This window comes from Pipra filicauda, unplaced genomic scaffold (genome assembly GCF_003945595.2).
Source record: "Pipra filicauda isolate LSUMZ 115617 unplaced genomic scaffold, ASM394559v2 scaffold29_size4552773_pilon, whole genome shotgun sequence".
Taxonomy (NCBI): domain Eukaryota; kingdom Metazoa; phylum Chordata; class Aves; order Passeriformes; family Pipridae; genus Pipra; species Pipra filicauda.
In genome coordinates, this window is record NW_024104420.1 from 948,340 (window position 1) to 1,092,518 (window position 144,179).

Consider the following 144,179-nt stretch of genomic DNA (forward strand, 5'->3'; position numbering starts at 1 on the left):
ACTAGACCATCCACTAAGTGCCACATCCAGTCTCATCTTAAAAACCTCCAGGGACAGTGAATCCATCACTTACCTGGGCAACTCATTCCAATGTCTGATTACTCTCTCTGTAAAAAAATTTCTTCCTAATATCCAACCTAAACCTCCCTTGGCACAACTTAAGACCATGCCCTCTTGTCCTGCTGCTGGTTGCCTTGGAGAAGAGACCAATGCCCATCTGGCTACAACCTCCTTTCAGGTAGTTGTGGAGAGTGATGAGGTCTCCCCTCATCATGCATAGGATGCATATCCATGGTTACATGTTTCGGGTTACACATGTTCAAAGACAAACATTTGGAAAAAAATGTAGTGCTTTTAAACCTGCATTTATTGGAAGACATAGAGACTCCTTCCAGTACAAAAACATAAGGAGGTTTTGTGTACATGCTTTACAGTTCTCCCCACTGTTCTCAGAATTATCATCCACTGTATCTCTGGGAAAAATGCATCTCAGATTCATTTAGCACTCCTGTGTGGCTAATGAAACTATGAAATAAAAGATGCCTATTCCTGCTTTGGCCTGCATGGTTAATATTCTCACATGTAAAGCTGATAATGCACCAACAGTTTTGATTGGTCATTTATCTCTTGAAAAATGATGTTTCCAAGTAGGTGAAATGTTGTGGGAATTCAGGTCACATTTCCCAAATAGTCTGAATACAAGCAGATGACCAAACATCATGAACTATGAAGGTGAGTCAAAGGAATTGCAAAAACATTCTAGGACATATGGAATAAAATTACTAGCCTATTTCCATGGCAAGGTTTGTGATGGTGACGTGGTTTGAGCCCCAAAAGCCAATTTTTCAACCCCCCCCCAGATTCGCCCAAATGTGAGAAAAGTTTCACACAGGCACAAACTCAGCATGGGGAATTATATAAAAATTTATTGCTAACAGAATGAAGTAATATATATACAACAATCCTAACTAATTTTCCTATGATAAACCAATGTATTTACACAGACCACCCCTCCCTCCCCCATAAAGTCCAGGAGGAAAAGAAGCAGTCCTTTACTCTCAAGGCCACAACTCTAATTCGCAGTAGTTGGAAAATCTTTTCTCTTTCTCTCTTCTTTGGAGTGCAGAGGGGTCTATCCCCACTTCTCTCCCCTCAGCCATGATTACTGAGGGTCTTACCATGGACTTCGGGGGAACACTCGTCTCACCATGTCTTTGCCACGGGGTACAAGGAGTTAAAGCTTAAAGTCTTTATCCCTTGCTTCGTGGAGGTTCCTTCCACGGGAGTTTTGGGGGGTCCCTAAGCCTGAGGCCACCCCTCCTTTCCCAGGTCTCTCTCTCACTGACCTCATAGCTCTAATTCGAACTACGCCAACAATCTTCTCTTCCAGTTCTGTGTAATATGTCTGTCATGGTTTGAGATAGTCCCAAATGTCATTTCTGCAGAGGCATATTAAGCTTTTAATTGGCTGAGCACCAAAAATACATCTTCCAACCATCTTCCAGCTCCAGGGGGGGGCTTTCAAACCACGACAGATGATGAATCCATAGTAGACATAAGATTTCCAACGTTTCCAGCTGATTCAACACCTAAACCTGCCAACACATTTGTGGATATTGTTTGTAGAGCCTTGCTCTAAACCTTTGTGGTGTACCAAAGCCCTACAGCCTGAAACAGAGCTTTAGGACAAAATCAATGAGAATCACTTTCTGTAAAGTTCCATATCTGTTTTCCTTTGAAGATTTTAAGTCTCATCTCTCACTGAATTTCAACACCCAAAGTCACTGCTAGTGATGAAAATTTTTGACTCAATGGACATCTACCTATTGCTTTGAAAAGGTTACTCTACAAAAGCAATTGCTTGTAATAGGTTGGTGAGTGGTACAGATTGCAAAAATGTTGGTAAAATACAATATTTGCATGCAGGTTAAAACATTGACAGGAAGGCCAACAGAAAATACAAGGCTGAAGTTCGCTGTGCAAGTATAACAGGAGACAAGGATCTTGCAAGCATGACTTAGTGGTCCTGTGAAATGGTTTTGCTTCATGAAATTATGGTTTAGGCAAAGCATGAGAACTGAAATTATAGTGAAAAAACTACAGAAAGATTCTGTAAGATTTCTAAATGTCTTACTATGTAAACATCCATTATATTCAGCAAGTTTATATGACAAAATGACAGCATAAATAGCTGTGAAGTTTCCATAATCTTTTTATGCATCTTTGTATGAACACTGTCATAATTTTAAACTTTTTATATGACTTTCTGTCATGTATTTTTAAATTACTGACACTTATGAAATCAGAGCAGCTCTTGCATCCAATTGCTGGTCTAGATTGAAGCTTGTAGTGTAAGTCATGCAAATAAAATTTTGCATATCGTCTAAAAATAGTTCATTACTAGTAATCAAAAACCTCAACGTTGTATATTTTCTCAGTCCTTGTGTCAAGAGCAATGGAGAGCAATTCACTCTGAGATTTATAGCCTGTGAAATTAAACATTTTTAAATCACTGTACGTATTTGCTCATATTTTGCAAACAGAGAATTTAATTCTAGAAAATTACTTTTGTTTTCTATAACATTTCTTGTAATGACCTCTAAAGGCCAGGTATTGATGAACTGTGTTATTGCAATAATTCTTTTTCTTTCTTGGCACGTTTCATATTGTTTCAGAACAATCTGACTTTTTGTGAGAACATGAAATGTGGTATGAATATATTTGATTTATTTCCTCTTTAGCATTTCACTCACTAGCTTACGTTTATGATTGTGTTTCTTACAGTATATCAACCAAAGATGACCTTCAAGTGTGAAGCTTGGTTTCAGAAGACATTTGTAAAATTTTAGGATGTCATAGTAGATAGTAATAAGAATATAAATAAGTAAATAAATAAGTAATAAGAAAATAAATATTTTGCTTATTTTGCATAATTGTTGACCATATTTCCTAGCTTGATCAACTTGCTTCATGGAGATAATATGGACTGTAAACAAATTTTCAGAATGACACAAAATACTGTTAAAACTGGAAATGTATTTGAGAACTGCAGGCTGCTATAGAATTATAGGACCTTGATAATTTGACATGTGTGACCTAAAAAGAGAAGAAAGAGGAAGTGCTTATTCAGACTATTTAAGACTTCCTTTTCTTATGTGCTCTAATTAAAGATTTTAGCAGTTGATGAAAAAAGTAATTTTAAAGGAGCCTTTACCTATTTAAAATTATAAAGGGTGCTAAAATTAAATGAAGGAAAATGAAGGTGTGAAGACTAACAAATATCTTTGAGAAAAGTACACAAACTGGGCAAAAAAGTAGGTAGTAACTAAATTATGTAGATTATACATCTAAATATCTGGATCTATCTCTGTACTTTTTTAGTCTAAAAAAGATAATTCTAGTACTTTCAAAATGAAAAATTTCTCTTTATTTTTCCCAAATATTTTTTTCTCATTGACCTTGTTTTTTGTTTTGCATTTATGTTGGTAAGAAAATACATATTTTTACATTTTCTGCTGACCAACCAGCAAAAACATTCAGAAAACATTAAAAACATTCTCCTAATGTAGGCTGCCCACTGTTCCTTCATTGGATTAAGCTATGGAAGAATGTGATCCAAACCAAAAGAATCCAAGGAGTAACTTAAAGGAGAAGAGAGACATCTGAATCAGAGGGTAGAAAGGTATTTTTTGCTTTGAGAGACTGATGTACCTGTGCAACAAGCTATGTAATTTAAAATATAACCAAGTGAAAGATGTATATTTTTAAGATCTTGATTTTAAAAAGTAAATAATCTTATTTTTTGATGCATTGTTCTAAGTCACTTAGATTTACTTTTCAACTCTTGACTTCATCAGGTTTCTAGATTTAGGTGTGTTGTGTGCAGCTATGTAGGTTGGTGAGCTCACTCAGCAAGGCTTTGTTTGGAAGCAGAACACAATCAAAAGGGGTTTATGAAGATATTAGCTGGAAGATAAGAATCCTCTTTGGGACTTCAGATTATGTGCATACTTGAGACACCCTTGTTATGGCTTGTTATTGGAAAGGAGAAGAATAGATACTTTCCTTCAGAGTAATCTTTATGAAAAATGTTGAACAAATGCACTAGCCCACAAGTATCTGGTATGCTCTCAGTGCTAAAAGAATAAAATAATCAATTTTATATTCTAAAAACAATTAAGGCTTGTTATAGGCAAAAATATATGTAGGCAAAATAGCATTTGATTTCATATTAAAAAAAAAGATTTGAGTAGTAAATATGGAGGATACAGAAAAGAGATGCCATCAGGTAAGATTAGGTTCATAGAGATCAGCTTTTTAATAAATGTAAATACTGTAAGAACATTGTTTGTTTTAAAGATAGGCATGTTACTACGGTAACAACTTCATGATTCAACATTGCAGATGTTCTCTTCCTTGAACAGTCCCCGCAGTGAGTAAGCAGGATGCATGCATTTGCCATCATTTCAAAAACCAGTCTCTGCAAGGCATGAGATTTGCATACTAATCGATGTTAAGGAATTTCCTGATGATGAGTAGGTAATTTTTAAATAATTATTTTACATTGATGTATTTTTGATTCTGTAATTTGTTAGTTTTGAAGAATTTAAAATACAATACCTTTTTTTTCTGATGAACGTTTATATAATTCCATTAACCTGGACATCTTGCAAGCCATAAATACATGTCGGCTTACTATATTGCTATATGTAGTGCTGTTAAGATTTGTTAAACAATTTGCCAGACTGGGAAAATTTGCTTCAGAAAAAGGGAAAACTCTTTCATACCAGTTCAAATTCCCATATACATTTAAAAGCCTTATCAGTAACTTAACTATAGTATTTTAATGTTTTTAAAGAAACTGGTAGAAATCTGTCTTTTAAATTTTTTTTGCCATATTCTTACAATAATGTTCTCTGGATGTGTTAAATTTTGATAACCTGACACTAAGATTAACACTTATTTGTGGGAAAGTAATTATTTAATTTAAAACAGTTAATACACTGCACGACATTCTTAGGAAGTTGAATAGGTCCTGTTGTCTTGTACCAAAGCCTTCTTAATACTGTGACAGTGTAGCAACTTTGCCTTCAGCTCTGAGCTATATATGATAAGAAAAGATTAGAATAATCCAACAGGTAGCCTGGGGTATAAAAATATCCCAGAATATGTGACAGCAGTTGATAAAATTCTATTCAGCTTTAAAAGACAAATCATCTTTGAGAGGAGGAGGCTCACAACTGGTTGTGTTTCCCTGAGGAGATAGTGTATGAAAAAGCATGTAATAATAGTTATTATCTAAAGATTCTATACTGAATCATGGAAATATCATTATTATCATGACAAGTAAAGATGTCATGATGTAAGCCAACACTGGACTGTGGTAACCTTTGAGAAATAACCATCCATTTCCTCCAAAAGCAACTGAGAAGCATATCAGACTTGCAATTTTTGATTGCACTGAAGAGTATCAAATTTGTTTCAAAATACTGTACCCGAACTTCAGTCCACAAAATGTGCCTTCAATAATTTGTTCTGTGTGACCTGACGCCAAGACTACCTACATTAGATTAGCTATTAACAGCTTCAGACATCATATCAGACACTGATATATTACCTGTTTAATAACCTGAACTGATGAAAGTGAGTGCTACTATGATGAAATGAATCCAGAAGACTGAAGAAATAACAACTCAAAAAGTTTTTTCTTTCTTGTCGCATCTTTATATATACAGCGTAGAAATTACGTATGTAGGGAATCTGGCAGTCAATTCAACATAGTTAGCACCACACATATACAGCAGAAAAAGACAGCATTTGCTAAAATATTTTGATGAAGCATGTGTTTATGGAATTTTGTTTATTTTTTCCTTTATCAGTAGTGTTTTGTGTTTTGCATGTTATCAATTTCCATGCCTTAACAGCTTTTCTATCATATGAATGATAGCTGTGAAGGGTGTATCACGAAATAAACTGCTGTTTTCTTTTTGTTCATTTGCATAATTTACAATATGTGGCTATCAGGAACAGAAAATGATTGTATTAGTGAGAATATTTTCATAATTTTGGTGAGGATTACCTGCGACTCTTAGCCTGACACAAGAAGATAAAGTTAGTTGCATAATTCAGAACTTTTGATGTAAAGACTATTTGCTAAAATACAACCATGCTGGAAAAAATTCCTGTCCAAGGTTGAATAAACTAAGTGTGATTTTTCTCTCAAGGGATTGCCTAAACAAAGATATGACCTCAATAAATATTAATTTTTATACTAAAATAGGAGAAAAGGCTGAGAAAAATATTCATATTTGTTTGGCATAATATCAAGGCACTCCTGTGTTTCAATATGTTTCTTTTAGTGTCTTTATGAGACAAACAGGCCCTATTGTGTAAAATTAATATATACTCTATTCAGAAGACTTTCCTTCTTTTCACTAGTGGCAGCCACAATAAATTACAGCACCTTCTGTCTATTTTTACTAACATTGCTAAATCAACTTATCTCCTGGATAACGAAAATATAAGTTTAAAATACAGAAAGTATTTCTCCTGATTCCTAATATAACACAGGAGTATTAAGCCAGTATGTTAAGCCAATATGAAGTGTATCATGTTAAAAACTGTGTGGCTATTGAAGTACTTGAATTAAAAATACATATAGTGTCCAAGGAACCAGTGATGAGGAAGCAAATTAAAAGGCCAATAATAATGGCGTTCGTGAACAGGTATTGATACAAACAAAAGATGCATAGAAACAGTTGACCGTTCTGATTCTAGTCCAAGTGTTATATGCCATGTAGGAACTTCGGGTATGTCATTGCATCTAACTCTTTTCAGAAGCTTGTAAATGTTAAAAGACATCATGTGATGGTCTATTGAAAGTTTAGAAAGGCAATACACTTCCTAGAAAGACTCCACTCCTTGTAGAGGACTGAGCGCTTCAAATAGACCTGATGCAAAGATATACTGCATAAAGCACCAACCAGAAATGTGTCATTTCAGGTCAGCTGACGAAATGAGAGCTGAGGGAGAACCAAGTGGGTAGAGGTGTAAATTTATTGTTGGCCCATGGAATGGCAGGTTCTGAGCTGCGGAACTGAAAAATATTGCTACTGTGGATACAATGAGTAGAAATCTATCATGAAAAGTGTTTAATTAAAACATTCTAGATATTTTTGAAAGAGGTAATATTATAAGTGTGGAGAACTAAAAAAAATATCTCTGAATAATCTTGAAGACTGGCACAGATTGCCTGAAGAGGCTGTGAAGTCTCTATCCTTGGAGTTACTTAAAACCTGGTTCTGGACAACTTGCTCTAAGTGATCCTGCTTGAGCAGACAAGTTGGACCACATGACCTCCAGAGGACCTTTCCAACCTCAACCATTATGTGATTTCAAGAATATAAATAAAAATTGCCATAAAAATATGAAGAGAAATTAATGACTATATAGATTGTGTGGTGGTTTTTTTTAAATAAATCAAACAGACTTATAGTTTGATTTGTAACCTTAATTTGTAACCTTAATATCCTCTTTATTTCTCTGTGGGTAGCTGACTCAATAATTAAAAAATTTTTGTGGTTATTTTTCAGCTATTGTTCCTCAAGGACATTGTGTTTTTCTGACACGGATGGTTACAGATGGTCCCACAGCAAGACCACCACAGGACATAGCTGAGCTAATGTGTGAAAACACATTTTAAAAAATGGTGATAAAGACCAAGGGAAAGGAACAGCAAGATCCGAGAACAGGTCCACGATGGAGCAGTCACACCTGAAGGAAATGAAACCTGTGGAGGACTCATGTTGGAGCAGAGGAAACAAGAAGGAAGGAGCTGCAGGAAAGAATAGTGAGAAACGAGTGTCAGAGAGAACATGCTGTGCCCTGACCCCAACCTACTGCACTGCCTATTGCCTCACCAAAGAGACTAAGCATAACCTACAGCAATAAGGACAGGTGTGGAGACTGGGAATGGGGAAGGAAGATGCCTGAAGCACAGCTGAGACTAGGAAAGGTGAAGAAAAAATGTCTTCCTTAGATGTTTGTTTCTTTTTTGTTTCCCAGTACTCAATTCAGTAATTAATGTTTTATACTAAGTTAAATTCTCAGTGTTGAGTCTGTTTTGCCTGTGATGGTAAAGCCATGAGTTTTTTTGCTCTTGTTCTTCCTATTTTTGTCCATTCCTGCTTGTGGGGAGTGCGTAAGAGGCTGTGTAGGCTGTGTGGGTGCTTGACTGCTAACTGGGGCCAGCCCACAACAATGTCATGGGTTGGCATCGTACGTGCAGCCTTTTTATTTTTTTTCCTGTGTTGCTAGTGGCTTAGTTTTGATGCAGAGGCAAAATTAAACTGCTCAACAGAAATTATTAAAAAAATAAGAAAAAATGAAATATTAAAAATCCCTAGGATACACTGTGAGAATAAATTTTCCAGGCATTCTGTAAGATCAGGATGTCGTGTTACGTTGACTTACAAAGGAAGAATCCCTTTATTTTTATTGATTGGAAGATCAGTCCATTGATAGCTATTAAAGACAACATTATGTGAGTAGTGGCTCAGGAAGTCCAAAAACTTAAAAGCACTGAAGTCTGGGAGAAGTAAGCTTGTTCTATTCTGGTAACTGTCTTCATCCATCCGCTTTTTAAGAGAGAGGTTATGTGGGTCTTTACTCCAATCCAGTACAATTACTTTAACTTCCTTATCTAGTCCAAGAAAACAGTGTAGTTAATTTTCTGTCTTTACAGAAGCAGTATTGGATAAGGAAAATGGAATGTGTTAGATCACGCATAACAGAACCAAAGAAGGAAAGTATAAAATCTCAGGTAAATATATTTCCTCCCTGCTTTCTAATGTTGCAATCCTTTTCCAGAGATTTTTTCATCTTTTCATTTTTTCATTGTTCCAATGAAAGTTAGCTTGGGCACTGAAAAAATAGTATGCAGTGGTATTCTTGATTTCATTGCCTCTCTCAAGATAAAGGAGACTATTTACCTCTCTAGTCTGTACTATGGGCTGCTCAGGAATGTTTGCACTTAGGAGGGTCCTGGAGCTGCTGAGCCAACCCTTGGCAATGTTGTGGGGAAAAGGGCTGAGATTTGACAGAGCATGTGAAGCTCTTTTTTGTCCTCTTCCTACCCCAGCCAATAACCGTGAAGCTGAGATAAACTCTTATGGAGGGAGGGGTAGGGAGATGCTTTTGAAGCAACAAAGGACTGCTTTGGGTACCAATAGATTATCCAGAATACATACTGAGATGTGAAGAGCACAGCATCTGCCTTTGTGTGACAACCATGAAATTGCATCTTCCTACACATTGCCGTCCTTGTATAAGTATCCCAGAACAACAGGTACTTGAATTCATTCTGGACAAAATGAAAATTAAAATGTAGTTCAGCCTCTACTAATCTTTAAGTTCTATCAGAATGCTATGATTCAGAAGACAACGCTCTTTATTTTAAGATCTTATTGTCTTAAATACTCTTCTCCATGCTTAATATTGGTTTCACATAAATAACAGTATGAAAATCAATGTAAGTGTGATTTAAAAGAATTTTATTAACTTCAGTGAGACATTGGGTTTAATTCTGTTCTTAGCTGTTCTATTTCTTGATTCACAGCAGAGAAAACTTTTCCTAACCATGTATGCATCCTACTGCTCGAGCATTAAAAAAAAGTTGATGAAGTTTTGCATAATTTGCTAGGCAAATAGAAATTCTAGAAGTTTGCTGCATTTGATGTTGTCTTCAGCATTATGTTAGTTTCTGAATGCATTGTAGTTGTCGGTATGTGGAAATATATTTGGTACAAAGCACAATACATTTTTGGCAGCTGGTATGTTCTCGTAAGTGTCACACGATACAAACATGACTAGTAGATAATTGACTCATCGTTAGCTGACTATCTTGTTGACATGTTTTACTGGACCTGATTTATTTACTGTTTTTGAGAAGTTACATAAATTTCTTGAAATAGCTATTAGAGAATCATACAATGGTTTGGCTTGGAAGGGACCTTAAAGATCATCCAGTTCCAAAGCCCCTGCCATGGGCAGGGACACCACCCACTAGACCGGGTTACTCAACCTGGCCTTGAATACTGCCAGATTTGGGGCATCCATAACCTCCCTGGGCAATCTGTTTCAGTATCTCACCACCCTCACAGTAAAGAGTTTACTCCTAATTCTAATCTAAACCTACTCTCTTTCAATTTTTACTCATTTACTCCTTGTCCTATCCCTACAGTTCCTGATGCGTAGTCCCTCTCTAGCTTTCCTGTAGGCCCCTTCAGATCCTGGAAGGTTGAGGTATCCACCAATCTTCTCTTCTCCAGGATGAACAGCCCTGACTTTCTCAACCTATCTTTGTAGAGGACATGCTCAAGTCCCCTTATCAACCTCATGGACCTCCTCTGGACTTGCTCCAACAGTTCCATTCATTTTAACTCTTTTGTTCGAAACTAAAGCAGATTAAAATCTTTAAAGAAGATCAACTGTGTTTTCATTACTACAGTGCTCTTAAGACACTATTGGAATTCTCAAACCTAGGAGTTGATAGTCTATTTTAACAACACTTTGCAAGTGATCTTTAATTCATGATACAAACAGGCAAACTATAGGGTTTTTTTTAAGGAAGAGTAACAGAGATGCTTTCTAGGGTGCTGTGTAATCCAGTAAACTCAGTCAGAGGGATACCCTGGCTTAGTAAACACTGAAGGGGAAAAAAGGCTATTGCAACCTCTGCAGTCTGAAATGAATGGGTACTAAGGAGATAGTCTGCTCTAAAGAAGTAGAAGTGTCGAGCTCTTTCATTCTAATTGAGTCTGAAATGGATAAGTCCAAAAGACCACAGACACAAAAAGAAAAGTTTCATTAATAGATTCTCACTATTCAGGTTACGGATTTGTTTAACATCCCTCCTCCACAAAACGAAGGTCTACCTGTGGCTGGTGCTCAGCTGCCTTGAATGTGGGGGCTCCTAAAATACTCATGAGGCAGGACATTGAGAAATTGATGTGATAATATGAAGAATATAAGAAAGGGAGAAGATACTGGAAAACTGTATTCAGTTTTCACAGCTATATAGCAACCTGGGGGCACAAGTCAACATTTTCAATGAATTCAAGACTACTGGATTGGGTTTTTTTCGGTACTTTTTCTGTGAGGAGTAGTCAATCATCACTGACTAGAGTCATCATTGACATAGACTACCTGGCATTTTTTACAGTCTGTACAGAATTCAGTCATGGAATAAGCACCAATAATGACCTGCACATCTACCTCACCTATTATAGTGTTCAAGTTTGTCTCTACCTGTTTTTCTGCCTTTGTTAATGATCATCAGAGTAATGTTGCCTAATTAACTGAATTTATGGAATGGTGAGGACATAGTGGCCATACATGATGAAGGGAGGGGATAGTCAAGGAGCACCTTCTAGTTGGCAAGGTCAGCTGAGAGCTGACTGTTCCAAAAGAGGCCTTTGTAGAGTTCTTCAGCTCAGGAGGCAGAGCGAGGAAGTGATTCTGATGTAGAAGACAGACTGCTATCTTGCTATGACCATAGTGTGTATGTAGCAGACTTGGAATCTGCCTGCAGCAATTGAAGTGTTTTGTTTCAGTTCATGAATTAGCTTTAATATTTTTCTAAACGGTATGAGAAATTAACTGGAAGATGATTTCTATCTCCACCCATGGGTCTTAATGCCTCAGAAGTGAGATTAGAACTCTCTCTAGTTCTCTGCTAGATATTGTGAGCTCTGCCTGCTGTCATAGCTGTCATAGAAGAAACACTTTATTTTTCTTTGTGAATTTTTGGCTCAAAAATATACAGAGATTGAGCAAAGGAACTCTACAGAGGCCCCTAGAACTTGCCAACCCACTATAGTCCTGGCAGAACCTAGCTTTTATTGTTTTATTATAGCAAAACTGCATCAGTTCCAAGTTACACATATGGAGAACTATGCCAGCTAAAACTTTTATCAATTACACCAATGCATTCATGTCAAGAAAATTAATTTCTCTCTAGTAAAGACATGAGATGAAGAAAAACTTTTATTTCTTGTTTACGTAACATTGTTTTCAATTAGCAGGGTCCAGATGTTCACACATTTTAAAAGCACCTTTTACACTCATTTGGGCTTCTTATTAGAAAACACCAGTGGATTATGTTCCAAAAACCTTTTTCTCCTTTCTGGAATTGAGGTTGGATTAACTGGCTTTACTCCTCACATTGCATACTGTAAGACTTTGTTCATATGTATTTAGTTTAGTGCTATAAATTCTACTATTAAGCACATGTGAAGTTCATTGTGCATAATAAATTTATTAACTTGTAATTTTTAAATTTTAAATGAGAAAAAATATTTTCATATGTTTTTGTTATAAACTTCATAGTTGTCATCCTTCTGTGGCTGTCAGGAGTTCATCTCTTGAAGTAAACCCTTTAGAATTGGAACTGAAATGAGTGCTGAATCTGGAGGTTCCTGATTACCATTTAGATAAAAATCTTCATGTTTTTAGGGAATAATTTTCCCTGCTGACTAGATTTTCACCAGAGATCTTTCACCAGAGCAGCACAGTGTCCAACTGGCCAAATTGCCTTCTTTTTATTTTCATGCATTAGGCTAGTTTTAGATTTTTTTTTATTTAAGGATAATTTTTTTGGAAATGTATTTTTGCAGCATACTCTCAATTCAGGGTAGTTACATTCTCCAAAACACTGATTTTCCATGCGTGTAAATATCATTACCATGGATCATTAGTGAGTTTAACTTACTTGGACAAAATCTTACTGAGATGTAGTAAATTTTCATAAACCCCTATTAATTAGAATTGATTAGATTTTTAATTAGAACCTTAAAGACAATAATTATTTTGAGATGTGTAAGAATATATGTTATTTTTCGGACTTTTAAGTGTATTTTTGAAAACGTGTATAGCACTTCCTGGTTTCTTTTTATTCCATGAGAAAGGCAGTTTATTTAGGAAAGTACTAAACTCATTGTCTTTGCAATCATGATACATTTTCAAAAATTTTAAACTGGACAGATTAAAAATGGAATACACACCCCTATGAGCTTGTTTCTTTTGTAGCTCATTGGGATATATCACTTTTTTGTTTCTGTGATGTAGGATTAGGTGTACTTGGAAAAAGGCAATATTTAACTACAATAGTTGACCAGAAAATGAAACTTATCCCTATGTTAACACCCTATGTTTGGGTTAAGAATACTTTTATGATTTCAGAGATAAAAAACGTGACATAGTTCACACCCTTTCTCAGAAAGATGGATTAGACAGTGGAGTGGACTGTCCAGAAAGGTGGTGGAGTCACCATCCCTGGAAGTGTTTAAGGAAAGACTGGATGTGGCACTTGGTGCCATGGTCTAGTTGACATGGTGATGTTTGGCCATAGGTTGTGCTTGACCTTAGAAGTCTTTTCAACCTAATTCATTCCATGATTCTGTAATTCTCTGATTTTTGCTGTTTAGCTGAAAATTGTACTGACTCTTATGTCAAGATTTTTTAAAGTTATGTGGGAAATAAGATCAATTTTAAGCATTCTTTTAAAATATAAGTTTTATTTTGTGTTTTACTGCATAATTGCTTAATTAGTATCTAGGTTTTTTTTTTTGTTTGTTTGTTTTTTTTGTTGTTGTTTTTTTTCTTTTTGTTTGTTTGTTGGGGTTTTTTTGGATTTTTTTTGCAGGAAGGAGGTAATACTTGCTCTACATTTGTACAAGAGAAAACAGGTAAAAATGGGATATTCTTTACTAAATCCTTATTCTTGGTCAATGTTTTTCTGAAATTGTTTGGGGAAGACAAATCTGATAGGACAAAATTATTGGCATTCATGAGGTGGTCAGAGAGGATTTTTAACCCAACAAAATGGGAATCAGCTCTTTGCACATTCAACCCAAGTGTTAAACCAAGCGAAAAGCCATTGTTTGATTTACCAAGGCATTTCTAATCCAGAGAGGAGTCACACAAGATGTTTGTATAACTAGGGGCAGAATTAGTCTAAAAATTTCCCATCCTGGTTGTTTTTTGTGAGGAAGTCAGGTACTGAATGTGGACTTTCAAGCTCTATTTAAGTATGTTTATGTTTATAGAGCACTAGAATCACACCTAAACTAGAGCAGCCAGCAGCTCTTGTTTTTTTTTTAATGTGACGAGGAATTTGCCAGCACCTTTATGGCAGTATAGTGCAGTTTGATATGGAAAATGATAATATACAGGTACTGGAATGTTTCTTTTGCCAAGGTGTCACACAATAATTTGTCATATGCCATGACTCTGAAGTTAGACAGCTCTTCTGTTATTAATTTGGTGTCAGTTATGCAGTAAAACCGTGTTTTAACTGACAGTTTGAGTGGAAGAAACTGTAGAGATGTTCTCTTATGAAATGGCTGCCCTGAATTTTGTTATGTCACCAGAAGTCTCTGGTGAAATGACAGCTTTTTCACCTGGAACATTGCTGATTAGCACAAAGCTGCACTAATTGCTCTGGCAGAATGAAAGACATGCAAAGCTAGAATTTCCTTTACAAGATTTCTTTTGGGATGGAAAATATTAGCAGCTTCTGATAACTCTGTGATAGGAAAGAATTTATAGTCAAGTATTGCACTAGAAAATGTCTGTGCTGGAGAGAGTTTTCTCTTAAAATCGGGTGTTAGGTGTTTGCGTGTGTGTGCATACACACACATAAGTGTATGTGTATGCATTTATTCACAAAGATACAAAGAAAATGTGACCTCTGCATGTAAATAATTCTAGACACTAAATGTAGTAATTATTCTTGCCTTGGTTTTTAATTAATGCTTTATCAATCGGTGTCCTAGTTTGCTGTCCCGGGTCATATTCTAAGTCAGAAAGTGTGGCTACCTTAGTGACCTGGGATCATAGATATTGCTCTCTATAAAGCTGATATAACCAGTTGAATGTTATGTATTAGTGATGAAGAAATGTCCAAGTTTTTTTCTTATGGAAGCAATAGATTTAAAAATGAGCAGGAATATATCCTCTACCCCAAGTTTGAAATGAAACAGCCAATCACTGATTTTAGCCAAGGTGATACACTATTTACCTTGTAATGATAATGTATGCAAAGAGATACCTATTCTTGTCACTTTGCGTTATTAAAAGCTATTCTGATCAAGTCTCTGGTATTGCATTATTTATGACTTTATTTTCCATGGGAAATGAATAATAAGCCTAGCTCTGGTACTGTCTGAAGTAAGAGTTGTGTGGATGTGTACAGATATCCTTTAAATTTTAGTCAGAAACAAGATTACTGTTTTTTTTAAAAAATAATCTTTCCATCTTTGCAGACTCTAGTTACTGGAAAAGGTAAAATCTTTGCTAGAATAAAGTACATAAATAATAAAGTACATAAAGTAAGTTATTCTCTTCAGTAGGGATGTGTCCTCAGAATTGGTAGAGAGAGAACAACCAGATCACTGTCTGAAAATCTGGTACACTGAAATCTGGCATCTCAAACATGCCACTGGAATAATGATTGATGTATCTGTATGCACCTAGATTACTTATGTTTAAAAAGTTAAACAGTGGGGAACTCAACTTGATTTTCTGTTATGTTGGAATTCATAAGGTTCTGTTTAGAGGGAGAGAAGATACAGTCCACTGATAGCTTTTGTTGATGGCTTTTGTCACTTTGGAACATGAGAATAGCCTGAAAATCCTTTTTTAAACTCTACATTTTCTGTTCAGCAATCTCAGGAGACAGGACTATAGCCCACATAGATAACACAGTATACCTGTTATGCCAGGTCTTCCTGTAAGTGTCACAGGAGGGCTTGAGTCTAGGTTCCTAGATTCAACAGCTTCAATAGAGTTTCACCAGTTTACACTACTTTAATTTTTGTGCAATATGTGCCTACCTGGTAAAATGTACACAGGTGTTGTCAATATTGCTGTAGACACAAAGTGGCAGATTGCCCCAATATTCTCAGAATTATTAATCAATTTTTCTGACCCATCTACTTATTGAACACTGACTTAAAAGAAGAACAAATGAAGAAGGTTGCAAAGTGCTACAAAAAGCTGTATTTAAAAAGAGTTGTCAAATAGTGAAAGAGAGGCTGAGCCATTAATATCTCTCTTTGGGTGACCTTTTTTGGCCTTGTCTACTACTTGGACTTCAATTTCAGTGACTGAATTTTTATGCAATTTCTTTCCTCTACAGCTGGTCTACCTATGTACAACTGTTCAAATCAGATTAGAACATATGTTATTTCCTTCTTGGTGTTAGAGATTTTTCAAATGGTCTACTCTGTCCTTCTTTAATTTCCTTTACTCATTATAAAATGAGCACCTTCTCAATTTGTTCTTGGTAATTTAACTTGAACCAGTAACATAATTCGGAGCAGTTTCTTGCCTCATTCTTCCTCTACAAGTAGAGCATTTAGAGATTTACTGTTCTGTTTTGTTCGGTCATTCAGCTCCAGCGTGAAGGATCAAGTCTGCACTTGGGGAAGGAATCATCTACAAAGGCAACAAAGTGAGAAAAAAGGAGCTATTTCATCAAAACTAATTCTTTTAAATTAAAGCAAGAGACTAATATTCACAATGTTTCTGTTGGTTAGGACTCCCATATATACCATTTGCTTGTCCCCAAATTTGGGAGCTACAGGACAAGACAAGGCAATCTTCAAATTTACATAGCAGCACAAGGGTGTTACAGTAAGTGTGCAAATCCAGGTATAGACCCTAAAAAAAGGATGTTGATAGTGAAGGTCAGTCACTGCAGTCTGTCAGCTTCTCAGGGTTTTTTTTTGCTGCTTAGTATGGTGTAATTATTACTGCACTGTCATAATCTCTGCCTGCTGCCAGTGTTGTCTTCCTCATATGCCTGTCAACAAGTTGATGATGCATGCTCGGTGTTCATTAGCCCTTATACAATATTACTGACTACATCACACCAAAAATCTAACGTTCTTCAGTATGACATATTTAATTATGTCGTACTTCTGAAATTGCTACAAAATCCCCTAGATTCCCCAGAAGTGTCGCTTTGGCACTGTCAAATTTCTGAGCAGTCTTACAGTCAGACTGAGTTTTAAGAATGGTTTACCCTTATGACTATCCATCATACCTGCATGTGATGCGAAGTGCAGTGACCAGTCTGGTAGGAATATGCTAGTAGAAGCTAGTGCACATGGGAATGAAGCCTCATTTCAGTGTGGTGACTGGAAGCTCAATGAGAAGGGATTGACGTGGTGCCAAACATGTGGCCCAAAAGCTGTGTATTGTGCTGTGTTGGTGGTTCAGGTTGCTGACAGCACACACTATTTTTAGTTTGGTGAGCTGATGTTTCACAATATCTACTTCCTCTTTAGAAATTTGACTCTGTGCAGGGTGGCCAGTACTGCTCACAGGCACTTGCTGTGGCCTTGTGCACTCGTCTTGTTGGCACAGACAATGTGTACGCGGAGCAGAGTCTGCAGCTGGATGCGGTGTCCTGCTTTCTCTCGCTGCACTGAGCAGCCTGCACATGTGTGGTAGCAATGCCTTCGGCTTATTTGTGTTTCATCCATTCCTCTTACAGTAATTCAGTTTCAAGTTGTGGCCTGCAGGTATTTACTACGTATTTCACCATGCTTGTTAATATCTACTGTTTTTTACATTCATGTATTGTGTTTGGTGAAACCTGTTTTCTTGCTTTAGGCATCTAGTGACAACAGTATGTGCTACATAATCAGTAGCTGCTCTCAGCCAGCTGTCAGCATTGTGCTTACAGTTTTAACAACTATGCTTATTAGGTTACTGGTGCTAGAATATGATGTAGGACAGGTTTTTTGCCTTTATAAACTGCATAATCTGCAAATACTTTGAGTTCTTACTTGGAAAATGCTCAGCATGGGTTGACACAGGTAATGAAAAGGTCATTTAAAAAAAAATCAAGAGAATTGTGATTATATATTTATACCTGCAATTGTATCTGACAACTTGGAAACGCCAATGACTACTCCAGATAAAGTAGATCTGCAAAATTTTAGTCAGTTTGGATTTATAGTATTTTATATAAGTGGAAAGACAAAGCAGAACGTGAAGCCAATTTGTTCAGTGTTTTCCTGTACCCAAGGTTAAGGATAACTGGCTACAGTTCCCAGATCTAGATGGAGTTCTGATCTCAGTGAATTTGTTCTGGGCGCAGTGCTCATGTGATTTGACTTCTGATGCCTATTATAATTTGAACCTGATACCAGCATCAAATCTCAGAGGTATATATCCACATTTCAATCATTTTTAAAATTCAAGGTAATTGCTGACCACATCTGACAAGCACAATTGGCACAACCAGACACAATATTGTAATTACAACACAAATACAGAGATTATTTAATTGTTTTCTGCATTGTTGTAGGTGACACTGCTATGAGATACAATTAACTCTTTAATGTGAATATATGGGAATATGGAACTACTCTTCTACCTGCACAATTCATCTTATCAATTCTTTTTGAGAGTTTATACCATCTGTCTGACAATTCAACTCATACAGATAATAATGAGATTATTACTTGAGTAACTGTGCCTTTCTAGGAAAGATCCAGTTTTAGAAACCAACGATTCACCAGAATCAAACTTGTTTATACCTGCTTGGGAAAAGCCAATAGCTGAGTAGCAAACTTTCCACTGTTTCAAAGTTCACACACACACACACACAAAATTGAAGTGAACATTCTCAATGTTTCTATGACTAATTATCTTGTGCAGGTGCCTTCACACCACCATTAAACCATATCACAGAGGAAGACTATTACAGTTATTCTGCAGGATAATTTTAAATATCAACAAATAATTTAACGTATCTTTGTATTATTAAAAAATAATTGTATAATATTTGCTAAGTAGAAAATTAGGTGACTTTGAAGCTGACAATTATCTCTATGTGTGTGTGCATGGCTTTCTGATCCCGATTCTTTTTAGTCATATAAATTTGGTATTTATAGTGTTTGTTATTTTTTCTTTGTCATGAAGTATTACTGCTGATCTGTGCACTAATTAGTTTTGTAAAATATGCCCTAATAGTAGTCTGTATTTAAACTTAGATATTAGTTGCCCAGAGTATATGGTTTTGTTAATTCTCTTATTTGGAGATATAATGTCTAAAAATCAGAAGTAGCAGCAAATGCTATTTCAAGCTATCATTTTTCTCTGCCAGTTTCTCTGCTGGTTGTTTTTCTAAACTGAAGTTGTTTTTATATATTTTGCAACTGGCATTCATTAAATAATCTGGACCATTTCTGAGACACTGTGAATGTACTAAGGAAATCTGGAGGAAAAAGTTATTAATTCAGCTATTAATTTTACTTCATTAAACTGAAGGTAGAATTGGCAGCTGCAAATGAAATAATTTCACTGAGTTCTGGGTTCAGAAAGGTTCTTTGGAGTTTTTTTTCTGTGAGCTGATATACCTCAGGGTTCTGGTTTTAATGATTGTGCTTTATTTTAATTCTCTGCCTCATTTCTGTGCAAAGCTAGCTCTGGATGCATGTGAGCAGACTTTAAAAATGTATCATGATAATAGAATAATTAAACTATTAATCTTCCTATATTTCTGAAGGTTGGTAATGCATCTTCTTTAGTTAAAAGGTTCATTGCCTGGTCCCAGGCTTAAAAATAAGCCTTAGGTTTTTTGTGAGCTAGAGGTTTCCTCAGGTCAGCACTTGACACAGACTAATACCATCGCCAAACCTCTGTAACCCATGCCCTGTAATCATCTATGACTAATGTAGAAGAGAAGACAGAGAAGTGGGGGACACAGACAGAAAGGATCAAAAGGGATGTAAAGCTTTACACATAAAAAACTGGGTTAATAAGCTCATAATTATTTCAAAGAATAGGAATATAAAGGTGTCTTGGATTGCTGGTAAATTTCCCTGGTTTTCAAGCAGTGTTGCTCCACAGGACAGGCAAAGCAAGATGTTCTTCTAAGGCTTCTATGTCAGATCTCCCAGACCACAAAACTTATTCTTGTAGTGACCTCAAGCAGTTTGGGAGAACAAAATCCTTTATAATGGCAAATATGCTGCAAATATGCTGCAAATAAGGGTCCAACTGTATGTGAAAAAGCACATGTTCACAAAGCATGGTGACAGTACCTCAAAACTCATTATTTGCCATTAGCATAAAATTGTATTTGGTTTTTTTAGTTTTATGTAAGTTGACATAAGAGTTGTCTGCAGTACATCAGCTAGCAATGTGTAGTATTTGTAAATAATGACAAGCTCTGTGTGTATAAGATACAATTTTTTACAACAGCAGAAAGAGGTTTATTGATGTATGTGCTGCTTGGGATGCTCTGAACAGGGCTTTGTCACCAAGTTTAATGACACTGCTATTGTTTTAAGTTCCAGCTCTTTTTCTCCCCCTTTTTTTTTTTTTTTTTTTTTTTTTTTAATTTTCTACTAGTGCTTGCTATCTCTGGATAATAGATGTAGATTTGAAAACACAGATGGATCAGGAGCAGAAATTTTCAAAATTAGCATAACTCAGTGAAACTCAAGAAATGCTGTTATGTCTTCAGCTGTAGGTTTCTGCACCTAAATTCTTTTTAAGCCTTCCCAGAAATCTAGATTTAGCAGCTAAAAGGAATAAATTGCAAATATTGCCTGGTATGTCAGTAAATAATGGCTTCCTTCCTGGGATTTTATATACTTCTCAGGTCTTGAATATCAGTTGCTTTTTCTGTCCTTTCCCCCCTATCTTCCCATGCCAGTCGAAGAAGTTTGGTGTTCAGTGTACAGCATGCACACTTAATTTGTCTTGCAATGAGTCTGGATTTTAAAACACCTGGAAAGACTCTGTGCATGTCGAATTTTCATGCAATTTAATAATATGTTTGACTAAGTGGTTTTTTTTTATTACATCTGTCAGTTTTCTCTACTCCTGAGGGGTTTCACACTGCAGAGTAATAACAGTTAGAAGTTATCAAAAATAACATGGATTAACAGTTTTTGCATTCTATGAGTGGTTTTGCTTTCCACATTGAATTTACTGAACCTAAAAGTAATGCTGCCAACTGAAAAGAATGTGATAGTTATTATTTGATGCTTTATGTGTATCTAAACCCTTCCTATCTTTTGTGTTAAAACATGCTCTAATACGATAAGCGGAAAATACTACTGGGAAAAGATGAATATAGGAAAAGTGTGTGAATTATATTAGTGGAATTTTTAGGTTTTAGTTTTAAGCATCTTTGTAAGATGCTTAAAAAATTAACTGTTCATTGTACTCAGCCACCCTTAAAAATGATATATGCTTACTGCTACTATTTTTTAGTATTTTTAACATTTATAACATATATTTGGAGTAAAACTTTTATTTTTTAAGGAGAGAATTAAAAAGCCTCCTTTGATGTGAACTGAGGGTTTTTTAAGTTAAAGATGAAAGTATGTAATTTCAACTTTAAGGTGTATTATTGGCCAAGTATTTACCCTGTTGCTGCACTGTGATCAGGAGCAGTCTTAAGGTTGAAGTGTCTGAGGCTATTCACCATCTGTTTCTAGTGTGCCCATGCTTGGCCCTAAGGATGTCCCGCAGGCTACCCAGCCTGCCTGCCTGCCTTCGGCTGTCAGACCCATGTGCTCATGGAGACCCACATGCTGCTGCTGCTGAAAGTCTCAAATCATGGACACTCTGCTGCTGTGACTCCAGAGCCCACTCAGCAGAGGCACGCAGGCTGTTTCTGGAGAAAGGACATTGCAGAGGCAGTGGACTATCACGTTTTGTGATCCTGGTGGAGGCTGCTCTCCATGTCACCTGGAGTAGGCAGGAGAGCTGAGGTCCTACCCATCTGTTGGGAAGCACCAGCTACATCAGGACAGTTTTGACCAGGGGAGCTGTCTATTATGACCTATTTGCTGTCAGTCTGCAGGATCCTCCCCACAGCTGGGTGCTGGTGGTATTACAGAACTGCCAACACCTGGTTGGTATCAGATGTGCCCTTGTTACAGTTGAGAATATATACCATAATTGTAATCACAATGGTATAAGAATATAAAGTGACATAATGCAAAGTTTACATGTAGTGGTTCATGAAAATAGTGAGAGCAGGATTCTGCCAGATTTGGGTGAATGCCTTGTCCAGCTCTGCATTATTTGAAGAATTTTTGCTGTGCTGAACATCAGTGCTTTTTACCAGCTATTTTTATGTCTGGGTTGCTTTGTTACAGGTGTCCTCAAAGCATTCATATCACTTTAAAAAATACTAGATCCACTTTTTCAATGTTATTGGCTGCAGAAGGACACAGTTTCACTGTGGCATTTTTGAATTATCATGACAAAGTCTTATCAGATGAACTTTTTTTTTTTTTTGGTGATGTATAATGTATTTCCAGTTTCTGATTTAACTAGCTTAATTTTCAAAAACTTCCAAACCTGTGGTCTTGATTGCTATACTCTATTTAAATAACAACTGGTCTTTAAAAATGAATTTATCTTGAAAATACGGATAAAAGCTGAAACTGCAAAGCTCTGGAAGAAGGGTTGCTTTTTAAATCACTGCATTTAAGATGCTTATGGAAGATAATGGAGAATTGGATCCAATTTCCACCCCAGTCTGAGGTCAGTTTGCTCTTTTAGCTCTTAGGATAGATCTATATAACTGGCATTGGGATTATGCCATCAATTCCATTTCTGAAGTAGTTCCTTTTTAAAAAAAAAATAAAAATAAAAATAAAAATTCTAGTATATTGAAATATTTGTTGAGTTTGACAGTTAGAGTTTGAGAGTAACAAAAAAGATTAGAGTGTTTACCCTACAGTTGAATTTCAACACGTTTTGTCAACACAAGATGGAACAATTTTAGTAGGAAGATTGGGAGCCCCCATTGAAAGCAGTATAATCTTATTCCACTGAGACATATAATGTCTAAAATTATTGGCTTATCTAGAAAATAAATAATAATCGATTCCCAGAATCATAGGTGTGGGAAATTTTTTACATAATAAAATGGATTTTAATTTGGAAAAAGAATTTTAGACTGTGGGCCTTGGAAACTGAAGTCTAACATACATGGTCATGCATGTTGGGGTAACAAATACTCAAGACTGGTCCTATAAACTCTATTTATTGAGAACTTTCATTATTATATCTACTGTTACTACTGAATGTTGATAGTGTCTGAAAAATCTATTCATTTAACCTGCCTAAGCTATGTACCAGCACTCCTATTTATTAATAAAGTTTAAATCTTTCTGTATAAGGCTATGTCTTTTGTTTTGGTTTTATTTCTCTGGGAATTGTTTGATGCTGGGAATTGATTTCAGTTTCCAGGTTGTACTGTCAAGCATGTTGCAAGGTAATTGAATTCCTGAAGACAAACAAAAAAAGTGTGTCTGGAATGCAAATAGTTACAAAAATGTATTAACAAATGTCACTCTGCTCTTTATTTATTTACTTTGCAGCATTCTCTGTCTTTTTATTCAGTTCTCCTTCAATAAAATACTGATTTCTTGTTACGCAGCTTTCATCGTTATTTTATTCTATTCTATTCTGTTCTAGCCTATTTATTATACTGCTTTATTGTTAATGTTACACAACCACAGAATCATAGAATCACACAATATGATGAATTGAAAGGGATGAGTTGAAAGGAACCCGCAATCAAGTCCAACCCTTAGACCTGCATAGACCTATTCCCAAGAGTCACACCATGTGCCCAAGAGTATTGTCCAAAAGCTTCTTGAGCTCTGGCAGGCTTGGTGAGGTGACCACTTCTCTGGGGAGCCTGTTCCAGTGCCCAGCAATCCTGTGTGAAGAACCTGATTCTATTCTATTCTATTCTATTCTACTCTATTCTAGTCTATTCTAGTCTAGTCTAGTCTAGTCTAGTCTAGTCTATTATTCTATTCTATTCTATTCTATTCTATTCTACTCCAATAAGATTATTTTACTACCTACAAGGGCTTAAAATTATATCTTTCATTAAATGACTGATAATACGTAGTAGATTTGTTACCCTCTCTGAGAGGGAAATGGAACTAGAATAGATCACCTGATGTATATTTTACCAATAAGATATTCCATACTATGTTATGTCAGCTCAGATATAATAGACGAGAAAGAAGTGAGGTCCTTCTCTCTTCCAAGTAGCTGCATGGTTGTGGATGGACCGCTTCTTCAGGGGAGAAAAGCATTTGTTGTGGGAAGTAGTCTTTGTTTTTAGTTTTTCTCTGTGTGTACAGTGTTTATAATTTTTTTTCTTCCTCTCTGTGTACATATAAAACCGCTTTTCTTGGCAGTTTCTGTTTTCATAGTTTTTTCCCTTCTTCTCCTTCTTCCCTCCTCCCCTTTCCCTCTGGAGAGAGGTTGGGTGCAGGCCCAGTGAATACCTGGTGTTCACCCAAGGTAAACAATAACATAATCTAACACTCAGTGAAACCTTAATAATATCCATCAAACTGTTTAAATTTTTTGACATAATCAATGCAACAAGCATGATTTTCATTTCATTATTCATCAACAAAGGCAATCTGACAGTACCTAAATCATTAATTGCTTGGATTGAAACATTCTGACACATGTTATGTTTTAATATTTAACAAGATTTTCATTAAAATTTATGTGAAACCCCCTCCTTTAGCTGGGGTTGGACACTATAAAGAATTTCCCTGACATTTGGCTAAGCCAGTCAAACATGGTCTCACTGTCTACCCATGTGTTGAACACAACCCACAAAACACTTGAGATCAGGCTTATGTCTTTTCCTGGAAGGACAAATATTTGATCAAAGAGTACAGCTTGAAAAGGTGTCTCTCTCCTTTGTACTGTTGCTGAAGGAGCAGAAAGGTGACATATGCGTGATCTGTGGGAGGACTCCATCTCACAGAACAGTAGTTCTAGTATTAATTTAGTGCCTGGTGTATATGTGTGTATAAATATAAGACATTGTTCCTCTCTCTTCCTGGAATCTCCAGCATGGATTCAGAAAGCCAGAAAAATACAGGAGAACATGGTAGGTTAAGGTGATGGGATTTTGGTAAGAACATGATGTTTTAAGGGCATTCACCTGTGCTATTTCTGAAAAATCCTCTGAGGTGTATATCAAACAGTGCCTTTGTGAGTCTGATATTAGGTGATCCCACAGCACAGTAGATAGTTTGTTTTTATAATGTTTTTTCTTCCTATGTTATTTTCTGTTTCTTGTTCTCATTCTTGTGTTATCTTTCTTGCTGAGTAAATATTATCACTGAGTGTGAGACACCATGATAATATCTCTTCTCTGCTTTCTTTTTATGACTAAAGTTTCTCATTCCCAGCATATATTTCATAAGCAGTAATAACTGAAAAATGACTTGGTATTTTTATGCATTTATTCTGAATAGTTTTATCTGAGTTGTAGTGGTAATTATTATCTCCTACTTACACATATCTCGCCTTACTCTACTGTTCAGTTTATTGTTCTGTAATTTATACTCCTCTCTGTCTAGCTTAGAATATGTGTTCTTAACAGGACTTATGGTCTCTGATGTTGGGCTAGTAATGTATTATAGTTATTCTTATTCTTGTCTGTACTACCTAGAAACAACTACAAACTACAGTGTTAGACTGTATGTCTCCAAATCTGGGGCAGAAAGCTGACTCCTGTCCCAAAGGTGTTACCATTGAAGTAAAATACAGTGTACACAGATGAAAGAAGAATCCATTGACTCTATCAATTGTTTTGTTGCCACGTACTTTCTGTGTACAAGCACCCTGACTTTTTTTTTTTTTTTGTTTAGTAGGCATAATGATAAAGAAGCCAAAAGACAACCTAAATGTTCAGACAGTTGCTGTAGTTCTTATCAAGCATGTTGCTGTTTGAAAGTTGGAGAGATTGATGCAAACTGTTAGGAGATCACCAGAATTAAACACTAACAAGAGACAAACAAGGACTCCTTGATTTTTTTAAAAAATTTTTCTATATATTCCTCCTAATTTTTGTCAAATCAACTGCAACTTGAAAAAAGACAGGGGTACCCAGGTGGCTGTAAAAATTTAAGTCTGAAATTACACTTAAGTATTATTTTTCTACTGGACCCAAAGCCAGTCAACCACTTTTCAAACAGAAGTAAATTCTCTCAGTCCTCTCTGAGCTATATTCACTTGAATTTAGTTTGACTGTCTAGTATGATACTATTCAATGGCATTGGATATATGGATCAAATTTGATATCACATGAATATTTTTAGTTGAAGTAGAAATACAAAAAGAGCTAGCAAATTCATTTTAAAATGGGCACCCAAAATTTACAGAAAACAAATTATTGATGTGTCATCAGCCTCCATATGATGACTGAGAAAAACGAGTTGAAAAAAATATAAGAAGACACTTTTTTGTTTAAAGTAAAGGCAACTCTGTAGGTTTCTCTGGCGTACAGAACCTAGTGTGTCACTTCTAACAGTTAGTAAACAGATATTTCTGCATTCCTTACATTAAGGATTCCTGTTTTGCTGATGGATGCAGTGTTCTGCAGAGTAACATTTTTTGGATTTAACTCATTGGCAGCAATTCTGATGATAAGGGACTGCATGGTGAGAAGGCAATTTTTTTGTTAAAAATGGCAATTCCTTCCTGAAGGGAGTACTCTTCTGATGTGATATATAGCAATAGTAATAAGTGGTTGTAGATTTAATAGACAAAAAGAATTAAAATTACATTGGGAAGCTCAGTGTGTCTGGGAGGGAGTTGTAATTAAGACACATCTCCATTGCATTATAGTTATTCTGTCAATTTCAGTGTGATATACTTTGTCAGTTTTATGCGGATGCAACTTCTAGCCTTTAATAGACTAAAGAATTGACGTTTTGGCAGAATTATGAAAGACTGTCATTTTACATTAGCAGAAATATGAAAGACTTGCAAACTAAACTCTCATGCCCTGCCTGCTCCCAAACAAAAGAAAAGACAAAAGATAGATGTGAAATATATCTAATAACATGAGCTAGAATGTATTTAATAGTTTTAATATTTATATTATTTCAGAGTAAATTTATGTAAGAATGAAATTGAGCAGATTAATTAATATGAAAGAGTGTTCAGCCTACAAATATAATGAATAGCAATACAGAACCTTTAAAATCTTCAGAGAAAGGGATAGGGAACTTGCTATTAAAGCATCGTTCAGTGCATATATTTTATATAACCAAGTTTGAGGTGATATAACTTCCTTCAAGTATCAAAAATATGTTACTTGCAAGAAGGTAAAGAATCTGATCTTATATATTTGCTTGTTTGTTTTTATTGGGATTACTTTCACGGAGTCATCTGGAACTCATGCACAATCTTTCATTTGTAGCGCTATAAATGAGAGGGCGCGAAAACCCCAAACCCTTTTGGACATTTTCCAGGGAAAAAGTCAAAGAGTGAAGGCAGCAAGACTCTTACAACTCTTCCTATCTTACAGAGGGAAGTAAAGCATAAGTGAGACAGAAACTAGGAGGAACAATAAATTAGGTGGCTGTAAACAAGTAAGAAAGAGGGAGGCTGAAGCTTCCAGAAAGCTAATTAAGAAAGAGAAAATGACCATCAAAATAGGAAAGGACCAGAGGCCAAGAAAAGAAAGAAGAAGGAAAGAAAAAGTAGAGAAATTGAGAAGGTCAAAAGAAACAGCACAAACAGCAAATATCTACAAATATTCTGGGCATCAGTGTGGAAAACCTGTTATGTAATACTGTGATGTATTTGCCTTCATAATGGAATTGGATTTGATTAGCTCAGACAGCATAACCAGTTTTGTGCTCTTAGGGTGTTCGACAAAAAAGGCAAAAGTTTTCAGTGAATGTATCTTTTTTTAAGATGTAGGGAAAAGAAGAATAAGTATGTATCAGTGATATACTTCTAGCCCTCTAGTAACCTGTAAGTCATTGCTATAAATCTTTGAACAGTGTGTACTTTGAATCTACATCAACCAAATTTTTATTGCACCAAGACTGAACAATTTACAAGACATTTTGAAAGGCTGGCTTGCCCATTTTCACTGAATTTTGAAATAGCAGAAACATGTACCTTTCTAGCATGAACATTAATACCCAAAAAACCAAGAAGCATGTAGATGAGAATAGACCTTATTAATTATTCCTGAGCATAGTCACCAAAATGTAAAGGTGGAATACCATCCAGAGATAAATTTGAAGAATTTATATATCTTTAATATAAATAAATAACGTTTTATGGATAACTGCTATTATTAAGCATGTCAAAAACAGTGTGGTTAGCAGGATGAAGGTGGTGATTCTCCCCCCCACACTTTGCTCCTGGGAGACCCCATCTGGAGTACTACATCCAGTTCTGATATCCCCGACATAAGAAGGACATGGAACTGTTTGAGCAAGTCTAGAGGAGGCCATGGGGTTGACAAGAGGACTGGAGCATATCCCCTTTGAAGACAGGCTGTGAAATTTAGGGCTGTTCAGCCTGAAGAAGAGAATATTGCTTAGAGACCTCATAGCAACCTTCCAGTATCTGAAGGGGCCTACAGGGAAGCTGGAGAAGGACTGTTCGTCAGGAACTGCAATGGTAGGACAAGGCAGAATAGCTTCAAACAGAAAGAGGGGGAATTTAGGTTAGATATTAGAAAGAAATTCTTTACTGTGAGGCTGGTGAGACACTGGAACAGGTTACCTTCCTGAGAAGCTGTGGGTGTCCCATCCCTGGCAGTGGTCATGACTATATTGGATTAGGCCTTGAGAAGCTGTTCTAGTGGGAGGTGTGCCTGCCCATCGCAGAGGAGATTGGAATTAAATGATCATTAAGGTCCCTTCCAACCCAAACCATTCTATGATTCTATAATTCTGTAGTCTCTGAACGTTATCTGCATAAGTATGGTGTGCTCAGATTTTCCCTCAAAAACCAGGGTAAGTGAGTAGTATTGACCTCTGTCTCCAAAGCATGGGTATAATTGGAGATATGAGCACAGTGCACATGCAGTGCCTGCCATGACTCTGATGAGTACTGATGCCACGTAGTTTTACCAGCTCTTGGGGGCTGTGGTGAACACAAGGCATAGGGGAAGGCAAACACCATGCTGCTGTTCCTGGCAGAGTGGTGACTCTTTGCAAGACACTCACACAGGTTCATATTCACAGACATGCAGTGCCTTAGGTGCTAGTAAATGCAGTAACTTATTTTGTAATATCAATTAGTTAATCAAAATAATACAGCTGGAAAATTATATTCTCACTTAATGCACAGCGAATACCCTAGGTTTTTTCACTGAGAGATAGGGTTTCATGAAGTTAATGAAGATAACTTTTGTCTTAGGTGGAAAATATAACAAAATATATACAGTGTTATCTACTAACAATATAAATAGAATTTGACTGAAATTTGTGATTTGTTTACTGCTCCTTTTTTAGCAAAAATTAAACTTCATAGAGGTGGGGAAACTCACAGTATATGGCTTCCTTTGTTATTTTTATTTACCTCTTGTTAATTAATTCCTAAAATTATTTCAGATTATTAGATTCATTCATTCATTCATTCATTCATTCATTCAGATTATGACTTAATAAGTAAAAATACAATTTAAGGGACAAAATACACCTTGAAGGGAACAAAGTATGCTAAGAGAGATAGATAACAGTGTTGAGTTTTGCCTATTAACAGCACACATCCTCTGACAGACCAGAGAGATCTTCCATGATTTCTTAATGGAGAGGAAGGAGCCCTGTGCCCATAGAGTCACTCTGACAGCCCCAAATTGTTCAAGGGTAAAAATCTTGTAGGGATACAAGGTGCAAACTCTAAGGGAGAGCTTTACAAAGGCTGAGCTGTGAGGCACTCTGGGGACTGGGGAGGTCCTGGAGAGGCACAAGAGTGATGGGGCCACTGCCTGGCACAGCACTGCTCCCAGGCATTTGAATTGGGCTTGGAAATATTGCTCTGACAGCTGCCTGACATGGAGGAAACTTGAAGAGATGCGCCAAATCTTCACTTACATCCAGACAAAGACCCTAAGGGAAGGAGAGGGTTGTTTCCTTTGCCCTTCTGGCCCTGCATGAATCAATATTTTCATTAATCCTCAGATGCTGGCTTTTTTGAAGAATATGTATGCTTCAAAAAGTATTGAGAATTTGAAATCACATTTTACTTGTTTGCCCATGTCACCAAAAAAATCTAGTCTAAACAAATGTTTAAACAGAAGAACATTACCTTATTAAATTAAAGTATAATTTTGATATCCCATTTAAAAAAACCCTTCAGCCTGATCCCTTTTGCAGTGGTTGGAAATGCATGTTGAAGTTTGGGTTCCACTACCTTGACTGTAAGTTTGACTCCTCTTGCTGGTTTTTTCCCTGACCTTTCCTTACTGTTTACAGCATAAGGCTGAGAAACTCAGAAAAATTCTTTAAGGTGAAGCTGAGAAGAAGGAGTATTTTACATTGATCACTTCAGGCTTAACCCTCTTGCTTCCTTTTTCCATAAGTTCGTGGAGAGATGAAAAAGCATCCTTCTGCAGCTTTTGCAGGTGGAATGAACTGTTATCAAAACGAAACCCCATGATTGCTCAGCAATGATTTCTCAATAGACAGGGATCTAAAACGATGACCAACAGCTCCAAAGAACACAGGAAGCACGGTGGGTGAAATACTTATCCCTGCTTTCTAGTATACATAAGGGTCACAGTGGTGCAAAGCAACCTGTACAGGACTGCTGACAAAGTAGCCTTCTCTGGGCAGGAAAGGCCCTTCACATAGGGAAAAATCATGCAGTCTCTTTGGGATAACTGGCTGTGTGATCTCCACTACAGTAGATACAAAAATGAAGGTGGTTTTGTAACTTTTGCAAACTTTGACCTTTTAGCAAACTCAAAGCATTAGCCTGACTCAAAGTCTACTGTGCTTTGTAGATGTTTACACACAGACATGTCATTGCATAATTGCTTACCTCAAAATAGAAAGAAATAAGACCAATTTAGCTGATCTATTTTACTTGTCTACTTTTAAGGTGAGCAAGCTCTTGGTGATCAACTTGGTGAGAAGAGCACTGACTGTCCAAGGAGCCTTAGAAGAGACAGATGCACATCTGTTTCCATGGGGCAAACCTCCATTTTCTTAGGGGAATAAGGAGGCCTTATTTACAAGGCTGTTTAGGTTGCACCTGATTGAAAAATAAGCACAGTTTAGGAGGACTATCATACCAATTTTTTGATTTTCCAAAGAGAAATCTGCAACAACTTGCATCTTCCTGACTGCAAAGTTAACCCCTCTTCAGTTAGGGCTGTCCCAAGGGACTCAATCAGCAGCTGCAGACCTGAAATATTCGCCTGCTTTCTTGGCAGCTTCCTGGGCCTCTGGAGTGACCCTAAATGACATCTGTCCTAGTTACAGGGACCAGTTTATCACTATGTGGGTATGACCAAAACTGTGTATTCTACACCCTCTCTGTCATTTCGGATGGACTGTTAATAATGGATCGTTTGCAGCAGCTGCCCAGGGCACACCTGACACTTCAGGCTACAAGCTGGGTGTTAAAGGCACCAATGACTCAGCTGTGATAACTCCCCTCTGGGGAGGCATTAGCACATTCACATACAGCCTAAGGGGTCATCTCTGCTTGGGCCATACTGGACTGGCATAATAGGCAGCTGCAACGACCCAGACTGTCAAAGACTCCAAAAATATCCCATGACTCAGAGAATTATGTCACCCATAACTCTTATATGAAACTCCCCACCCTGAGGGAGGTACTGACCACTCCCACCTGAACCTGACCATATATAATCTTGGGGTTTTGGGACTTCTGGTACGACTTGTTGGATCCAGAGGAGGACCAGACTTCCAACAGGACTGTGACTGCTACTCTCAACAAGACTGCGATCATTACTCTGACAGAACTGTGACCATCATCTGGACCAATAGGTTTCCTTCAACTTTGCACGCAGGGGGGCCACGTGGTGCTCAGCAGAAGAGTCAATGAACACCATTCTCTTCTTGTCCCAGGGTCCTCGGTTATATATCTGTCTTTGGGGGTTAAACCTAGTTTTCTCTGTATCATTGTATTTACTGGAATCTTCCTAGTAAATTGTAATTCTGTCTTAGTTTAACAAGATTACAATTTAGAAATTAAGGAACTTCAGATGGAAGTGTGGAAAAGGAAAAGAACCACTTTTTATTAACAAAATCTGAATAAACAACAAATGGTGCAGTCAAAAACTTTCAGAAGAAACAAAACAAAGTCTCACTTCCCCAGGTGGGGAGAAGAAACCCGTGGCAACCCAGTGCGGGGTGCAGAAAAGGAGAGGGGAAGGTAGGACTGTCCCGGCAGTTCAACAGCTGCTCGCAGCCACGTGCACCCTCAGCCAGCAGCCGATGGCATCACAGCCAGTGATGAAGGAGTCCTTCCTCCTGCAATGCCTGGTATCTGCTTCATTGTGATGTTCTCTTGCAACTATATCTTCAAAACAATTCACATTCATTGACTAAGTCAAAGGCTAAGTAATGGAATCCTTCTGATAGGCTGTCATGAAGCCGCACAATATTAGGATGCTTCAAGAGGCAACAGATTCTAGCAGATTGAAGGTACAATTGAAGTCTTACAAATTTTATGGTTATGTGTATTATGTACATGTATATTACCCTAACAGGTTAGAAAAGTCAAATAAGGTTTGGGTTTATCTTTTTTTTACTTGATACTCCTTTCCATTTTATTAAAAATTCGTTTTTACCATGTTCGAGCACAGAAGAACTTTTTTTTGAATTATACATGAAAGGATATGAGCTGCAAGTAGTTTATTTGCCTAGGTGCTTCAAATGCTTTCTGTCATTCAATTTAAATTTGTACCCCTACCACTTCATCAGGAAAAAAAATCCCAACATTACTTTCTGTATTGACTTTATGTCTCTGCTGTCCAACTTTCTATTCCACTTGAATGTGGTTTTTTTTGCTTCCTGTATTCTCTGATAACTTCTTTTCTTCTGAGCTTATTATGAAATCTTATGACAATAATTCAAGAGATAGCAGAATGTTATTTACATATTTCCTATTACAGTGTGTATACAATGCCATCCTCTACCTTCCTTCTCCTCTTTCTCAATAACAGAGATAAAAACAGTGGATGAATATGAGAATTCATTTATATTCATTCCTGACGATTAAAAACCTTACTGTTGTTTTCAAATCAACCATTACTTACACAGCTTTCCAGTTCAAATTTGTTTCTTTACCATTGTCTTCTAGTAGTTCTTTGTAGGACATTTTAGTCTCCACTTTTCTTTCTTGTTACACTCTCTTGAACTCATCACGCTGAAGGAGATGGATAAACAAATGCCAGTACAAAAAAAAAAAAAAAAAAAAAAAAAGCTTAGAATGCCATTGAGTCATGTATAATTTTCTTCCAGACTTTCTAGCGCATTGTTCCTTGATATAGATCACACTCCCCTTCAGAAGGGGCAGATGACTGTCCCTGAGCTTCTCTCTCCCTTAAGAACAGAGAGTAGATGATTTGTTTGTCAATACTGACATCTTTCCCATCTCAGTCAACTTTCTCTTGGTCTGGAGGAAACTCTGCTTCTTTTCCCTTAATTTTCTTGTACACTCTGATACAACCAGGTAGGCACGGTGAGGGCTTTAGACCAGCATTAGCACAACTTCAGGGAACGTAATTTCTCACTCTTCTCCCAGTGGTTTCCTGTTCTCAGTGGGACAACTCAGTTCATTTATGACAACACTTTCATTGTCATAGCTCACAAGAACAATTACACAAGCACTTCTAGAAAATGCCTATTATGTCTGTGCTCTGTTCTTTACTAATTTTAATTACTATTCCTTATTGCAAAGTTGATGAGTGATTTTCGCTGTCAGGAAAGAAACCTGCTCAGCAATAACTTCAGTAGGAATGGAAAATTTCTGATTTGCAAGATGAAATAAAATGCAGCAAACCCAATTTTGGCCATATCAAAATGTTCCATTAATTTGAGAGTAAATATTCACCTCTGATAAAGGTAGAAGTATTGTGTTCTGATATAACTTCATTTTGCGATGAGTATGCTTGTGCGAAAGGTAAATATTCCAGACATTATTCAGTGCTTCGCTGCAAGAAACCCACGTTTTCCTGCAAAATGCTTTAACCCTGTAGAAGCAGCACTATCTGATGGCAAATTATCCTGTGGGGGAATTTCTAGACAGCTCAACCCATGATGAAATATTGAGCTGCAGTAAATATTTTCCTCAACCCTCTGCTTAATTTGGCTTCTAGATATGGGAATTCAAAACTAAAATTTCTCCACCACTTTCTTGATTGTTCCAGTAAATGCTGCTGTTGCTGGTTCAGACAACTGTGGAGAGGACTATTGCCTGAGCCATGATCTTTTGTATGAGCTAGTAAAATATGCTTATCTTTTCCCTGTAACCTTGATGCCATAGTTAGAATACATTTATGTTTATATATGTATTCACTAGAGTTATCAAATTACAGACTGTAGCAACGCTCTAGCTTTAATCTTCATAGTCCTTTTTTATTATTTGTTTTTGTTTGCAGTTGTTCATATATTTCATTTGTGAGAAGCTTTATACCCTAAGCTACTTAAAGAAAATGCTAATTTGCTGTAGTCATAATCCTACTTTTGATGAAACCTCATTTAAACAGCTGTCATGGTTTGAGAACCCCAAAATCCAATTCTCTAGTTCAAGCCCCCCTCCCACATCTCAACCCAGGGTGAGATGGGTTTTCCAGACACCACACAAGACTCAAAATGGGGGGAAGGGATTATATTACAATGCTGTACTAAATAAATACTACAATACATTATGTACAATCTTAACTATCTCTACCATGACATAAAAGTATTTACAATGGATCAAATCTCTTCTCCCCTCCAAATAAAAGTCCAGGAGGGAAGAAGGAAAAGATCCTTTCCGCTCTCAGAGCAGCAGTGTCTCTAAGGCAGCAGGCATCTCTTCTTCTCATGCAGCAGCTGTAGCTGGATCTCTGCCAGTACAGACCAGGGCGTATCCAAGCCCTCGTGGCCCTTTGTCTCCAAGCGAGGGTCTTCTCTTCCATGGGCTGTGTTCACCCGGACAAGGTCGTCTCACCACGGTCATATCACGAAGCTCAGGGGTCTTCATGACAGTCCGTATCTTCAGGGGATTCAAGTCCCCTTTGCAGAGCTCTGTGCTCTGTCTCAAGGCAGCAGGGGGGGCCAAGGTCACCCCCTCAGCATTCTTTCTGAGCTTTTCAGCTCCTTTCTGCAGTGCTGTAGCACTCCAAGACTCTTTCAAGTAAGAGTCCGTCATCCTCCTCTCTCTAGGAGGGGTCTCCAAGGAGTTTGGGGGGGTTTTGGTTCAGTTCTTACCCAAACCTTGTCTCTGTAGAGCTTAGTTCTGCTCTCTCTGCTGCTGGCTCTCTTTCTCTCCAACAACTCTGTGTCTTCCTTGGCTGCATGCTGTTTGCTGCTCCTTATCTCTTCTGGTTCTCTGCCACTTTCTCTGGCCAGTGTTGTTTTTGCCGCCGCTTCTGCTGCTCACGGTGGAGGAAAAAAACTTCCAGCCTCAGTCACAGACCTCAGTCCAGTTTAACACTGTTTCTGAGTTTTTATGACCCCAGCCGGGGGCTGGGGGGCCGTGGCCCCCCCAGACGGGCTCCTGCCCTCTCTCCTCATGGCTCTACAACATGGCTACTTCTCCAACAACTACAACTACCTCTCTTCTCTTCTGGTCTGCTTGTGATATGTTTATATTTTGCAGAAGCGCTCATTGGGTAAAACCTCAAGGGTCACCACCCCCTGGGGTTTTACCACTTTATAGCTTCAGGGGGAAAACTGTTTCCCCCCACCACAACAGCTTTATTTATACTGCTGTGTTTCATATTCCTTCCTATTTTTGTAGAGTTTTTTCATAGTCTTTCATATTTCTTTCCTATAAGGGTTTGTGATTATATGATCAGTTGTACATTTACCACCTGTTGGAGGACTCTGAATATACACCTTTTAGTTGTTAGGTTTGGGCTCAGACTTTGTTCAGAGAGGGAATTCACAGTAAGTTCCAGAACCCAACTCTGTTGTTGTTTATTGATTGTATACTTTACCAGCTTAACAATCACTTTTGGTAACTGATGGCATTGACCAAAGCTCTATTTCAAAAAAAGATTTAAGTAGCCACCATTACTTGTATTTCATAATGTTCACTTTCTACTTTGCAATCTTTTTTCTTGCTTATTTCTACTGCAAGTACAATTACTAGGCAGGACCAGGGTGGCCTGGGGAACTGAACAAGCGATGTGCTGAATCTGGCAGGAGGTCAAACTCTGCCATATCTAGCCTGAAGAAGACAGATGACAGTCAGAAAGCTGGCAAATATCAGGAAATGAAGCAAAATGCTGCAGGCAGGTTATGTTGATTGTGGATCACCAAGGAGGTTGTATAAGAGGAGAAAACCTTATACGAGAGCATGAGGTATGGAGAAAACTCTGTAATTGAACATTGGGCATTACGTCATCACTGGAGGAAAAATAAAGTAGACTTGAAACTGGAGCTGGATAATGGTAAATCTGCTGTGAAGATCCCAAGAAGGGAAGGGTGGACTGCAGAGTTGCTAAGCCCAATGAGGCAGTGTGACACACAGAGAAAGTAGGAGGCATTGTAGGCTTTTATAGTAGTACTAAAGGATTTTTATGTGTAAAGGTTGGGATAAGAACTGAATAAAATGGGTATTCTTGGATATTATATATTATGAATACAGAAACAGGTTAGAATTTTTCATGCTAGTGACCTAAACATGTTTTCTTTTTTTTTTTTTTTAAAGAAAATGATAATTGCCATATTAAAATTCAGGTTTATTTAATCCACAATATTGCTTTTATGCATTAATCTTGGTTGTTAGGGGATGTTATGACCTGTCCCTGAAGGTGAGGGTAACTCAGCTTCTTGTTAATAGATCTCTTGGGGCAGATTAGAGTGAAACAGCACTGAATGACTTGTGTTCATTTCTATCTATCTAATCAATCCACACATATACGTATATGTATATATAGGGCTTATTTTAGAACCATTTGGTTGCCATGGAAAGGAGGTATATAGCTGTTTTGGTTATTATCTATAGAAAGAGAGCAATATAAAAATTTAAAAACATAGCTGTTTTGGTCATAAGCATTGTTTTAGCATGTTAAAGGTTTCACAGCTACTCGATTTTAACAACAAAAATTACATAATAGGAATTCAGTTAACATTTCAGAGTTTGGATACAGTAATTTACTCATGACGTTCTTATTACAACAAAAATATATTTTGAAAATTCCTTTTGTATAAACAATATTATTATGATGAGTCTAGAATTCTTCTAAGGGCTTTTTAAGATACTGAATATATATTTTTTTTTTTTAAATTTAACCAATGGAGAGGAAGAAATACATTTTCATTGGGATTTTGCATGCTGCAAAATTCATGGTAAAAAGAAAGCATTAAGCATTTGAAGTCTAAAATTGAAAAATCATATAGATTAAGAACATTTATGTTACTGCTGTGAAGTGTATATTCTGAGTAATCTCGCATAAAAGTAACACCCACTCAGTTTACAGCAAACCTGACATTCAGGTGATCTCCATTTCCTAGCCTGCTAGCATCCTAGAAAGTGTTGCCCATCAGATGCCCCAACATGATGAGAAGGATTTGATGTCAAAGAGAGAAACAGCAATGGGATGCCCACAGAATATTCTTTGCTGAGTTTATATTATGTAGACATGTGAGAGTTGAGAACCACTTTTGAATGAAGAATTGCTGTCACCTGATGATCCAAGGTATTCATAGTTCAAAGAAATCTTTTCAGAAGACTGTCTGAAGTTTTCTCATGGGATGAGAAAACTTCTCATTATTAGGTTAATGTCAGACTACCAGTATTCAGCTGTTCCTGACAATTGTCGAATGCCTTATTATGAAAAAAGTTGGTGGAGTTTATCAAGGTCACAGAGGATATGTCTACATATCTTAACAAAGCCATGGCTTGTTTTAGTTTGAACTTGGGTAGACAGGTTTGACAAGAATCAAACTGAGAAGGTATGGTAACTCAGCAGTTTCTGTCTTAATTTTGGATTGAAGAAATTAAATCCATTAGTGCATAAGAAAATAAAAGTCTTTGTGTATCTTTCAGAACAAGATAGAGATTCTAGAGGTCTTATTGTAATACTATTTGTGAGCACTAGAATTCATGTAAACTTGGGAAAGTAAAATCATGCAGCTTTATGTACAACATTTTCAGTATTAAAACAAGAAACAGTATGCACAAAAATGCCTTTTATTTGTCTGTGGGGCTTATTAATATTAGTGTTCACAACCTTAAACGTTAGAGACTAACCAGTCAGATGAATTCAATCAGCATTTGCAAACTGATACTTCTCAATTTAGAAGACTTAGCTAGACACTGTTAAAATCATAGTATTAAAGTTGGCTGCAGTTATTTTAAGTCCTGCCACTGGAACTCATTTTTTCAGCTAATGGTATTTTAAAGCTGTATATTAAGATTCATCCACACAGAAGTGATACATGCAAAGAACAGTAACCATATACTGGTCAGCCAGAATGGGCAATAAGATTTGGTTGGAAAGCTCTGCAGCCACTTGAACAATTGTTTCCTTGCAGGCATGTGAAATATCAGGAAATCAAAGCAGATTACTGTGAACTATGTCCTTGTGGGAACAAAAGGTACTTGGAGCATTAAGGAATTTATGACTACGAGCAGTATGCCAATACCTAATCCGAGGTACATTTCCAGCAAGTAAAACTCAGACTGAAGGTTTTTCTGGCAGAACTAAATATTAAAATTAATTTACTTAAAATAAAAGCTAAATTGTTTTTGCTTTTTAAAGGATATTCTTCAGTTTTTCTTAATAGTACACTTGGGGGACCTAAGTGCATGAAGCACACACCCAACTACAGGCATCTTGTGTTGGTTAGACCATGTCCCTTTCAGTGTTAGGATGCATTTTTGCAACCCATTAGAACATGGCACAGAAAACTCTCACCTAAGGCATCTTTCAAAGGAGCCAAGTAGTTGGAACTTTTGCTTGGAATATAGAAAACAACATTAAACTAATCAGGGAGTTTGTGTTAGCTCAATAAGCACGCTTACATGGTGGAAAAGAAAGATGATTTTAAGCTACAACATTTCATCATCATGGCTAGGCTTCGCGAACGAAGATTTGGGAAGGTTCTATCCACATTTGTTACAGACACGCTGGTGGCTTATGAGGCCAATACGTGACAGACATATCTGATTGCAAAAGGCTCAGCAGAAGGACTCCTTAGATGGTATATTCTGCAAGACACGGTTCTTTCTGCGTTGCCTTTTCTCCTTGAGAGTGATCCTGCGTGTGTTCTCAAAGGAGACAGCTGCGTTATAGATGGTGTGTCTCCAGGCCTCCCGATTGGAGGCCAGAGTAGACCAGTTATGGTGATCAATATGGCCAAGGCTGAGATGTTGTTTCAGGGAGTCCTTGTGTCTTTTCTTTGGGGCTCCTCTCATGCGGTAGCCAGTGGCAAGTTCACCATAAAGCAGGATCTTAGGAAGGCAGTGGTCCTTCATCCTTGAGACTTGCCCTGCCCAACGCAGCTGTGTTCTCATCAACATGGCCTCTATACTTGTGACTGCTGCTTGCTCTAGAACAGATGTATTGGTCACAAAATCTGACCAGTGGATGTTTAAGATTGTACGGAGGCAGCATTGATGGAAGCGTTCTAGGAGATGCAGGTGGTGGTGTTGCCATATCTGACTTGGCCGTACTGATCCTCATGGAGTGAGATGATCATTTTAAGGAACTTGGGGGGACAACCTAATCGTTCCAAAATCTGCCGGAGACCTTTTCTGCTCACAGTATTGAAAGCCTTGGTGAGATCAACAAAGGTTACAGAAAGACCTTTGTTCTGTTCCCTACACTTCTCTTGCAGTTGTCTGAGAACAAATACCATGTCTGTGGTCCTCCTGTTGGCTCTGAAACCACACTGACTTTCAGGTAGGATTCCTTCTGCAATAGCGGGTATTAGTCTGTTCAAGAGTATTCTTGCCAGGATTTTGCCGGCAATGGAGAGCAGAGTAATACCACGATAGTTTGAGCAATCTGATCTAATTCCTTTCTTCTTATACAAAGTGATGATTGTATCACGAAGGTCTGATGGTAGTTCGCCGAGTTCCCAACAGAGCATCACAAACTCGTGAAATTTGGTGTGGAGTGCAAGGCCCCCATGTTTCCAGACTTCAGGTGGAATTCCATCAACCCCAGCTGCCTTGTCGATTTTCACCTTCTGTATGGCCTTGAGGGTTTCTCCTAAAGTGGGGGCAGTATCCAATTCATACTTTACTGGCTGTTGTGTGATGGACTGAATTGCTGAGTCTTGGACTGCTGAAGAGACTTGCTGAGTCTTGTTTGGTACTGAAAAGAGTCTGAAAGTGTTCAGACCATCAATTCAGAATGGAGGTTTTATCTGTCAGAAGTGTTTGACCATCAGTACTGAGTAGAGGGCTTTGGACCTGGTATGTAGGCCCGTATGCTATTTTCAGGGCTTCATAGAAACCTTTGTGATCACCTGTGTCCACACATAATTGAATTTTTTCAGCTAGATCGATCCACCACTTGTTCTGGATCACGGAGTTTCTGTTGGAGCTTGCTGCATGCGAGACGAAAGGCTGTTTTTCTTGCGTGACAGGATGGCAGTGCAAGGTGTGCTTGGTGGGCGGTTCTCTTCTTCCTCAACAATTCCTGGATTTCTTGATTGTTTTCGTCAAACCAGTCCTTGTTCTTCTTGAGGGAGAACCCTAAGGATTCTTTAGAGGATTGCAGGATGCTGGTTTTAATATGGTGCCAAATTGTTTCAGGAGAGTAATCTACAGAGTCTGTGGAGTGGTTTTCAAGCCTAGCTTGAAGGTTTGCCTGGAATCTGTCTCTTACTGTGGCTGATTGGAGATTGTTAACTTGGAGTCTTCTCCTTGGGATATTGCCCCTTTTAGGTTTGAATTTGAGATTGAAGTTGAGTTTACAGCGCACAAGCCAATGGTCTGTTTGGCATTCTGCGCTGGGCATCACGTGGGTATGGTGGACATCGTGAACTCTCTCCGTTGCACCAGGACATAATCGATGAGGTGCCAATACTTAGATCTGGGGTGCATCCAGGTTGTCTTCAGACTATCTTTCTGCTGAAAGATAGTATTAGTGATGGTGAGCTGTTGCTCCGCACAGAATTCTAGCGGAAGTCGACCATTATCGTTGCAGTTTCCAACACCATGCTTGCCTAATATTCCTTTCCAGGCATCAAAATTCTTACCTACTCTGGCGCTGAAATCACCAAGGATAATGATCTTATCATCTGCAGGCACCTTTTGGGTAAGACATTTATCCCACCTGCAGAATAGCGACATTGTCATTTGAGAACTTTTTAAGTATCGGGTTGAAAGCATGTGCCTGAAAACACCTCTCAGACAGAATGAGGCTTAAAATATATTTGCCCACGTCTCAATGAGACCTTGTATATGCTGGGAAAACAAAGTAATACCGTCACTTGGCACAGTGGAGGTGTACCTGAAAGCACTACTAAGTGAGACCTCAACCCCTTCTGTCCTGTTTTACAGGTTTAGGAACACCAGGGAGAGCCAAAGGTGAAGGTGGTGCAGAGAAGCCATCCACCAGTCTGGACTTGGACAAGAAAGTCTTCTCTCTGGGTGCGTAATACCCTTTTGCAGCTGCTGACAGAGACAAATTGGTCACTTTTCTAATGGAAAAATGATCTTGCTAGTTATGTTAGTTTTACAGAACTAAACACTTATAATTCAAGATACATTTTAAGGTTCAGCAGGTATTTTAAAAAGATAGGTGTGGACTATTTCAGTATGTTATTTTAACTACATGAATAATGAAGTAAACTGACTGCAAAAGCTAGAGTTTTTTTAGTCTTTTTTTTTTCCTTTCCTTTCCTTAAGCTTTAGTTTTGTCCTAGATTTAGCTTTTACATTTGCTTTTTCTTGATCTTTTCTTTGCTCTTTGCCCATATGAGAGTGTTTAATAACAATAAAAAAACCCCAAACCAAACAAACCCAACAGTTTTCTTATATAGGAGTATTACACATATTTTATTCTTTCCCATCTCCCCAAACCTCTGCGTTCAATAAATGTCACGAAAATATAAAGAATCCTATATTACGCTGAAATAAATTACAACTGTATTAATTTGAAATGGTAAGATAGATAATATATTAAAATTGGGCTATTATTCATCTTTTGATTGAAGGACATTTTAAATTCAATACGTTCTTGGTATGTAAAAAAAAATTAGGATAACATGTATGCTTGAAATGCTGTGTGATATTTTCTGTTCAGTTTCTACTTGTTTTATCTACTTTTATGTTTTCTTGGGGGTTGATTTTTTTCTTTCCCTTTGACATTTCATGGTCCTCACTATAAGGCCCTCAAATAAGGGCAGAACACCCTTGTGGAGAATTTTTCATCTACTTTGCTTTTACCTGTCTCCTATGTTTAGTCCTAAAAGTCCTAAGAATGAAAAATACTGGGAAAACTTTTACCTCTGAATTCTAGTTTACCCTCTTCTTTCAGAGATAAAAAGAAAATCACTGTACATAGAGACCCAGGTTTGCCTTCCAGAAGCATGTCAAAATATAAATGGAAGAAGGGTAGTGAATAATTATACTGTGTTTAGTGACGTCACATATCACATGAAAGTAGGATATACATTTTAATTCCACCATAACACTTGCTATTTTTACAAATAGGAAATTAAGCTAAAATACAGAGGCCAAGCATGAATATAATGGGCAACATTATAACATTCCATGAGAATTGAGAAACCTTTGGTTTTTTTTTTTTTTTAATTTAGTTTTTGACTCCTGTGTGAGCACAGTGTAATGAGAACTGTCAGCATGGTCACATTTCTCACTTATGTTCTATTTATTTTTTAAAAAGCTTGTTCATGATCTCTAGGGCTGGTGTTTCACACTCCACAGATTGAGAATGGTTGTCTAAGCACTTGGAGGAACTAACACATGAATTAGAAGACCCACATTCAGTTCACAGTCCAAGTGTGGCTGCTGGCAGATTGTTTAGAGTCTATCTTTGATTTGCAATTTTGTAATAGGAGAGAATAGCATTCCACAACAATAGCCCACTTATGAAAGAAATTACATTTGTTAAAGGAATATGCTATGAGAGGTTTTTATACAAGACAATTTGGTACAAGCAGACACATGCATGTATCCTTCTGATCTGTAAATACATGTTCTTTCATTTTATTTACAGAGCTTAGCCTAAAAATCAATATTATATGGATAAATATGTAGTATTACTATACGATCTATGGATGAAGTTCAGTATTCTTTAAGAGACAATATTTGTTTTCCTTTCTGCCGAACTCCAATCAGAAATATGCTTATTGTTATGGGACTGTTTTCAAATAGTCGTTGTTGCATCAGTGTCCATGGCAACTTAATTTTCAGGTTTTTTCTTCTTATTTTTTGTGGAATACACTGTACATAACTCAATAGCTGAGTTACTCTTTTGGAATGTTAGCTTTAGCAACCTTGAGATTATTGTATTTTATTTGATATTGAGATATTGCAGTATTATAAAAGATTACCTTGTGGACTGAAAATAAACTGCATATTCTGACATATGTGATGTTCAGCTTTGAGAAGGATAGTGTCTTGCTGATCTGTCTAGGTACATTTTAAAGCCTAAACCAAAAAATTTACCTGCAGGGTATATTCACCAGCAGTATTTTGCATCACACATATCTGCAAGCTCTATCTGCTGTTATATTTTGTGTTTGCAAGTTTTACATCATGTAAATACATTAAGTTTCCTTCAGCTGAAACTAGGAGACTGAACACATAGCTGAAGTACCAGGCATTTAAGACTAGCATTCCAGTGTCAGTGTCTTAACAACAGAATGGTTAACACTAGAAATTATACACATCTAATGTAACAAATATAATTAATTAATGTTTTGATCTGAAAGCATTTTAAAATGTTAAAGTCTTACTAATTTGCACTTTCTTAATGCCAGTATCTAGTAAACTATGCACAAAAGTCAATGGCCTCTTTTTATATTTCTACAAAGACTAAAAAGAAGAAAAATGTATTTTAAAGTAATTACACATCACTGTAATCAGTAAATTCTTACAGACTATTCCTTAATATAGTTTGAACTTTTATTATAACCAATGAAACTAAAACTTACTTGCCCCTCACAGGTGATGCAGGTGTGATACAATGTTGTTGTGTGTCTTATTACATTCTTTCTTCTACAAAATGAAGCAATTTCCAGTAGTTTTCCCTGTCTCAACAGTAATGACTGAGAATATAGGTAGAGTCTCACTGTTGCTGTGCTCACTGATGGAGAAACAGCATTCGTTAGGGACTGGGTTATGGCAAATTTAGGAGGCACTTAAAGCAGCCAGAATCCTTCTGCTGACAAGTCAAGACTGGAGTCTGAATCTGCTCTGTAGGCATATAGCTTCAGGTTAATATTACCCCTGGTGCACCCATTGGTGCTAGCAGATTATTTTGATAACATAGTGCCTGCAAACCGTGTTGCCTTATTTGGTTCCATTTGCTTATTTCAGTCTCTTTGATATTCATTGTTCTGAAGAGCTAATTCCTTTCTTAAATAAGAATGGAAATAAAACCCCAAAAAACCTAAAAAACCAACCCTGCTTTCTCATTAACTACAAGTGGTCTGTGCACATGGGAGTTGATGCTGATTGCAAGTAACTTTTCCTCGCAAGGAATTCTTATGGTAGAAGGCAGATGTTTAGCATTGAATAGTACAGTGCAAAGAAGAGCAGGTGAAAGGAAATACAATACAATAAATTTTCCTGAAAAGTGACTCTGAGTGTGCCTAATTTCTGGAATGTAGGTCTGATCTCATTTGGAATTTCTGGATATGAATACTATTGTCTTGTGGGTGGGAGTTTTTGATATTATCAGGCTTTGCAGATGGGGAACATGCTATTGAGATTGTTAAGCCCATGACTGCAGCAATGGAAAAAAATATTGTATCTCTGTTGTGTGAACTTTGACCAATATTTTCTAATTGAATTTAAAAAAAATGGATTTACTTACACAGAGTTTTAAGTAGAGACTACTGTTCAACATTTTATTTCACTTCTATCACTGAAATACGTAATTTTGTTTTCCAGACATGGACATTTAAACCCACTATGGTTAAAGTGCACAATTTATGTAGCATTCTATTTTCTATAAGGTTAAGTATGACTCATTGGAAAAATCTAAATCCTGAATGGTGATTCACCACCAAAGCGGTGAATTACTGCTTTTGGATACAGGGTAGCCAAGGTGGGTCATCAAAGATAAGAACAAAAAGAGAACAAACAGATGACTCATAGCATTGACAGCAAGACACAAGAATCATTTAGAATTTCGTGATCAGTTTAACAATGTTTCTCGCGAGAAAATAAAACGAAGCTCTGATGTGTGCTGCTTTTTCCTTCCTTCCATTGTAGTGATGTGTAAAGGCTTAAATAAAATTGTAATCCTAGACAAAACTGTTATTCCAAGGAATTTACATGTAATTTAAATATTTTGTGGGAAATGAGTGAAATGGATAGTGTGAGAGGATGGGTGGAACACTAAGCCAGCAACATTTTATAAGAAAGTGCAAGAACCAAGACAAATCAATGAGAAGCATTTTTCATATAGCTTGCCCCAGCTACTTCTCTAAGTAACAATGGATTTTTGCACACATCACAGCAGAATATGGTTTCATTTTGGCACAGGGTGGAGGAAGTGTTAACCTGGGACATCGGTTTGCAGAAATATTCTTGGTTTTTGGAGGGTGCCATAAGGCTGAGAAACGATTTTGAGAACATCCCGGTAACAGACTGCTAAAGCTGGTGTTACTGGGGCAGCATAAAAGAGTGTGCTTGATCTGATACCATTTTAAGATTAAATATATCAGATCAAGCAGTGCTGGAAGTGTTACATAGGCGAGGAAAGAAATCAAGAATAATCTGTAAGTGAGAAAGGGAAGCTGACAGGGTAGATGGATGGGTTAAAAAATAAAAGAAAGTAGGTAATCTTGGCAACTACAAAGTTGCTATTAACAGAAACCTTACAGGAAAATTTTCTGTATGTAATGTATATCTGTATTTGTATTTTATTTATATATGTATTATATATATATATCTATATACTTGTATTTTTCGCATGTTTCTTTCTGGTGATGGAGTTTACAGTGTGACTAGTAATACCTCTGATAGACTTTTCTAGGTGAAAAAGACTTATATGGAAAGCTTTTAATTCCAATTTAATATTGTTTATGATAAATAGTTAATTGCTTACTGTATTGGAATTGTTAAACAGTTACATCATCTTAACCTTATGTTCCCCAAAACTACCTATATTTTTAAAATATTTTGGACTGATGAAACTCTTGCTGCAAGTCAGGCATCCCTCCAGAGGTTAAAGTGAGAGATAATTATCTTAGTGTTGCATATATAAAAAATATTAACCATGCTCTTAGACCAAAGGCAGGTCTTCTCCTCTGTCTGTAAATGCCTAAATTACTACTGAACAGTGAGTCAATGTCTGCATAATAGCTCTTGGCCTCTAAAATTGTCTTTGCAGATGCCTGTAATAGTTTCAGAACTTATGTCTGGCAGTTTTGCTCTTCTTCTCTGGAAAAATTAGATCAACAGAAATGTCTGAATGTGGGTGTTGATCAAGTATTTGCAAATGACCAAAAGTCAAGAGATTTGTTACTCTGCTTTGATAATGTAAAAAGGACTCAGGTGCCTCAGCTGAAGGTTATTCTGGTCTTTTGCAGGTAAAGAGCATGCTAATGAGGTAAATAGCCATGGACATTCTAACACACGGTTAAGGTGCTTGTAAGTTACATTGCTCTGCCTCTACCCATTATTGTTTCAGTGTCTGGAAACATTTGCTGAGTTCATAACTAATGCTTCAAACTGACTTTGCTAAGAGCTTGTCCTTTCATAACTCTGTGTGAGTTTGTGATTGCTTTTCACTTCTAAAGGATCATCAGGAGTAGCTATAAGCTTAAATTTAGCCACAAAACCAGAACATGTTGACTCACCCACAGTGTCAGCTGCCACAGAGTAGATTTATTGAATGAAAAGATACATGTTGCAGATTCAAAAACCCCAACCAAAATGAAGATTTGTATAGATGTAGATCACCCTTGTTTTCATGTGTGAAATTGGAATCAGTTTCCTCCTTATAATTCATAATGTTGGTACTGCTATAAGTATAGAAATTAATAAATCACACAATGCCTCAGGCAAAAACACCATTCTTATTTTATAGATACTATTCTGATTGTCTTTGTAGGATTAAGATTATGGTCACTGAATGTGAGGAAAAGAATCAAATCAGAGTGACAAATTGGCTCAATTGGTCTTTGCAGTAATGCAGCTAAGGTTTCTACGCAAATGTGGTGTCTTGTAATTAGCAACATGGTTGCTAATTGCCAAATCAGTTATGATTATTAGTTAGTGCAATTTATATGTTTTTTAGCATAAAACATTCTAATTTATGTTTCTAACTATAAACACAAGAGGCATTCTTTTGAGAAAAAGAACAACTTTCAAAACAATAGTAAATAACATTTTATTTAAAGCTAATGACAGAGTGCTGTTTAATTACATTTAAGAATGCTGGGATTTTTTAGTGCTTATGGTATAAAATGGTTACCAAAGGATTTGCAATTGACAATGGTCTAAGTAAAGTTTTCTAACAACTCATTCAGATAGAAAAAGAAGGGAGACTTTATTCAGGATTTTAAAATTAGTCAGGAATACCTTCACTCAGTGAATGCAAGATCTACATGTCCCAACATTTTTATTCTTTTGTTGCTGTGAGTTTGTTCATGAAGATAGTCTGAACGATTTCAAAATAAGGTTAACCACCATAGCAGACAGTACAAAGATAAAATGTAACAGGAAATTTCAGGTATCGTTATGCTTTTTGTGGTATAAAGTTTTCTATAGGAGTTGACCGAACTGGCGCAGATTTTTTTGTTTAGGGGTAGAAATGCCATATTAAAGGCAGCATCAAAATAGATTGTCTCCCTGCAACCTCAAGACACGCAGATTTAAATGCGCTGTGCTGGAAAGTTTGGGTTTTTTGAGGTTAAAGTGCTCTTGGCTTCCTATATACACTTGTGAATGTAGTGGGGAGGCTTTGTGTTTGCCAGAACTGTGTGCACTAGCTGAGGATGCTTTGTGGCCACAGAAGCATGAGCCCTTGACATTTATGTTGCAGTATGCAGCTGGTAAGAATCAGAGGTATTGCCTCTGACCTCTGAGAGACATGTTCCAGTTTCTTTATGGTGTGGACGACTTGTTATTATGCATTTTTTGTTGGAAGTTCTTTGCTACTGTTCTCTGTTTGCGATAGTTAACTTTTTGTTGTCTTTTTTTTTCCTTGTTGAAGATTGTAGGTTTCTTCAATGTGATATTAAAACACAATAGCAGGATTTCAATAATTTCTCCATGAGCCCAACTTATTATCACCACAAGAAGTAAAAGTAAAACTTGTTGTTTCTAAGATTCTCTGTTCCCTAAGAAATTGAAATGATCTTATTTTTTAAAGTTTACTTAAGCAAAATTATTCTTAATTCTACAAACAGCTTTGACCCAGGTTTTTACTAAATATGATTCATTTTATCGTCATCTTTTTATGTTATAACGTACATTAGCTAAATCATAAAGTAATCATTAGAGACTTAGTAAAGACCAGAAGGATTATCACTGTACCTACTTGATGCTTGCTTTTTGCAAAATGAGTCATGGAACAGCTAATAAAAATATAAAATTTTGGAAGAAATTAAGCTGTAACTGTGCTGTATAGCATGTGCCATCTGTTTCCAGTGTGTTGCTAAACATCATAATGGGCAGAGGGAAGTGATCAGTGCTGTACTGTACAGGGGTCAATCATTAGGGTTATCCTGGTAGTCCAGAAGGATGCTGACCTGCTGAGCTGTGCTGGCTGGGAGGACTTGTTCTTGCGTGAAGACTGTGATATCTGTGCTCCTGAGGGCAGAACAAAGACTTTGACTGTAGGACCTCCAAATACAGTTCTAGTCAAACACTCTTCTGAATGTCAAATGAGCTTGTTAGAGACATGGAAATAGAAGTTACTCTATGCTAGATTAAATTACTCATCCATGAAAAAACTGAGTATGTCTCATGTCTTGATTTTCGAGAGCAGTTCCTTTCCCTGTGGGTAAGCCACTGCCAAATATGTCTTCAACATCATGAAGGTATCATATCTAGATTGGTTTGAAGTCTGAGCTAATTTGCCTGACTACATGTTGTAGGTAGATAGCTATGGGGACTCGTGCAGTCTGAAGTTGTCCTATGTGTAGCCTAATCCATGAGAAGTCCCCTCCCTTACAGTGTCTTTGCATTGTGTATTTTTATGGAGATATTTGCTGTGATGCACACTATGTGGAACTAGAAAAAAGTATTTGTATGCAGATACTAAAGTGCTTGTGCCATATAAGCTTGTGCACAATCAAAGAGCCAGGAAGTAAGTGTGTGATGTATGTGTTTACAAACAGCTTCAGTCTATTTGAAATAGTTTGCGTTAGAACAGCTGTACAAAATTGTTTTCAATTAAGAGGTCTGTAAAGCTCCAGAGAAATGTCAAAGGTGGCCAGACACTTTTGAGTGATAAAGAATCAGAGCAGACTGTCATTTTTGTGAAGATAATGGCAACATGTGAACAACAAAAAAAAAGGAACAAAAAAAGTGTGAGTCTCACTCCATACATTATTAATAAAAAAAATAATCTCTCAGCTACACTTTTTAGCAAGATGAACATTACCACAATATGCTCCAAAAGGCCAGCTTGAACTGAAAGCCAATTTGTAAAGATCTTCCATGTTTTCTAACTGCCAAGAAGTTCTTATTATCTTATAAACTTTTTAGACTGCCATCCTTAAGCAAAATGAGCGTGGTTTGTTTTTTTTTTTTTCATTCAAGTCATCTGTGTTGAAGAGGAGTCTGATTTTTCATTTTGTAGAGTAGTAATCTGAGCATTAGCACAAATCTCTGGAAGTAAAGAGAGTCACAGTGTTGTGAAATCATGACAGAGAACAGAATCTGTAGAAATTCAGAAAAAAAAAAAGAAGAATGTAGAATGTTTCTTCCTCTCTCTTTCTCCCCTGAGGTCTCTAAAGAGAGTGTGTAGAGTTGGGTAATATATGACTGTGGATTCTGATAACAACTCATTTCCAAGGGTTAACTTGAGCTTCTTTAGGTTTCAATTTTGTATAATATGAAAAATAATTAGAAATAAGTTATGTTGGGCAGTCCTGAAAAGTCACAAAACATTAAGGTTTTTAAATGTCTTCACATCACATTTTTTTCTCTTTGTATTTCCAGGGTAATTGGTTGAACAGGAAGGCAAATCGTGTTTGCAACCAACCACTGAAAACCAATTGTGTTCTTAGAATGAAAAGTTCTACAAAATACCCAGGCTATTAGGCCTATTCACTCTCTTTGCTGGCATTGTTTCTCTGGATGTTGAGTTGGAAATATCTCTGGAACTGAACAATTTTTAATTGTGCTAGTGTTGAATGCTATGCGTATTTCAAAATCTTTTAAGCATGACCTTTTACAACTCTGACCTTAACTATGCCATTTTGAGATCAAGAGCTGTGCAGAAACATTTTGCCTCAAGTCATATAACGGCTGCCAGAGCTCCCAGGCAGAAGTAAGTGGCCTAATGCTTCTTCTTTTTGTGAGATGCAAAATGCTACCATCATCTAGCTCTCTGTTGCCCACTTTAGGAGATTTTGCATAGTAGTTTCATGCTTCACAGTAGCATTGAGTAGGATCTTTTCCCTCCACCTCATTTCCTGCAAGATGATGCCTCTGGACTGTGCCAAACCTGAGTGCCCTGATTGCAAATATCTCACTGTCTGTATGATAGTCTAGAGCATGTCAAATGGAGTGCTGTTCTTTAAATACAGACATTTTTCTTGCAAGATCTTTCTTGCTGAGCCAATCTTGTGTTGCTCTTACCAGCTCAAAGCTCAGGGGGATTTAGCTGATTAGGATTGATGAACCCTGGTTGCACAATAACCCCAAAGGCTATTAGTGCGTTTCAGATGATGGGTATAAAATGTCACATGATTTCCTTCATTTTGTTTTGTAGATACATGTGAAAAGGGCAGTTTTCACTGGCATAACTCATTCTGACCAATATCCTATGAAACAATTAAATTTTTTTGAATGTGTGCCAACTGCCTATTGATTAGCTTTCATTAAAGCAGATTAAAGATTAAATTCATTTTAAGAAAAGTTTTTATTGATGCTTAAGCAGTGCTTTTCTCCGAGGTTTCAGGTGACTACTGTTGTAACAAAATTTTCACTTGTTACAAAGAAAAAAATCAGACATAATAACAAGAAGGGAAAAGGACAACATTTAATGCTGTTCTTCGTCAAAACTGACTCTTAAAACTAAGGTTTTAAGTTACTGACTAATTCTTTGTAGGGTTTCCTAGGGTGATTGAGGAGACTGCTTTCACCCCAAAGAGTAGCAAATTCAGTTTACTCATTGAATTGATATAGAATTGAACTTGCTTCCCCCACAATAGAATTTGCTAAAGCTTTTACTGAAAGTAGTACAATGGAGTAATTCATTCATGACCAAACAGTCTTCTTCTGTGCTTGCAGCCATTGGTGAGTAAGAGGAGTAGGTGTGAACAGATAAGTTGTTAAAGTTATGGGCAAGAACTCTGACTGTATAGTTGAGACTGCTAAAAGAGGCATGAAGATCTGGAAGATAACCTGTTTTAGGGCACCACTTAACACTGGCACATTTTTCTTCCTTTGCTTCTTATCACCTACAATGTAAGGGTTTGTTTGGAAACTAATTAAATTCCAATAGCTGTTAACAGTTAAAGTAATTTCAGAGAATGTAAGTTATTTATTTCTCCATGGATACAGGAAAGAAATTCATATGAAAGTGATTTTCTAATAAAGTATTATTTCAGTTGGAGAGAGCAAATACAGTTGCTGGATTTCAACCAACCCCATACTGGCAGAATTCTATTGTAGAAATTACTATAAGAAGTAATTTGTATCATCATAGGATGTTAGTTTTGAGGGAACTGTGTTTTCTTCCAGGTGATGAGATGATTTATTTTAAAGTTTTGTGGGAGTAAACCAGGTTTTTTATTTGTAGTCTGGATATGGCCATGCATGTTGATTTCTTATTATCTGTGCTCTGTTGTACCGATTCTTAGTGGAAGTCACACAGACTTTTGTCATTAACATATTTGTCCCCTGAGCATTTTATTTCTAATTAAAATGCTGGCCACACTAGGAAGTGATGTTACTTTGCTGGTGTCATTATTGATCTAAAGTGTACATCATAAAGTAAAGTTAGTAAACCTATGGTAAATGAAACATATCAATAACAAATACTATATTTGTTTGTAGATTGGAGAAAACGAATCTTCAAAGTTCCTTAGTTCTGTATCACTTGTAAGGAAAAGAAACCTGTGAACTGCTCAGTGACAATCTTAGGTCAAAAATCTGAAATTAAGAGACTGGGGAAGAAAAAAGAAAACAGAAATTCTTTTGGTAAGTTTTTTATTCCTCGTGTACTTCAAAGATGAGATATATTCTTATTCGCTTTTGAAACTCTTTTAGGTCAGACTTTTTTTGCAGATGAAAATAAACTTAAAAAATAATAGTAATTTAGGGAATCTAAAATTCATTTCTGCTGCATATCAGGAATGCATATGTTGGCAGAGGACTTGAAAGATCCAGATAAAGTTCCACTTAGCTGGATACAATGGTAAATACAATTAATAGTGATAAAAAGTCCTACTATAGTCAGCTTCTTTTAACTTCTCCTAGTGGTGGAGGCCATTAAAGCTTGACAGTAGACCAAAAAGTGCCATTAGCCTTGTAGCAGTCCTGGACAACGAAGAACTGCACCCAATTCTGTTTCACTTCCTCGCGTCTGCCACTGTGCGAACATAAAACTACATCCTGCTATGTAGCTTTATCAATACCCTGCCCTGCCTGATGTTTCTCACTGCTGTGCAGTAAAGCTCTTTACCATCAAGAATCTCTCCTATAACGTGGGGTTTGACTATAACAGAAATGCTTTGTAAATAATGATTTTTATTAGCTATTTCATATTGCACCTCTGGGAACTCTCTTACATATTGGAAAGTAGTATAGCTGCTAGATATTGTATTGACCTATGAAAAGTCTTGGCTTCACACCAAAAGTGTTTGCAGTGTAAAAAATTAATCTGTGTAATGTGCTTCACAGTGGAAAATATTGTGAAAGTGCTAACTTTAATTTTCATTGTTTGGACAGTTTATTGAGTTGTTCTGCCATTAGTGAAACAAAATTCACATTGATGCTATTAATATTTTGCTTAGGTAATGAATGATTAAGAAGCACAACATTTGGCCTTTTTTAATCTTTTTTTGATGGGGCTTTTAATTAACATATTTGTAATTTGATTTGATGTGCAATTCTCTTTTTCTGCTGTAAGGCACCCCAAAGTAGTTCAATTAAAGGCAATATAAACTGAAATGATGGTCAAATGCAAACACTTCAGTCTAATGCAGCAAAACATTTTACACCCAAAGATGATGAAAACCTGACACTGAAGCTTAGCTATTCTCTTTGCCACTTCTTTTATGTTTGTTGTTATGCAACTTCAGAAATGTAATTCCCCTTCTAGGTGAATTATTTCTTATTATTCTGCACAGTGTGTAATACTTTCTGTAACTAAAACATCTCCTTTGGTGACATCAGGAAGTACTTTGATGCGCTGGTCACACTAGATCAAGGCTACTTTCCATAAACTTAAGTTGTATATTTATATTTTTTTCTTATTTTGGAGGCAGGATGATGTAATGGAACGAAATTCACTGTCATCTTTTTGTTATCCATAGGAGTGAGGCTGACATATCCCAGAAAGTGGAATAAAAACCAGACAAAGTAGACATCTGTAGAGTGCTTGGGAGAGAATGATATGGAGATGTCTGACATGGAGAAGGACCTCAGCTCATTGCTGCAAAGCTCTGTAGGTCTATGAAGGTCCCATGAAGGTCTCCCACATGGGACACCAGGAGAGCGAGGACCACAGGGGTTGTGGCTGCTCCAGGTTTTCCCTCCTCTACCCTGCCTTTGCTAGGGAAAATAAACGATTTCCTCAGCTGCTTGGGTTTTTGCATTTCCCCCGCAGAACTAACTCTCTTAACTCTTGTCTTTTTTTTCTCCTCACTATTTTAGTTCTTCCTCTTCGTAGTCTTTTAATTCCCTATCCATGAGTGTTTTTCATCTTTTCTTCAGCAATCCCACTCTCTTGTGCTTCTTTAAATACTTCTGTATACCAGTGCTGATCCACTTCCTCCCAGCCTCTCTCCCTCCCTCTCTGCTGGACTGTACAGCTGTTTTTGCTGTCTCACTAGTCAGATCCAGCACCTCTGAATCTCTTTTTTAACTTCTGCTTCTCAGTGAAAATTTCCTGCACTGAACTCTGACTTCCCTGCAGATCCTGTCTGTCTCTAAAACAGACAAGTTTGGGTTGGAAGATCCTTAGACTACAGCAGTGCTCCTCTGGTCTTCTCTCTTTTGGCAGTTTTAGGTAACACTGAACCACATGAGCAACATGGTTTTTCAAAGAAATGTGACTTTCTTGTGTACTGTGCATTGTTCGAAAAATTAATCACATGAACAGGTGCAGAAGTCACATTAATATTCTCTAATATGAAACAGAAGGCAATGTACACAGCTATTCAAAGAGGCTACAATTATCAGCTAGAGCAAATAATTTGCATAACTTCCCCTTAATTATTACAAACCCAGCTCTGAAACTCCTGGTATTGTTCACATATCTTTGGACATACTAGGATTAAAATCGCCTTTCGTGCCTTTTGTGTCTGGCTTAGCAACTTTTTCCTTTCCTTCTGTCTAAATATATAAGCAGAAAAATGCAACATGTTTGATTATGGAAATTCTTGATAGTTTCTCTTGGCTGCTATTGGTTTTTCCTTCTGTTAATTTATTCTTGCTCTACTTAAATTGTGGTATTTGTTGCTGAACCTGCTCCTCTGGAGTTACCAAGGAGGTAAACTTAGCTATCTAAATCATGCCCTGGTATCAGTGTGAAAAATGTCACATGTTGTTAGGGGTAGTTAAATGAATGGTTTAGTTACATGCTGGAGATGCATAACAGACTAAACACTGGAAAAGTATGTAAACCTTACCACATAGTACTAAAATTACACTTTTAGACTATTGAATTTGGGAATTCTGTAGGGAGGGGGAAGAAAAATATACTTTCAAGGGGGAAAATACATTCTCAAAGCTTGAGAATGTGACATTTGGGTAGTCAAGGCTTCCTTATAGTTTAGGATATATACAAGAACCCAAATGTGAATGTCAGTCTTCACACAGAGTTCTAGTCTACTGTAGCCTGTCTTTTGTAACCTGTCAGTGCGTATTAAAGAGGCATTCAGTCTTATGCTTATTATACTGAATTCCTTTTTCACTGATTTTTTAATAAGTATTCTAGTAGATATAACATTGAGATTTGTGCCTATTATTAAAATTGATGAATTGGTGGGAAATCACAAAATGTGACACAACATTAGTTTCTCCTTTCAGTTGTATTGCATTGAATAGTTTGAATATTTCATATTACTTCCATTTATAATGTTTGCAGAATGCTACATTAAGATCCAAAATGAGCTCTACATTTTTATTCCTAAGCAAATGTGATAATTCTCTTAGAATCAAAATGAAACTTAGTCACTGGCATTATTTTTTAATTACATGGAGAAGTGGTTCTACAGTATCATTTCATTATGTTTAACGTGTTGTTAAATTAAGTTCTAAAATTTCTTCTGTTGCTGGAAAAGAAACTGTAAGTAATTTGGGAAGACTATTTCAATGTAATCTTCAGACACCATGTGCAATGATTTGAATGCAATTATAATATTTGTAACTATTAATAATGTTCAGTGATAATAAACCATGTCTGATTAGGATGGAGCTTCACTATGCTCCATGAAGGTTCCTGTGCAAGGAAATTAAAGTAGGAGAAGAAAAAAACGCATGAAATTGTCCCTATATTCTTTTGAATTGTTTTTAAAGCAAGTACAAGATATTAGGATTTGAGATTGTATTTGGTGTTCTTTAATAAAACAAATAATTTGTTCTTTAAGGCAACAGACACAAACTGAAATATGGGATGTTCATATGAATATGAGATAAAACTTCTTTACTGTGAGAGTAACAGAGCACTGTAACAGGCTATCCAGAGAAGTTGTGGAGTCTCCTTCTCTGGAGATATTCAAACCCAGCTTGGACATGATCTTGTGCAACCTGCTTTGGGTGAACCAGTTTTATCGGGGGGTTGGATAAGATGATCTTCAGGGCTACCTTCTGTCCAAACCATTCTGTGATTCTGCGGTTCTGTGAAAGTTTTAAAAGAGACTCTTTGAAAGATCATGTTTTACCAGCCTGACCTTTTTGATATAGAACTACTAGCTAAAGGTTCACCAGCGTAAGCCAGTCCTGCCTCACATCAAATAAAAAGTCATATATGTCTTTGATATGGCTAGTTACTCTGCTGATGAAAGGAGTAGTATCCTAAAGCAAATATGCATGTTTGAGGTCTCAGCCATTAAATGACTCCACAGAAAACACACAGGAAGCATTTAACTGCCCTACAGGAGCCCATGAGGGAAGCTAGGAATACTTGATTGTGATGGTAAGAAGGTTAATAAAGAACGTCCTTAATCATTCCTGTAATAAAGAAATGGAAGATGTTTCCTAAAAGTCTGGGGAAAGCATTGGTAAAAGCAGTATGCCAGGAAGTTGACTTATTATGTGGAATAAAGGGAAGGAGGAAAACGGTGAAGAGGTTCTTGGAAATGAAAGAGCACCAGGGTTTTTCCATTTACAAACAGTGGAGAAATCTTGAAAGAATTTTAGTTTTGGTTGAAGACAAGAACAAGAAGAGCAAATGTCCTTTGAAAGGCTAGAAAGCAGGTTTGAATTGCTTCCTTTTATTTATTATTCCTTTAGCCTGAGGAAGATAGCTCTAGAAACATCCATTCATGAAAAGCAGATTTTTTCAATATATTACTGATTTTGATGTAAATTAGTCTGTATTTCTGAGTGCTTATTTGTATCTTCACACTCAGAAGAGAAAATATTATTATCTGAATTCAATCTTTTTGTACGTTATACGGTCAGTTTATGATCTCTTATTTTCTATTTATTTTTATCTTTCCCTGGTTATAACCTCTCTTTTCCTAGTGACATAGGTGATTTTTTAAATATTAAGGAAAAATATACAGGTTTTGATGTATATGATAGCCCAAGTATAAACATTAAATGTTTGAATACTGTATTAAAAAAGTCTTAGATAAAGTACCATGGTTGTAAGATTTTTTCACATTAGTCTGATTATGAAATTATGATAAGACAACTGTCAAAGTTGTACATGACTAACCTAGGATTTAGAATTGAGGTTGAATTAATAAGCCCACATTTCCATTGTTGTATGAACTCCTAATCTTTAAAGCTGAAAATTGTAAGAGAAGACATTCCTCCATGAAGTTATTTTGTCATCAGAAGTGGGATCTCACATTTAAAATAACTACTCTTTTCTTTCTTCCTCTGTGTGTGCCACTACAACTCTCCACAGCAGCTTTTAAGGCACTTCTTCCTTGGTGGCACCAAAATTCCAATCTGAATGTCTTTGCACTTCAGAATTTCTACAGGGCCAGGCATGGCTCCTCCAAAATTAACATAGCTATAACACATATTTGTGCTGAATTCTTTCTTGGTTGGTCACGGTGTTAATTCTAGAACAAACTGTGGAATTGACTGCAATTAAAGCTTCAAGCTAAAAACTGTATAATTTCTAGCAAGTCTTGCCTTTCTCGCTGTTATTGCATAACTCCTGTTTGGACATTATTTAACCTTGTGTCTAAATTTCATGATAACCGCTACTTTTGGGCTGCTTATTACCCTTTTGGTATTTTGAAGCAGTTCAGTCATGGAATTAATGGACAACTCTGGAAGGACCTAAGCTCTCTGTATTTAGGTTGGAAGTATTTACCTTAAAACATGAAGATCTAAAGCTACCAAGGTACAGGAAGACAGAATAACAGTGTGAAAATCAAATCCTGAGAACTGTTTGCTCCAGTGCTGGAAACTCAGTTATGATACAGTGAGTCAACCAAAGCAAGAGAGTGTTACTATGGTGTCAAAATAAATAACCTAATGTTTTCTAAAGGCAAAATCATTGGGGTTTATAGATATGTATTTAAATAAAAATCTTAAAAATTTCAAAGGAGATTTGAATATTTTGACTGTTCTGACAAACCTGCAAGCTCTATGTTGTCAATGTTTAAAGGGCACTCAAATCAAAAATTAGTCTAACCACAGTACATTAAAGCCATTCAGAGTTGTTGCTATTTCTCAGTGGCGTTTGCCCCCCTGCACCATGAGTTATAAACCTTTACATAGGGAGAAAAAGAGAAAACATCAGACTCATTGTATGAATTTGAGTGTTTCTGAGTCAGAAAAAAGAGGTCAAGAGAACATTTAGAAGTAAGAAGAATGCAGACCTGAAGCAAAAATATTCCACCTTAATCAGTCACTGCAAAGAGGAAACAGACATTTTAACCTCTTTTTAAAATGTGTTTATCTATCTGGCTATTAATACCGATAGCAGTTTATATAATCACCAGACATTTCCCCTGAAAAATAGGGGAAGTTAAATGAAGCCTTCCTTGGAGAGCATGCTACTGAAAGAGTGTATTAGCTATCGATTGAGAGTGATGTACTGCATTGCAAATGACATAAGTTTCTTAGCTAGTTCTTTTGAAAGAAAAATGAAGACAGATGAATATTCTAGTAGTCTATGAAAAAGACATAAAATATGAAAGTGTCTTAAGCACTGACAAAGACAGTATATACTATTTTCATTCTAGTACTAACTAGGAAGGCTTTTGCCCTGTGAAATAAATATTTTTAAATACAGTTACTTATTCATCATGTGTAAGATGCCATGTTTTCTCCTCCTGGCTTCATTCCATTTATTATGCTTCTTACAGGACCCCAAATTCTTATTTTTGAAAGTGTAAAGACTACAGGATAAAGAAAAGAATTAGAATTAAGTTTGAAATCATAAGCTTATATTAATAACGTCAGTGGGATTTTAAGCATTTGAATTCCTTTCATTTTACTAGAATTCTGGACATGGTGTCACTGAAAGTATGTGCTTCATAGAATCAATGAATGGCTGGAATTGGAAGAGACCTAAAAGATCATCCAGTTCCAACCCAAAGATTCATGTGTTTTAAAGCTCATGAAAATCAGTAATACTGCATTTTTTGGCTGATGTGCCATGGAACGTATGCTATTCAGTGTTTAACAAGAGTTAGTATTGTGCCTGAGGGTTTTACAGAAAGCTGGAGGCATAACAACAGTCCTGAACTCCTGTGACTGAGAAACAGTCAGAGCAAGAAGGAGATGAGAAATTAGGCAAGAAATGAAAGTATGAGAAAATACATAAGATTGTAGAACATTTGAGGTAGTAGTAGAAAATCTAATTGTGAGAAAAATGTATTAAATCTTTGCTGTTCATGATTCACGCTAGACTAATAGTTTTATTCACCTACTAACATACCTCTCTTCCTGTACTGTATTTTATTCCACCTGAATGAAGACTTAGGTCAGCAGAAAATTACATCAATACTTGTAAACAGGACATCTTTGCAGGTGAACTTGGGACAAATTAATACTGAAGTGGTCATTATTATCTACTCTCTTGTACTTCTCTCTGCTCTCTGTAGTACTTAATGCACACTTGACACAAACTTTCTTGGCACAAATATTTTCCATTAAATCTCCAATGTGATACAATTGCTTCTCCTATACTGTGTTCTTGAGTGTCATCAGTTCCATTCTTTCAACCTGCACTTTCACATGACGGTGACTAAACCACAGCCTTCTTTTCCTGGCAGCCAGCATGGATGCGTTTCAGCCTCTAAAGATGAAGGCATGCTTGGCAGCAATTGAAGATGGTATTTCTATGAGATGGTGGTGTATTACCAGTCTTGTTACAAATTATATAAACGTTGTCATTGAATGTCAATTGCTGTTATAGTGTGGTATCTCTTACTGGTGGAAAAAAATGGGTTCAATCGTTACTGTTCTAATTGCATCACAAACCCTTGTTGAAAGATTGAGGCCTATGTAATGTGAAAAGATTTTCCCAGGTAGTCCCTATGTGAACAAAATTCTCATGTAACAATTGTACCCTGAGCATGAAGTTCAAGTAACATCAAAAGAATTTATACTTTACTACACAAGTTAATCACAGCAACTGCAAAACATTCAACACGCTGATTGCATTATTGTTTTGGATTTGTGGTGGTTTGGGCTAGGCCTTCCTTGGTGACCAGTTTGTAACCAAGGAAGGGTCCAGATTTACCCAATATTCCCTACGATTTTTACGTAAGCCAGACTATAAGAAGAAAGGAGGAGAGGCCTTCGCTCTCTTTCCTTCCGGCGGCTTGGAGGTGCAGGAGCCTGGTTAGGCCTTGCCGACCTTGGGAGACAGAGGTTGCCGGCGATCGTTCCGGAGCGACTCTCGGTTGTCCCAAGGAGAGTAGTGAGCTATTTTCTTTGCTAACTCTTTTAGTTGTTAGATATTGGGTCACTAATTGGGATATATATATATTTTTTATTTTAGGTTTTGTTCCCTTTCCCTTCCCCCCTCCCTTTTCCCTTGTGAAATTGTATATTTTAATTGTATATAAGTGTAAATATATTTATATATCTCACTTTGGTTGTCTCTCTCTCGTTTCGGGTTTTCTTAGTTTTTTTTTTTCTCCCTCTTCTCCCTGAGGTTTGGGGGGGGGGGGGGAACACTTCTGGAGGTAAGGTTTGGAGACTTGGCAGGCAGCCAGCTTCAAACCATATCAGGATTGTATCAGTTGGGCTTATGATCCTTCTCACACCTTTTACCATCTGTGTATTTGTCACTAATAGAGAAAAAAAATAGAGACCCTGTGTGTTTCTTTTTTTTTACAAAATAGATGAAAGGGAGGTTATATAATGTGCTTACATGGTGATGGCATTTATGGATTGAAAAGGTGTATTACTGTAAACACCTCATAGAACACCAGTTTTTATAAGTTGGGGGATGGTTTCTGATAGATTCGTTCTCAGTTCAAGTCCTCAGAAAAAAAGATTCTGGACAAAAATAAGATCGTAAGACACAGTTTTATTGAGAACTCCATGGTAACAATAAACTTAAGAGAATTCAGAGGGGATTCAGAGAAATGTTTTTGAAGAACTATTTTCATTCAACAAGCTGAAAATGTATCTATTTGGGTTAAAAATATTTTAATGATTGTTTCCAAAAATTTTTTACATTAAAGCTTGCGTTTTAAGAAACCTGATCTTTTACTTCCCCCAATGTTTATGTTGCTTAACACCAAAATATCTCTTTGAATTCTATCTAATTTGAATTCTAATCTAATGTAGTGAAAAGAAAAATAAATACAAAAATGTCTTCTATCAGCTCAGGTTTTTAATGAACCTTTATATATATCATATCAAATAATTTTTTTAAGACAGAACACTTCAGATTTATGTTACTAGATTTGAAATTAGATTAAACATAGTCTTGTTTTGTAATTTTGATTTATTTTTCTGTTCTTGAAGATAATTTCTGTTAAACTCTTCATGTTTGATATTTTCTTTCTGTGTCCTTACTGTCCAATTTTCTCAACATGTTCTATCTGTGTGGCTGTCTGGTGGGGGGTTTTTTGTGTTTTTGGGTTGGTTTTTTTTTTTTTTTTTTTTTTTTCAGGTATTAATTTTCTTCTTTCCATTGGTTCCTTCATCAGTTTTGATTTTACTTTTAGCAATGTGAATATTAGGTTTCACAAAAATTTCTAGGTGTGTTGAACTAATGTTTACTTTTCTGCCTACAAGAAATAGTTCTGCCTCTTTCATTTAGTATAAATGTATTCTTTGGAAGTTCGTATTTTATAAAGCTCTTTTGGACTATTCACTACTTCAGTGATTTATATTACTTAAATATTTATTGATGTTCTTTTATTATTGTTGCTGTCACTGAGTTTTCTGTATCACAGCTGGCCAGAACATGGAGTACTGAGATTTGTCCACAAAAGCTTATTGTAATTACATTCTGCACTGTGTAGGACCAGGGGAAGTGGCTACACTTTGCCCTAAAATATCAGCAATAATGATAACCAATTTTTATAAGGTTTAGGACAAATCTAAGCTGCTAAGGTAACTGAGCTGTTTCTGCTGTTACTGTAGCTTCTGTAACACTCGAGATTTTCTAACACAGTTGTTGATCCTTTTCCCTAGCATTTAAGGGGTAAAGGGAAGTTACTGGTATCCAAAAGGTAAGATGCATGTATATGCATGTCCCAAGAGCATCTTCTTGGCATCAGTCATGGGAGTAGTAAAAACTGTAGATGCCTTTTTTCTGGAGTAAAGTAATACTCAGAATACTGCCAGGCAGCTTTGCTGTCTCCCTGGTGGCATGTCAGAGAATTAGAGAGCTGGAAGAATTAGTCATTGTCGTATTTAAGGGACCTTGGCCAGACACCCTTGGAAAGCTGTCATCATTGTGTCACTATGACTGTTACAGTCTTGATCAGGGGCCTACTAATAACTAGGAAATAACATTTTCTGTATTCTTCTTGGAAAGAATTCTCACCACAGGTCTTTGCTTTTCTATGACCTTGCTATCCAGGAGTTGGTGAATCAGCAGAGATTATTTGTTTAATTGGAGGCATCGAGGTTCTTCCTGTTTAGTGTGTCAGTTTATATCATACAAGTGTATGCCATTTCCCCCTCACATAGCAGTCACAACGGGGTGAACTATAGCTGCTCATCTGTAGCCAGATTGATTCCAAATCAAAACTCAGCTTTACCTTCTGTCCTGTTGTTGGGGATGGTTGTCTCCTTCACAGCTGTGGAAACATCCTGTGACAAAAGTGTCCAGCATATATATGCATGAAGGGACAGGAGCATTTCAGCTAATCTGGACCTTCCCCAAACTGTTCCTGTTGCTGACTCATGCATTTTATACCGTTCATGCTTAATTGACTCTGCTCCTGTGGCAAATTCTCAAGAGACACCACAATTTTATGTACATCTGATGCTTGCATCATGCACAGTTTGCAATTAGCAGCTTTTACCCTGAATTAATTATCTCATATTTTTCCCTGTCCCCACCCAAAAGATGAATTTTTAACAAAATACATTCTTTACGCTATCTTAAGTATGCACACAACCAGCTGCACTCCCATAAACTGCTGATACAATTTTAAAATAGGTGTTGGAAAAGGTTTATAGTCTATTTTTCCACCTTGATGCTATTTTTTCTTATCTATCATGTCCTTTTCCAGTCACTTTCACTCTCTGTAAGAAAATATTAGCATACTATATTTTATGCAACTGAGTTGAATTAATGTCACGTCATGATCTGAAATGTACAATCTGCAAATTTAATAAATCCCAGAAGGAAATTTATTATATATTTAAACAAAAAAAAAAAAGAATTTAATTCTATTCTTTCTTAAATTTGAGAATCAATTTGATATAGAAGTGTGGATATTTCCATGTCTTCTGATGGCATACACCATTACAACTATAATGTATTCACAGAATGATAGCACAGCTGAAGTTGTCAGGGACCTGTGGAGGTCACCTGGTCCAACCTTGCTGCCCAAGCAGGGTCACCCAAAGCAGACTGCCCAGAACCATATCCATATGGCTTCTGAATGAATATGGCCCAGAGCCATATCCATATGGCTCCCCTCTTATAGAAGGGAGACTCCATCATCTACCTGGGCAACTTGTACCATCACCCTCACAGTGAAAAAGTATTTTCTGGTGTTCAGATGGAATTTCTTGTGTTTTGGTTTGTGCCCATCGCCTTTGGTCCTGTTCCTGGGCACCACTGGAAAGAACCTGGTATCTGTCTCCATCAGGTATTTATGTGCATAGATAAGATGCTCTGAGCATTCTCTTCTCCAGGCTGAACAGTTCCAGACCTCTCAGCTTTTCCTCATATAAATACTCCTCTGGTTCCTTTACCATCTTTGTGGCCTTCACTATGCTGTGTGCAGAATGTCCATGTCTCTCTTGTGCTGAGAAGCCCAGAACTGGACACAGTTTGACCACAACAGCACTGAAAAAAGGGGAAAGATCACCTCTTCTATCCTGCTGGAAACATATACTTTTAGCTTTTAATTAAAACCAGCATATTGATGGCTCATGTTCAACTTTCTGTCCTTAGGTCACTTTCTGCAGAGCTGCTTTCCAGATGGGTGATCCCCATTATGAACTGGTGCCTGGGGTTGTGCAGGACTTTTCACTTCTACTTGTTGAACTTCATGAAGTTCCTGTCAGCCTGTTTCTCCAGCCTCTTAAGGTCATTCTGGCTGTGACAACTGTGTGGTCTATCAGTCATTTCTCTCAGTTTTGCACCTTCTGCACACTTGCTGAGGATCCACGCTGTCCCACCATCCATTAAAGAAGACATTGAATAGGATCAGACACAGTATGACCCCTAGACTGCAATCCTAGTTGCTGGGAATGATGCTTCATACTAGTAGACAACTACACATCATATATTTGCACTGGTTGGTAAACATGTGAGCTTATTTCTATGTCTTCATAGCATATATGAATACTACCGAACAAAATAGAAGTCTGTCAAGGGTTAAAACTTTTCAAAGATTTGTTTTACAGTGTTGATGATGGGTGTTATTTAAACACATAAACCTCTTCAACCTTTCTTAGATAAATGAAATCTCATTGCTTTACTGCTAAGTTTCTTCCACCTGAAATAAACTTTAAATTAAATGGCATTCCTTATTCTTCCATCCATATAATAATAACCTTATAATTCATGCTCTCCATAAAGACAAAATGAATAAACATGTAAACACACACTCTTTAATCTTGAATTGAAATATGATAGAGCATATTCAATTCACGCTAAAATTTTGTACCATCTTGAAATATACGGACTGATCTTGAATCCAAGATATATTGAAACTATTAATCAAACCCGTATCAACCTATATCTACTTTGTACATATAACAGATGCCCCAAGCAAGAAGATTTGTTGTCCTATGTCTACTCGACCTGAAAACATAATCCACTTGGTTATAAAACCCCAGCAGAATACTATACCATGTATTTCTTGGGTAAATACATGCTGTTGATTCAACTTTTAAAAAGAGTTTGAGACTGAGGAATTAGCTTGCAAAATTTCTAAATGACATTATGACTGAAGAGTTTGCAAGTTTTCTACTTGTCTGAAGTTTACAAAATGAAGCAAGGCTATGTATCTACAGCTAATATTTTTGAAAATAGATTTTCTGTACTAAGATTTTTTAAATATACTATCATTAATTAACTATTTAAAATCTCTGATCTTAAAATGGTCCAAACATTAAGAAGTTCCTGATTTGAAAAACTATAAAATTTAGTAGATCAGTATATATTGAATTGCAAAAAATCTATGTTTAAATTTTGGCTGAAATTTCTAAGAAATCTTTCTATATGAACTATACTGCAATTAAAAAGTTCCTTTGACTAATTAGTTCTTCTTCTGTCCTCAGACTGGTTATTGTAATTTCATATTCTGTTGAAATTGCAGGGGATGTTATGTACTGTTGATGCTGCAGAGAAGAGCTCTGAAAGAGCAGTGCTGTGGCAGATGTCCGAGGAAGAGATTCCATATGGGTTATCTTCCCTCTTGGAATAATGGGAAATTAATTCAATTAACTCCTCCAAGACATTTTATTTCAGATGCTGTATATCAAAGATTTGTTCAGTCAAACTCTATTAAAAAACACAGGGAGGGAGAAACCTAAGGTTCTGAGTATCAGTTATTATCTAACTCTCAGGGATAATGCAATTTTTAAACTACCTGCCGTGATTCAATTTATTTCCCTGGAATACCTGTTCCAAGAAGACTCTCTAAGAAAGTCAACATTTGCATAGATGACAACATCCCAAAACCTAACATAGTCAAGGTGATTTTTTATAAAACATTACTGTCGGTTATAAGTGTATTCAAATATGGCATGTGTGTGTGTGTGTGTAGCATCTAACAAATGCTAACAACCTTATACTTCCAAGGAAATATATTGCCTTGTCAATGTACCAATCTTCAAGAAATATCACCAGTTTTAGTTACTACTTTAATAAAATTTAGGTATCACAGAGTAGCAATATGTTTTTATGAAGTCAGTATATTTAAAAAAAAGAACTAAGCAGTGGTATAAATTTACAAACATCTTGAAGGAAAAGAGTACATTTTAGGTAATAAGTCATCTAGATGATTGAACTAGAGAAAGTTAATGAACAAAAATATGGCAAATTCCACATTTGGAAAAAAGAACTTACTAATCTATTATCATTTATGAGATGTAAAAAGATAGTAATGAGAATTAAAAATATATCCATAGATGGAATCACTGTGAGAAGCTATAGGAGCAGATCTCAGAGGAGGACAACAATTTACATGTCTTGTAGATCTGCCACATCAGAGTATTTTGTGAATTTTTTAAACCCTAAACACAATTTTTCCTGGCTTCCAGCCCTAATTAGAAAATATTACAACTTAAATTTTTGAGTCCTGCAAAATTATTGAAGATATTTTTAGCCAAATGCAGAAACTTTCTGTTCCTAAGCTCTTTCATGTTGTGTTTTTTTTTTTTTTTTTTTTTTTTTTTTTTTAATCACAAGAGAATTGGTTTTCTACTTTTCAAAATATACCTATACCTTACTACAAGCAGGTGAGTTTCATTTTTTAATGTCATACTTTATCGTGTTTAGTATTTGAAGCCATTTTTTATTTCTAAACAAAGAAATATTTATTGAAGAAGCAGAAAAAAAGTTATAATTTCTGTTGATATATTCCCAGGATGCAATGCCCTTCACCATTCCAAGATATTCTGAGGTATAACAGTATTGTTAAAGCTCATATTTTTGAGCTGTTTTTAATTTCTTCTGGTTGCTTACAGGTTACAGGCTTTGCATTGTAACCAATTCAGCTTCTTGAAATCAGATTGTGTGCTTATTCTGCTTTTGATAACATTAAATACATTAAAAGTTGCAATTAATTCAGTGGCTCTGTCACTTTGCTTAGCAGTTCCTTGCAGATTGGCATTAATCAGAATATCTGTATGCAGTAGCAGTATTGACTTTTAAGATATTTAATGGGATAAGACTATCTTACCTTAAAGTCTCTCATCATGGCATATTGATGTAGATAAGATCTGCAGTGCCACTCAGACTAGGAATTTTCTTATCCCTTTCCTCTTTTCCAATATTCTCTTTGAGAAGTTCTTTGCTTTCGGATGTTTTTATGATTCCCAGATTCACAGTAAACAAAAACCTGCTCCATTCAGGAAATGCTTCTAAGCATTTCAGAGAGCTGAAACAGTGTTAAAGCAGGAAGTCTCTAGTCTAGAGGTTGCCAGAGTTTCAAGTCCTGCTCTGATTAAAGGCAAGTTTTAAGCACAGGAACATTAGGAGAGGGAAGGATATACCCACATTTATGGCTTCCCTACAGCACTACCAGAGGACTTGGGGTGTTAAATCTGGCAAGGCAGATGGGAGTTTAATGTATATTTCATCTATATATGCTGAATGGTGAGTCAGAAGAACTTAGGAGAACAGATCACCCTGCCATCCCAGTTTGGCAAATTTAACTCAAGCTTTTCTGGAGGAAACTATTTACAGGCTGATATTATGAATGACCAAACTGTGTTATTTGGCAAATAAAATGTTTGCTTAGCAGTAGTTGGCTGTAGTTTTTTTGTTGATTCATACTTTAACATAGTGCTGGAGATTCTTCCAGTGTTTGGGTTAGTACTTCTCTGTGTTAGCTGTATTGAACCTAAATGAAAATAAATGGGACAAGAGTTACGGAAAAAAGGGCTCAAACACTGTGTTTGTTTCTACACAGGATGACCAAAGACTTAATCATTGCTTTTTCTTAAGAGGTCTGGGATTTTTATTTAGTGAGTTTTTAAATTATTGCACTGGTATGATCAAAGACATAGTATGATATACCATACATTTTTCATGAATGTGGAACTGAGGATGGACTTTATTAGAATTCTAAAGTTCTTTTAGTATTTTTATTTATATTTATTTATTATATGATTATACATAATTATATAAATAAATATACTATTTATATATAAATAATTTATCTATAATAAATTATTATAAATATATAATTATTTATAATTATAAAGAGTTATTTAGAATATACATAAATATTCTTACATTTATGCATAAATTAAAATTATTATATAAATAATTTATTAAAATAAATTATTTATAATAATTTAATTATTATAAATATTTATAATATTATTTATATTATAAATATAAAGATATTTATATCTTTTTTATATTTATTATATTTATTCAAGAGACATGTCTTGTGTCTCTTGAATGAAAAGCTCAGCACTGAGTAATGAACAATCTTTTGTTGGCAAAATTCTCATGCATCTTAACCAGAGAAATTGAGAGATACGCTGCATTGTATCTGCATTGTATTTTAGACATTAATGGTTCTGTATTCCACAGTCTTTACATATGCTAGTGAAATGTGATTCTCTATAACAACTGTCTCAAATAATGCCATTATATGGTAGAAAGATAACACTTAGTAGAGCTTCTTGCTAGTGTTAAGAATTGATTTTGCTTTTCGAAGTTCTTTCATACTACTAAAGAAAATGAAATTATGCTTTTTTCTTCTTTTTCTCTGTTTCTCCTGAAGACCTATTGCCCTTTGTGTCCCTAAATACACATTTTTCTTCCACACTTCATGCTCTTTATCTAACCATCTCTTCTGCTCTCTAAGCTTTGTTTTGCTGTGTGTCATGTCATGACACTCAAAGTTGAAAGAAATGACTTGCACGGCTGGGCAAACAACACAGGGAAAAAGTTGGTGTTTGGGTGGCATTTTCCACATATTTGCAGAGCTTCTTATGGTAGCTTGCAGTAATTCTGAAATTTGTTGTAGTCAGAGTTCCTTTTTCTTCTTTTCTTGTGTGTGAAAGCAAGAAAGACAGTTGGCACATTTTAATATGGTTGAAGTTTGTTAGTTTAAGAAATCTGAGGGCTACTTGTAAATATTCCTGCTAGACTGCAATATCTTGTGATTACAGGCTTCCCTCAAGTTGTCATAGCTGGCTGTTAGGTATCATGTTGCCACCATAGGAGGAAAGGCATGAAGTCTTAGTATATCTCCAACATCCTTTTCCTGCTTCTCTAAGACCTTCCTCTAGTCTTCTGCTAGCAGCTGAGAGAGGAAGAGGATCTTGCACATCAGAAATTAGTATCTACCTCTAAATACGTCCTAGACTGGGCAAGCTCCTTGCTTCCATGTATGCACATGTTGGGAACAGAGGTAGGAAGGAAGGAATATATGTACTAGTCTTTGCTTGATCCCCAGGTTCTGAGTAATATTTTCTCTGGGTTCACATCCAGTTAGCTGTTGAATGATTTTGGTGCTGGACTGACAAATTCATGACATGCTATTCTTGAGTCCTTGTGTGATGTAGTTGTTCTCCAGTGACCTTTTCAGTACAGCACACCCTGACATTCCCTCCTCTGGATGTGGCACATAATTCAGTTTTAACTGAGGAAGCCCAAAACTTTAGTAAAAATTAGAACCTCAGCTGGAAACTTGACAAAGAAATGAGTTCAAAACTGTTTCTTAAACTAAGGTTGAGGTGATTGATTAACAGATAGCAGCTCTGCAGACATTTTTTCATTACTTTTTATCTTATAAAGACTGTCAGAAAGACTGGAGAAAGAGAATAAACTAGATAGTTTAACTCAAAGCAAATTTTAAGGCTTGAAAGAAAAAAAAGAGACGTGTGTGGAATAGATGTATGCTTATGTACGTTTATATACAGTGGGTTTATACATAGCATTTCAAATATTTTTGGGGGTAGTTAGGACATTGAACTTTTTAAAAGAAAGTATTCTTCTATTACAAAGATTTAGAGCGCTTGTTTATGGGTTACACTTTTAGAGAGACTTTATGTAGGCACCACAATGTGAATCTCTAGATTTGTGTGGGACAAAGTAGCCCAGAGCTGCAGGTGCAGTTTGGGTGTCTGCATGCTCAAACACTGCCTGCAGAAACAGATGTTGCCTCGTTTATCTCAATTGCTTTTAATCACACCATCCGTTCCTGTCTCCTACTGTGTAAGGTATTGGACTGGCCTCTCACTGTAGTGCATGACCCAGTTTTTTGTAGTTCTACTCAAACACTGTCCATAGCTCCTGTTTTGAAGCTCCCACTGGGGAAGCCTCTCACTTCATTGGTACAATCTGTACATGATTCTTTAGCTGTAGTTTTCTTTTGGAAAAGGATGATCATTTATGTGTTCCTTTACAGAAAATACTGGCAGGAGAGAGGCATCCAGTGTGGCTGTCATCTGGAAAGAATCTGAAACCAAGCTAATGTGCTGGTAATGTATTAGCCACTGTGAGTTTTCGCCTGAAATTAAACTTGAGGTTTTTATTAAGTTCTTTATAGCTGTTTAAATGTTTTTTCCTTGTGTGTTGTTGTACTGCTCTGAATTGTAGCTAACGTGAAAGTGCTGTCAGAAAGGACAGACTGATTTTTTGTTCTTGGCTTGCCTAAGGACAGCTCATCTTGGAAATGCAGTTTGACAGTCAGTCCTGTTAGGTAAATCACATACATGACAAAAGTTTTTCTTTTTTGGACAGGTGTTCATTGGATCTATCAACATTTTTCTCTACTTATATGGCCTAAAAGCTGCATGGTATTTGAATTCTAATTTGGATATCAGTACAAATAGAAAATAATGCTTCTAAAAGTGTTTCTTAATTTTCATATGCATTTAATTTGGCAAAAAAAACCTAAAAAATCCCACTAAACAAACAAACGAACAAACAAAAAGAGAAATTAACAAAAGATGAATACATGTAAATAATTATAGTTTCATCCAAAGAAATGTGAGAAGACATCCAAAGGATGAAATGATGACACTGTTTTTTTAATTTTTTGGTCAACCTTGGGAGTTTGAAACAGCTTTTAACCCAACAAATTGGTTTTGTGTTTATTATTGGTGCAATGTATTGTAAAGAAGTTTTTAAAACCTTATAGTCTCTGTGATGTGTTTAATTATTATAGAATGGAGCAGGAAAGTGCTTTCACAGAGCAATAAAGAACACTTCATTTTTTGTGCTGATTTTTCTTATGTGTCTTTTTTTTGACAGTTTAAGATTTCTTTTTTTATTGCATACTAGCAAAGATGTGAAAAATTTGAAATAGTGTCAAGAAACCTGTTGGTTAACCATTTCATGCTTTTAGTCTTTTCTTGTTTAGCTTTTCTTGGTTTTGTCTTCTTTCACAGAGAACTGATACTTGGGAAAAAATTCATACTTCTTCAGGTGAAAATTTTGCATTCTATTTTCTCACTTCAATTGGAATTGGACTTTCAGCTTTGTTACTACAGAAGAAAATGTTTTGCATGAAAATGGTTTGTGGGTTTGTATGATCTTGATGTAGCAATACCTTTTTATGTAAGCCTTCATTCAGTCACTTAAGTTCATTGTTGCTGGAGTTCTGTTGTGGTTCTGGCAGCACTGCTCACTTTATGTAAATAGTCTGGCTCCCTCTTTTTCACTGTCTAGATAACTGCCTGTCTATTTTTCTGTGACTACTTCTTATACGCTCAGCACACTCAGCACCATGATACAGGAATCTATCCAGAACATTGCTTTTTGACTGTAACTGCCACAGACTAGGCAAGTATGTGCAGAGCTCCTAGGTGCAGAAACAGAGTATTTTGATGTATTCCTGATCAAAAGATACAAAAAAGCTTTTATTTACAGCAGATAGTGTACAAACAGTTTTTATTTATGCAGGTAAAGCTGTTGGTGAAGAAAATTAGGTGGCTATTTTCTGCCTGAAAGGAGTAGCAAAATATTTACAACCTTGTCCAGCCTCTCACTGTGAGATTTACTGAAGAAAATGCTAACAGCTGTCAGAGAATAGGCAGAGCCTACTCCCTATCAGAAGTCAAAATTTTCGGTGTTAGGCTTAGGAAAGGGGAAAATCTGGCTGCTCTGCTTCCTGGACTAGATTTGATATGAACAATTATCATAATTTCATTCTCTTGGCCTCATCTGCAGCCCATTGCCATCAATTCAATGTGGTAAGGTCAGACTGTGCTGATGAGTTTGTCCTCTTTTAGATGCTCTTGCAACCAATTTCAGTTACCAGCACTGCTTCCCTAGCTTACCATGCCTTCACAAAAAATAACTAGCCCAGAGAACAGAAGATGCCAAGACATGACAGTCATCACTTTTGAATTAAAACAGTGTGAGCACTTGAGGATTTGAGAAAAATTCATGTGTTCATCTGGCATCTTCTGTGTTTATTAAACCCTTTGCAATGTAAGTTAAAAGTGCATCTGAAATAGAAGGCTGCTGAGTTTGGCAAAATATTACAGAAACATTAAAAACTAAAATTAGTCAGAAAAAGAAATAATGTTGTAAGTATTCATGCTTTGGATAATTACATGTTTGTTCTGCATATGGCATTTAAAAAAAACATTCATTTTTAGCAATCCAACAAACACTGGCTCAGTGATCTGGTCCTTTCTGCATGTTCATGTAGATAAGTGTTTAGTGTCTGTAGATTAGCCCATCTTTCTCTTTCTAGTAGCAATTACAAATTTATATATCATATAATAATTATTCAATTAATTTTGTCTGATACTGGAGAACACCTTGCAGACTAATTCCCTTTCCCTTAATTAAAAAGTTTTTCTTTGTGAAAGCATATATGGGTACTTTTTCTTTCTGTGCATTCTCAGTCAAGCTGTAAGTTTTCTATAGACATTAGTTTCTTAACTTTGAGGGACTCTGACTTGCCTTATTAAAGCACTTTGTTGTCAAGAGAAATATGGCTTTTTTTAGTATGTTTCTATGTAGGGCTGTATAAAACTCTGAGAAGCTAAATGTTTTACATGAGATTGAAGCCAGCACTGAATATGCTCCAAAGAGCTATGTTCTCTATTCCAAACAATCTCTTTTGCTCAGAACTGTTTATTTTTATCCTTTGTTTTCTTCTGCTCTTTGCTTGTTTTCTCATTCTGGGACTTTTTTTTTTTTTTTTACGTTTCATTAGTATTACCTACTTTCATTAGTATTATATAAATGTAAAATATAACCACAAATATAAATAAAATCTATATGTGAATTGTCTGTATAAGATATAGGCTTCTGTGAATGAATAGTTTTGGATTTTTTTTTTCATGATGTTTGATTGTTTAATTGAATTATGTTCCCTTAAACCACTCAGGCATTTTCTAACAAAGGGAATAGATTTCCTCAAGGGACAAAATAACCGTATGGCTTTTGCTAAATTCAAAGGTCTGCTGGTACCCTGACTTCAGATGTCTTCTTTCTCTCTTGGGCTGTAAACCAAAGTCTCCTGCCACCTGAGGAAGTTCACAACACAGAGAATTGCAATGTGTTTGGGAAAACGGCCGTCACTTTCTTTTCTTAACTTAGTCATACCTGCTCTGAAATGCTGACTTATTTATTAGAGCTGGGACTCCCAGACAGTACGGTAACCATCATTCCTTGGAATAATCCTTTCTCTCCTTCTCCCAATTAATCACTGATATTGTTGAAATTTTAAATCCTAACAGATATTTGCTTTTATCAGCCTGCTCCTTGAAAGGTTGCTATTTCCAAAACTTTAACTGTGGCTTTCGTTCTGTGGAATTGAAAGCTACTATGATTCAAAATATTTCTCTCTCATGTAATAAGTAGAAAATACTTTGGGTCGTGCGTTTTATTAAAAATAAGGAAAATTATCCTTAGAGATTTTAAAGCATGATAAGTTGTCTTTATGGTGTCTTTTATCCTGGAGGTTGGCTCTAGCATCTGGCTGCTATTGGGTAAAGAGCTAAATAAATTCTGATTTGATATGCAGGAGCTACATGACACATAATGCTTCTTGCTTTTTTTAATTAAAGCAATAATTTTGTCTTTTTGAAACAGATTTCAGAGGAGTAAAACAAAGAAAGAAAAAGGAAGAGAAAGGAACCGAGAAAGGTAAATATTTATACTTCACATGTGTAATGCAAAGCTATGGAAACATAATCTATAGATAAAGCTCTATATCCTGTAAATGAAGAAGAAAAGTAATAACTGACCCCAAAAATTCTGTCGCTAAAACTCTTTGAAGGGATATTTCAGGCTTTTATATGTTTTCCTGAATCTCCCCTGTAATTTCTTTTATTTATTTTTGTCTTTGGAATAAGGTGAATAATTTTTGAGTTTTTATCTTGGACTAGGGGTTTTGGAGTCTGTTGACAAAACCAAGTTGTTACCTTTCTGCAATATTTATTTATCATACAGTCACACAAATTAGCAAAAGACACAAGAGTATTCTACCCTCACATTCTAACCTGGTGAAAATTTTATTTCTTCCATAGCCTGCTATTAAATCTTAACTGTGTAATAAAACAATTATCACCAAGACCAAGTATTCTTTCCTTCCCTCTCTGTCTTCTTTCTTAATTGGATTTTTCTGACACAACATGAACCAAATAAAACTAGACAATAAAAAAGATACAGTCTAGATGTTTTATTTTTATGTGAAATTTCCTCTTCACCTACTGTAAGAAATATTCCTTAAGTAATTTGGTGCAATATTAAATTTTGCTTGCAGATACAGTGGCATTCATTTTTCCCCTGTATGATACTTTCTTTATGCAGAAATCAGTAAAAATTGATTTCAGCCAACATATATAGGATACTGGTAAAATAATATTAATGCTAGAAAGCCAGCTAAAACTGTTCCTTATTGTGAACTGGATGTATACACTACATTAAGACTTTACCTCTTGAAACTCTGCCTTGAGATATCAGGCCATCTTTCTGAGGAGAAAACAGAGGGAAGGTACAAAGAAATCTGTAGTTTCTGTGGGATGATGTTACATGTTGATCATGAGCAGTAACTCCATCTAAATATTCAAAGGTTATTTGGGCAGTCTCAATCCATTGTATCAATGCCTATGATCTCCTTTTCAGAAAAAATAAGTTGAAAAAACTGAAAAATCTTTATATCCTAAAATGGATGGAATCTTTTCTTGTTACAAGTCTGCTCAAATACCTCTTACAGCCGCTAGAAACTTAATTGGACATTAAAAAACACCTGGTAGGAATGTTCTTAAAAAGCTCATGAAGGCAGTAAAGACTTCAACATGAAGAAAAGAGGTCCACAAACTGTGCTTGAACATACTATCTTGATAAGAAAGGGGAAAAAGGAACTGATATAATAGTAAAAAAAAAAATAAAATTTTACTGATAGAATTGTAATTACTGATGCAACCATAATATACAATTAGTGATAGAATTGTAATAAAAGTTTAAGTCACTTCTCCCAGTGTGGTGTCTTTCCCAAAGCACAACTTACTTATAACTAGTTTCTAAACTATCTGATATACCTTAAGGACCAACAAATGCCAGTTTACTCCAACACACTGTGAAATCACATATGCACAAAATACAGCTGAAGGAGAAGTGTTCATCAATGAGATGATAAGAACAATGACATTGGTTTTGCTGGTTGTGTTCACTTACAAAGCTCAAGAAAGCTTTTTCAGAGAACTTTGAATGGAAGAAAGAAAATTTTCCTTCCACACGGAAGGAAGGGAAATAAGTGAAGTTTTACATAGGGAAACAAATAAAAGGAGGTGAGATGATATAATTTTGATTGCAATAGATTAAAAAAATAGAAGTTTCCTACCTTGCAAAAAGAATTATTTATCTAGTCAGCCATGGCTTGTTAAGATAAGAGAGAACTAAACTTACTTGATTATAAACATGACCTTCCTATCATGTAAAATCTTGTAAAGGACATAGGTGTACAGAATCAATTTTCTTAACAGCATCTGACTGAATAAAAATCAGACATAATGCAAACTAATGCTTGTAGTAAGTTAGGGTGTTCTCATCAAAAAGGCCAGTCTCATGGAAAGACTGATATGTCCCCCTTGGCCTCAAAACTGAGGTGGATGAACACCACGTACCTGGTAGGAACAGTTGTTGGAACACTTAATTCCAAATCATGCTCATAAATTATTTTGTAGTGTTCTAATTATCACACGTATACCAGGTGACTGCTCTAAAGTATACCAGGGACTGCTCAAACATTGGCAAAGAAAATTGCATTTCAGCACTTGGAATTGTTCTTGGATGTCATTTAATTTACTACCATAGGCTTAACACTAGAGGTTTTTTTCTCCATGAGAAATAGTAGAAGCCTATTTTCAGACAATTCGTACTACTGAATTGTTGAGAGATGAAAACAATATCCTGGTTCAAATGAAGGAAAAAAAAAACCTATGTTCACGAAAGAAACATAAATATTACACACGTCTGAAGTTCTACTAAGAGGCTAAATAAAGTCAGCTAATGCAAAACACATATTCATAGAATTATAGAATGATTAGGGTAAAGAGATCATATTGTTTCCACCCCACTGGCACTGTGCAGTTGAATAGTTGCTCAAAGCCTCATCCAACCGAGATTTCAACGGTTTTATCATGAAACACATTTTCCTTGATTTGCTACATCAAAGACAGAGGAAACTATTTTGGATTGAAACAAGTGAAATGGACAAATATGTCCAGTTACCCTGTGTAGTCTTCCAAATCTTGCTTTATAGGGAGACAGAAAAATTAAATTGGAAATACTTCAGTAAAGGATTCTGCGTATTAGAAAAACCAACACCTGACTATTCTTGACTGTGGTTTCTTTTTTTCTCCTCAATGCAAAATTGTCCCTTCATTGCACATTGTATTTGTAATGGATGATTGTGAAGAGGTGGTGCCCAATATTTGTGAAATGCAAATATTTTGTTGGAGGTTGAGCAGAAAATCATTTTATACAAAGCTCAAACCTTAAGAGACTCAGAATAAATGTTCATCAGAGTCCAGTAATAAATGAGCAGGTGTTTAGAAATCAACATGGGCTAATTGTGCCACTTGTGTTTGCAAGGAGCTGACTGCCAACTGCCTTGTGATTGGCAAACGTTGCTAATTTATTGCAGTCAGGATCCTCGGCTTGGTAACCATACCTGATGGACGCATCTTAGAAGTCAGTGAAGTATTAGGCCATAACTATTGTTGTAGTGTAATAAAACTAATTTATTTATCTTTTCTGTTGACTGGGTTTCCTTCTCTTTGTTCTTGTTTTCATATGGTTTCTAAATAGTATTATGTTATACTGTGCATATCCACAACAAGGAATGACAGCCTTTCTTTCTCTCCTGTGAAAAAATTGTAAATCAGAATTCAATTCAAATAGTCAGTAGAATTACTTGGATTGACTCTGGTACGTGCAAAAACAGTACTAAGCAATAATAGATTAAAAAAATCCCAGCTTTTTTCTCTCTTTTTTTTTTTTTTTTTCCCTCTCATTATAATGTGGGAAAAAGTAGTATTAAAACCAGTGAAGCAGCTTTGTCTTTTGTTAAAGCAGTTGAAAGGTCAGCATGCCATTTTAATTATGGTACATTAGTCTGTCATAAAAATGCTCATGATTAAGGATATCAAATTTTAACTTTTTCTCAATTACTGTTAATTATGTTTTCCTTATGAGTAACTTTTCTAAAAGTTCTTGGTTGCAAAAAGGGCTAATGATATTATTAGTTCTAAGTGCAGCACAGTATAGTCTAGCTTTTAATTACTTCAATAAAGTCGGAAAAAGAAATTGCACGTAGTATTATATAGCATTGTGTTGTACATTTTTAGAGCAGAGGTACTGTAGGGTGATTTGCAAAAACAATGTCACAAAGCTCACAGTTCTTTACACTTGCTTAATACAGCAAAATTAAAAGCTGATTAAATCAAAACAGAAGTGATGCTAAAGAAGTTAGTGAAACAGAGCAATCTGCTTTTAATGCTGGCTGTTTTATAGAACATATTGCCTGTACTATGTGCACGACACAAACGTGCAAGATTATTGTACATATTATGGAGTACTCACAAACACATGCTCAATCCAATTCTCAATTTGAAAGGAGGAGAAACATCATGATTTATAGATAGGCTTCTGGTACACTGTGTGGATATGTAACTACAAACTTTGACCCAAACTGTTACCAGTAATCTTAAGGACCTTCAGGAACAGTCTGATATCCCAATGACTATGCCAAATGGACAATTTATTAATCTTAGATTTTGGTGGCTGGTTTTTTTTGTTTGTTTGTTTGTTTTTTGAGTTTAGTTTGGTTTGGTTTATGTTTTGTTTGTTTGTGTTTGGGTTTTTTTTTTAATTTCTGCTTTTCGTACATCACTCATCTTTCTAGAGAGATGCATTTTTGTCTTATAAGCGTTTGGAGACAAGCATCAGTTCATTATCCCTGGTTTGATTTTATATAATTTTGACTTTTGCTTCAATAATCTTGTTATCCAGAGCTTCATAGTATTTGAGAAAATCCCTTAGCTTTCCCTCCTGGCTGATATAATAAACACAGAACAGTTTATTCAAGACCATCCAGTTCTTTGTAACATGTACTTGAATGTAACAGGATCCCTCAGGAACTTCAGAAATCTTGTTTTGCAAGTGAGCATCTGCCTGGCGTATATCCTGTCTTTCTCAAGGTTAGTGTTATTGATTGGTTACACCTGATTGTGCCTACTATCATTATCCTATGTAACTCCATTTATATTCTGAGTTGACTCTTTGATTTCAAAATACTGTGTGAAAGGTACAGTCTGGGTCTTGTACAGTTACTCAAGAGTCAAAGACTGTTCATGATTTTTGGATGAGTAGCCCTACTATTATAAACAGGAAGCTGTAAATCAGATACAAAGAGGAGATCTCAGGTTTCTCATGAGAATAAAGGATGATTCCCATGGCAGATGATATTGGTGGTCATCTTCATCTTCTCAAAAGCACTTCCAGTTTATACAATTGCATCAGACCTAACATGGAAGTAAAAAGTACATCTGGAAAGAAAAACACAAAACTGGTCATTTCTTAAGATTCTGTTCATATAGTATGCAAAGTGCCCATACAAGTATTTAATCAGCATCCTGTTTATTGTGATGCTGAAGTCATGATGGTGTTGGGTTTCCTCCTATTGATGGTGTCTGTTCTCTACTACAAAACAGGTTTTTATAACTTGTTTGTAAAAAGTAGGTTTTTATTTTATACAAATATGGGGGATAATGTTCTCTCCCTGATTTCATGATCACCCACTGTTGCACTCTGGATTAAGCTATAAACTGCCCAGAGCGGCTACTTTTTTATTTAAGACTTTTTTAAAGCCTTTTGGTTCATTATAACCTCTAATTAGAGTCCAGAGAAAGAGTCACACACTCTTCTCTAAGAAAAATTCTTTTTATTTAGTGAGAAAAATAAGATATTTTGGCAAAAGGTTTTTACAGGAGTAAAATACAACCAAGAAAAAAAGCATTTCACTAAAACATTCAGCACCAAGACCCATTCCACAGGAAACACCCACTAAAACAATCCATATACCCGCTTTACTACAACACAGTTCATTGGTTTTGAGTTACCCACAACAGAAAGAAAAGAGTAACAGAAGAAAACAGCTTGAGAGGGGTAAAGAAAGAGAGAAGGAGAAAGGAGAGGGAGAAAGAAGAGGAGAACAGTTACCAACAAGATTCGATGATTCACATGGTGCTGGCTGGAAAGGGAGAAGAGAGAGGAGAGAGACCGTGTGGAGTCTCATGTATTTATAGAGTTCAGTTTTCCCTTCCAGGCAGGAAGTATTGCTTTCCAGGCCAGAGTGAGTTGTGCTGTAGCAGTCACAGGCTGCAGGGGTGTGCTGTGGGCGGGCTGCCAGGCAGGTTTACCTTGACTGACAGTGTGACTGCGGAGCCTGCAACTCTGCCTGTGCTCTTCGTGGGCAGCAGGTGTTGCCCTCCGGCTCTGCCCTGTACCCTCAGCACAGGTAATATGTGCAGGACTTACCATGTTCCTGCAGGTCCAGGCGCAGCCCTTCCCCACACGCACACACACTCTCACAGTGAGTTGGTTCCAACCAATATCAGTAATTCAGTGAGATTTGGATCCAGGATCTCACACCCTCTAGATGCAAATAGGTACTGACTATAAGAAATAGTTTGAAAAAAGCTGCATTGTAATTTGGTTTTAATGGGAAGTTGGTACGTTACCACTTGGCACCTCTTAGCATCCTCCATACCTCCACCTTAGTCTTTAGATGCTTAAATAACTTTGAAAATTTGGTCGGATTTCTGTTCTTTGCAGCAGGAGAATCTTTTCACCACTGTAGCTCTTCTACAAACTTTTGTGTTTGTGTATTCTGATTTGCAGTGGATGATTTCTTTGGCAAAAGATATTGAGACTTACAAGGGTCCTCCACCAATCTGCAAGGTGAAATTTTTCCATCGCTATATGTGTGTAGCTGTATTTTTTTTTATAAACAGCTCAGGTAATTGGCAACTGCTTACCCTCTACCAATGTTTAAATTTTTGTGTGATTTGATTCTACTATCAATTGTTTTCAGACACTTTTTCAAAAGCCCGAATTTCGCTATACAGTCATTTCATAGACATTTCTTTTCTTCATAGTGGTGGAATAAACAGTTTCTAATTTGTTCCTGCTGCTATTCCCTTCTTATCCTGATGAAGTGTACAAGCAGCATCAGTGCAATGTGACTGGGAGGCATTGTATCAACCCACACATACTAAAACAAGCTAACATGTTTAAATGTTTACAAGATCAGTTTTAAATAAAGAAAATGCCCCCAATATCATGACACTATTAGCAATCAATTGTCAAGCAACCCATGAAAGAGTCAGCAGTTTGAGATGTAGATGTTGCAAAAAAGGAGCAGAGATGGTTGCTGAAAGAAAATGCATGTGCAGACAGTAGAGGGTCTCTAAGGAAGGCTGTGCAATTTGGCATAAAGAAGGTTGTGAAATCACTGTCCTATGTCATGCATCTGTTTTTAAGGAAAAGTCCTTAAATATTATGTGATGGATCAATGCCACTTCTAGCCTTTAGTTACTTATTAATCAGCATTGCTTCAACTTTTGCGCAACAATTTTGCAGAACAATTTTGAACAGAGTAGTGTCTTCTTGCCAAAGGTCAGCTAACTGGCCCAGAAGGAGGGATGGAGCTTTTGACATTTTATTAAAGTCTTGGTGCTTATTGATTGTAGGAATAAAGAAAAACTGTCTGTAAAATAAAAAGATACATTCCACAGTAGTTGCCTTTAATCTCACATAAAGGACATGCTGGTGTGCCATGCCCTTAATACTTTTCCAGCATCAAACTTGGGCTCTTTTATGCTCAGTTGGTGCCCTGTTCAAACTGTCCTCCTTGGTGCTCTTCAGTTGCCGAGTTTGTGAATAACAAACTACCACTCTGAGCTTAGATGATCTAAAGAATAGAGTGTAGTTTGATAAACCAAACCATCACTCCCCATGAACTATAATAGTATTTGGTTTTGACTATGTGCTATAGGTTTGGGCTGATCATAAACTTTTTACCTGTTTTGGCAGTGTTGTTAAGTATGATTAGGGATTATTTTACAGATTTTAGGAGTATATTACAAACTGGATATACGATTTTATTTCTACAATAAAACTTAAACCTGGAGGGTTGTTTTTATTATTTTTTTCCCCTATAGATCTTTGTCGCAAAAAGGGCAAGTGTCATAATCCTTGTTAAAGAGTGTAATGAGAGGAGTGCTTATTACATAAAACAACTTTCTTTGGCTGTGCAAATTTCCTATGTTATTAAATATACAAAATGCTAAATGAAGACACAAACTTTTAATAAGAACACTAATTCTTTAGAGCTATACTTAAATTAGGTTTCACCTTATAGATATTTGCCTCTCAGGAAGGAAAATTTTTCAGCTGTGTCTACTAGTTTTATGAATTTATACTTTCAATTTATTCTTGGTTAGTAAGTTTTATACTAAATATGTTCATTTTACAAATCAAAATAAATATGTTCACTTTACAAATCAAACAATATTTTTCTGCTTGCGGGGCCCTAAACTCTTTCTGAAATTATGTACTCCACATTCATGCATTTTCAACCAGATCAGTGATCTGGAAAACATTTGGCTAAAAAAAATCTAATTTTTTTTGCTCTGAACTGTTGCATTTGTACTATTTGATGGATTACATAACACAATAGGATTTAGCTCTCTGAAGCTGTAATTTGTAGTAGCCTGATTGTGGTACACACAGTTGTACCTTACCCTATGTGCCCCATTTTATGATTAGTACTGACCATAAATTTAGACTGGTAAGATACGACAGGAAAATCAAGGTGACTGGTTGCTTATCAGAATGATTCTGAATGAAAACAATTGAGCTAAATAAATCTAAGCAGTGATCACAGAACTGTGATGTGGAAAAGTCAGCAAACATATATAATGTCTTTAAGAGCCACCTGTATTGTAGAATGAAATAAGAACATAAATTCCCATTTTATTCAGATCTAGAACGTAAACCATAAGAGTGCACTAATAAAGTTAGTAGATTTTAAAGGAGTCTTTTTGTTAATTTTGTGGTTCTGGAGAAATTGTTAAAGAGACTGCAAATTCATCCAGCTGTGTAAAAAGCTTTTTAAAAAAATGCCTCAATAGGGCATTTTTTTCAATTTGTCTCAAAGACAATTTTTTTTTCATTTTCATTTGTTAAGGCTTATTGATAGGAAAAGAGCCCTGAACAGCATATCACTATCAGTGCCAATGGCCCATCCAGTGGCTGAAAGCAGGAAGTTCCCAATAGTGAAACATTTCAGGTACTGTGGCTTCTTTGGGGATTGGAGGCTGAGATTGGAGCCCTCTCCTTGAAATGTCCCTTGTCAGTCCTGCTCCTATTTCTGTTCCATGCTGAGTGAAATCGAGAAGCCCAAGATTAGAGTTGTGCAGGGCACTGTAGGGTGAAACCTTCAGTCTACCCAGGGAATGTGGGAGTAGGGAGGTTAGTAATAGATACGATAAAACTGCAGCATAGTTTTAAATCCTCTCCTCAGCTGATGCCCAATTACACTGAAAAAATCAGATATACAATAATAGAAAAGAAGGTATGGATAATTTCTTTCTTCTTTGGTTGAAGGTTGGATTTTATGATCTTGGAGGTCTTTTCCAACCTTAAGGATTCAATGATTCTGAAATTAGAGCATATTTTGTTAGAGTATATTTTGTTAAGGAGCACACCTTCTGGGATGCAGGTGTAATTTTGTTTTCATCGTAAATTTTGTTGTTTGTCGTGGTTTCTTACCAGCACAAATGACGAAAAACACCACAGTGCTAGTGTCAGTATGTATTTTACTGAAATGACTTACTTTTCAAGACCATTAAATTTACCAATGTGGGCTGATATAGAAGTAGCAGCCTCATTTTTAAATTAAGATTTCAAAGATGCAGACATACACTAGGTGTGTTTTTATCACTGTTTCCTTAGAATGTAGTTTATGTTTTGTTTATAGAGCTGAATCCTGTATTAAAGTTGGGTGCTGGAATAGCTGACTATGTGAAAATGTAACAGATTTTATCAGATGCTATGTGTCTTTGTATAACTTTGTACAGTTTGTATGACATGTTGAAGTGTGACTATGCTATTATGTTTTGCAGAATGATTTCCATATATTTTGCTTACTTTTACAAGGAAACTATTTTTACTATTTTTGACAGTCCATATTTCGTAAATACATTGCCATGGGTCTCATATAAAAAGACTAAAATTCTTTCTACTTCTTTCCATGTATTAAGGAAAATTATTCTCCCTAGGATAGGTTCAAATTCAAAAGGTAACGCTTGCTTTCATGTACTTAGCATACTACTTTCATTCATGGAGATAGTTTATGTTAGGACAAAGGTATTCAAAGGTATATACTGCGTCATCCAACAGATAAGTGATGACTATGTAACCTTAAACAGAGATAACTGATTTATGTGCAATTACAACTGGAGACTAACATCAGACTACAGTTGAGCACATATATATATTTTTGGGAAAAATCTTGCCACTGGGATGGAATTTAGCTGAAATATAGGTGTATTTTTCTCCTTCTGCAATTATTTTGACTTTTCATTAGAGCACCTGAAAGTTTTTTATGCTGCTGGAAACAAAAAAATATTTTTTTTTATTAGGGATTCAGGACAAATAATGCTGTATTCATAATTTGTAGGATTTTAACAATATCACTTTGCTTCTGAGGAACATGTCCTTATCCTGCAGCATTAGTATTGTTTTAGCAACAGCTTATTTTTGTAAAAACCGCTATAGCAGAAAAGTAGTTGTGTTTGTTTTGCATAGAGTTTCTAATATGCTTAGGTTATGGATGTTACAAGTACTGCCTGTATTTAAACATAAACACGCAGTAAATTTAAAGGAGGAGCCCTGCAACAGAAAAAATGGAAAAAGAGGTTTATTTGAATCAGTTGAGTGAGTCGTGTGACAAGTGTCAAAGCCGTTTGACAGGATGTGAAGAAAGTTTGGTTTTGCTTGGAATCTTTTAATTTTTGGCACTCTCACACAAAAGACAATGTTTCAGTCTTCAACATTTAGAGACCTTTTCCTTTACTAATTGTATTTTTCCACTGAAAATTTAAAATGACTGGGGTTTTGCTGTTGCAGAACGTACATTTGCAACAATCAGTCTGTTACTTGCAAAAAGTACCACCTCACTTCACAATCACACCATAGTTATTAGCGCTACTGTGGTTCACTTCTTAGACGTATGTAGGCACGTTTTTAATCCATTTATTGAGATCATATATTTTTATTGAGATGAAGTGCAAGTGGTCTTCGTAGTGTACTTCACGTAAATTCCACATAAAAATCCACTAACTCTTTTCTCTGTGACCATTTAACAACAGAGTTGTTAAATGAAGAAAGTTGTTAAATCAAGAGTTAAAATTTGATGCAGTAATCTTTTGCTTCTTTGTCTCAACTCATAAGGTTTCAATATTTACAAACTAGACTTTCATAAACAAAAATTTAAATCTATCCTAATTGGATGATGGTCAATTCTTTAGTGACAACCCAGACTAAGTCACAGGGGTTTTTTTTGACCTAAGTCAACATCTTGAAAGTACAACTTCTCTTTGCAGAGTAGTAAATCTGCAAATGATAAATTAGAGAGTTAAAACATATGATCTAGTCTGGACAATATTTTGAAGCTTAAAAGTCATCTAACTTATTTCTCTCATTGTATGAATGAGTACAAACAAGTTCAACAGAAGGATTAACTCATAAAAATTTCAACACATCTTTCATTGGAAACAATAACCAAAGTGATAAAGCAAGGAACATATCTGTTTAACCTCTCTTCATCAGTTGGAACATGGTATATTCAAAGTGACCTAAATCACATGAAAAAGAAATGTAGAGACCATTTTAAACTGTTACACAAATGAACTTATACCAATACTCCTCAGTGATTGCCACACCATAGTTTTGGCTGAAAAGGTTCTACTTTGTATGCAAAGTAAACAAAAGAGTTTTGTTTCTTTAAGTTATTTTTCAGTGCAAATGGCATATTGGAAGACAGACACAAAGGCCAAGTGTATAAGTAGTGGTTAACATTATGTTTGTTGAAGGTTTCTGGACACTAAAACTATTATCACAATTCAGTTGCGATACTCAACAATAAATAATAAATGTACTGTTTTCCTATGCCTGATGAATTGATTTTTTTTCTTGTTACTATACATGTTGTAAAGTTTATCATATTGCCCAGGCACCACAAGTATAAGGACTGAATGTCCCATATTCCTGAGTGATAATCATGTACCTTTAGTATGAAAAATGCAGGCTGCTCCAAACCTCAGTTCTCCTCAGTTAGCATAGAAGGGTATAATCTACGAACAGTTAAAACTAGACTTTCTTTTAGCTTTTTGAGCAGGCACAGGTCATAATAATCACAAGCACTTAGTCACAATTAAGTCACACCTATGCAGACCAGCTTATTAAATAGAATCATTCCGAAGTGGTAGCTTATGTCGTAATATTTTTTTTTTCTTTTTATAAATCAGTATTTCAATTACAATTTGAAAGCTCTCTGGAGAGAAGAGGTAGAGTCTAGTGATAGGAAAATTTTGTATAGCATTTGAGATGATTAAAAGCTGTTGAAAGCTTCCCTAGTCATTTACATTGCACAAATTTACGAGGAATCAGGGTTTGTGTCTGAACTGAGTTTCAGACTGGCTTCTGAAGAGTATTACAAGAGAACAGTTAGCTCAGTTAAGGTACAATCTCACAAAAGGCAAACAAATTTGCCAGGAAAGCACATAAAAATATAGGGAAATGAAGTCCAAGCTGTGGTACAGCACACAATCCCTTTTCTCTCCTTGCTTAAGATAATTTTGACCCCAATAGGCAGTTTCAACTAAGTTTGACTCTGAGTCTCGTGGTGTTTCTATGTATTTTATGAAATTAGACAGCCTGTCAGAGAGCAGATTTTGTTGTTGCCTGTTCTAAAAGAAAACATACAGTAGCACTGGTGTTTTTAATAAATCCACATGAGAGGGACAGAAACTTTATAAACATGAAGCATAAGATACAAGCTCATAAAGAACTTCTTCTGTTTACAGTTAGAAATGCTACCAAATCACCTAGCATCATGCCTGATTCCTCTCTCAGTTTTACTATTTTTGCATCCAAGTAACACCTCTGCCTCCGCGTACCCTAGAGTATGTTCACTGACTACACCAGTAACAGAGGAGTCTACTACAATACTTTAATTTACATAATTACTTCTAAAGGAGAATACATTCACTTTTATTTCATTACATCTTGTAGGAACTGTCAGACTGTAGAGAGACCTAAAAATTTCTTATTGAGAAAAGCATTATTCCAGAATGAGGACCTATTTTCTCAGTATCACTGAAATTTCTCTGTTTTGTTTCTCACACTGAGAAATCTGCTTTTGACATACTGGTTGTAGAGCACATTAGATATCCTTTAAAGGCCATACCAGTGAAATTTCCCTTATGCAAAGCCCTGTCATCTGTTCTTACCACATGATATGCTCTTCAATTCTCCTCTTATTGAAAGTCTATATTGCTGTGTTTCTTTGACGCTATTTCTCTCTTACTTTCTCACTCAGGCTGAAGTCAGAGTGCAAGGTTTCCTTCAAATCAATTTTCTTTGGATGTTGAAATACAGCGTAGAGCAGTTCTGAATAGACTCTGCAATCTAATAATTAATTCAACATTTTTTTTCTTTTCTTTTTTTTTTTTTTTTTTAATTAGATGTGTGACCTGAAGTTTTCTTCATTATTTTATTTAACTCTTTTAATAAAAACTGCAAGCTTTTGGTTTTTTTTTTTTTTTTTTTTTTTTTTTTTTTTTTTTTAATTAGTGTGTGACCTGAAGCTTCCTCTTTGGTTATACTGTGAGAATGGATTGAACAAGATTTGAACTTATATTACATTTACCATTGGAAAGATTAATCCCCTTCAAAATCTTGTAATACTATGTATGATTTACAAAAGCTGGTATTCAAAGAAACATGTTTTTGCAGATTTTTTTTGTAGGCTTCTATTTCACTATTTCTTTTTCCAGTTGAAAACTATGTGCAATTTTTCCCTCCTGCTACCCTTTGCAAAGATGAGGATTAAGTAAAATGATCCATAAAAGTCCACTTGCTATTCAAACAAACAAACAAACAAAATTCCCTCGAAAGATAAAAAAGTGAGGCTTAAAAGAGTGATGGTATGCATGCATTCGATTAAACATATGGTGCCTGGTCTCTGAGTAACCTTCTAGCCTGCTAAATCTGCCCCCTTTCCCCCCCAACCCCAGCTTCCTTATCAGGAGACAAGAACTGTGTGGGAGTCAAAGGAATTCATTTAATTTGTAGCAGCCGATTCATTTTGAGTATCATGAGTATCTAAGCAGTGTTATCAAGAGGGTGGAATCCGATTTCAGTGAGATATGGTCCTCAGATGTTTTCCTTTTGCTTCGTATCATGTTTTTATCAGTGTTTTGAGAGAATAACCACTCTTAAAATTTCATGTACTGGAAGGAATCTAGCAAATAGACACAAAATACTTAAGTATGGTTCCTCTAGTTTCTGAATCTTAATTTCCATGCTCTGCAGGACAGTTTTATTTCAAATAGCATTTTAATTTTGTAAAGTATGGTTGTCAATAAAATTTTAATTTGGGTTTCTAGCACGGAAAAACTTTTCATTAGATCTGAGGCGGCAATTTCTGTGTGAAGAAAGATCAAAAGTTTTGTAAGAACACTTTACATTCACCTATGAAAATCTTCCTTAGTGTGTCTGTTTATTTTAATGCAGATAACAAACAGCCACAAGGAGTGACTAAAGAAAGATAGCTCTGTAAAACTACCTTACAAAAATTCTCTTTCTTAAGAGGAAATTTCAGTGAAAGCTCCTGACTGTGAAGGTCTTGACTTTCTTCCAAATGAAGAGGTGTCATCTTTCTTATAACTAATAGGGCCTTTAGTTCAGATAGTGTTTTGGCTGAGGTCTTTCAAAGGTTGTTAATTATCTGGTGATGTTGCTATGCAAATACAAGGTATTACTAGTTTAAGATGTTCTAGCTTTTGACAAAGAGAGTCATATAGCCATTGAGGCTGAAATAGGCAATTACAGTGATTAAGCCCCAGAATAAGAAAAAACACGGGGGAGGGAGGATGACCTCTGTACAAAGCAGGACAATTTAGTAGAGAAGGTCTTGCTATTAAAGGAAAGGTTCAGAACTCTAAGAGGCATTTGATCCAACTCCCAGTGATACTGCCTAACCCAAACTGTTGGATAAAACTAGAAAAACCTAATAAAACCCCCAAAAACCTCTCCCCACAGAATTCCACAGTCATATTGTGCACTTATTCTTGGGAGTATTGAGACTTTCACTGGTGATGTTTTTCATAGTTACAGAGAAGTACCTTTACTACTTTGCTTTCAGTGTCTTCAGAGGCATCATTTAATGGAGCAGTATTACTGCTGTACACAGCCAACAGTTGAACTATGAAGGAAAGTTCATTTTGAAAGACATAAAGTTAAGATTGTGTCTTTCTGTACAAGATCTTTGCTCATGGAAAATAAGGAACATCCATATTGATTGAAGGCAGCAATGATTCAGTTGAAGTTAAAAACATTTCCCTGTGCCCCTCTTGGCAATGTCTTCCTCTTTTCCTCAGAAAATAGAAGTATTTTCTAATTTGTTTTGGCACAATTTCTGACATTAGGGTAATATGTATGAATATGGTTTTTGGAGACTAACAAAATGTTTATTGTCTTACTCCTATGTTTCCCCCTCCCTATTTCTTGTGTTTTTTTTCAGGTCACCTTAACAAAATAATTATATACATATTCTTAAATACTTTTGTCTCTGATACTTTTAGATTTAAAAAACTAATAACGGTAGCAAATCCTAGCTAGATTATACATCTGTTTTTTGTGTAAGTTAGAAATCAGGCTGTCTTTACTCCTATTTTAATGGAAATAATGATTTAGAATTGCAGTAAAGTAAAAATCTAAGAACTCACAATCCTGTGAATTATAGTGAAATCCTTGCTAAAAAGTCAACAAAAATCTTAATCAAAAAATAATTTCCTTTCATATTTAAGCAATTGGTTGCAAATAAAATTAACTGCAATTTTTCTCAACAGTAGAAAAGAGATCAAACCTGAAGTTTTTATCTAATTTTGATTTAAAACTGTATATTTTTTAGTTTACCTTAAACTACATCTGTGATTAATAATCCCAATGTGGTTTGTGCTTTGGTTTGTTTGTTTTCTTTTTTCTTTTAAATTACTTTTCTGTCATCATTAAAAAGAATCCTACTGATAGATGATTATTGATCGTCTAAACCACATTTGAATCTCTACCTTCATGTCCTCTCAACCCACAGAGGTTATTACTGGGTCTGCAATCTGGTTCCAACACGAGATTTTGAACACTCTTTTGACAACTTTGCTTTCATCAAAAAACTAGTATATTTTTCAAAGTACAAAATCACTCAGTTTAGCTGAATTAGCATCTTGAAAATTGACTGATAAATAAACAGCAAGGATGAAGCAAGAGGTATACCAATAATCTCTCTTTAGTTTCTAAGAAATATTGCACTAAGTTGAATATTTTAGGCTGAATGGGTTGACTTGTCTTCAGAGAAAAAAACCCAACAAAACCAAACAAAAACTCCAAGAGAAATAGAATGTTTAATGAGCACAGAAATCTAAATGAAAATAAAAATATTTGACATTCTCCAAGTAGTTTAATTCTGTATTATCAAAAGGACTGTGGTGTTTAAAACAGCAGGAACTGTTGTAGAGCATCACTTAAGTACAATGCTGCAGTAAAATGATGAAGGTTGAGAATTAGTCTGGAAAGTTAACAAATTCTGTTTACATTATCTTGCATGCAAATTGTAATAACTGCAAGTGAACCAGGAAATGCCGGTGCCGTATAATTGCTTAAGCTTGGAACAGGTTCAATAGGGATCAAAGTGAGAACCATGAGTCAACATATCAATAGATAGAGAAAAAAGGTGAGATTAATTTGACTGTCCCCTTATTTAACACTTTAGTTGCTTATACACGCCCCAAACTGCCTGTTATTTTAAAATAACCAAAACCAGCCCAAGATTGTCAGGATGCTCTTTCTGTTTGTGCCCAAAAAAGGTAACTGTTCTGCAGGCATCTGAAAGTGATAGGGGGTAGTCTAAGGTAGTCTATTCCCAAGTTCTTTAAGGAATGTGTGGTGATGGTGATACACAGCCACATGAGCACAGAAGAAGATATATTAGACTATCATTACCCAAAAATAATAGAACCAGAAACCAGATTCTCTGTTCTACTCTCTCCTAAATGTAGTCAATGTTCCTCTTCCCTCTGGAAGAATGACTGTCAATTCTTATGTTTCTGACTGATTTAATAATGAAACACAGTTCTTTGGGTTATTTCAGGGAGCAAGGTTTTTTGGGTCAGGGGCTTCAATCTGTGCAGGTTGAACAAGGCGTCTACCTCAGTGCTTTGGATCTTTTCTGATAAGACTTGATAAGAATTCACTACTAGATCAAATGAGAAGGAAGATACAGATGAGGAGGTGGTGGACTGAGGAATGTGCATAGGCAGCATAGAACAGAGTACCTGTTGTCTTCAGGGATATGTACCAGTCACTGTTGACTGAGACAGAATGCATATGATTATGTTTGAAATAAAAGATAATATACAGACTTTTCCCCATTAATCTAATTTTCTAGTGTGTTTATATTTAAGTTAGATTAGCACAGTAAATGAAGTTGGTGCTAGACTTAGGTCTTTCATGTTCTTGATTAGTATGTGTGGCTGATACAGTAACTTGGGAAAAAAACAACTGTGCAGATGATCTGCCCCATGGAAAATGGTTGCAAATTCATTGATCAAATGAACATTTTTGTACATGACAATACTGGCCTATAGATTAGAAACTTTCCCAGTCTTTGATGAGGTGAATCATTTAGGGAGTCTAATTTATTAGTGCTGTGTCTGTACCGTGCATTTTTTTGACACTTGTGAATTATAACAATTTTGGCTTCAAGAAATAGGCAGGCTCTCCAGCACTGTGTAAGGATAGCATAGCATGTTTTTAATCATGTGTTTACTAAATTTAGTATTTTTTTCTCTTTGTGAATTGGCTGTCACAAGACTGTGATATTGTGTTACTTATTGACTCATGCTGTTTATTGACTCAGACACTACAGAGGTAAATGTGAGAGTCCTTCATCTGGCATCTTGACCAGATATTTTCTCTAAGAATACTTCTATGAAGACTTTTTGGTAAATAAATTCAGGAAGCAGGTCATTCTGAAATTAAAATTTCTGTTGAATTTAATCAGAGTACTAATACATTTACATTTCCTATTCTCAAGTATCTGTAAAACTTTGAAGAGGAATATCAGAATGAGTGAATTTAAATGTTAATCTTAAAATTATTTGATATAGCATGTAATAAATAATTCCTACAAGTCCGACCTGCCTACAAATACTTTTGTTTTGATTTTCATAGAAAATTGTTAGTCATTACATATTTTGGTTTTGAGACTGAATATCTAAATGTGAGGATATTGTGGAGTACTTGGTAATTGTATGAAAAACTGTGGGATATTTCCTATGGTTATAATAAGATAAAACTTCCTAAACTGAGACAGTTGACTGGACTGGGCTGAAAGGAACTGACATAGGGGGAAAAAAATTTCAGTAAGATTGAGAATTTCCCAGGGAATGTCCTTGCTGTTTAGACATGGCTTCCATGTTTTATTGCTTGTTGTTTTGTGGCTGAGGTACTTTCCTAAGACGGAAAAAGCATTTTCTGAAGATCTGGATTCAAAATGAAAGTACAGGCATTGAATTCAAGCAACTCTGATACTTACAAACAAACTTCCTCTACATAGATAGCAGGAGCATTCTGTTTCCTTCTTTGTTTTTCTTCCTTCGTTGTGATAAAAAAATATTATCTGCAAATTGGTGATAACCTATAGTCAGAAGATAGTGTGTATTTCGAAAAGCACCCTCTGAGGTTATATAGGCTAGACAGTTTTTTGAAATACAGAGGTCACACAAACTTTAGAATTAGAGTTTCATTATCTGAATGTCAGGACCTCTATTGTAAAAGGCCTTTTATGGAAAATTTCCTTCTTCTCACTGAGCAAAGGATTTGTCTTCTCTCCTGCATTTTTGAGCAACCATTTACTTAATAAGAGAACAGAAGACTTAGATTGTTTTATAGAAATTTAGACTCACACTATTAAGATGCTAAGCATAGCGTCAGCTTTTCAAGTAAATGAACTAATTAAAGGTGTAAAGGTCATCAAGTGACAGATGTCCAACTGTTTAGTGCGCTCCACTTTTATTTGAGGTTAGTTTTTGTCTCCTGAAAAACATTACATTATGACAGATTTAAAACATTTTAAAAACATAGTTTCTCTCTCTTCCAAGTAACTCAGTTATAATGAAGTTCATCCAGAGGGGCATATTTGTTAAGAAGATTTCTTTTTTTCATGAGGTGACATGTTTTCTGTTGAAAGTAGCTTGCCTATGCAGAGTTCTGACAGCCACACATTGGCAATTGCAAAGATGTTCTCATTTTTAATTTAAGAGAGGGTTTGATTCTCCATGAATATATAAGAATAAGCAGTAAACTGAAGAGAGACTACAGATTTTGTTATCTGCCTGATGATAGTTTGCCTCCCAAGATAATGTAGATCCTCCCTGAATCGTATAAAGTTTAGGTGACACAGTATCATGTTTTATCTCTCTTCAGTCTCCAGGTACTCCGTTCAAGGAAGTTAGACTGGGTCACTGTTTCCCACCCTAAGAAAAAACATGTTTCCCATTGTAATTTTAAGAGGATTTAATTTTTCCCTCATATTACAAAATATAATAGGTTTTTTATAAGTTAAGCATTTTAAAAGTTCTGTGATTTAGAAAGAAAAAAATTTATTAGATGCTACCTAAATGTACAAGGGCATCTCTTTAATACAGTCACCTTTGCCCAATTCTACTTATACATAGACCAATCCAGTTCTATCCTTGCATGCCAGCTGCCAGCCTCATTTCCACTCTCTGTTTCTAGTATAACACAACCTAGACAATTGTCTTGTCATCTGACACATGGAGACAGAGCATCAGCCATTCTGCTTTCACAGTAAGATAAAGATCACAGACTCCATTAGGAAATTCCATCAAATCTAAGGTAGATTGATAGTAATGTGGTCCAATGGTATTCTGCAGGCAGACAGTCTGCAGGCAGGAATGCAACAGTAAAACTCTACTGAAGAATGCCTTTCTATTTAGGGAGGGGAGAATTTATATCTGTAAAACAATGGCAGAGAAAATGACAGGGTTTTTTTGAGTTTGGACTCAAACTGGTTTTATGGTGCAAAATCATGAGGCGATGCTGATAATACCCAGGTCATGGTTTTATTACTGATTACTGCATCTACAGAAATAGTAACTTTTCATCTCTATAAATATTTGTGCTAACTATTTCTGTGTCTTAGAGTAATTTTGAAGAAACATTGGTTATATTGAAAGATACAATTTCTTATCCTCCATTCATAATCTTCCTGATCTAAATATATTGAAGTAAATGGATAGAATATTATTTCATTTAATATAGTTACAGTGGTCTGGATCAAAGGCTATCTGGATCAAAGTAACATGCCACTTAGTTCTGTGACTTTGAGATGCAGTTTATAGAGTCAGATTCCAGATATCTAACCCATTCTAAAACTGTTTGATTTTCTTTAGATTCAAGTATCCTCGCTTACAGAATAGTCTTCAGGAAAGCATCTCTGTTATGAAGAATAACTAAAGTTCAAAGCATGAAGTAAAAATTAATGAGGTTCTTGACTTTCTGTCAGAAGGAAAATCATGCAGTCTATCTGTACAGTGAAAAGGAAAAAAACCTTTCTGTTATGTGATGTGGAAGTTAAAATCCTTGATCCTGAGGAATTTTGAATTATTTAAAACTACATTCTTTCTACTAAGGAAACTTAACTTTCTGTTAAGAAAAAAAAGTTTAAGAAAAAAGAGCTAAGTTTTAATTAGAGAAAATATAAAAAGATATGAATAATAAAAGATATATACAAAGATAAGATAAATATATAAAGATAATAATATATAAAAATAAGGAAAATATAAAGAGATATAAAGATAAGTGTATAAAAAGATATAAAGAATATAAAGACTAGAATATAAAGATAAGGTAGTAGAATTTTTCCTTAATTTATCTAGCTATGCTAAAGTCATAAAATACATTTGAGGGAAACAACTTAGAGGAACAGTTTTGTCTTGAATAGGCTATTTAATTCAAAAGTAGGTAAAAATTTTCATTGAGTGTTTCAAAAAAATGACATCATATAAATGGAAACGGAGCTAAGGTTAAGAACTTAAGTGGAACAGACTCCAACAGCAATGGTATTTAAAGAGATGTTTTGATAGAGTGGTAGCAGTATATAAATATATATCAAAGTGTATTGTTCTTTATACTGACCTCTGAATTTTGCTATGTTAAATTGTTAAATAAATATGTCTTGGATCAAATAATCATGTCTATAAATGCATTTAACAGTATGTATTAATCAATTCATATATTTATTATACATTCAGACATTTCTTTACTTCTTTATTGTACATCTATTTCAAGAATCAAAGGAGAAAAAAAAATGGCAGTACATATTCTTATTTTTCTTTAAAATGCATGGATACTTATGAAGTCTGTTAACAAAACTATATATACTCCTACTGAAGTATTCAGATGGTATGTATTTATAAACCATTTATTAGCAGATAAAGTGCACTCAGAAAGCTTTCTCTTCTAAGAGCAGCACAATCCATTAGGCAGGTCCTCTGTAAAATATTGGCTGACATTGCATGTAGTGATAAATACTTTTTTCCCTTATAAGTATAGAGGTTACTTTACAGACAGATAGATAAACCTTTCCCTTCATTGCTGTTATTGTTTCTTATTTTAAAAGGTTATAGATATTAGGTAAAGAAAATATGGAATCATATTGACCTTTTAAAAACCACATTTTTGGGTTAATTTCCTGAAGTTTATCTTCATAATATTTTAACTAATTGTATCTATATAAATAAAACAGTGGGTTTTTTCATTTTTTTTTCACATCACCATAGTAATATCTCATGAAATAATGTGACATTTTTATGGATGCCAAACATATTTATACAATGTACTAAAATATTTTCTTGTGAGCACACGAGGTTGGAAAACAGCAGTAACAGATTTATTCAGAGAGTAAACTTACCTACACAACACGACTAATTTTAAACTCAGCTAGCAGTGATGTGAGCAGCAGATGTGATCAAAGTGTCCACCTTTCAGGTTTTACATGTAATTTTTACTGTTGTTAATACTGCAGATAAATCTCTTACAACACAGTAGAAGCCCTGTTATCTACCTGACAAAAGAAATAAACTGGTGATACCAACACCCAACCCCAAAAAGAACTACTTGTGGTAAAGTGAGAAAGGTCACACTATTGGATAGGTTACCTCTTGTAGAGTGTAGTTCAATCACAAGATTTTCTCACTAAAATTTCTTGGATTGGTTCATCTTATTACTCTTCAGACTGGCTTGCCAGAAGGAACCAGGCTGGATTTTGGCATATTCTTTTGAGTTGTTCTTATTCAACCAAGGTTTTTGTCCTTCATTTTCTATGTTTCAAAAGGTAGACCTGACTTTTACAAAGGTTGTAATTTGGATTAATTTTTGGCTTCAGTAAGAACTGCAGGTCAACATCTCTGACAACAGGGTTTTTAGTAACCAGACTGGGGTGTTGAAATTACCACGTAAAATACATGACGTTTTTGAATTTATGTGTTCAAGGGATGACTTCTCTTTTTCCAGTACTTTCTCTTTCTTTCTAAGTGGCTAAGAATGTTAAAGCGATGTACTTAGGCTCATAAAACATGTTTTTTCTTCAGTTGTCCTCCTGTACAGAAGTTATTTCCTCAAAGGCAGCTGGTATTGATGTGTTGAAGGTGAAGCAGCTAACAGCTTCATTTATAACTGTTTCTTTATATTGCATACAGAAATGTTTTGCATATCATAAAAACAGGCATTCAGTGGTCTCTCAATTCCAAACTCAGCTTCCATATGACATATTTATTCATGTATTCCAATTATTAGACGATCTTTGACGCTGCTGGTGGCATATTGTTTTTCAAAGAGAAATATATGGGCTCACTTCCCGAATCTACTTCTAAGCTCATCAACTTTTTCAGACTGTGGGAGGAGGTTATGTGGAATAATGTTCAGAATTAGAAGAGAAAAATATATAATCCTTGTGTTTCTTTGCATTTTTTATCACATCAATGTCAAGGATAAATTCATAGTAAGATGTTCACAGGAATATAGAACATAAACAGCATAAAATTATGAAGATGATGACAATGATGATGACAGTGGTGATGATGATTGCAGCAAAATACTGTGTGGAGGAAGAAAGAAGATATTGCTACTCACGGTATTGCTACTCAGTGCCCAGCTGGTTGCCCTGCCTGCTTTGAGACTCCAAGTTTGTGCAGGCACTGAGGTTAGCAGATGTCCTCAGCCGGTTCCTCTCATGTCATCTCTTACTGCAACTTCCAGCATCTGCAGCTGGTCAGTGCTATCCCTTTGGGTCTGCTTGCATGACTTTGGTGGGAACATATGCTTTTGAATGAGGTCTAGGTGGATGAAGATGAGGTCATTGCTTGAGTATCAATCAGCCCTTTAAAAAACAGATTTATACTTCTGTTGGACAAGATTTAAATATGACAGAGCATGCAGCTTTCTCTCTCTGTTGTACTTGCTATGGACTTGTGACTGACTGTGGTTTAGAAGAAATATAAAAAATTGGAATTGGTCACTACACATTGGAATTGCTTAGTAACTTCACAGAAGTGTAACTTCTCTTTTTGCTTGGTAGGTTTTACCTGACAGTTTCTATTCTGCCAAAGAGTTTGGCAAATGCCCTGCTTTCAAGGTGTATTTCCTACCATCTTGGTCTTTGTGGTAGATTGCCTAGGTGGGTTGCAACCATTAAAGGCCAGAAACAAGTCTTTCTAGCAGATTATCTGTTTGCTAGAAAATATGTATACATTCTGGAATTTTACTTGGGTATGAGGATGTTTTGCCTCATTCTATATTAACATTCCCAGTTGTGTTTAGTAGTTGAGTATAAAACCCAGCCATGTATGGGCTATTCAACCGCATTTATGCATAAAATATTTTTTAAATAAAAGTTTTAATTTAATTTTTTATGATTGCCTTATGATTTTCCTATCTTACTAAATTGTTTAAATAATTAGTCTTACTTCAGTGTGTAACCTGTTGGCAGTTGTATGTATATCCTTCTACTCTCAAAGGCAAAAATCAGGGTGTTTTTCTTTTATAAATATCTAGAAAATGAAAGATACGTCCTTGAGGATTTTTCAGTGGTAGATGCTTAAATTTACATAGTCATAATAGAAAAGAAGTTAAACTACTCATAGATCTTTATGCACTGCTCAGGTTAAACTTTAGATTAGAAACAGAAAATGACTGAAAGAAAGAATACAGGGAGGAGTTGTTCATGTATAAGCTCAGAGAGAGTGAATACTTATTTGGTTATGAGTATATCTTGCTATTTTTATTCTCCATGGTATAGAATAATTCATTCAATAAATTGATGCCACAGAAGAAAAGTGTATCAAATTAATAAAATATGTTTTAAAAATATCTTTGTATTGGCTCATGTGTGCAGACATTTCTTTTAATACTCAGAACTTTTTTGTCATACAGTGATAAATTAACTTGCATAATTGGCATATAGCTTACAAAGTAAGCTAAATTTCAGCTAAATTCAAACACCAACAATGAACTCAACAAGTGCTCCTCACTTGCCCTGCTTAACATTTTATTGAGACACTTACCAGCATGTTAGAGTCCACTGTTAGAGTTCTCCAGCCTAATAAACTTGATTCTTTAATGATCCCCTAACAACAGAAATTAAAGCTTTCAATCCATTATGAAATTTGTAGGTTTTCAGGTACTGTGATTTATAAAAATGCTGGAAAGTGTGTACATGAAAGTATAAATGGAATATCACAGTTAGAAACCAAGAGCTCAGTCTGTCTGTGTGAGGACATGCTTCTTTTCATTTTGCTAATCTTAAAAAAATTATAAATCTACTCCTATCCTTGTCCATACCAGACAAAATATTCAACATGTGTACTGCACTTTCATTCATAAGTGGCTGAGGATGATACCCTTTTTTACAAACTACCCAATAATCTATTTTCCTCTTTGAGAACACAGTTTCTGTAAAAAAAGCAAAACTTTTTAATAGATGGGCAATCTGAAGTCAATACGGCTACTCATGTGGTAATATGTTTTGTTGGACTAGAGTTTAATCAAACGCAGTCTGAAACAATCCCTATTTTTTACATATTTGCCTCAGATCAGTGCCTGAGACATGTGCTTGTCTTGTCAAAAATATACACACTGCAGAGGACAAAATTAAGATGTCTAGGGAGAACCTGAAATCAGAATTGCCACTGAAAATTGGATTTTGTGAGTGTGTCAGATTTAGTATGACACTAACAGTTTATTTCATTTAGTCAAAAATACATTCATAGAAATGCTGATCCAGTCCTGCAGCTCAGATCCATACTGTCATTCCTTCAAGACAGCTTCCCTTGAACATTTCAGCTCCACTTGATAGAGTGAATGCAACTTACAGGACTCTCTGGCTCAAGTGAGCATTAGTGCTATCAATAGGAGACAGCTGTGAGAGCTGCTAGCAGCAGACTTATCTCTGAAAAGACAAGTAACCAGGAACTTTAATTAGAGTTATTGTGTGTTTGATAATCTCTGTCTCACGTAAGATTTTCCTGTGTTGCTGTGTTGTTGGGATAATTTTGAACAAAAAAGGACAAAAATTCAAACTTGACTCTAAAAATTTTTCACTCTTTGAATACTAAGAACTGGGCTTCACACTGAAATTGTGAAGCCACTTTAATCAGAATAATTTCTGTTGACGTCCTTGCATAACACCAGGTGCATTTTAACATACTAGAATTAAATTCTGATTCTCCTTGATTTTCATTGACCTTTGGTATTCTGAATAATCATAGTCCTTTTGAGTCTTTGAAGGTAGATAAGGGTGCATTGGACACTTTTTTTGGCATGTTCTCATTTGTGTTTCCCTCAGCAGTGCCAGTTTGTCACAGTAGTGTTAACTAAATTCTTCTTTTTTCTCCCATGTTTATTCTTTGAAATTTCAGAACACCTTGTGTTCTGCCTAGGTTTTTCAACAACCAGAGATTTACTTAACTTTTTCTAATGTCAATATTTTGTGGTATAATATGCCTGGTGTCACTAGGATTTCTTCTCCTTTCTATTTTGTAGGCTTGAATCAGGATGATGAAGGCTAAATTACTCTGAAGGGAGTTATTTGACAATAAATGCCCATAAAACATGTTTTTATTTACCAGTCCAATATAAACCTTTCCCCTTATAGCAGTGACATTGTTCCCAATACATTGCTTGAGATTCAGACTCCTTTATTGTTCTGAACCGTTGGTTTTCTAATAGACCACAGCATTTTGGAAAGTGATAAATGTAATTTTACGTTATAACATTTAATTCTCATAGACAACTACTATTTTACTGTTATACAGCTAATGCTTGCCAATGATTATAGTAGTAATTTACAACATGGTAGTGCTTACAGCCTTGCGTGAGATTGTGATGTTATTAACTTAGGTGGATGGTTGTATTTGCAATGAGCCCTAAATACCAGTTACATAGGAAGAGGAAGGTCTCTCAGGAACATTTTAGTGTCAATTAAGTTGTTCCCACTCAGAGCACATTACTCTGCCTCCTTCACATGATGACATAATCTAGTCAAGGCACAAATACAGAGGGATCAGAGAGAAAGGTCCTGATTTTGCTTTTTTCTGGCAGTCATGCCTCAAAAGTGAAAGGATATTTAAGGCTTTAACATGAAATTAATCCACCTTGGCAATCCTGGCTGAGGAAATCAGTGTCAGTATTCTAACTTCTAAAGGATTTAACTCAGTTTGTTGGGTTGAGCTTGACTGGCCATCAGGTGCCCATCAACTCACTTTATCACTCTCCCTGCATCAACAGGACAGGGTGAGATAACACAAGGAAAAGCTCACGGCTTGAGATAAGGACAGGAAGATTGTTTATCAATTACTCTCACCGGCAAACCAGACTCACCTTGCAGAAATTAATTTAGTTCACTTCCAATTAATTGTGATAGAGTAAGAGAGTGAGAAATAAAACAAAATAAAACAACCTAACCCCCAGGTCTCCATTATTTCCAGGCTCAACTTCACTCCCTGATTTTTACCTCCTCCCTTTCAATCATGCAGGGAGATCGGGAATGGGAATCTGGGTCAGTTTATAATACTTTGTCTCTGCTGCTACTTGCTACTGTCACTCTTTCCCTGCTCTACAGTGGGGTTCCTCCCAATCTTTACAGTCCTTTATACAGGTGTTCTTTACACAGGGTGTATTTCTTCAAGAACTGATGCAGCATTTCTTTCTATGGGGTACAGTCCTTCAGAAATGAGGTTCTTTCTATGAGGTACAGTCCTTCAGAAATGGCATGCTTCAGCCTAAGTCCCCCACACATCACAGCTCCTGCCAGGAGCCTGATCTCATGTGGGCTCTCAGTGGGTCCAGGCAGCTTCCTTCAGGGTACATCCACCTGCTGCAATACGGATTCCTCCAAGGGGCTGCAGGTGGGTATGTGCTCCACAATGGACCTTCATGGTCTGCACGGGCACAGCTGCCTCATCATGATCTGCAGGGGAATATCTGTTCTGGTGCCTGGAATACCTCCTCCGCTTCCTTTTTAACTTATCTCAGTGTTTGCAGGGTTGTTGCTCTCACAAACTCTCACTCCTCTCTCCCAAAAACCTTTTGCAGTGGTTTTTACTCTTTGTTAACTATGTTTTCACAATGCTGCTGAAGGGCTCAACTTTGGCCAGGGAAGGGTGTGTCTTGGAGCTGGTTGAAACCAGTTCTGTCCACACGGGACATTTGCTGGTGTCTTCTCACATAAGCCACCTCTGCAGCCTACTTCTGCTACCACAGTCTTGTCATGTAAACCAAATACATTCCATGAGAATGCATTTAAGAGATTTGGATCTACCTGCTGCCTATTCGTAAACTGTTCCGTTGTGCTCCCAGTGCTGCTGGAGTTACATTGTAAACCAGATGAAAATGTTCTGGATTAAAAATGAACTTGCAATGATAGACTTGTACTTCTGCTACTGCATATTGACTTGAAAATATTTTTTCATGATGATATAACAGTAATTTCAAACCAATTTTCCTGGAATGGATGAGGTCTAGACACAGTGGCAACATTTCCTTTTGAAAAACAAATCTGCTAAGCACATTTATTCTTCTTTGTTTTAAAGGTTACATTGATTTTCTGTTAAACCATATTTTGATAACAACACTTAGCAGAAAAATGCTTTGTAGCTCTGGACCTTCATGCTTTCAGTGGCCTTGGTATTGTTATGTTGTGTGAAGGAGTCTGCTGACCACACTTTTTTGATAAGTGCTATTAATTTAGGTCATAGCTTTAGAACTTCTATGTCAAGTTACTGTTGTTACTGAGGTTTATGACAAAGTTCATACTGTCAAATGTGTTAATATGTTCACAATAAGGATGCTGTTATTTAGTTAACTTGTAAGAACTTTGTTCTTTGTGTATTTGGGGAAAGGTGAGAGGCAGGTTTCCTGAATTTCTCCAGGAAAAGAAAAAACAATAGGAATAATGTCATGGCCGTGGATTGGTACTGATAATAAAACTAAGGATTTTCATGTTTTTTAGGAAAAGTATAGAAAACCAGGAATTTGAAGTAAGAAGGTGTTTTGGTTCCACAAATATCTGCTAGAAAAAAATTAAGTAGACAGACCATTAAGATTTTGAAATGTATGAAGCATGAATTCTTTAAGAAGGAGAAAATTTCTTGAACAGAATCTGTACTAATGAAGGAAAAATAAACCTCAGAAATTCTAAAAAACGGAAGGTATGAATAGTGTTGAATAGTTAATATCTCCCTGTTTTCACCAGGAAAACAAGTTGTGAGAGCTGTAGAATAACAATTAAAGATTTATATAGGGATTAAAGATTTAAAAATAATCATCAGATGAGTAGGATCTCATGAAAAATAAAGTCAAAGTATGGAGTTGTTGGGAGAATAATACGCTTCAGAAAATTAAGCTAAATAGCCAACACAAATTCCGTTTTTTAAGGGTACCTTAGAAACATAGAGAAACACTTGTGAATACCTCAGGATATCTTTATGAAACTGAATTCAAAAATAACAAAAAAGGAAACACACAGATCCATAGATGAGTTTAAGGAATGATACATTTACATATGTATAAAAGCAGGAAGGTAAGGTATATCAACTTTATGCTATGAAGAACTAGAAAAAGCAATGAAAAACTGCTGTGAGAAGAGGGAAAAAGTAGTCAGGGTAAATTTAAGTGACTAAAAGTGAAGAAAAACTACTCTTGCTTTTAAACACACAGGAATAATAAATGTCTTTAAATTGTTTTACAAAAATTACTAGTATTAAGAATATAATTAACTGAAATGATAATAAACAAAGAGATGTTACTGTTTAGAGTAAGGAATTTTAGGCTCAAGAACTTGTAGATAAGTCAAAGGTTATCTGCTGGTGGCCTGTGATGAAATTCCTGTTAGGTTACCAGAGAAAGAATGAGGCACTTCTGCAGCATCTATCAGCCCAGATGCAATAACTGAAAAGACTCTGATACAAGTTACTAAAGAAGCAATTTTTGGATATCTAACAAGTCTTAAAAAAAAAAAAATTGAATTCACAGATGTGTTGTTATAAAAGGATTCCCTTAAACCCTTCTTTAACAAGACAGGTATCTTAACAGAGAAATACAATGAGCAGTTTTGAAATAAACTACATGAAATCTTGAAAATGATAAGGGAAAAAGAAGTGTGGCCTGGAGATACAATACAATGGAAAAATTGTTTTTAGCAAATGAATGAGTCTTATTTGGATTGTGGTTGGAAGAATTTCAAGTATGGACATAATTCCTTTAGTAAATCAAATGGTTGTCTCAATTAGAATCACAGTTTTATCGTATTTTTGTATATGATGCAATGGGGAGACAGTTGGAACATTTTGGGGGTAAATGTTAAAACAGGAGCATGGTTGATCAGGGTTAAACTTGGTAGATAATTTTCCAAAGAATGAGAAATAAAATGTAAATAATACTACATAGGGATACCTCTTGTTTTTCTCTAAGTAAAAATAAGCTGATCTGTCTCTCCAAACACTTTCATACTCTTATGACTGATGAATGGTGCTGGTAGTTTTTGATCATAAAAACTGGTACATTCTACATGGCTTTCTCATTTTGGTATAGCAGGTCACAATCTCAAGCGAGGCATCATATGTAGAAAAATACAAAAAATAGTGTTAGGCATTCAAGGAGGATATTTACAGAATCTCTGTTTTCCATGGCTTACATTATGCTTTTTTCACATCAATTGAAATTTAAATTTATTGTCTTCTGTGGTCTCTGTCTGTTTAGTTTTAAGGTCCCATTTAACTCTTCATTTTACTCGTAAGTTTAGTGTAACCAGTGAGTTTCCTAGGCTTGCTCCAGTCACACGAGTGAAGCTTAGAAGTTATTCCAGATAATTACTTTTGCAAAAGAGAATCTTTGCTAGTTTTTTTCAACACTATAAAGAGAAAATTAGAAAGAGTGGTGTCTCTGTTTCAGTTATCATGGTTTTAGTTCTTAAATAAACTGTTTTGATATTAAACTGTATGCATCATAAGCAAGAAAATACAGTGAAACAGGACATCTTACATATATTGATTGATATTTATGAGGCCATATAACTCAGATCATAGTGTGGTGTGGGGAGAGGACTGAGGAAGAGGTGTACCATCACAATTGCCTAACATATCTGACAGCTTTTTTCCTATCCCTTTAATCCCATGTATTTTCATCTGAGTCAGAGATCTAGCTGTCTACTGCATCTGTCCTATTCACTATGCCCAAGTCAAGCCTTTTTGGTTTGCTGAAGCAAAATTCAGGTTTTCTTTTTTTTATAATATGTACAGTCACTGACAGTTAACTCTGTTCCTATTGCTTTCTGAACTGCACTCTGATAGAGCTTTCACAGTTTTGGAAGCACAGTGATGCACCACCAAACAACTGCCAGACTTCTGATGCTATCCTGGTAGCTGTCTCTGCCATGCTCAAATCCCTGGGCAATGACAAAGCTAAGTTATAAATGTCATGCTTTTGTAGCAGATGATATTCATGTACTACTTCACACCAGAAAGGTGCAAAAAATTTCTTTTGTGTAGAAAGACTTTCAAACATACCATGTCATGGTTAAATTAAAAATCATCCCATCTTGTTAGTAACTAGTCATATAAATACTTCAGTATTAATACAAATATATGAATACCATGTCCAACAATCATTCTCTGTTGTCCAAGAAGACCCTCTGTTGTCCAAGAAGACCAAGAAGACTTTCTGACCACAGCTATGCAATATGGTAAATTTTAAATTTTTTAAAAATTTTACAATGAAACCTTAGTGTTAAACAAAACTTCCTAAAGAGAGATCAGAGGATAGATGTGAAGAAAAAATTAATCTGGCTGATGACTCCAAACTGAGACAATTGGATGTTCCACAAAACAGAGGGAAAATTAAAACATCTTCCACTGAGTAATGTAATAAATTGCCTAAGAGAGTGCTAGAAGGCCAGCAGATGTGACGTTTGGAAATGTATCTATCTCTCCACTATTGATGATGTTTACGAGTTGATGAATGTGCTCTTGCAGTTGGAGCAGGTTGATTCCTGCAGGCAGGCACAAGCCCCCAGCAACCTTGTTACTGCAGATGTAAACCCATTTGTGTTAAATGCATGCTCGGTGGTTAGTGGCAAATACAGAATTATGAAAGAGATAATTGCAAGTAATAAATTAAGATAAAAATAAAATGAAAATAACAATAAAGGCTGTCCCTTTTAATAAAATTTATATTGTGGTAACAATTTTTACAGTTCAGACACGCAACTTATGAGAAAATATTGAAAACATCTGTATTAAACTTGCAGCTAAATATCAGTGTGGTCTCATGGTCAAATGCCACTTCTTTATGTCTGGATTCTGAATGTTTTACTTGTACTTCAGTTTTTAAACATACTCTGCTATTCCATTGGCATTCTGGACAGTTTCATTTAAAGCTCTCTTCTTTATTTGCTTTTTGAGGGTAACTCCTGGTACTGCAACAAGTAATAATCTCTTACTTTACTCTTTTAATATCTGCTATAAACTAATATAAACTAATGTTAATATTTTGCTGCTTGCTACCATGCAAATAATAGGAATGACACATAGATGATGAAGTGGTTACAAGGAAATGAAACAATAAAGGTTACAGCTTTTCTCTGGTTTAGAGCCAAGTATCACCATTTTTCATGGTCCCTTTTTTGGGTTTACAATAAATTTAAAATCAAAATGCAAGTACTTTTTGTTTACACTGTAGTTATGGGAAAGGATAACAAAAGGCATTTGGAGATCCATGAACACACATAAAAAACATACAGAATAAATTATGACAGGTAAATGAGTTATGATACTTTTATCATCAGTGTAATCTTTAGGTGTATACTTCATTTTAGCAAATTTATGTAAGAGTTAGATTAGTAATTTGCTCACAAAATAAATAACATTTCATATAAACACCTCCATACAGACTGCCTTTGCAGTGATCTTTTGGCAGACAGCCTTTGGCGATGTTCAAAGCCCATAAGCTGAAAAGAACATAATATAGCCAAAGAATCAGTAGCTGTCATAAAATATAGGTATGTACTTTGTGGTGGATTATGATTTTTGAAAATGTAGATAGGTAGCCTAATCATGGCTAGGCTTCGCGAATGAAGATTTGGGAAGGGCTCTACCCACGTTTGTTACAAGCGCATTGGTGGCTGAAAAGGCCAATACGAGATAGGCGCGTCCGGTTGCAAAAGGCGCAGCAGAAAGACTCCTTAGGTGGTAAATTCTGCAAGACACGATTCTTTCTGCATTGCCTTTTCTCCTCAAGGGTGATCCTGCGTGCGTTCTCAAAGGAAGCAGCAGCGTTATAGATGGTGTGTCTCCAGGCCTCCCGATTGGAGGCCAGAGTAGACCAGTTAGTAGATCAGTATGGCCAAGGCTGAGATGTTGTTTCAGGGAGTCCTTGTATCTCCTCTTCGGGGCTCCTCTCATGCGGCAGCCGGTGGCAAGTTCACCATAAAGCAAGATCTTGGGGAGGCGGTGGTCCTTCATCCTGGAGACGTGCCCTGCCCAGCACAGCTGTGTTCTTAGTAACATGGCCTATAGGGTTAGAACATATGCATGTGTTATGTTATTAGTAAATTTTTAAGTGACTTAGGCCTCTCATATGCAACACAAAATATTTTTAATTTTTTTCATATACTATTTGCTCTAATCATCTTCTAATATCTTTTCCAGAAAAAAAAACCCAGAACACTGCTTAGTTATAAACTGTTCAGAAATAGATGAAAAAAGTGTACATTGTTGAAAGCCACACTGTAGTTTTAGAAGGAACAAGTAACAAAAAGATCTGTAATTAGTACAGCACCCGTGATAGAAAACAAACCCTTTTGACTGATGGTAGATATTTCTACTGAGGTACTTTGTCTATGTCTTACCTGAAAAAATACTTAGTATTCTATCAATGTGAGACAACTACCAAAAAATACCATTCAGACATTAACAATTTGACCTTTACTGTGGTCAGACTTTAAAAAAAAAGCAGCATTTTGCACCTTAAACTGAATAATTGAGATAGTGTGAAAGGAAAACATTCAACTTGTTGTTGCTTTTAGACTGGTAAGTGTATTGGATATATATTATGTACCCTTTGCATATGTTGCATACACAAATATACTCAAGGAGTAAACTGCGTGCAGATGTATCTTATTTTGTTGTATGCAGACAGACTCTGGATGAGGCTGCAGTAGAAGAAAATGAGACTTACAAAATGAAGACAAATGACAAACAGCTGTTTCTTCTCTTTTTGTACTTTTGTTGTGATCTGAAAATGGATCTCATTTGTTTCTGGTAGACCATACTTAATTGTTCCAGATTTTCTCAATGTTTCTTTTTTTCTAAATCAAATATTGAAAGCAACACGGAATCTGGAAAAAATAAAAGGCTGATTCGGCAGCTGTAGTATGGGCAAAATTCTCTAGTTGGATAATTTCCCTGACACCTGCAGAGTAATACTAGGAGACCACTTGGTGATATATGTCTTACAGGTGATTTTGTTGCTGTCACAGCTGTGCTGAAATTTCCTTGTGTTAGTATGACATTGAAGCTCTCACAAGCTCTCAAAGAATACAGATGACCCATAGAGTCAGAAAGACTTTTTTTTTCAGCGACTGAACATGTGTAGATGCTACTGATGTCATAAATAAACATTAAAAAGAATTAAAGTCTCACTTTGGAAACAGACCTTAACTTAAGAAATTGAGGCTTTCTTTTAATTAAAAAACATGCCAAAAGTATCTGAAGTTGAAGAAGTCAGACATCAGAATTAACACAGACTATTGTCAGAAAACAACATTCTGTCAAGGATGCAACAATGCAAGGTGCAGTCTGACCTGAGTGTTAAGGAACTACAGTCAAATTTGGGTGCTCTTGAGATACGTCTTTAAAATTCTACCTTCGCAGTAAGACGTACTCTGAAAACAACCTTGAAGGGGATTTTGACTAGACTGAGACAAAATTAACAGCATTTAAAAAATCAACAAACAATTCCACTCTGACATTGTAGTTTCCATTTATATTGTATCATGATAATTTCTCAATAAAGAACTTGTTACATCCTGGAAGTGGAAAAACTCAGGAAAATGAAAATTAAATAAAGGAGTAGTGCAAATGTTTCGTTTAACCCAATAAGGACAAGCAACATTTATTTCTTTGTGCTTGATGAAGAAGCATCCCTATGAAAACGATGGCAGAGCCTCAGGATTTTGACAGTAAAAGGGTTAGGTCAAACCATTTCCCCTTGTAATAAGAAAAATAAGTGAACAAGCTTGGTTTCAAAATAAAAAAATTGCAGAAAACGCATTCTATGTTGGGTTTCTTCCCAACCCCCCGTCCTTTTCAGTAGCTGTTTGTAGTGTAATGTGGTAGTCTCTAAGTAGTTTATTTTAATCAGTGCTAAGAAACTTTATTCTCATTTTGACAAAGGCTGTTCTATCCCTGATAATTGCCTTTACTAAAAGCCCAGCCCTTATGGAGATTAGGACAAAGAAGATAGGTATGTGGAATCCAAAACCCGATAAGAATCAGCAAGTAAATGAAAACTCTTTCTCAGTTCCAGATCATTATAGAACCTGTGGAGAAGCTGGGGGAGAAGGCTGACGTAAGTGACTAAAGAATGATTTCATTTACTAGAACTAGCATAAGGAGAACCAGCACAAAGAACCATCATAAAGACCTAGCAAAAAAGCATGGAAGTTTTAGCCCCACACTGGCAAAACTCTAAACTGTTATTAACAAATAATTGAAAAGAAAATAACTATTATTAACGGCAAGAATAAAGGTTATGACAATAAATGGGTAATGTTTTAACTTTGGCCCTAAACCATCACATAATTTCTTATCACATTTAAAGAAATAAATGAAAAATATGAAAGTTTAGCAATTAGAGCAACAGCTAGGTCAGGTCTTAGAAGTGCACTAAACTTGGGGTTTTACAAAAGTCACTGAATTTCCAATGCTATAATTTAAAAATTTGTCAGGAGAGATGACCCTTTTGCTCCTCTTTGTACTAATTATCTTGGAGGACAAATTGTCTAATTTCAGAGTGCAGCAAAATAATTATCAACCTTAAATCTTAAAATTCCAGATGACAAGGCATGTGGCTTTTAATTAATTTATACTTCTGAAGAACATTATACGGTCCTCTTTTTGCAGTTTTTGCTAGATAACTTACCATAGAAGGGCACCCTATAGCCCTGATGTGTAGTTTTAGGAAAAGAGAACTACAGTTCAAGATAAAAAGGTTTTGATTTTCCTATTCATAAATATTACCCAAATTCTTGCTTTTCCTGAGAAGTTTCAGAAACTATCTCTTAACTGCTGCCGTTAAGAAATGTTAAGAAAACACTTGGCTGCACTTCAATGACAGTAGCAAATGAGAAAAAGAGAGGAGGTATACAGTGTATACAATTTGCAAATTATGTTCCAAAATATCACTAAAGGTCATTTGCATAACTTATTCCATCAGAGTTGCCACACCATGCATCACCATGAAGCTTGTTCTACATTGAATTATGCATTTTAAAGTATTAGAGAATCTTTTGCAAAAAAATTATTTTTTTCCACAGTTAAAGTTTCTGTTAAAGGAACATACTCTAGAACAAGTATTAAAATAATTTCTACAAGTTTATCCCTGAAAATATCCATCATCTCTATGGAAACAAAATAAAAAAAGTAAAGTTACAGATGTAAAATTTCTTCTTTGTAGTACTGAAAAGAGTACTACTACTGAAAAGTGGTAAAAAATTGAACTTAGAATGAGAAGATATGGCAATATCACTGGTGGATTTTTTGTTTTATTTTTTTTAAATTTTTCAAGAGGTGGTGTGGTGTGAGAAGAGGAAAGTCTTTTTGAAAGAGCCCAGGTTTTGGGCATCTTGTTACTGGGAGAGATTCATGTAGTTCTATTGTATTTGACCTTTCCCCGGTCTTTTGGCTTTTAATTTAACTTACGCTCACATAATTTAATTGTGATTAGGTCTAAAAGACTTAATATGCCAGTCCATCAACAAATAAATAAATGAAAGTATAATTTTACATAAAATGTCAAAAAATGGAAATGTGCAACTATTTTTGATTGTCTCGTTTCATTAGCCTGTCTGTTTCAGGCTTTTTCTCTCAGTCTGGGCTCAAATGCTCTATCTGATTAAGCAGGATCAAGAAACAGTCTGGTACAGGAGTACTGGCTTAAATATTTCCATTTCTCCCTTGTTTATGGCTGCTAGGTCCCTCCCTGGTGCTGGTGTCTGTAGTCTCTTTCTATGAAGGAGGCTAGGAAACTGGTGGGATGGAACCACCCCTTTTTTTTCTTTCCCCCTTTTCTGTCCAGGTTTATTTCCAGTTGTGTTAACACTATAGCTGTCCTGCAAAGAGTTGTATGGGAGAGGACAATAAGCAGAAAAGGTAAGCATATTTTAAGGTAAGAGTACTATCAAACATGAACCTTTACCTTGAGACTTGAGACCTGAGAAGTCACCGTAATCTACTTCTGAATTTGTCACACAGGTACTTGACTGTGTTTAGAGATGGAGAAGGCAGACTCAGGTTTTGAAATTTCCAGTGATCTTAGTTGCTGGTCTTGAGTGAACTACTGCTTCTGTTTGCAGGTGTTAAATATTCATGGCTTTGGTCTCAGCTAGAGGCAACTTGAGTTACTGAAAGTTGAAAGCAGATGGTATTGCAAGTTCGGCAGCTAAAAAGAGAGGCACGTAAAGTGAGTGAATGAATTTCAAAAAAGAGTCATGACTCACCACTTGCTATTCTTGTCAATGATGAATAAAACAGTGCCCTTGAGCTTAAGAATTGCTTTTACATTATTTTAAAACATCAGACCCCTTTGGCAGCATATATTTCCCCTTTTCATGAAAGAATGGTTGTGCAGTGTTGAAAACATTGGCAAGTGTGATTGGTCTTCTGTTCTTCGTTTCTATTTAGCACTTAAGATATTTTGAAAGAAATACACAGAATACTGTGCCAAAACTATTTTCTTGACAGTAATCTGAAAATTAAATTATACTTTGCTTAAAGTCATCTCAAGTCTGAGAAGATACAGTATATACATTATACCCCACAGAAATTAATTTCAGTTGCTTATGTTCATGATCCCATTACAATAATAGAATGAGCTTCTAATTCTTCAAAGACAAAATTAAAAATACATATTTTTGGTACAGTTCCAAGGCTCACAACTGTAAAAACACTTTCCTATTCTCATATATGTGACCTCAAAGTAATATTAGTCATTCTATTTGTGTCATCAAATTTTTTCAAGATTACTGACAGGGCCCCAAATAGTTCAAATTTACTCAAAGAAAAAAATCTTCCTCTTTCTTTCCTAGTCTATTTCTCAGGAAACCTATTAAAGCAAACTTTAATCGAAGTTTCAGATTTTTTATAGGATTACGACAGATAAAAATCAAATATTAAGATGGACACTTATAAGCACTAATTCCATGGTGAGCACTTCACTAACATTTAATTCTCTTTTGAGTTACTTGGGATGTTGTAAATCTCTTCTAAGCAAAACCAATTAACTGTGTGTAATAATTATTTTAAAAATTATGTTCTAATTCTTTTTAATTCCTAGAAGATGGATACTAGATAGAAAGAATTTTTTTTTTTTTTAATTTTTAACCCTCTGCATCAAATACTGTGACACGGGCTGATGGTGCTTTGACATCTCAGGGTTTACAGTGGTCCTGCATATATACTGAATGCGACTGGTGAAGTGGAAAAATGATAGTATGGTGCAAGGTGGAATATAAGGTGAGCAGGATCTAGCCTTTCTTCTCCCAGATGACTAGGTACAAAGACCTTGAATAGTCTGAACTGTTGTTTAAATTGTTTTGTTTTATTGTTTTGAAATAAAGCAAGACCTCAGGAAAAGAGTATACAGTGATATGTGCCTGAAATTTATAAATCTTCTTTCCTCATTGTTGGTTTTGCATGCTGATCTAGAAAAGTCTTAAATAATTAATAACAATACAAAACTTATATATTTATTTACAGTATTAATAAAGAATGCATATATGTAAAATAATGATTATTTACCTTGAATTTAATTTCTTCAATAAATATAAAAAAAACCATGCAAAATGTACATATTTATGAAGTTCTTTCTCTTTTTTGTAAATATTTGCAGGAATTGATGTAATCTAAGACTTGAAGTTAGATTTAAAATTTTGATCTACTAAGCGGTACAATTTTTGATTTTCTGAGAATAACAGAAACCCCACTGAATTTGACAAACCTCTTTTCATCCTGACTTTATTGCAATAAATTGTTTACAGTGTTCATACCAACATCCCGTAAAACTACTGTTGCTGCTCTGTCAATTGCAGAATCAGATGGTACTAACAGACCATCTCATCGGAATTGCTGGAACATCATAGATATATTTCTATATAAGATAGAACATATTAATGTCAACAGTAACATATAAATAAAACAATAAGCCAAATCATACTTTTAATAGTTCAGACATGTCACCATTCTTCAAAAATATGTTCTTATAAATCTATAAGAAAAAGACTGTAGGTGTAAAAATACTTCATTCTTTTTTTTTTTTATCTAAGAATTTCAAAGAAATATATCAGTGTTTATCTTAAGCTTCAGTGAAAAGAGTAAAAATAAGTCATGAATTTAGTTCATAGTCTGATAAAACAAAGAAATCCCCAGTATGAAATTGCAACAAAAACCCCATGTTCTCCTGGGGTTTTCAAATACTTTTGAGTATCATAAATCTAGAAAATGTTTCACATTGTGAAAATGGAAAAAAATTCATCAAAATTGTTCTCATTGATAGATTCTTGGAGACAAGAGAGGGAGTTGGAAACAAAAGTCAAGGGGAAGAGAGAAGGTTATTTTAAATCAAATTTCCCTGTTGACTTTTAAGTTCCCTTTCCACAACCGAGAAGCATATGAAACACAGACATTTTGCATGTTTTACTGAACAAAATGCATCAATGTGTCTTATGCAACTCATTCAAAGACCTGCTCTTCAGTAGTGAAGGAAAAATTTCTTCCTCAGAAGGACAAATTTTTTTGAAAACTAAGAAAAATGTCTCTATGATGCAGTATTCAAAATTTAAGCTAGTAGCAAGACCAAGTTATTCTCTAGCTTATTCTTTTGATGTACACTCATCTCCAAGCAACGAGTCACTTGTTGCTTCCAAATCATTATGTCTGATGATGAACAAGAAACCTATGTTTGATTTGGTTTAGTTTTATGCTGATCCATACTTTAAACTTGGCTTCCATGGCAGTCTGTGCCAAAGAGTTCCCCAGTTCAGTTTGTGATTGCAAAGTATATCATGACAACATGGTTCAAATTGCTAGAACTCTTCAAAAGTTTTGCTTTGTGTTGCCATCAGATAAGCTTTAATAGAAGTGCACAGCATGGATTAGCATTTGTAACAACAGAGAAGAAAATGAAGAAATCCCAAAGTGCTAAGTGTGATTCCTTCTTTTAAGCTTGTGCTTCATGCCAGTTCCAGCCCTACTTTGTTTAGATAACCACTGAGTTAGATGCACTCTAAAAACATACTAGCGGATAGAGCTACTTCACTTGTGAGCATTCATAGGTAGGATATGGGGATCAGAAATACCAGAAATTTATTATCAGAAATAAAAAAAGACTTATAATCCTTAGATACTTAGTATTTACTTTTCAGACTGAAAATGACAAAGTCAAAAGCTCAGTTTTTAGATCTTAAGTGCTGTACTGACCCATTTTGAACACCGAATCTTCAGTTTTTGGTGTTTGCCTGTATTTACAAAATCAATAAAAAACAATATTCTGAGAATAATTTGACAAAAATAACTCCCCAAAAAACTTCTCAAAACCAAATGAACAAAATGAAAAAAGAAATTAAAAGTAAGAACATGAAATAAGGTTTAGAAAGGAAAAAAACTCAAGAGGTATGTATCCTTATTTCTGCTTGCAGATACTTTTAATATATGCAAATGCTGAAGACTTGGTTTTAGGGAAATTCTACATATTTGCAAACTGTGACAGTAATTGGAGAAACAAAAACTCTTAAAGGAGTTGTAAACTAAAACAGTGTGCTTGCTTTTGTGACCTATTTCCAGGAGATTAAGAATTGATCCTTACAGGGATTCAGAGATTAGATTCGCTGGAGTCATATATGTTTACCATATCAACTAATAACTAGACATTATACCCTAAGTTTATACCTGTAAAATCTTTGGATATTACAAAGGAGAGTTTCTAAATTTAATATCTAATTTAGTTACTTGATATTGAAAGTTGAAGATTGTGAATGTTTGCCCACATGGAGATATGTTGGGACAGGGGCAGGACATTCCAAACACTAAAGCTGTGAATGAAGCTACAAATTAGTAATGTAAAACATTTACAAGAATGCTATTTAAACAACCAATATTAGCAGTGCTTTATAGAAGTAATGAGTGTAATGCTCAGATTATTATGCAGACTGTCATTTAGTACATGCATGCTCTTAAAAATCTGTCAAAGAAAGCAGAATGTACTTTTGGAATTAGTGCTTAGAGCTGACAGGACATAGTGAAACCCTTAATCATTTCCTTACATAACCCAGCAGGATTATCACATGTGCAGACTATTACATGCCCTTGAGTCTGGGGTCATGATAGGGTTTAAACAGAAATGTGATTACCTGAATGTACGAGATGTACTGTAAATCCGAGTTTAAGCAGTCCCCTTGGTAAAATATTGCTAGTGAAAACTGTTGAATAGCTAGCTTGAATTAGTTTATCTGATAATCAGAACTGAAACTATGAATTACTGTGTGCTTGGTTAGTGGTTGCATGATTTTGTCAATACAAAGCTCTCATAAGAGCTATTGGATGACCATCAGAGAATACAGAGTATTTTTTAATTGGTTCAAACTCTGTTTTTTTATTCTTAGCAGTCAAAAGAGATACCGCATTCCAAAGATGATGGAAAAAGTGTATGAAAGAACACACTGTCTTGCAAACAGAGTACCTTTTTTCTGTTTTATCCTTAAAAAAAAAGAAAGAAAGGGATACAAAAATCCATGAAGACTGTGGGGATATCTTCTGAAGAACTTCTGTCAAACCCTGCTCCAGCTAAGGCCTCAAGTTTCCAGAGGTGAAGGGACATATAAAACACATGTGGAACAGGTGGCAGTGGGACAACGAGAGCAGACCTCGGACATTTCGTTCTGTTGCTGTTGGGTATATGTGGGTTCTAAAGGGTATGTTGTGTCCGGTTGGACAATGTAAACTATTAAAGCCAAAGAAGAGGGGAAGTGTCTCCCTAACACTTCAATCCTTGCATAGTTTTAAATCACTACACTTCAAAGAAGAAATGTTGAAGCCAGAGCACTGCTATATCTACCTGGTCCTTGGCTTTTTCGAGTTTCAGTAGCTGAATGTTCCCCAAAATTGGAAGCAAGAAGAATGTGAACCTTCCTTCCCCTGAGTTCTACTTTGTCTGACCATGCTCCAGTTTCTCATCAGCACAAACTCAAATCCATAGCAATTATGTAACAGATTGTCTGCTTTTAGTAATGTCAGAAAATGGTAAAACTGAAGAGTCAATGCTTCAAAAATAACAGAAATTAACTGTTATCTGCACATCCTCTGAGGCTGAGCACCAGGAACTCTGCTCCAGGTTTCCTCTTGAGTTGGTATATATTTCTCTTGATTATGATATCTGAATGCCCCAGTATAGATTTACCCAAACCAGATTTGTGGTTGCACCAGCAAAAACTATTCTCTATGAGTTGAGCTGACTTGCGAGAATTTGTTTCTGGGCTTTATCTTTAAAATTTCTCTTGTGCTCAGATTTTGCCCATTACTCATAATTATGTGCTTCTGACAGCCTAAAATAATCTCCTCTCTCCTTGATTCTATCCCTTCAACTACTTAATAATTTTTTGCACAGCTGTGATTGAATTAAGTTATATATATTGTTATTTTAACTCTACTAATATTTCTGCTTATTTTTCTTTGCCATCATCCTTTGGACGGGATAGTGAATTTTCTCAGAAAAGAGATAAAACCAGAAGATTAAAAGTGCCTTAAATACTTCAATATTGTATTTTAAATGAAGTTTCTCACTCAGACATTTGGTTTCTTGACTCTTTCAATTGAGCCTGTGTCTGGGAAGGCTTGCATTTCTCTACATCTTCAACTGGTCTAAAATATAAGTTCTTTGACTTGGAGTACAACAGGGTCTAGTTCTGGATGTTCCTTGCTCAACAATTGAATCAGACATGCCCATGAACTCAGCCAGTCTTTTTTGCCAGAGGGATTAAAATGCAATATGAAGTTTGCAGAGGGCTGTGCTGTGGACTGCCTTCTGCGTGCAAGGCCCATTACTATTCTAGGATTTGTCAGCATGGTCTAGCCTTTAGCCCATCCAAACCAATATAGACAATCATTTTGTCTGTCTGTGGTTCATCAGCTGCATCATAAACTTATATTAGTTTATAATCTGGATTTGTGAACACTACACAAGTTCTGAAGAGTTGGAAAAAAATTCTTTATTTCAAATACATCTACATGTTTTTAAAGGAAGATGTGAAATAAAACTGAATAAAATATAATGAATAACAATACTTATTATTAATTCAATTTCTTCAAATGGAGATTGGAGGTTAGAGAGCATCTGAAGATTGTTTGTATATGTTTGAAAGTATACGAGTCTGACAATTTGAGCAGTTACTAGTTAGTCTGACTTTTCTTTCCTCATTTCATCTGCTGGCTCTACAGAAACTTCACAAGCTAGTAGTCCTTCAGTTAAAGACCCATTGAAGTTTACTGTCAAGCAGCTAAAACCATCAGAGCAGATACCCAGAAATAATTTTTATCTCCATTATAATCCTGATAAATTATCTTTTCTGACCCCAGACCCAAGGCTCTAAATGTATGAGAATGGACAGGAGGCATGAGGAACTAGCCATTGCAGCTCTGCTGGAGAAGATTATTTGAATTGCATTTGGAAGCGTCTATCTAACATACAAATGTCACAAACCATCGTCTTAGGCCAAGTAACCACAATAGTAATACATAATCTCTGAGGAAAGTATTACAGCTTGTTCCCATAATTTCAGCTTCCATTTGATTAAAGAAGATATTTGTTTTTTATTTTTTCTGTGTATTAGTGCTAACAGTGCATAGAAATGATACTTAAAACTCACTGTGTTCTTAGTGTAAAAAACATACGAAAATAAGTAAAGGACTATATAGACTCTCCTATATTTATCAACTAACTTACTATGTTTTTCATCATCCAAGAAGAAGAGAAAAAAGAAAGGATTTAAGTAACACTTAAGAGACTTTTTTCCCCAAAGGAAGTGGTGTGTTAAAACTTAATGTTTGGAGTGAATATCCCCTGATAAAGATATTCTCCAGAAATTATTTTCAAATGCTGATTTCCCTAAGAAATTTGGTTCCTGCTAAATTTTTACAGTGTCAATGTCTAAGACACTAATTTCATGTTCATAATAGCATAATATCCCATAAATTTATTGTCTTTAAATTCAGATATCTTTCACCCCACTGTAATGGATGAGTAATTTCTGACTCTGCATTACTCACGTTAATATGAACTTCAGTTTGCTAGTGAGTAAACCACAACAGATCTGCAACAGCAGGGAAAAGAGTGCACTTAAACTTTATATAATTTGCCTCTCTCAGGTGGTAAAAGTGTATAATTTTGACATAGAGCTTTATTGAAGTTACTAGAGAGATATGTATATTGAGTTACTGGGATAGGCATCAAAGTGTTGCAGGGCCTCAGCATAAGAGAAATAACATACTGCAAGAGAAACAGGTTTTTTTTCTTCTATCATTTGCCTTGGTCTAAGAAATGAACTACAATCTAGATCCAGGACCAGAAGTGTTTACATTACTAAGAACTAAGAAGCTTCTGTTAGCTTTATTACTACCAATTAAAAAGCTAAATATCCTTTCAAGCAACAACAAGAGTTCATTCAAAGACTTATACATTAATTTCAGAGGTAATTTTGTATAAATGATTTTGTATAAATGATTTAGCAACTTCACTTGTGTTCTTGCATTTCTACTAAATTTCAATGTGTTTGAACAATCAATGTTTAACTAACCAGCAATCAAGATGTTCTTTAAAATGTAAATTGAATAATTATTTAAGCTTTTTTTCTGAAGTTGGAAAATGGGTGTTAAGATTTTTAAAAGTATTTGCATTTCCCAACTACTTTTTGAGGCCTTGGATGTACACTTTATGGTAGTACCATTTCAGCTACCAGTGTTAGCAACTGAAATACAGACCTACTGATATTAATTTAACCTTTTCATTTTTTAGAAGATTAGTCTCCTGTTTTCAGAGCGTCTGTCCTAAGATTTCAAGCTGTCACTTCCAAAAGTATCTTTAGCATCCACACAGTATTTTTTCAAACTTTCTATAATATAGATATGCTTCCAAAACAAAAGTAAAAATATTTCAAGCAAAATCACATACATGAATTTAAGCAGGAATATGTTGTTTCCAGTAGGAAACTGCAAAGGTTTTCTGCTTCTATGTTGATCTTTAATTTTAAGATGTTTCACCATAAATAAAAACTGCTGCACTTGACATCATTCAATGGTCATCGAATTAGGCTGACAATTTGTTCGCTTGAACTTAGACCTGTACTATCTCCAAAATCTCTCTGTTACCCACATTGTAGTATTTAATTTCATTCAGATTGGGATCTAAAACCGTAGTATTTTTAAGATCGACTCCTAACACATATTTTATTAATATCTAGAGCTACAATGACATAAAAATTGCTTTGAATAAATACTATAAATGTAAGGGTATGCTCATTTAGCAATTTCTAAGTCATTAAGTTTCGGGTTTTGCCACAAGATTCAAAGTTGGATCATCAGATAGCATTTTCTATTACTTTACTATTATGAGGTCATAAACTCAGATGTAGTCTTGTGGTTTAAAATCATGAGTTGTTATTTGAACATGTTATTTGAACATGTAGAATATTTGAGACAACTTGGCAATGTCACTTTATTAACTAATTCCAACTATGCTTGTTTGTATCTCTTACCTGACACAAAAAAATATGATATTCTGTTTTTAGCTAGGAATTAAACTTCGAAAGCAGTGAATCTCTTTTTTCTCTGAGCAGTTACCAAAACACTGAAAAGAATATTATTAATGTATTTGTACTTACAGAAAAGCACATAAGACCTTATAGAGACAACAATTCACAAAGTACAGACAGGGATATATCTGAAATTTAAAGAGACAAAGTGAGTTAGGAGATCAAACGATGAGGTTAAAGAGGAGCACTCAAAAGTTAACAAAAGTAGAGAAGTGATTATGACTGAGATTGAAGCTAATAGAGAGAGCAAGACCAAGGAGTCCCAGAGTAGCAGTTGCTGACAAAAAGTCACTACAATGACAGAAAGAAAATAATTCTGTATCTGTAAAGTGAAACAACTGTGCAGGATTTTGTTTGCTTGTCTTTCTTCTACCACTAAACCATACATTTCTAGTAGAAAGGGTAAGCTTTGATACCACAGACTGGAATAGTTCTCAAAATCCCACTAATTTTGTCTCTGTGCAGTTAGAATTATTACATATAATTCAACTTTCTAAAAAGTAAAATTGTTAGATAAAATAAGTTAGTTGGGAAATTTGTTTTCTCTAGATATACTTTTATTGAGTATAAGAATTCATAGCTCAATTAGGTACTTAAAGAGTCACCAAAAAAGCTACTCCTATTCAAATAAAAAAAAAAAAAAAAAATTACAAAGTGCTTCCTATGTTAGAAAGTGCTTCCTATGTTGGAAGCTATTAATAAATTGATATAATAGGAAGGATAAGATTTGGCAGCATGCACTATAGGGTTTTTTGTTTGGGAAAATAAAGTCTAATACAACTGCCATATGTAGGATTTACATTATTTGATGACTAGAATGATTCAAACAAATATCTTAGTTTCCTAGATGCCCCTTAAATCAGAGATTTTTCAAAACTGACAAAAAATAAATTATTGAGGTTCTGTGGGATTTACACAGAATTTCCTTAATCTTCTGTGATTCTACATTTCTCTACTGACCCTCATTCCTGCATAAATTTAACAGCCAGTATAAGTTTCTGGTAGCTATAAACTGCAACATGGTCACCATTTGCCTTCTTCCATCTATTACCCAGTGGAAATTATTTACGTGTTACCTTCAGTTCAAGTAAACTTTTTAGTTTTTCTCAAGGCCTAACACTATTATTTTTCATGATGACTAACAAAAAAATTACTCTCCCATGCATCAATCAGCTTTGCCCTTTGAGTGACTGTGGGAGACCAGGAGAAGTGTGCTACGGAGGATTGTGTCTATGAGCAGTGGAAGGCAAACATAGAAATCTGCGAGGAAGTTCTTGGAACACCAGAAGAATGCACCTTTTCTACTTTTGTTTAAGGAGTTGGATTGTTAAAGTACTTTATACTCATCAGTAATGTTAATGTTGAATGTTTGGAATGTTATTGCCTTATAATATCCCTTTGATTGTCAATTTACCACATGTCCCTCAGTCTTTGGTACCTCAATTTGCGCCCTTGTTCATGATTGGTTCAAAAATGCTGCATTGCAGTATCTAATTCATTAGTAATCCCTTGTTTGAATATCTCTGCCCTTATTCTCCCTCCATTGGTTTGTATTTGCATGTTCCTCCCAAACTCCTCCCCTTTTTCCAGTTCCTTCCCTCCTGACCCTATTTAAGTCTGATTCTCACCTCAATAAAGGACCATTTTTGCCTGTACTCCGAGGTGGTTGAACCCTCTTTCCCAATGGGTTGTGTCATCTGGCGCCCAACGTGGGGCGGAGCTAGAGATCCCTCACATTGAGGGAACTTGCCCCCTGTGACAGCACCTTGCTATGGTATTGAACCATTAGCGCCGGCGACTCCCGGGGACTGTATAGGGATAGCAGGTCCATGACTGGTAGGCTCCATAACACCTAGTCTGATGACTGACAGAGGTGAGCAGCCCCAAAGATATTCCTTTCCGCCCCCCCTCCACAATTTAATATAAAATGGGAGCCCGGGTGTCAAAATCTGAAAGGGATTCTTACCAGCATCTGAAAATATTAATACTCGCCCAGGCACACCCTTTGGATAAGGACTCCCTAAAATCCTTGGCCAGATGGCTTGACAAAAACAAAGAAAAAATCCCCGATCAGCTCAATTATGAGCAATGGGACCAAATGGGGAGAGTGCTTTGGAAATCTGTAGAGAAAGGAGACCAGTATGCTTTCAAAGCCCAAATTGCATGGAGGATTGTCCTAGAAATCCTCAAACAGGGGGAGAGAAGATGAGAGGGACCCAAATCCCCTAACCTTAACACCAGAGAAAAGCCCTCACCATTAGAACCTATTGCTCAAAATGGCGCCGAGACCCTTTCCACTAACCAAACTAACAACATTAGAAAACATCTAATGTTGGGGAACATTAATCTGTGCTGAAGAATCCAGTAACTCTCAAAATGGCGGGCGTGACCATAATTTCCAAGAAATATTAATCCGAGTTTCTGGGGAGGGAACTAAGATTGAAATCCAGGATGGCAGCCAGCTGGGTACCTCCAGCCCTTCCCAAAATGGCGGCCATCTGAGTAGTTCTAGCACTTTCCAAAATGGCAGCCATCTGGGTCCTTCCAGCCCTTTCCAAGATGGCGGCTCGCATGATGCTTCTGGCCCTTCCCAAGATCGTGGCCCAAATGACACTTCCGGTCTACCAGATGTAAACATCTGGCAAAATGGCTGCCTCTAGACTGGACCATTGGCCACCAATATAAGCATGAGAGATAATATTATTGAACATCCACAGAATGAAGCAGGGAATGGTATTGTACTAAAAAGATGGTCAGCTGCCAGGCAAGGGGCAGAAGAAGATGGAGATATGGATATGTTACGGGCCTTCCCAGTTTATTTGGAGGAGGGGAAGCCAGTCTCATATACAATCTTGAAAGACACCAAAAAAGCAATAGTTGAGTACGGCCTCAGCTCACCCTTTGCCATCAGGCTTATTGAATCATTGTTTTCTGCTTATACATTAACTCTGAATGATATAAGGACCATAGCCAAAGCAGTGCTTAACACCCTGCAATTTACAATGTTCAAAAGTGAATGGCGAGGCTTAATAAAAAAACATACTCAAGATGCCCTAAATTCTAGAAGGGTTCCAATGGAGGAAACAATTAATTGTTTATTTGGTGAAGGCCCTTATTCCAGCAATAATGCACAGTCCCGCATTCCTTTAGATTATCTTGATAGATCAAAAAATCTGGCCTTATCAGCAATCAAGATAGTCGCTGATGCTTCCACATTGACACAGCCCTTTTCTAAAGTTCAACAGGGACAAAAAGAGACCTTCTTTGATTTTGCAACCCGTCTCAAAGAAGCAATCACTAAACAAATTTCTAGCCCTGAAGCACAGGAAACATTGTTTTTAAAGCTAGCTGTTGCAAATGCGAACCCTGATTGTCAAAGAGTATTAAAGACCCTTAAAAATCCCACTACTACTGAAACGATGCAGGTCTGCCGAGATGTTGGATCATTACAATTCAAGATGAAAGCATTGGCAAATGTGATTATTCAGGGCAACAAATATGAGAGAAGATGTTTTAGGTGTGGGAAAACAGGGTATTATCAAGAACATTGTACTGAGGATGTGGAAACTTATTGTGATAATTGTAATAAGGGCCCTCAAATAGAACCTCCATCATGCCTGTGCCAAAGATGTGGGAAGGGATTACACCGGACCTGTCACTGTAGAGCAAAATACAATGTAAATGGCAGATTACTAGTGGACTCCCCAAAAACACTTAGGAAGCCAGGAAACTGGAAGTCAAGCACCTGGGGGGGTGCAAAGACAAAATTCCCCTAAGGAAAATTCCAGAGTCGATGATACCCACCATCTCAGAGGAAGCGGAGATGAACTAAGTTTCTCTATAAAGCTTTTTCCTGTTTCCACAATAACATTATGGAATGATAATGTTCAAACTGTTTTAACTAATCCTTCTTCAGTTGTTTCTTCTACAGAAACCTATCTGCTTTCGGGGATGGCAGATGTATCCGAAACAGGGGTCATCGTGGTCCCTCAGATAGTCAGTCGCCTCACAAGAGACCAGATTCTGGTGAGACTGCAGGCTCCTTCTCCTCCTTTGGAGATTTGGATAGAAAGTCCAATCTCCAAGCTTCAATCCATAGAAGAACTTAAGGTACAGCTGGGGGTCGCCCCACCCTTGGTCACTTGGTCCCAAGCTATTTTAAACCATCAACCAATGTTGACCTGTTCTATATCATCCCCATCAGTAAGGCAATCAGTGAAAATACAGGGACTTATAGACACTGGAGCTGATTTATCTATAATAGCTATGAAAGATTGGCCGAGATCCTAGGCAACCACACAGACGCTAACAGAAATCGCGGGCGCTGGGGGGACACAGATCCTGAGACAATCTCAGGACCTTTTAATAGTAATGGGACCGGAAAATCAAAGTGCCACGATCAGACCTTTTATTCTAGACCTTCCACTCACCCTCTGGGGGAGGGATGTGCTCAGACAATGGGGAGTACTTTTAACATCAGCTTTTCAATAGGGGCTACTGGTGTGCAGCACCTCCCTTACCTAAATTGGCTCTCCAAAGAGCCATTTTGGGTGGACCAGTGGCCCCTAAAAGGGGACAAGCTGCGACATTTGAGACGGTTGGTGGAGGGACAGTTAGAATTGGGTCCATAAAACCATCAGTAAGTCCGTGGAATTCCCCTGTTTTCTGTATTCAGAAATCTTCAGGGAAATGGAGGCTCCTCCATGACGTTCGAGAGGTCAGTGAGGTCATTGAGACCATAGGAGCCCTCCAGCCAGGAATGCCATCATCGGCTATGATTCCATGAGATTGGCTGATAATAATAATTGACATCAAGGACCGTTTCTTCAGCATACCCCTCCATCCAGAAGATCAACCTATGTTTGCCTTTTCAGTCCCTTCCATCAACGCAGCTGAACCCCATCAAAGATATCAGTGGAAGGTCCTACCACAAGGCATGAAGAACAGTCCTTTTCTATGTCAGCGTTTTGTGGACGCTTGTCACCGTTGAGAAGACAATTTTCTGAGACTTTCTGTTACCACTATATGGACGATTTACTTCTGTCAGCCTTGTCCTCCCAAAATTTAACTGCACTAGCACAAGCTACTATTTCCGCTCTACAGCTACTATTTCCTCATACAGCTAAATCATTCTCTTACTGTTGAGAATGTCTGAAACAGTGCTTTTTCTATTCCTTGCCCAGAAACAAAACTTGCCAAAGTTCCCAGAATCTTTTGTCTTGATCCTTTACTCTGGGGAAGACAAATGCGGGAACCCTTGACTCTGCTGTACTGCATAAAAGATAAGATGCTTTTAATCCCCTGCAGATGTTTTAGAGACAAGCTTCATCCTATATGTAATCTTTTTCTATATCAGCCTTCTTTCTCCAGGTGTTTGTTTTTCAAAGAATAATTTCCATTATTTTTTGCAAATAATTCATCATTTGTAGAAGGTACTCCTTGTAAACATCTGTAACAGTACTTCATTACCTTTTGTCAGGTCCAGGTCTGCTGCAGTGCTTATGAAAGGCAGCCTGAGCTGGGATGTGCTGAGTCTACTATCTCTTATGCTGACATATATGATTTCCTTGCTGTTACTGCTTTCAGATCAGACTATGTCTACCTGTTGTCCCCCATTTCACATATGAATTGTCATCTCGGTAGGAAAAAGCCTGTGAAGATTTCTTTTTCACCACAGTGTAACCTGTAACCCTGTTCCCTACATATTACGGTTAATATAATTGTTATGAATAAGAATTAACACTCTATTGACCTAAAAATGCCTTAAGGTGAATGGTACTGCTTCCACTGATTAAGGAAATAATTTTTCTTGCACAGTTTTGTGTAAGAAACTTCTAAGACACAGTCATTAAGGGAATGAGAGGCATATATGTTGTTGCATAGTTGCCTGTAGGCTCCTACATCAAAATAGAGCAGTAACTGGCAGAAAATGTGTGCCAAGTCACTCAGTTAATATGTTGGTTTCTACAGATTGAACAGGCCATTTCAGCCCACAGAGCCACAAACAGTTAGGTAACTTCAACTCTAACATCATATGCAGTCTTTTTGAAAGCATCTGTCTTACAGCAATGTATCAGTGAGTTGTGATACAACATAACTGGTGGCACAGTGAGAACCTTCTGGTCGTTTGGCATTGTGAGATCTTATTAACTAATTCTATAGTCTCACAGCAGTTGCCTGTTGAGGCACTCATTGACAGTCTTTATAACCATGCACATTCTCTTATCTTACAACTGAGTGACAGAAACAGGTGTCCTATTTTTCTTGGGTATTTTTCAAAAGACGTTTTTCTTTTTAAGTCTTAGGAATAGTCTGGTCCCCACACTCTTCATCTGTTTTTCCTGCTGGGAAATGAATTTTATATTAAGAGAATTTTTTTTTTTTTTTTCAAATGAGGGAAAAATCTAGTGTTTTCTCTGTCAAAGGTTTTTTTCTGTCTATGGTATTTCCTCTGGCTCTGAGCTCCAAGATGAAGAACAAACATATTCTTTCTTTTGTTTCCAATCTTTTCCAGAAGTGGTGTTTTTAATTGAGGGTGTTTGTCATCTCTACTTCTTTGTCAAAACCTTCCTTATATTTTATTTATTTATTTACAGTGTTTCTGAGTACAAAGCCTCTGAGTTGAAAAAAGGGCTTTTTCCATCTTCCTTTATACTGCTTTTTAAACTCAATGCGTTGTAACTGTGGATTTTGTGGTTTTATTTTTTTTTCATTAATTGATCTTTTTATTTAATCTGGTTTTATTCTCCTTTTTTTGCTCTTTGTTTTTATACAATTTATACACTTTTGTTCATTTTTTATTCATTATTATGGTGCCCAATAATGTAAAAATATTATAGCATTTCTTAAGAAAACAGTTATTTCTAGAGCATCAAGTTCAATTTTCACTCTAGAAAGAAGATGGGAAAGACTTTGGGCTGTAGGAATTGATATTGTGAAGTAAGGTTAGCAATATTAAACGCAGCAAAAAAGTGAGGCAGAGAATTCAAAGTGCTCAAAATGGAATGCAGAAAACATAGGTGAAGCAAAGGAGAAGTAAAGCAAAACAGCACCCATTCAGGACATAGTACCATGGCAAAGTGTATATGACTTCCTGGTAGTTTTACTCTGAGAGATTCCCAGATCTTTTTGTCATAGAAAAATATTTGTGAATCATCCTTGAATTTTGCTATGGCTATACTCTCTCTGTACATTAGTACCAAAGACGTCTCTCAGATGTTCAAACCACCTGTGGTCTGCAGAGGGCTCCTGCCCAGCTACCAAGAGATATGGCCCTGTGAGCCTCAGTGGTCAGTGGAGAATTGCCTCCTATTTACTTTACACCAGGGTGAAGAGCACGACACAACATTTATAGTCTGTACTGTGTCTGTACTTAATAGTAGCTGTCAGTGGGACTTGAAGGTGGAGAAGGGTTGGATGTTTCTTGGTTTTGATCAGCCCAATATCTATTTCTAGCTTCTGCTCATCACTAGTAACATTTTGAAATATTCTCTACTTTCCTGTAAGTGTCATGTTAGTATCTTCCTCTGAACTGTCTTTGATGGATTACCTATGAAAATTTGATGTCAGAAATCATAGAGAATGTACATCAGTGACCAATATTACTTACTTTTTCCATATGTCTTGCACTGACATTGGCTGAAGTTTTGAGGTTGGGGCTGCATTTCTGTTCTATATGTCTGAAGAATGTATAGTAGGGACGGTCTTATTTTCAGCAATATGTGTTCAGGCAGCATAGCTTTTTAAAAATGACAAGTCTAATACTAACAGGGAGAAGACATTTGCTGCTATTTCCAGGAAATAGTCACGCGTTCATAGAACTTGTTCCTTTGATATGAGAACCAGTTTTTAACATAAATTACTCAGTCATTAAACTGAAAATTTCTCCCCTCATTTCCATATAAGAATATGTGTAGATAAATGTACAGTAAAGAATGGCAAGATTATGTATTTGGATAAGAATTGCACTAGTTGATAAAGACTGCAATTATTGCCTCTGTCATACGAGGCCACAAGGCTTCTTACAGTAAAAAGATGTAGAAAATCCATAAAAGAAGACACTACAGTAAAGGAAACATAGGTCAGTGAGGTTTGAAACCCCTTGAACTGTTGATCAGGGAAACAGCAGGATTTAAATTATGTTGTTGCTATTGTAGCCTGGCTAATATGTGTTAGTGATAGTTGACACAACAAGTCAGTCTGGTTTATGTTAGCATAGTTAAATTAAAATGTGATAAAAAATGTGAAATATGAATACAGAAAAAATGAAAACTACACAAAATTCTATAGGGATCCTGACCTCCTCTACTGTGATTCAGCAATGGAAAGTAGAAAGTCAAGTGGATTTAATACTCTGAGGAGTCTTATTCCATGTTCAATAGCATCCTCTAATTTAACTTCAGTTTTAATACAGGTAGGTTTCATGTGGAGATCTCTAGCTCATATTAATTACTTATGTGTGCCAACCCATGAATGATGAAAAATTGTAAAACTACTGAGTTATCCTGGATTTTCTGTAGGAAGTGATATTTCTCTCTCAATCAACAACTGGCTTATTGCACAAATGCATCCCTTGAAGAACTACAGTTCTTCAAATTTGAATTCAAACATCCTCTCTTCCTGTTCCCTGCCCCAAAAGAAGCTTTCTGAAGAATTTCCATTGCCGAAGGCCTCGGTCAAAGACTGCTTGCAATTACCTACTCATTAAAAGTTTTGGGATTTTTTCAGTGTTTAGATCTCTAATTTGGCATATAATGTAGTTTTCCTGTCTTGGCTTTTTTTTCTTTTCCTTTCTGACAAATCAGTAAGACACATACAGTATGGAACTCTGCACATCAAGTCCAGCAATATTTGCAAATCTTATTCTGACTATGTAGGAGGGATGGAAAAATTGGAGCAGATAAAATGCTAGCAGATCTGCAGCTGAACACCTTTTCCAATGATCACTCATTTTGCTATTTTCCCTGTTGTTCCTTAGAATTGTCACTTCTTTTTGTGCCAAAAGCCAAAATGGGATTATTTTGTAACTCTCACTGCCAAGCAGTTCCTTCTTAAGTGAACCAGTTCTAAATATTTTCCTGTAAATAGACCAAGTGCTTCAGTGGAATTTGTAAGCTTCTGGTAACATTCACCAAACAGTTAACTAATGATCTCCCTTGGCTACTTTTTCTCCTTGATTACTGCTTGGTATTACTCTTCTCTCCATTGCTGGCAAAATCCTGGCAAGAATAATTTTGAACAGACTAATACCGGCTGTAGCAGAAGAACTTCTTCCTGAAAGCCAGTGTGGTTTCAGAGCCAACAGGAGGACCACAGACATGGTATTTGTTCTCAGATAACTGCAAGAGAAATGTAGGGAACAGAACACAAGTCTCTATGTAACTTTCGTTGATCTCACCAAGGCTTTTGAAACTGTGAGCAGAAAAGGTCTGTGGCAGATTTTGGAATGTTTAGGTTGTCCCCCCAAGTTCTTTAAAATGATCATCCTACTTCATGAGGATCGGTGCGGCCAAGTCAGATACGGCAATGTGCTTTCTGAGCCCTTTCTAATATCCAATGGTGTGAAACAAGGCTGCGTTCTTGCACCAACTCTATTCACAATCTTTTTCAGCATGATGCTCCAAAGGGCCATGGTAGACCTCGATGATCAGGATGGTATCTACATTCGATACTGTACTGATGGAAGCCTATTCAACCTAAGGCAACTGAAGGCCCACACTAAGACCTTAAATCATTTTGTCCGGGAGCTGCTTTATGCTGATGATGCCGCCCTTGTTGCCCACACAGAAGTAGCTCTACAGTGTTTAACATTCTGCTTTGCTGAGGCTGCTGAGCTTTTTGGGCTGGAAGTCAGCCTGAAGAAGACAGAAGTTTTCTATCAGCCTGCACTTCAGGAAGTCTTCTGTCATCCCCATATCACCACTGACAAATCAGAGCTCCAATCAGTCCAGCAGTTTAATTACCTAGGTAGCATCATCTCCTCGGACGGTAAGATTGACGGAGAGACAGACAACAGGTTTAGCAAAAGCATATAGAGCTTGTGGAAGACTCCATAAAAGAGTTTGGTGAAATAAACACCTGAAGAAAAGCACGAAGATCAATGTTTACAAAGCCATAGTGCTGTCTACTCTCTTATATGGTTCTGAATCATGGGTCATTTACTTCCACCACCTGCGACTCTTAGAACGCTTCCATCAACGCTGCCTCTATACAATCCTAAACATCCACTGGTCAGATTATGTAACTAACACATCTGTTCTAGAACAAGCAGCAGTTACGAGTATTGAGGCCATGTTGCTGAGAACACAGCTGCGATGGGCAGGGTACGTCTCCAGGATGAAGGACCACCACCTCCCTAAGATCGTGCTCTATGGTGAACTTGCCACTGGCAGCCACAAGAGAGGAGCTCCGAAGAGGAGATACAAGGATACCCTGAAGCAACATCTCAGCCTTTACCACATTGATCTTAATCGCTGGTCTACCCTGGCGTCCAACTGGGAGGCCTGGAGACACACTATCCATAACGCTTCTGCTTCCTTTGAGAATGCACACGGGATCACCATCGAAGAGAAAAGACAAAGCAGAAAGAATCATATCCTGCCGATACCATCCAAGGAGTCTTTCCGCTGTTCCTTTTGCAACCAATCTTGTCTATCTCGCATTGGCCTCTTCAGCCACCAGTGCGCCTGTAGCGAATGTGGGTAGAGCCCTTCCCAAATCTTCATTCATGAAGCTTAGCCATGATGACTACCTGGTGGATGAGACAGCTTCTTCAAAAATACTTTGGACTGTTATGCCCAGAAAGCATTTATGAGATTTCTACCAAGCTCATGTTGCAGATATAGCTGATTTTTTTTTAATATGTGTCTCTTACGCATCTGTCTGTTTTGTTGTCCTATTTCAGCCTCTTTCCTGGCCCTGATTCTTGTTTCTGAACTCTGCTGTGATATTTGACTCCCAGTGTGAATTGGCCTGGTTACAGGCTATTAATTTTGAATGTGGATCTGTTGTGGTTTGAACTCGATGGTTTCCCTGACTATCTCTTTTGATTATTGTTTCTCTTCTAGTTGTTGTCATTAGTGTGTCAATGTATTATGCTATAGTGTAGTACCCTGAGCTAGCTGTAATTATTAGAAATGATGGTCCATGACCTGAGTGGGATTCCCCGATGAACACTTGTCCTTAAATGTAAACAAGAATTAATTGAGAGCTGTTAACTCATAAAAGCTAAAGAAAATGAAGTGCATGTAGGAGAACATCTGTTCTAAAAAAAGGCACTTAGAACAATCATACAGCACTGTGGGAGGAACATCTGCTCATTGTGCAACAGACTCTAGTAATACATGTGAAAACAGAATAGAGCAAGAGGTGTAAACAAAGACTGATGTATATTAGGTGCCAGTCAAAGAGTTTTGGGGTGATACATCTCTAGAGTGTTACTTTCCTGTAGTCTAGAGTGCATGGAGCCAGGGGAAGGCATCAGTATGATAACAGCAGAATGTTCAATTCAAGAGAGAAGTGGCAGCTTTTTGAAGGACAAGAAAAACACACCGCAGTCTTTTGGAGTAAGAGTGGGTTACAACAAGAAGAACAAAAAACCCCAAGAAAATTATCCTTTTTTTCCTCTCATTGATAGATTAACAACAATGATAATTGTATGCCTATTATTCAGACATTTAGTATTTTCTTACTTCTCCATCCAGTTTATGCCAGTGTAAGCCAAATGCCCATTTGTCATATGGGACTTCTGTTCTACCAAGACATAGTAATCAGAAAGGTTGGATTGGAAAAAAAAGAGAAAGGATTTGTTATAGTTTTAGATGTAGACCAAATCAAGAAAAGGAGAAACCTCATTCCTTTTGCAAACTTCAGATGCAATCTTAATATTCCCTGATTGTACACTTTTTCTGTGATAAATGTGTGGCTTTATAGAACTATTTCAGTTTATAAAATGCATTGCTTACAGTTCTTCAATTTGTTCATTTCTTCATTTCTGAATCTCAGTATAGATATCCTCATCAGCTAGAAAATACCATCTAAGGCAGTGGACAGAACTCTTTCATTTGAAATGCTGACTTATTCATCTTTGCCATCTGCATGCAATTAAAAATTTTTGAAAATCTTATTGAACATCATATTTAAGTCACTCCCAGCATACAGAATTTAGGAATCAGCACTTTTTTTATTTTTATAATTATGCAGTGAGATTTGGGCATTATTGAATAAAACATCAGAATTTAATTCAATAATATTTAGTCCTATAATACTACCTGTCCTATAAAGACAACATTCCATCTTTGTGATTTTTGTTGCATCATCTAAGGGATATAATGAGGTAAACCTGTTGGGTCCAGGTAAACCTGTTGTGAACTTTTCCCCTGCTGAGGAGCCCAAACACAAAACTGTGTCATACTGGATGAAGAGTGCTGGGAGTCAGAAAAGCTAGTAAAGATTTTGGAAACAGTGGAACAAATATTCTGTATCTTTACCTAAAGCTGTCTAATGATAGTCTTTTTTAAACTCAAATAAAATAGACTACTGAGTTTTTATTAGCCCAGACTATTTAAGCAAATGAAAATATACCCATCCATACCATCATTAACAGTGTGCTCAAATCAGGTCCTGTGCAGGACCAAATAAACTCTTTTTTTCTTCAACACCAGATTTTTGAAAAGAAACCTAATTTTGGCAAAAATCTTCTGGGTTGTTTTTCTTTAGTATTTGATATCAACAGGATGTTTTAATCTACACAGTCATCATATCAGAAATAATGAAGAAAGCAACACAGATTAGTGTAAAGTATACCTAGAAGTTTTCACATTTTTAAAAGGAGGAATAATAAAGAGAAAGTTTATTTGGAAAAGGAATCTCTAAGGATTCAAAAACAAAACCAATGAAAACAAAAAAACCTAGACAATTTTACATGCTTTATACAGTATGAAATGCAAGCAGTTCCAAAGAATAGGAGTCAGAAAAAAGGGCCAACCCTGTGAAAAAGTGGTATACTAAGAATGCTTTTCTGGTATCAAAAGGTTAGATTGAGGTATTTAGAGGGTCTGAGTAAATATCTTCTTTTTTTGAAATATGCCAGACAAATATCTGTTAAGAATTATCTGGGCACCCTTGATTTTGCCTCAATCTTATGCAGTTCTACATCTTCCAGCTCTGTATTCTTGTGATTTATTAATTATATTGCATCTATAATCTAAAAATTGTCAATTTTCTTATCTCACAAAGAAAGTTTGATAAAGTATTTTTTTCATTTTAAAGTATTTACATTATTTTTGATGCGTGTATGAAAAACAGCATTTAACCTACAGAAATTATTTCCAATTGCTTTAAACAATCTCATTTTACAATATTTTCCTCTACATTGAGTTGTCTTCTGGGATGTGTAAGACTGAAGGATTATAATAGCCTCGTAGTAAGTTTAAAATATTGTATAACCAAAAATAGAGTACCCAGTGTATGATAGGCACCAAGGGAAGTGTGTTCTCAGTTACAATGCATGTAAAAGTGTGCATTGAACTTCACAGAATCACAGAATATGCTGAGTTGGAAGGGACCCACAAGGATCATCAAGCCTAACTCCTGGCCCTTCATGGGACCATCCCCAAGAGTCACACCATGTGCCTGAGAGTATTGTCCAAATGCCTCTTGAACTCAATCAGGCTTGGTTACCATCAGGTACATGGTACACCATGGCTTATTTTTCCAGGTATAGGTTTTTCATCTAAAGTAGTAAGTAATAAATAAGTAGACTCTGACAACAAGTTCAAATAGATAGTAGAATAATGAAGTTGGTTAGTAAGGACATATCACAGGAACTGCATCAACACACTATAAATAGGCTAATTTCTAAGGAGTAATGCTGAGGTTTTCACTTTCTGTCCTCAAAGAAGTAGCATTCAGCACAGGTGGTGAATTCTTTGTCACCCGAAGTTCCAGCAGATCTTGGCATTAAAAGAAGTTTAGATTTCCAATTAAAAAATAAGGAGAATATTCTAAGTAATTTTTTCTTTTGATAAATTTTGAGAGTAAGCCACAGAGATTTTCCTTCCAGTTAAGAAGTTGCTACCTTCAGCTTAATTTCTACAAATCAAATAGCTGTTTCACAGTGAGTGTTCAACAATTTCACTTTATGTCACTTCTTCTCTGTTTTATAAAAGAGTTATCTTCTGTTTTCTGTTGTTTCACAAAAATATATTAGAAACAACAATCTCCACAAATACAATGACAACTTCTTATTTTATAGTAAGTAAAGCTGACTTTGAGAAACTCAGAACATTTTTTCTTGAAATTGCTGTTATATTCAAGAAGTTTAAACTTTAATGTACTGGCACCATTTTAATAAGAAATATCAAACTCACTCATGGAAGAAAAAGTAGATTTTATTTTTCTAATTGTGATAGTTTTCACTCTAAGCCTTCCCAGAGACCAGCTTGTAACCAGGAAGGAACTATGAAAGTGGTCAAGGAAGTATTCCATGCTATTCCTTTACGTAACCTGAGGTATAAATAAAGCCAACCAGAGAGACCTCATTCTCTTCTTTTCCGGCGAGGTTCGAGAGCAGTAGGTCCCTGTCTCGGTCTTACTTAGGCCTACAGTGACTGCTGTTGTCTGCTGCTGCGGGAGGGGAGAGTGCTGGGCCGCAGTCTGGCTGTCCTGCTTTTCTCGAGGGAAGTGTTGAGATTTTGCCAGCTCTTTATTTTGCTGGTTACCAGGTTTTTAGACGGTGCATACCTGTTTTGTCCCTTTTCATCCCTTTTTTTGTCCTTTTTTTCCCTTCTCCCTTCCCCTCTTCCCTTTTAGAAAGCTATTTGGGGTTTCTGGGGTTATACATATACAATATTCTCACTGTATATATCTGTTTTATATGTAAAATATATATATTTTTTGCTATAGCTTTGGCTGTTCAGTTTTTTTTCTTCCCTCTCTGGGAAGCTGGCTCTGTTGTTGAGTTTGGGAGACTAGGCGGGAAGCCACTCGAAACTTCCATCATAGAGTATATGATGAAACTCAGCTATGCATTGTTTTTTCAGGTGATCATTTAAACCCTGGGAATAATGAAAAGTGTAAATACAATCAAAAATATATCATTTTCCCTCATTAATTCTTTTCTAATACAAGCTGAATATAATTTCATATTTAGAAGACCCCAAATACTCACATAGTAAGCAAGTCAATGCTTCTAAGTAATTTGGAGTTTGATATGAATTGCTATAAAGCTAAGAAAACCTACTGAATTTAATAAAAGCAAGGGCATTTCTGAAGTATTAACAAGAAGGAAGAATATGTGATAAAGCACTTTTCCTCAAGAGATAAGCATTTGATATGCTTGGTTATACAAGTAGGGATTTCAGGTCTTAACTGGAGATTTGTACTAATCACATTGAATTACTCTGTAAAACAGAAGTGAAAGCATTATCTGAGCAAATTAGGACCATCTCTCAAGAGAGAATAGTGTTAAGAAGTCTTTTATTGATGGTGTGGGTTTTTTTCTTTTCATTCAGCCTTTTACATAACTCACAAAAAAGATCTATGAAACTCAGAGAGCTGCAGAGAAAGCTGTGATGTAAGAAAGCCTCTAAAAGTCATATGCGCAGGCCTGTTGTTCACAAAGGTTTTGCAACATCAAACACAACAGAAAAAATTATGAAATTTATAGTTCGTCCCCAAGTTGTCACGTTTGCGTTTGACTCATCATTGGTATGATTCAGAATTCAACAATTGGTACTTCACATCTTATTTCTAAGATAAGATTAGTAAAGTTTCATGAATTTTGAGATTAAGGGAATTTTAGAATATATACTGTTTGCAGCAAAACAGGGGACTAGGTAACATTTTCAGTCAATATATCAGTCCATTCAAAAATTTTCTTACTGAAGTAATACATAGTAGAAGATATTGTACTGGTTAAAATTACATACATAATACTTTGGTCGTTTTAAGTAATTTTAGTGGTTGGAAACTTAAACATACCGTAGATTAAGTGCCATTGCAAATACAGGTAATATATAAAAATATATATAAAATAAATATTATATAGGTATAAAGATATATAAATAAATAGACTGGCTCAAAGAATTCTCCTCTCATCACACACCCCTTAACAATTGTTTAAACTATGTTCTGTATTTGCCTCATGGTTGGAAAAACATTCCAACATTACTCAAAACAGTGTGACTTAAACATCAGCATGAAAAATACTGACCTTTGAACACATCTACGTTATACTACGCTATCAGGATACTATAATACTGTGGTGGTTTGGAGCTGGCTCCCTGCCAAGTCTCCAGACACCACAGCTAAAACTTCCCACCCCTAAAAAACAAGGGAAAAGAGGAGAAAAAAACCCCAAAAGACCCAAAATAAGAGAGCTAAAGTAATATATAAATATATTTACACTTATATTACATTTATATACAATTACAAGGAGTATATACACAGAAGAAAGAAAACCCCCAACACCTCCAAAGGGAAAGGGAAAAGGGACAAAAAAAACAAACAAAAAAACCCAAAACCAGGTATACACACTCAATAAAGAACTAGCCAAAGAAAATCTTAATACTTGTCTTGAGACAGCACAATCACGCCAAACGCTGCCGCCATGCTACTGGACCTCGGATTGGCAGAAACAACAGGCCCCATAGGCCCGACCAGGCCTCAGCTCCCCCACACGAGCGAGACCGGCTGCCGGAGTCTGCTGTCTCCAAACCTTGCCGGAAGATAAGAGAGGAAGCAGCTTCTCTCTCTGTCTTATTTATTATGTTTGATTACGTAAAGGAGTAGGATGGAATACTTCCTTCCTTCCTTCCTGGTTGCCAGGACTCAAAACCTAGACTCAAAACCATTACAAATACGTAACACTGGAAACTTGTAACCCAGTATGAAACAGTAGACTATACTGAGATGTATAACCTTGGTGCTCCTTCTTTTGCTAAAATTTTAAACCAAATTGATTTAAAACAAATGGAATCTGAATTAAGAAACACATTTCTTTTGGTCTAAATTTATGGAAGTCAGTTACCTTAGAATTAATACAGTTTGGAAGGGCACCTAAATGAATCACTGGTAAGTGCTTTGGTGCTGTTCCAAGTGTTAACAGCAGCCAGCAAAAGATGCTATAACTTTTTAGAAAAGAACTGCTCAGTGGAGCTGTTACACTTGCAACACATCACCTGACGCAAAGTGGCTAATACAAGGTTAGCATCAACTTCTAAGTAAATATAAAGGCCCACAAAATTCCCACCTGTGTGTTTGGATATAAGAATACAGATAAATTTACCAGAAATTGAGAGAGAAAGAGACAACTGTCACCTTTCATAAACTGTAGACTAAACTTATGTTCCACAATATTTGCCTTGTTTTGAAAATAATTGGAATGTATCTCTTTTTCAGGAACATTGACTCTTGGTGATTTATTTCTGTATAATTCACTTGACACCTTTCTGTTTGTACATTTTTGTATTTCCTACACCTTGTTGAAAATACAGGTGGCCAATGTGCAAGTATGTTCTTACACAGCTGAAAAATACGTTCATGGAAAAATAAAGGCTAAGAACAACTGACAGAGGCAGAGTAGTGCACCACGCTTACCTGGATACCAGCTGAGGATTAGTAGTGGTTTCTTCTCTAATGAGTTTGTCAGTTGAACTCTGTGGAAAGAAAAACATGAAAAACATGTTGGCTTGTGCAGTGGGGGCAGAATCACGTAGACGTCCTTGTTCTTTGTCCCCTATTTTGTCGGCATCTACTAAACGAATTAGTAACTATGCTTCTCAATGACTTTGCAGGCGAAGCCTGCCCAGGGATGCTAAAGAGGAGGACTTTTGTTTTCTTCTGTACTAGTTACAAGGGCTGAGACCAGTTTATCACTATGTGGATATAACCAAAACTGTGTATTCTACACCCTCTGTGTCATTTCTGATGGACTGTTTATAATGGATCATTTGTAGCAGCCGCCCAGGGTACACCTGACACCTCAGGCTACAAGCTGGGTGTTAAAGAACTCTGCGAGGAGTGTTTTTCTGTTTTCATACCAATGACTCAGCTGTGATAACTCCCCTCCAGGCACCTTCACACCCAGCCTGAGGGGTCATCTCTGCTAATGGGCCATACTGGACTGGCATAATAGGCAGATGCAATGACCCAGACTGTCAAAGACTCCAAAAATACCCCATGACTCAGAGAATTATGTCACCCATTGTGAAATTCCCCACCCTAGGGGAGGTACTGTGCTCTCCCACCTGAACCTGACCATATATAATCTTGGGGTTTTGAGAATTCTGGTACCACTTGTCGGATCCAGAGGAGGATCAGAACTCCAACAGGACTGTGACTGTCACTCTTGACAAGATTGCGATCATTACTCTGACAGAACTGTGACCATCATCTGGACCAATAGGTTTCCTTTCCTTTTACTTTGCACCTGGAGGGGCCATGTGGTGCTCAGCACAGGGGCCAACAAACACCATTCTGTTCTTGTCCCAGGGTGCTGGGTTATACTTCTGTATTTGGGGATTAAACAGAGTTTTCTCTGTGTAATTGTATTTATTGTAATCTTTTGTAAAGTAAATTGTAACTCTGACTTGTAATCTCTCTTGAGGCAGGTTCATATCTCCTACCAGTTTACTTTTAAACCAGCATATCTTCTTTTTTTTTATTCAGTCTCAAAGTCTAATATTATACATAGTATGATAAATTCAACAAGCTATAAATATTTTGGTGTGCAGAACTGCTGAAAAAACTGTCTTTGTTCATAATTATCCTCCAAAGATTTGTACTGCATGTGATTAGTTATGATCAGACCTGTGCTATGCACAAAAGAAAGGACATATGAAGCTGTTCTTTTTGTAACAGCTATGTCTGTAACCATGTTTGGAGAGGAAGGACTATGTACAAGAGTACAGGTTGTCCTAAAGACAGTGACTGATGACAGTTTTAAGTATTGTTCTAGCTTCTGGAGTTGACAGAGAGACAAATAATTGTGGTGTGTTTTTTTTTTTTTTTCCATATTCAAAATGTGCATTGGAAATATAAGGAAAATTCACAAACATGAAACTAATTTGACCAAAAGTCACTACTATGATCAGAAACCATGACCCCCTGAAAAAAGGTGTAATGAATTTTCTGCATGTGGTTCTTGGTATTTTTCATGGAAAAAGCACCTTGTTTTGACTCAATTAGTCATCTGCAATGCACAGTGCTGTTCTGAGTAGTGATACTGAAGGTACTTTCTTTCTGAAGGTTATCAGAGAGGAGATGTCAATTCCTAGGGTTTTTCATTGTATTTTAAAAGCTTGACAGCAAGGTTATTTGGCCCTTTTTGATGCCCTAGCAAATCCCCAGAGAACAGGCAATGACAGTAACAATACTAGCAATCTCTTCCAAAAACAGATATAGAACTCTCAACTACTATATCCAGGTTTCCCAACTCCTGTGAAGAGCAGCAAGAACATGAAAGTATGCCTTTCTTTCTTTGGAATATATAGTTGTATAAATGGAGTACTATTTTTTTCATGTAAGTTGACAGGGTACACCATTAGCACTGCTGTACTCAAGGTAAAAGCATAATTGAAACATATAATATAAATGGAGATTTTTTTTTTCCTTACTAACTTTATTAAGAAAGCTACTAAATGGAGAGGATGAAATATTTTCAATTAAGAAAATCAAAAAGCTTAGCTTCTCTGGGATTCTTAAATAAATTATTTTAATAATTACTTTACATTATAAACAATATCTAGATAGGATGATTTAGCAAACAATTTAAAATGTGCCATTAATTATACTAAATATTTGCCTCTGGAGGAAGACCCACACTGCCCTCTGTAAAGTCAGTTATAAACTGGTTTTGACTGTGTCCTGGAAATCTTATAGTCTGTGGATCCCATCCTTGTTTAAGTACAGAAATACTATAGACATTACTGAACAATGAAACTGTAAACTGGACTTGATGGAAAGAAAGATTAAAAGACTAGTGCATTACATTGTATTCTTGTAGCTGTTGCATTTGCATGAGGATAGATTGTAGAGAACTCTGGTGTACCGCTCATTTCTGCTTCATATCTCTTCAAGTAAGTGAATGAATAAATATGAGTGTGATCCATCAAAAAGGACAGTTCAGTGAATTCTATATCTTGGGGAATCCAGTACCAAATGAAAAACCACATGGGTATGGGACAGTGGTAACCAAAGATGGAAAAACTCAAAAGCGACAAGAGGGAAGGCTAAGAACACATCAAGTAAACCATTGCTATGTACCAAACACACAGTAAATAAAACCACAAAAGCAGCAAAAGGAACAGAGGGTACTTCCTGTGCTAATTCTCTCACTGTTCCTGCACAGCCCTATATTCTGGTTGCATGCACAGGATATTGCCAGCTCTGTCTGCCTTGTCAGAGTCCCAGTTCTTGCTAGCTCTTCTTCAGCATCAGACAGGTTGACCCTGCCTGTGGGCAGTGAGTCATTTAAGTGTATGGTACATTGCACTGCAAAACTCTGAAGCTGGGAAGCCACAACCACCAGCTGGCATTAATCAGGGACCATTAGGTATAAACAAGCATGTCTCCTTCCACAGCTTCTAAATTTAGTTTCCAGCAATTACTATTCCTTCTACATTTCATTTAATTTCAGGCTGGGTGCAGTTAGGCAGTGTGGACTATCAATTTCCTGGATCTAGGAATATATTTCCTATATAGTTTCTGGTTTTTGTGTCTAGCAATGGTATTTATATATTTTAATTAACAGTAATACAAAAGAGGAAGCAGTAAATCTCCAGCTTACAACTTAGAAGCAAAATATTCTGGTTTTATGCTTCCCATCTTCTACGGTCTCTGAAAATTGTGTTATGGTCCTGCTGTTTGCTTTCATCTATTTGGAGTCATGTGAACTCTTTCTTGCATATCTGTATTGGCAGCCAAACTATAATAAGGCTATGGATAACTGTTTGTAAAATATTCTCTACAACTAACTAAAAAGATTTTTTGTTGTAATTGTCAGGTTTGGTCTCTGCAGACAAAATATAACCCGACTGAGTATGTCTCTTGATCAAATGACACTAAATCAATTAGATGTAAGACTTACTTCCAACCTGGAGCTGCAAACATTTTATTCATCTGTCACTTTTGCTACAGGATGAACAGGCAATAGATGTGTGTCCTAGTTGCTCTGGGATGCCATTTCTCCTTCATCCTATATAGCCTGAAATATCAACGTTGCCAATTTTCCATGTATTATGTTTTATTCTGACAGTAGGTAGAAATGAGAGTCATAGAAGACAGGCTAAGGATAGTCACCGCATGTTCCTAGATTTATTAACTAAATTTTCTTGAGATATATTTTTCTGGTGGTCATTTCTGGTATTTGGGAAGACAATTAGTGTAAGCACAAATCTTATTTTATTCTACACTCTCTTGCTACCACAGGTTAATAATTGCTAGAAGGCAAATCTCATTTTTTCTTGGAAACTCAAGTTCAGAGCTGCTCTTAAGTCCTTACAGGAGTCACTCTGTTCACTATAACTGTGCAAGTTTAGAGCTGGCTTCCCGCCAAGTCTCCGAAACTTGACAACAGGGTCTGCTTCCCAGAGAGGGAAGAAAAAACAAACCATGGGAAAAAACCTGAAAGAAGTTTGAACGAAACGGGATTCTATCAAAAATATATATTTACAATTATATATACACAATTTGAATTTATTATCCACAACAAGGAGCTCCCGGGGGGAGAAAAAGGGAAGAGGGAGGGGGAAACAGGGATAAAAAGAAGCCTAAAAACAAATATCTCCTAAATATACCCGTTAATAGAGAGGTAGTCAATAAATATAAAAACGAATTAAATACTTCCCTGAGCGGGACAGCAGAGCTGTGCAAGGCAGCAGCCAACTTCCCCACGCCTCCCGGAGAGACCGGAGATAACGGCAGGTCTGAGTAGCAGGCCCTGGCCTATATAAGCAAAGCCCGTCTATGGAGAGACCTGTTGCCTTCAGCCACCAGAAGAGAGAAGAGAGTGAATTCTCTTATCTGCACCTTTTTATATGCTGTGTTATGGAAAGGAATAGCATGGTATACTTCCTAAGTCATTACCCTAGTTCCTTCCAGCTACAAGCTGGTCTCCAGGAAGGCCTCAGGTGAAAACTATCACAATAGCATGTTGTAAATTTTCTAATTCACCCTGGGCTTTTTCTGCTCAGATTCATCAAAGCAAAGGTTCTTCCAATGTATATCTACAGAAGATTACCTACATAGGTTTTTTTTTTTAAAGATCTGAGTTAGTCAGAAAATAAGATTTTCATTTTGGGACATCTAGCTTAATAGTTACAGAAGAGTATCTACTAATTTTTTTTTAAACCACAGTCAGTAATAAAATAAGTGTTTCATTTTGGGGGCTTCTGTTTGTTGAAAGTAGATAACAAGAGTTGAACAACAAAAATATACAGAATTTGATAAAGGAAGTTGGTATCACTGATACAATACCCATCCACTCTCCTGTGCTGACTTTGCAGTGCACAGCGGTTTACTAATGGATAGCAATTTGAAGCTAGCTCACAAATCTCTACCTAAGCTGCAGTGTTTGCTGTCTGCAGCATGAACATACTTTGAGAAGCTTTTAAAATCCAGAAGGTAGTTAAAATACAAGCTGTTTTGCAGTAAATCTAGACATTTTTCTGTATGTTAAACTCCATAAGGGCCAGTAGACTAGTACAGTCATCTCATTTACTGTTGAAAGCTTAGATCTTGAGTTAAACTGCAATTTTTCATATGATGCCTATATGTCTGTTGCTGAGTTTTATGCCAGGATATAATTACACAATGGATTTCTTATACTGTTTTTTAAATAGCACATATCAGAAGCTGCAAGAGAACTTAATGTGCTTATTTTATTGAACAATACACACTACTATTACATTAGAAAAGTAATCACTAGTTTTTCAGAGGACCCACTTATCTTTCATTTTGTTGCTTTAATTCTCCAGTAGTAAGTAGTTCCTGAGTGAAGCAAAAAACATAATTTTGCTGTAGTAGCAGATGTTCTCCACTAAAAACTTCCATTCTTGTTTTCCTGGTTCTGTTGACTCTCAGCTGGAACCTTTGACCCAATTATTGTTGCTTTGTTCTGCTAATGGAGCACTAAATTAACTTATATAAATTAAAGATTCCCAGTTGACAATTGCCCTTGAATAGATGAATTTGTATAAAGTACACAAAGATGCCACAACCCCAGACCGAATAATCTCTTCCCTCTGTAATGGAAGATTTTAGGCTGGTTAGAGTGGGTGAAGATGGTAGGATTATGGTGTGAACCAGCAGCATCTAAAGAACATCTTCAATTCGAAGAGCTGCTGGTCTAACAATGTTGAAAATAGGTGACCCTCACACAGGGAGCTTGAAGAGGTCAAGCCAGATGCTGCTTAATGTTGGCTGGGAATAGTATAAATTGGCTTTTTTCCATGAAGGACAAACTAAACCAGGCAAGCATGAAGTAGAATAAAATTTGGCCTGTTTAAGGAAAACTAGGCCAGTCTGCTTACCCATGGTCAGTCAAATAAAAGAGAACACCCAAACCCAGTCTCATGCTGTCCACTGACTGAAGTCCTTTGTGTCTTTGCTCAAGATTCTTTGTACTCAAAGACTTATACTTTCAGCCTGGAATACACCCAGTAACACTGTTGGTGGATCTTAGGCTTGCATAAGAGCCTGGATGAGAAGTATTATGTTAATATCATTAATAATTAGGCAGACTTGTAATTGTCAACTTCTGCATATTTCTATAAATATCCAAATGTACAGCTAGATGTCATTTTCACTAAAGCTTCTTGGATGGTAGCCAGTGCCAGTCCAGATGCTGCATAGCTCCATGTGCAGGTTAGTAATCAGGGCATATTCGCTCAAGCTGGGCACTCTTCTAATCCAGCTACAGAGCCTCAACTGAGTATTCAGCTTGCAAAATGAGCAAAGAGCCTGAAACTGTTTGCACCTGCTCTACAGTGTTGCTGCTACAGAGGAAGAAAGGGAGTAGCATCTCTGAAGACATATTACTTAAGTGATAAAAATTCTTAACTAAGTTTTGTCTAATGTAAGTGGAAAAAGGAGAGAGGTAGACTCCTCCAGAGCATGACATTAATACCCTTAGATTGCCTGTTTTGCCATGTTACATTGCCATGTTACACTGCATATTACAGTGTCTTCCACCATTCTATGACAGAACCACTCCACTGTAGCCCCTTTCTTGCTTGTGCACTGGCTTCCCTCCCTTGGAATCAAGATTCGTGAGGGGAAACTCCAGTGCTCACTACAGAGGACCAACCAAAGCTACACCTAGACTTCAGTATGAGCTATACTTCCAGAGTCTACTGGCTAGGCTCACCCAGAGAAACTCTGGTTTTAAGTCTGAAGCCAGGTCAGACTTTTTGCAGCAGGGATAAATTTGATTCAGGTAGAACTAGGGCATAAATGGAAGTACCTTTCAGGTCAGTGGGCTCTAGAGAGCTAAAGTGAATCCATCTGTCATTAGATATGATTACACACTATTTTGTAGTTAAAGGCAAACTCATTTTTCCTTACTAAAACCCAACTGTGTGATAGCTGTGA

General features: G+C 36.2%; 2 long non-coding RNA genes across 5 annotated transcripts; both read left to right on the top strand.

Moving 5' to 3' along the window:
- The first annotated feature begins 4,451 nt into the window (after positions 1 to 4,451).
- On the top strand, positions 4,452 to 74,139 carry LOC113992403. 4 transcript variants are annotated; one of them, XR_005564247.1, is made up of 8 exons: positions 4,452 to 4,535; positions 7,593 to 8,014; positions 8,744 to 8,821; positions 41,551 to 41,640; positions 46,776 to 46,836; positions 50,359 to 50,689; positions 52,423 to 52,566; positions 70,473 to 74,139. It is a non-coding gene; the product is annotated as an uncharacterized LOC113992403 (long non-coding RNA). The 4 variants fall into 4 exon arrangements; XR_005564246.1 differs by lacking the exon at positions 46,776 to 46,836 and adding an exon at positions 64,325 to 64,670; XR_005564245.1 differs by lacking the exon at positions 46,776 to 46,836.
- Positions 74,140 to 108,529: 34,390 nt separating this feature from the next.
- LOC120323614 lies at positions 108,530 to 121,243 on the top strand. The gene is made up of 3 exons (XR_005564254.1): positions 108,530 to 109,081; positions 110,810 to 110,883; positions 115,389 to 121,243. It is a non-coding gene; the product is annotated as an uncharacterized LOC120323614 (long non-coding RNA).
- Positions 121,244 to 144,179: the final 22,936 nt, after the last annotated feature.